Here is a 132,852-nt window from a genome sequence, read left to right on the forward strand (position 1 = left end):
GGTCATGTTTAGCTCCTCCATGGCCACCGAGGAGTTGGTCTTGCCGATGAAGAGGGGGCTCTCGATGCAGGGAGTAACCACCTTGCCCACGATCTGGCCCTGGATGGCAGTGCCCAGCACGGTGCCCAGCACTTCCACAGTCATACCTGGAGGGAAGAGGCCATCAGGATTGAGCACAGCCCTTGGGCACCCAGAGCATGGGTGCAAAACCCATCTCCCCAGATGCAACTCATTGCCTTTCACCACGAGAAATGAACCAGCCCAGCTCTCCTACAGCTCCCTCCCAATCACCAAGCCTGTGCTGCACAGAGAAGGAGAGTGCCTGCTGGCGAAACTGAGACAAGGAGCAAGGCCAAGACTTGGTCATGCTGCTCCCACTGCTGTTGTGACAGAGCAGGAACTTGGGAGCTCAGATCCTCCGTCACCTGCTCCAGGACTTGGGCATAACAAGGACCACCTCCCATCAGCCCAGCTCTCACCAGACTAGACAAGGATGTCTGCTGGAGGAGCCAGAGAAGAGGAATGGGAACCATGTTCATCACACACCATCCTTGGGGTGAGGTGGGATCAAATGAGCCCTTCCAGCGGGGCATCTGGAGGAGGATCATGCCCCAGCAAGAGCTGCAGCAAAGGAGCTGAGCACCAGCTGCTCCCTGGCCATGGCGAGGAAGGAAAGGAAAGACTCTTACGGTAGGCGGTGGCGGAGTCCCGCTCGCTCTGCTCCCGGCTGATGAACATGGTCAGCGCCGAGTAGGGCACGTGGAAGCACTGCAACGGCACAAAGAGAATTAGCTCAGGGATGGGAACCTGCCCCTCTGCATAGCTCAGCAGGGATTCATCCTCTCCATCCCTCACCCACCAGCCCTGGTGTGTGCAGAGCCCAACTCACTGTCACAAGGGTCTGGAAGATGCAGTAGAAGACGAGGTACCACATCACTTGGCCTCTGGAGATGTCCGGCACAAACCAGATGAGAAAGTAGGAGATGACAGCGAATGGGGTGGAGAAGATGATCCTTTGGGAGAAATACAGCATTAGCCTCGTGGGCATGCAGAGCCTGGGTAACCCCACCGCCACACAACCAGTGGGGTTCAAATATCTGATTTTGGGGCCTCCTGAGCTGCCCCGGGTGGCCCACTCTACTCCATCACCTCAACAGGAGGTGGTTGCCACAGGGGTGGTTCAGACCAGGCTGAAGGCAGCAGCTCAGGTCTCACAAAGTGGGAAGGGGAAGCGCTGCCTCAGACTTCGAGGGAAGAGCTTCATTTACAAAAACGGACATCTCTGCTTCGATGGAAGGGATTGATCTGCTCCTACCTTCAGCTTCCACCCCTGGCCCCAACCTTTCCCCCAGGCTGTTCAGGAGGATGTAATCACCTCCCTTGTCCCGGCAAGGGCTGGGGAGCAGCCAGGCAGCACAGGCCCAGCAGACAAATGCCTCTCACCAGCTTGGCTTTGCTGCCAGCCCCCCACCCCCACCCCCCCGCAAGCCCTGGTCCCGGGGTCACCTCTGTTCTGCTGGCAGGGATGGGGCAAACCGCCAGCTGCAGGCACAGGGACACAGGATGCAAAGCGCAACAGAGGATCAGAGGGGATTGCTCAAGCGCTGGGCATTGGAAGTGGTCCCAGCAGGACCAGCCAGTGAGGGTGATCGCAGCGGGAAGCCACCCCAGAGCATCTCTCAGCTTTATCCAGCAGATCTCACCACCTTTGTCCCGCTGCAACCCAGATGGGGGGGGGGGGGGGGAAAACAGCTCTGCCCCGCACCAGCGGCCCCAGGACACCACAAGCACCCAGGTCACCCCATCATTCAGGGGAGAGATTCCTCCTGCTGGAGGGAAGCGAGCCAGGTGTTGAGGTTGTACCAGGAGACTGATTTTGCTCGGGGATTTCCAAGCACCCTGCGCTCCACAAACTACTGGACAGAGGCTTCATCCTGGAACGAAGCCAGCAGAACCGGACACGGAACAGAGCCATGCAGGGTCAGGGCTGGCCCTCCGCCACTCCACTGCCAGGGTACAGTGAGATCTTTCCGTCCGGGCTGACGTACAGGACACAAAGTTTTAAATTTAAAGTTGGTGGGGGGGGTGGAGCAGGGGGAAGAAGAGCACGAAACCAAATCTCCATGGATGGAGCGCCGTCGGAAGCATTGCACAGGACCCAGCACATGTACATTTTTCCGTGCGCACGTCACCCCGGCGGGGGGGAGGAAAGGGGCGAGCCGGCCCCAGCCACTCCTCTCCCTCCCGCTTATCGCCGTACGCATACGTGGAAGCCAAGGGAAATTTTGAATGAGTCACCGCAGACCGCGCGGCGGGAAGCACGTCACGCTGGCCCTGGGCGCCAGCGCGTGTGCTCACCGGTCATGCCAATCCCCCGCGGAGCCGGCCCAGCACCGGGGACCAAGGTGCTAAGCCCCAGCCAGGGCTGACTAGCAGCTCCTGGCAGTGGCAAACGAATGACTTCGAGTTACCCCTGACCCAGGCAGAGGTGATTAAGAAGCTTGGAGGAGGCTGCCGTGACGCGCTCGCCCGCTCATTGGCCGCGGCGGGATGGTGTGTTCCTTTGTGCCACGGCTCGCACACCCCTTCCCAGCCCGGCGGTTAACTGTTTGCAATCGGCTGCTGCCCCGGAGAAGGAAGGTCAAAGCCGAAGCTCTTCAGTCACCAACACATCAAGGAGAACTTTAGTCACCGGGAAGTCTGGGGTGGTCAAGGAAACAGGGGTGTGCTCAGGGCTGGGGACAAAGAGGGGTCCCCGAGGCTCGGGAGAGGAGGAAGCAGCCACTGGATGAGCTGCTGGGACAAAACGTGCCCAAAAGAGTTTCAAAAAGAAAGAACTGAAAGGGAGAGAGGTGATGGCCCTTGGGGAAGGTCTCTTCTCCCTTCAGAGGGGTCAGAGCAGTCCTGAGCTTTGAGCCACCGGCAGCCATGTGGGGCTCAGCCCCACAGATCAGACACTTCAGAGCCCAGCAGAAACTTTGGACAATAAACCCCCCCACATAGGGGGTTACACAGGGTCCCCTCACGGGTCCTGAAGGTTGGGGTCAGGCAGCAGTCTCCGAGGCCACCCCGCAGCCACGTCCTGCAGCGCCTGCGGTTCCTGGCTCTGCACGCAGGGAAACTGAGGCAGAGAGCAGCCCCACAGCCACATCAGCCTGGGGTTGTGCAGCCCCACACAGCCAACCCCACCACGGCCAACAAACCCTGAGATCAAGAGCTTTAAACTCAACTCGGCTTCATCCAAATTGGACTCAGCCGGTTGCCCTTGAGCCATGTACAATAGCAGCAAGCTCCTCGCAGCCGGCTGCCCCAGCACTGCTGAGGGGCCCAGCGCGAGTCAAAAGCTCTGGCTAATTTTAACGAAGCAGGAGCCGTTTGGAGGAATGCGGCCACTCCATCCCCACCCCCTGCCTCGAGGATGTGAGATTACAGAGAGCGGAGCGGCGGCGGCGGCCATCCGAGCGTGCAGGGCTGTCCCGCACAGCCCTGCCTGCGCGCCCAGGCAGCCCTGCTCTAATCTCCGGACCCCAGACCCCACCACACGTGCGGCTGCAGAGAAGCTATTTCAGGCCATGCGTGGAGCCTGGCTTTAACAACAGCCGAATGCCGCTGCTCAGAGCTATTCCAGGAAAGCCTGGAAGCAGAGGGTATAATCTGTGGGGGGGGGAAAAGGACCGCATCCCTCTAATTCCACTCCCCTCCATGCCCACCCCCTTTGCTGCATTGTATTTCAGCAATCCCACAGGCACCCAGGACGCAGGTTATTTTAGCGCAGGACATGCCACCGCGTCCACACTTGGGCATTAGCACCCTGCAATGCTCCCTGTCCCACACAGGGGCTGACGTTTATGGACATCCAAAGTCTGCCCCGGGTGCAGCGATAAGCCCTTTGGGGCTTCGCAAACCCCATCCCATCTGCTCCGACTACCTTTGGCACCCCTTGGCTCAGCCCCCCGCTCACAAGGGCGGCGGAAGCCCCCACGTGCGGGCACACGGATCGGTGACAGCTGTTTTCCTGCCGGAGGAGCATCCTCGTGACTGTCAGCTGGCACTCCACCACCACACACCGACCGCGCACACCCCCGTCCCTCCTCCCCACGGATGCGATGCCACCTGCTCTGCTGGCAACGTGGCCCTATCGCCATCCAGGGCTCAGCAACCACCGCGGGAACAAAGTCCGGCATCGGAGCATGGCATCGGGGCAGCTCCCAGGGAGGCTGGAGCTGCTGCAGGCGCAGTGACACAACGGACAACTTAACAGGCACAGACTGTTGGCAGCACCTTAGGCTTTTTGGGGCACTTGGCACCTCACCTTGGGTGAGACAGGGCATCAGCACGTCCTACCCTGCAAACCTCATGCCAAGGGACACCCAAAGCTGACTGGAAGCGCTGTGACACATCAGGCAGGGACTCGGGGTGCTACAGGCAGCTCTTACCAGGGCATCAGACGGCCAAGGCGAGTCCATGATGTTTTGCTGATGAAGAAGCCCACCATGGGGTCTGTGATGGCATCCCAGGCTCGCCCCACAAACAGGATGATGGAGGCATAGAAAGGGTCCAGCTGCCAGCAGAAGATCTTGTGTCAGGACACAATGCTTCCAGCTGCCCTTCCAGAGCTCCTCAAGGCCCTCCCAACCGTATTGTGACCCCGTCACCATTTGGGAGCAGGGGACGGTCCCTCGGCCTCCCCCGCTCATTCAGTGGGACTGGAGACACAGTGACCCAGTCCCAGCGCTGCCCCACCACGCTCTTTCCAAATTCCCACCATCTCGGAGCAGGGCTCCCCAAAACCCATCCCGTGGCCGTCACGAGGGTGCCCCACGGGCACTTCTCCCTCCCCTTTTGGGGTCGTGGGACGGATCCTGCACCCCACAGGATGACCACCACCAGCCCGTTTATAGCCTGGGGAGCCCCAGGCACGGAGCCGGTGGAAACCCACAGCCTTCGGACCCGCACCCACGCGGCACCACAACTCCTGCGTGACCGAACCCCCCCCAAAATACCCCCCCAGGTTCCAGCGGGGGTCGGGGCGCCGGCAATCCCCGGGGGCGCCCACCCATCGGGCAAAGCAGCCCCGGGGGCTCCGGTCCCGGTGTCCCCCCCGTCCCGTGTGTGTCCCCCCCCCCCCCCGCCACGGTCCCGGCCGTACCTGTGCCACGTCCAGGAGGTAGATCTGGAGGAAGAAGCCGAGGGCGCAGCCCGTGATCTGGTAAGGGGCCCCCCCGACGGCGTAGCACACCTTGCTGCACACCGACAGCCGCTCCCGGCTCTCCTGCAACCGGGATCGGCGTTAGCGTGGCCGGGAAGAGCCCCACGACCCGTCCCGACCCGTCCAACCCCGTCCTAGCCCGGTGTGTCCGTCTGTCCGTCCGTCCGTCCCCCCCTCCCCGTCCCGTCCCGGAGCTCACCCTGCGGCGGGGCTGGCGGCAGACGGGCGGCAGGAGCCCCCCGGGCCGGGCCCGCTCCGCGCCGCCGCCCCCGGCCATGCCGTGCGCGATGAATGGGGCCGCGCCGCCGCCCGCCCGGGCCTTGTACCGGCAGCGCCCCGCCCCGGGAGGGGCCACGACCGCCCCGCTCCCCGCCCCCGCTGCCGGGGCAGCGGCCTCCTCCTCGCCTCCTCCTGCCCCGGCCCTTCCTCCAGCCCCCAGCCCCTTCCTTCCCTCCTTCCACCCTCCGGCCCCATCCGCACTCCCTCCATTCTCCCATCCCTCCATTCCCCCATTCCTTATTCCCTCCATCCCACCGTCCCTCCATTCCTCCATCCCTTTTTGCCTCACTCCATCTCTTCTCTCCATCCCAGCCCTTCATCCCTCCATCCCCTCCCTTCCTGCATCCCCTCATCCCTCCATTCTCCCATTCCTTATTCCCTCCATCATCCCATCGTCCCTCCATTCCTCCATCCCTCATCCCCTCACCCCATCCCCTCCTTTCCTGCATCTCCCCCATCCCTCCATCCTTCCCCCCAAGGTGTCCCTGTTGATGGCAGAGACTGAGCGAAGGGGACAGGTGGAGGCACCGTCACCCTCCCTGTTCCATAGGTGCCCAGTGGCACCAGACAGTGAGGGCTGGGAACTGGAGACCCTCAGTGCCAGCCCCAGGGTGGCCCCACTCTCCTTGTGGGCCTATTGAAGGGGCTGGGGTGAAGCAGGAGCCTCTCCCAGCATCAGTTCCCATGGCCCCGGTCTGCTGCACAAGAGCTTAAGTAGGTGACAGTGGCTCCCAGGCCCCAGCACCTCTCCCTGGGCCACCTGTGGTGTCCTTTAGTCAGGAAGGCCATGGGGACATTGATCCCAGCACCTCCCAGCTGTGCTGGGTGCTGTTTGCCCACCGGCGGGTGCACGTACGCCGGTGCCGGTGCCGTGTCACCAGAGCGACAGCCACCAACTCTGCTTGGGTCAGGCCACCAGGGTTCAAAGATCGCCCTGAGATGTGCCGCGAGATGGGGCTGCGAAGAGGTGCCGAGCCAGCGGGACCAGCTTGGCACCCGGTGCCACCACCTGATTGCCACTTGGAGCTGAACTTGGAGCTGCCTGTACACGGGGACAGGGACAGGCAGGGAGGGCAGGCAGCTGGCATCGAGCAGGGACCTGAGATGCAGCAGAGCCCAAGCAGGTGCTGAGGATGAGCCACGAGGGTGGCCCTGGCACGGAGCGGTGGCACAGCAGCTCCGGGCAGCCCCCGGTTTCGGGAGCATTCAGTTGGTATCACCGTTGACTCACGATTTCCTGCCCCTCGTACAACATGTGCAGTGGGTTCCCCCAGCACTGCCACACGTCACAGCCCTGCGCCCGGCCCCACGGGGTGCTCAGAGGTGCCACCCACCAGGGAAGGGGACCCGTGCGAGGCTTCAGGCTGTCCAAATTTGTTCAGTGACACAAAATACCTTGAAGCAAAAGAGGAGTGAGGTGTGGGCAATGCCACTCACCCGGCTGGTTTGGCAGAGACCCACCTTGGGCTCCTTGCCCCACTGTGCCATGCTGTGCCATCGGGTGCATCTGGCACCGGGCAGCCTCAGAGCAGACACCCCCGTGTGTGCTGGAAACCCCCCAGGTTCCCCAGATATCGGGGATGGGCTTGTTTGTCTGCTGGCACGCTTGTGTAATGAGTTGGCCAGGCTCTGCCCTCCCTGAGCGTCGCAGCTCGGGAGAGCGGGACAAGCACCATGACCCTGCGCTGAAGTGAGCAGCACAAACAGTTTAAGGGGGCTTGGTTTTTGGGGTTTAAGGGGTCTCAGTTTCGGGGTCTGCGCTGCCTCCTACGCCGGCTGGCCAAGAGGAGTATGTGGCAGTGCCACATGGCTGTGGGCAACTCACCGCTGGCTCTGGGTGCTGATATAGAGCAGAACACCTTCTTGCTGGGGATGACCACGTCCTCGAGCAGCCACTGGGGACATCCAGGTGAGTCCGTGTCCCTCCCTGAGCCCAGACCTGCACCACCCGCAACGCACAGATCCGGGAACCCCAAGTGCTGTGTTCCCCTGACACACACAAGCAGAGATCTGACGGGGTTTGGATCAACACCCACCAGGCTCCTGCTTTGTGCCTCAGTTTCCCTCACCACAGAGAAGGCCTCTTGTGCGGGAGCAGAGGGGACTCCCATGGTGGCCTTTGCCTGCCCAGGAGGGACCAGGCTCCCCTGGGACAGGGTAATTTTGTCCTCAGCTCCCCATTGTGTTTGGCCCCAGCGCTGTTGCTCTGCTCCCTTTGTCCCAGGGGCTCCTCAGCTCCTGATGCTTTTGACATTCCTGTCCTTGAACAAAGCACCAAGAAACTGCCTCCTGGGCAAACGTGGCTTTAGGGGAACAATGAGCCACCCTTTGTTCTGGAGATTGTGCAAAAAGACCACAGATAGTTGTAGCTCTGCCTTACATATGAAGAAGGAGAAGTAGAAAGACCAGGATTTCCCCGGATTAGGAGGATTTTCTCCAAGTCTGGTATTGCACAATTTCCGGTGGGGGATATTAGACCTTCCTCCCGAGCAGATGCTCTGGGGGATCCTCACAGCAATAAATGAGCCACCAAGGGCTGATCCCAGTGGGGATGTCGGTGCAGCAGCTCCTGCCAGGCTTGGGGTCACCAGGGACCTGCAGGTGGATGGGGCTGGGCCACTCGCAGGGTCACCCCTGGCACCAGGACCAGCTCAGTGTGATGGTCTTGCAGGCAAAGCCAGAACTCAAATACTGCTCTGATGGTGATGTTACGCCACCACAACCTCCACGTTCCTGAGCTGGGGATGCCATTGGGCTCCGGGGGTGACTCTTCAGGGGCTGGGACCCAAATGCTGGCCTTGAGGACACGATTCAGCCCCGGGGACAGGGATGGGGATGGGTGCTGCTCCAGCGGATGATGGCTCTGTCATCCTGCCTGCCACCTACACCTCCTCGCTGTCGTGCATCCGGCACAGCCCGGAGCAGGAGCTGAGCAAGCGTGAGCGCACCCGAAACCAGACAGCCCTGCCAGGCTGGGCCAGCCAGGACGGGGAGCGTGGGCTTGGGTGCAAATGGTAGCGAGCAGGTCCCAGAGCTGTTGGGGGACCATGGGCTGCAGGTCACCCTCAGCGTGGCTCCGCATCTTGGGGACAGCACTACTCGCATGCCACAGAGCTTCTCCAGGGCTCAGGGCATCTCCTGGCATCAGGCAGGGTGTGCCAGGGGTAAAATGGGTCCAGGGGGGCTGGAGAGGCAGCAGGGCTGGAGCTGATGGCGCATTTTCCTCCCCTTTCTCTGGATTTCACTGCCTGCTAAATCCAGAGCGGGTGGCTGCACCCCCAGGGAGCTGGGGCTGGTGTGACCCCGGGGCTGTGAGTGCTGTCCCCTGCCCCATATGGTCGGGCAGTATTTCATGGTGCTCCCACAAGGACTTGGGCAGGCGTTTTGCAAGGGCCCAGCCAGCCCCCGTGGCCGCTGCCCGATGGCTTCACGGGGACAAAGGGGACACATTGCATGGCAGCATGAGGCAGCCACCCCGTGCTGCCCACACCTCTCCCATGTGGGACCCTGGGGAACGTGTTGCAAGGCTGAGGGGGACAAGGAAGGGGGCTGGGGATGTGTTGGCATGGGGGTCTCACAGCCTCTGCTGTCCCTGGGGATCCTGGACCCCCATGGGGACAGCAGGGTGGCTCAAAGGCTGCTGCTGCAGCGGGATGGGGACAGCCGGAGGCAAAGCCAAGCTCAGGGTGCCCCTGGGACACCAGCCAGGCTCGGGGTGGCTGTCCACCGTGGGGAAGCGCTTTGGGGTTGGAGCTTCAAAGTCCAGCCCTGCTGTCAGTGGGGATCCAAAGGGCACGGGGGCCCCGGGAACTGCCTTGCGTCATGTGCCGGAGCCGTGCCAGCAGCCGGCCGGGCCACAGCAGCTCCCGCGGAGCTGTGCCAGCACCGGGGGCACGTGCTCGGTGCTGGCCATGGAGCTGTGCCAGCGCCTTGCAACTGGGGGGCACAGCGAGGTGCTGGCCTGGCCCGTGGGTGTCCTGTCCCGTCCCCCCCCAAGACCTGTCACCGGCAGTGCCGCAGCCCCCGGGACACTCACCCACCCACCGCTGTTTGCGCAGCCGGCGTGGGTGCTGGTAGCAAGAGGCTCTCGGGTCCTGTTTGCAGAGCGCCTGGAGAGACGGGGATGAAAGAGCTGCGCAGCCCCTCCAGCCCTCTCCAGAGGTGCTTTTGCACCTTCAAAGCATCCAGAGCTCCTTGAAGCCGGGACAAGCTCCTGCCTCACCCTGGGAAAAGCCAGAGAGGTCCCCGAGGCCAGCAGGGAGGGGGAAGGAGACGTGGCCGAGAGCTATAGGTTGTAGGAGCCTTTGCTCCTGTGCCCGGGGATGTGTCGGTGTTGGAGCAGGTGGTTTGGGGCAGTGCCAGCTGTGTCCCCAACTGTGATCTTCCGTCCCTGCTGACGCCCACGGTGCTGGAGCCGGACAAACCTCTACAGCCCCCGCCGCAGCTCAGCCCCTGCCCTTAATGCCAACAGGGCAATTTGTTTCCTAAAGAGAGAGGTCTTCATCCGTGATTCCCGGGGAGGGTGAAAGGCTGGGACCAGCCCTGGGGCAGGAGGAGCCTGGCCTGGGGACACCCCGGGGACGTGCCCAGGGCTCCCAACCTGGCTGGGGACCGGGGCCAACACCGAGACCAAAGCACAAAGGGAATGTCAGCCCGGGGCTCTCCGGGACTGTGGGGGTCCCAGAGCTCCTGCCCCAGCCCTGCAGGCATGTGAGCAGGATTGGGATGCTCAGGGTTCCTCTGGAGGGGCCAGGATGGCACATTAGGGTGCTGTGGCCATTGTGAGGACCCCACAGCACCAGTGTGGTTGGGAAACCACAGGACTGGGCTCAGGACCCTCCTGCTGTGCTGACCCAGATGCTCGAGGCTGGCAAAGCTTTGCAAGCTCAGCTGCACCCCATGAAAGGGCTGGAGCAGCCTTGGGGCACCCCACATGCTTGGGGACTCTGGGGACAGCCGGCAGCCCGGCACCCGCTGCCAGCCCTGCTCCTCTGCCTCCCTCACACCCTCTGCCGCCTGGGCAATGGGGAAACTGGTGCCCGATGGGGTGTCCCGTGTTGTCCCTGCTGTCCCACGGACGGTGGTTCCCTCACGGGCCCCGGTACCGGCCGTGCCCCAGCAGGGGGCGCCCCGCGCCCGCCGGTGGCGGCGATCGGAGCCCGGGACCGGGGGGGGCCGGGGCGGGCCGTGCTGGACCGCGATGGGCAGCGCTGGGATGTGCTGGTTCTTGCGGGTCTGGGCTGGTCCATGCTGGGTTACACTAGACTGTACTGGGCTGTGCTGGTCCATGCAGGATCATGCTGGGCTGTGCTGGGAAGAGCTGGACTGGGCTGGGCTGCGCTGGGCTGTGCTGTGCTGGTCCATGCTGGGCTGTGCTGGTCCATGCTGGGCTACACTAGGCTGTACTGGGCTGTGCTGGACTGGTCTGGGCTGCACTGGGCTGTGCTGTGCTGGTCCATGCTGGGCTGTGCTGGTCCATGCTGGGCTACACTAGGCTGTACTGGGCTGTGCTGGGCTGTGCTGGTCCATGTGGGATCATGCTGGGCTGTGCTGGGAAGAGCTGGACTGGGCTGGGCTGCACTGGGCTGGGCTGTGCTGGTCCATGCTGGGCTGTGCTGGTCCATGCGGGATCATGCTGGGCTGTTCTGGGAAGAGCTGGACTGGGCTGGGCTGTACTGGTCCATGAAAGACCATACACGGCTGTGCTGGGCTGGGCTGTACTGGGCTATGCTGGTCGCCAAACTGGGACTGATTGCTCCCTGCAGGGCTGGTGCTGCAGCCCGGGGACCCAGCCTCCAGCCCCTCCTGGCTCCCAGCGCTACTGACTGGGGCAGATCCTGTGGCCCCAATTGCTCTGGGTGGCAAAAGGAGGGCACTGGGGCTGAGTGCACGCTGCTGGGGGGAATCTGCTCGTCCCGGGTGGACTTTGTAACGGCACGTGTGTGTATAATGATGCCACGGTCATTAGAGCGCGAGGTGAAAGCCTCACCCTGTTTTCACGTTTATTGTCCTTCCTAGAAAGACGTTGGCAGTGGAGAGATCTGGCACCCCACTGGGCTCACCGGGGTCCCCGAGGACACAACGTGTCTCTCCGAATCTCCAGGCTGGATGTGCCAGGCACCGCATGGGCAAAGCCGAGTTTGGCAGCAACGATGGGACACAGCGCTGGTAGTGGGAGCTGCAGGTGTGAGAGGGGCTCTGTTGTGCCCCAGTCCATCCCCAGTTTCCCTCCATCCCATTGCTCCCGGCTTTGCCGCCAGCTCCCGGCCCCTCCGGGTGGTGGTTTCAGAGGGGGGAAGCTCCCAGCCGGACCTGTGAGGGCTTCGGTGGCTTTGGGGACACCTCCGTGGGAACACCCTGGGCAGGACACAAATGCTAAGCGACCCCACTGCTGCCAGGGGCTGGACCCGCTCTCCTGCCCGTGTCCGCAGGGAACAGCCACACAGAAGCGATGGGTGGCTGTGGCGGAGGGTGGTGGTGGTGCCCCAGCACAGGCTTGGGAGCCCAAGGGGAAGCGGGGGGACAGCCAGGCAGGGGCAGATGGATAGGAAAGGGCACCCAGGCGTGGTTTTGTGGCGGCGGGCGATGCCTCGCTGTGACATGGCCCCACTTCTCCAGTTTGCTTTGCCATCACCCTCAGCAGAATGTCCCCAGGCTTGGTGACACAGATATGCTTGGCCTGCGTGTCCTCAGCCAAAATGTTTCTTGCAAAGATCCCTCCTGTGGAGGGGGGGTCCCCCAGACCCCGCCTTTTCTGATGGGCTGAGGATGGCACCAGGAGCTGGTGGGACACTCCGAGGGGCAGCGAGGGTCCCCCACCCCATCGCGCCGGGTGGCCACTGGTTAATAGCCCCGTTAGCATCCCCGGTAGCATCGCCGTTAGCAGGACCGGGGAACCCGGGGGGAGAGGGGGGGGGGGCCCGCGGCATTCCTCACACCGTACCCCTCCGGCGGGGGGGGGGGGGGGGGGGCGGGCCAGGGAATACGGCAAAGCCCCGCCCTCTATGCAAATCTAAGCCCTGTGATTGGTGGGAGGGCGGGGCCGGGCGCCGCAGACAGGCTATAATAGCGGGGGGGGGAAACAATGCACCCACGGTCCCGGCTGGGTGGCTGGTGCCGGCGCGACCCGCAGCGCCGGGTGAGGGTGGGTGTATCGGGGGTGGGGGCTCCCCCACTTCCTCCATGGGGCTGGGGGTGCCCCTTTCCTGAGCGGGGTTGCAGATCGGGCGGGGGATACCTCCTTTTCTTTCTGCGCCCCCCCCCGCCTTTGCCGCCACCAAGCTTTGCCACCTCCCCCCCCATCCCTCAATGCGGAGATGGAGTTTGACTCCTACCAACATTACTTCTACGACCATGACGCCCAGGAGGATTTCCACCGCTCCACGGCACCCAGCGAGGACATCTGGAAGAAGTTCGAGCTGGTCCCCACGCCCCCCCTCTCCCCCCTGGGTACCCCCGGGGAGAAAGCCTGCTGCTCGGGGGCGGAGGAGCGCTCCGGCTGGCTCTCCCGCTACTGCCTGGCCGGGGACGAGCCGGAGTATCTCATCGGGACGGGGGAGATCTTCGGGAACCTGAGCGCTTTCATCCTCAAGGATTGCATGTGGAGCGGGTTTTCAGCCCGGGAGAGACTGGAGAAAGCCATGACAGAGAAACTTTCCACGGGCACGCAGAGGGCCACCCCGCACAAACCCTCTTCATTCGCCCAGGATTTTGGGTTCAGCAGCTCGGTGAGCGAGTGCGTGGATCCCGCCGCCGTCTTCCTTTGCCCGTTGGCCGAGAGCAAGATCCCCGCATCCTCGGGATCCGAGGGCCAAAGCGATTCTGGTAAGGGACCGAGGTGCGGGCTTGCCCCCGGCCCAGCCTTGCTGCCGCCCTCGGGGAGCCCGACGTGGAGGACACGCGTGTCCACGCGTGTGCGTGTCGGGAGCCTCCCAGCCAGGCAGCGCCTTTGTTGAGGCTCCCGGCGAGCCCCGGTCCCGGCCCCACGAACAAAGCGGGCTCGGCTGCTCCGCTTCCCGCGGGGCTTCTCCTCGGGAAACCCCTGCCCCTCGCAGAAAGGTGCGTGGGGCTCCCCCCCGGCCGCTGCGTGGGTCTCTGGTGGCCCCTCTCGCCCGTCCCGGCCCCACGGGACCCTCGTGGGCAGGTTGGCCAGGGGCAAGTTTGCAGCTGAGCGTGGGAAGTTTGGGTTTTTCGAGCCTTGCAGCGTGCTCGGCTGCCGGCTGCTAACCTCGGCTGCTTCCCCTGGCCCCCACGCTCACGGGGGCCCACCCGGGACGGGTTTTCCTCGGGACAAAAGGCAAAATATCCCCTGGGGCCGGCAGGTTGCGGAGCAGCAGCCGCGTCCCCCGAGGCGGTGGCTCGGTGGGATGGGCAGGGACATCCCGCATCAGGCCCCCCCGGGGCACGTCTGCTTGTCCCGCGTGGGAGTGAGGGGATGGCGTGTTTACACGGGGAGGGGGGGGGGGGTCGGGCTGGGAAGCGTCTGCCTCTGAAACCCACCAGCCAAGGGCAATGTGGTGCCACCCTCCCCCCAGCATCTCAGCCCGTAACCATCCATTTTCAGTCCCTATTTACCACCATCCCCCCCTGGGGGCTTCCCAAACCCGCCCACCCCGTAGCCCCGGTGGGGGCCGTACGTTGTTTTCTTCCCCCCCCCCACCTCCCACGGGCTGACTGGGCTGCCGTGGAAGCGCTGACGCGGTGCCGTGACCCCGTTAATAAATCTGCCGGTGGCAGCGACCTGCGCCGGTGAGTCACGGCGCGGGACGGGGGACTTAATGCCATTAGGAGCCCGGGGACGGTAAGCAGGTCGCGGGCGTTAAGAGGCTTAACCCAAATTGATGGGGGCCGCCTGGGGATGAAGTGGGGGCGCGTGTGTGTGTGTGTGTGGGGGGGGGGGGGGTGTCGTCCCGGTCCTGGGCTCGGTCCCGGTCCCGATCCGGCCGCGCCACGTGGGCGCCGAACAAAAAGCAACAGATTGCAAACAATGAGAGGGGCCGCGGTGATGGACAGGGGCGGCGGCCAATGGGATGGGGCGGCAGCCGGCTGGCCCCGCCGGATAGCCAATGGGCGGCTCGGGGGGGCGGGGTCCCGCCGTCCGACTTTTATTAATGGGACGGCGGGGAGCGTGTGTGTGTGTGTGTGAGGATTGTGCGTGTGTATGTGTGTGTATATACACGTGGCTGAGACCGGCCGGGTTGTGACAGTGATGTGACGCTGTGTGGGGGCAGCGAGTGCCCCCCCCCACCCCCCCCCCTTCTCCCTCCAGTAGCTGGGTGGTTTGGGCTTGCTGGGCAGAGCCCCCAGAGCCCGGGGGGGGGAGCCGGGGTGTGCGTTGGGGACCACAAGCAGGAGGATGAGAGCCCAGCTCCTGCAGCCACCCCTGGCCCTGTCGCAGGGGGGGTGGGGAGCAGGCCCAAGATGATGGTGGGAGTTTGAGCATCTCGGGGGACTAAGTCTAAGAAAAAAGGCGGAAGCGCGTTCCTGAAGAGAGAGCGACCACAGGAGCGTCTGGAGCCAGGTCACCCCTCTGTCCCCAGGGGCCAGCTTTGTGCCACTGGGTCGGGACAAGCTGCAATGACAACAGCAGGGTGTTTTGGGTCCAGTTGTGCTTTATTTGGGTCTTGCTGTTCGCGGCTCTGATAACCTCCCCCCACGCTGACTGAACCTCGTCTGTTGGAAGGACCCCTTCACCTCTCCCTCCCCCCCTGCACTGCGGGGGGATTGTCCCCTCTGTCCCCAGGGAGCCAGGGCTGAATAGGATTTATCACTTGTGAAAAGTCACAAGTCCCCGAAGTGGGAAGCTGCAGCCAAGGGGAACAAAGGGCAGCTCTGCCCCCATGTCCCTCATCTACAATTCCAATGGGCCATGAAAGCGTCTGACCAGGATGAACTTTGGAGTTAGGCTCTCCCAGGTCCCCAGCATCCTCCTCCTCCTGTGAGTGTGTCCCCCCCCTGGGGAAGATGGGCTCTGGTGTTTCTTGCCCGATGATCCTTTATTCTGCACACGTGTTGCTCCTGGTGCAGAAGTAAAGCCCTATCCCAATTTCAGGAGACTGGGCACACCAGTGCAGAGGGAAAGCTCCTTCCTTTGCGATGGTGTTGGAAATGCACCTAAATCACCTAATCCTTTCTGGAGGTCTCAGAGTGGCTTTGCAGTTCATGAGCGAACTTCTGTGGGATGGCAGCAGGGAGACCATCTGAGGGCCTCGGGGAGCCCCAGCAGGTTGATGAGGGGGTGACCAGAGGCTCCCAACTGATAGTGACTTCTTGTTTTGGCTTGTCCCTTTTGAGCAGAAGGCGAGGAGATTGACGTGGTGACGGTGGAGAAGAGACAATCGCTCAGCCTGAGGAAGCCGGTCACCATCACACTGCGCGCTGACCCCTTGGACCCCTGTATGAAACGCTTCCACATCTCCGTCCACCAGCAGCAGCACAACTACGCCGCCCGCTCGCCACCAGACGTCTGTCCCCCACCAGAGCCACCCCAGCAGGATGAAGATGAGCCACTGACCACCACGGAGCCCACCCCTGCCATCACGCTGCCTGAGCCTGGCTTGCCGAAAGCCAGCAGCAGCCCCGGCTCTGACAGCGAGGACGTGGCCAAGAGGAAAAACCACAATTACCTGGAGCGCAAGCGGCGCAACGACCTGCGCTCGCGCTTCCTGGCCCTGCGGGACCAGGTGCCCGGGCTCGCCAGCTGCCCCAAGACGCCCAAAGTGGTGATCCTGAGCAAATCCTCCGAATACCTGCAGTCGCTCATCAGTGCCGAGAGGAGGATGGCGGCCGAGAAGCGGCAGCTGCGGCTGCAGCAGTCCCAGCTGCTCAAACGGATTGCTCACCTCAAGGGGCACTAGCACCCAATGTGCCCACCACCCTGGTCCCCATGACTTTCCCCCCCCCTCCCCTCCCCGTCCCGCCCCTTGGCTCCCTCTCAATTTGCACATTTTTTAATTTTTTTTTTTTTTTTGGGTTGGTTGTTGAACTGTTGGCCCCAGGGGGCTGGAGCACGCGGCGGTTGCTGTATGTGGGGTGGGCATGGGGGTGCTCCCAGGTGCAGGGATGGGGTCACAGCAGGCCCCTCCTTCCCCCCCTCCCGGTGGCATCACCTGCCTTGGGCTGGCTTCTTGGCACTGGGTGTTGCAACATTTCCCCTGTCCCCCCTGTGAAGCTTTCTCAAGTGACTGCTTCAATTCACGGGCTCAACTCCGTTCCCCCTCCCCTGTACCCCTCTCTGCTGTTTGCCACCCACAGCATCGCTGGGAGCTGCCCCTGGGTGTCCATCTCGCCCCAAAAATCCCAATGGTCTGCTTTGGACACGGAGAGCCCAGCACACGGGGGGTTGTCTCTGGATGGATCCCCATGGAGATGGCGGTGGCAGGAGGATGTCTCTCACCGGGGTTAACAGCACCCTGTGGACGATCCCCTTGCTCGGCTGGACCGTACCTCACTTTCTTATCACTTCACGCAGTAGCTTGTCTTGAATTTTGTGTTCTAGAAACTGCTGCTGTAACTGCGAGTCTTATACTGGAGGCTGTGTTTTTATACTGTATTTTTGTACCACTTTTTGAGAAGTATCGGTAAAGAGTTTGCTTTTTTTATATATATATAAAAAACTTTTTTTTTTTTTTTTTGGAGGGGGGGTTCTTGCTGTGGGGGAAGGCTCAGTCCTGCTGCACTTTAGGGAGATCAGGAAGGGGCTGGCTCTTGCTGGACCTTTAAGCTGAGTCCTCGCAGAAGCCAGTTTCCCCCTTGCAGCTCTCCAAACCACCCATTTGCAATAACGGGATTTTTTTTTTTTCCCCTTTCCCATCCTTCTGAGCATCCTTGTGACCTCCTTTTTCCCACCCTTGCGAGCACCTCCTCACCAGCAGCCACTTAAAATCCCCAGCGAAGCTTTGGGCGTTGCAGGGAGCCTGGCTGGAGGGGACAGGGTGGGTGAGTGGAGGGGCTTCGAGGCTTCCCCTTGCCGGTGCCATCCTGCTGCCCAGCCTGTGGTGGGGGGGTACATGGGTGGCAGAGTCCCTTGTCCCCTCCCAGGGGTGCTCCTGCAGGATGGCCCCTTTGGGTCCCCGCTGACCTGCTGAGAACCGTTAGAGTTAACACTGTGGTCGGATTTAGCACTTTCTTCATTACCTCACACTTCATAAATAAATAAGTTTGCAACAGCCTGGGTTGGCTTTTTCCATGCAGGCGGCTGTGGGTTTCCATGCATTGTGCCACGATGCTCCCGGGGAGGAGGGCTGGCCTGGCCACCTTGTTTTGGGGTGTCCTGGCTGCTCACAGACACTAAAATTAATATATTTTTTGCTAGGGCTTGGCTGCCTCGCTGAGCTCTTTGTCCTGGCTTTCTCCCAGCGATCGAAACAGAAGTGGTTACAGCAGTGGGGCCAGGGAAACGAATCACCTGGATTATTTTTCCTCCTTTTAAGTGGCTTTGTTGGCAAGGAGAGGCGGAGAGCCCACACTGGGCTTGGAGAAGGCTTTGGTGTAACTGTAAACCCCTCTAATGGGGCTCGGGGCAGTCAGTGTGGGGCGATCGCTGCCCCCTGGGTCAGGGGATGGGGCTGTGGTTGGCAGTAACCCTATAGGGAGGGGGGAATGCAATCCCCCAGCTTCAAGGGGCATCGGAGACTTCATATACTCAGATCTGCCGAGTGGGTGAAATTATATATATGTGTGTTCTCCCTGCCGTCCCCGAACCCGATGCTTTTGAGTTTCCTTTATACTGACGGCAAAAAGTCTTACTCTAAATGCAAGAGGGACACGGGATCCTGTTACTGCTGAGAAGTCAGGAGAGAGCAGCGGCGGCGGCTGCTGCTGCAGGAGACTCAATCACCAGGGCCAAGCCAGCCTTAAAAAGCAATGATTCTGCACAGAAGCTCTTTAAATACCCGCTCCCTTCGGTTCCGGCAACATTTTGTGCTTTCTGCATGTTGCATCATGCCGTGTCAAAGCGTTTTAGAGCTGTATTAAAAGGTGCTCAGAGGAACCGCAGCTTAAACAGGGAGCAGGGTGACCTAAATCTGACACCTCGCCCATGCGCAGGAGACAAAGCCCAGATGTACCAGTCCCTCAAACGTTTATTTTTGTTGTGTGTCCACTGACACATGCAGACCGGTGTCTTTTTTCAGCTCAAGGTGACCCTCTTGATAAGGTTTTTAGTAAGGTGCGCTTTTTCTTTTCACGCCGAAGGCGCATAGGATGTTTAAAACATTATTTTTCTTTCTGGGAAATGATGTGCGGATCCTGTGACCTGAACTGAGACCATCATCAGTGGAAAATGTAGTTGGTCTCAAAGCAAACTGAGGAGCAGTTGCAGTTTTGCACATGCCTTTGAGTTCTCCTGCTTAAAGCCCTCATACATAAATATATATCTCCCCGAAACTTCCCTGCTTACTAAAGCAGATGTCTCCTCTCACATTGCCACGGTAAGGATGAGGAAAGCAGACTGAGAGCGCTATGAAGCGAGCAAAATAAACACACAGGGCTTTTCCTTCTTCCTTGTTCTCCAATTTGCAAGTGTCGGCTGTAACCGTCACAATTCCACATTCCCAGACCTGATACGGTTATATTTTTAATGCACGTTATCCTGCTTCTTGCGACTCGCCCCCTTCCCTCTGCTACCGTACCCCCCCCAAACTGCCTCTGTTTTCCCACTGTAGCCCCGGTTTTGTGGGGGGCAGCCTCAGCCAGCTCGGGGGTGCCGCAGGCGCGGTGCCGCCTTCACGCCTGGGCTGGCAAATTTTTAGGACAGTTTGCCCGAGGCAGCGATAATCCCTTCCCCTCCGAGGGGGGCCGGCTGCCCGCACCCCTCCCTGGCCCGCAGCCTCCTGCTCCCTGTTGCTATGGCAAAGGATGTGTGTTGCCAGGGAGAGCGGCAGAGCCGAGGTACCCTCCTCCCGCCATCGCCATGGCAACCGTCTCCCTGCCTTCCCTCCCCTCTGTTGCCACGGAGACAGTCGCCCCGCTCCCCCATCTCCCCGTGTTGCCGTGGAGATGGGGGAGGACCGGCCCCCTCGGGGGCTGCGGTTGCCACGGCAACGCGCTCCTCTCTGTTGCTACGGCAACAGCCCCGCTCCTCATCCTCCTGCCCCGTTGCTATGGCAACAGCATCCTTCCCACCCCATCCTACCCCCATCCCCCCCAAAAAATAGGTACCACGGGGCAGAACCCCTCTCGTGGACACGGCCTGGGGGCGGGGGGGCCTAAAGGGTGGGGGGTGCCAGGGGGACCCCAAAAGGGGCCGGGGGCGTGGGGATGGGCAGGGGACAAGGATGGGGACACGGGCCGGGGGGGGCGCGGGGATGGGCAGCGGACAGCGATGGGGACCCGGCATGGGGACACGGGGAAGGACCCGGTCCGAGGGACAGGAACCCCGCCTGGCAGACGGACACGGGGCACAGGGCCCGGCCCCGTCCTCCCCGCGGCTGGCCCCGGCCCCGTCCCGCCCCCGTCCCGCCCGCCCGTCCGTCCCCATGGCAGCCGCCGGGCCGGGCCGGGCCATGGCGGCGGCCGCGCTTTGCCTTGGCCGGGCCCCGCCGCCGCCGCGGCCGCTGGTGGTGATCCTCGGCGCTACCGGCACCGGCAAGTCGGCGCTGGCGCTGCAGCTCGGGCTGCGCCTCGGCGGGGAGATCGTCAGCGCCGACTCCATGCAGGTACGGCCGGGACCGGCCTCCGGGGAGCCGGGGAGGCCGGGGATAGGCCCGGAATGTAGGCCCGGGAGTAGGCCCGGGGGGCCGCGGAGGCCGGGGGTAGGCCCGGGAACCGGGAGACGCCGGGGGCGGGCCTGGGGCCCAGGGAAGGCCGCGGCTGGGCCCGGGGGAGGCCGCGGCTGGGCCTGGGGACCGGGGAAGGCCGGAGCTGGGCCCGGGATCACCGCCGGGGCCGAGGGTGTTGGGAAGCGGCCTGGCCTGGTGCCGGGGGGCGGGCAGTGAGGCCCGGTCGGGGCCCGGAGAGGCCCAGCCCCACGGGGCTGCAAGCTCAGTTCCCCCGGGGACCTCAGGCACCGTGGCCGGGTGCCTGTGGAGAGACAGCCCAGGGGACAGATCCTACCTGCTGGCTGTGCTCCTGGGCTGGCCCTGGTGTCCCCGTCCCGGTGGCCAGTTGTTTGTTTTCAGGTGCGCGGTGTCACAGTCTCCCCTCCCGCTGTCGGGGGAGCTGCCATCCTTGCTCCTGAGCTCTCAGCACGGCGGCACAACCAAAACCAACATACCTCCCCCCCTCCTCCAATAAACTCATTTTCTGGAAGGAAACCAAAGAAAGGGTGTTTTAATTTTAACCTGCAAAAAGCAACGCGGAGGTGTGAGGAGCAGTTGACGAAGGGAGCACAGCAGCTGGAGTGAATCGGCAGTGAGTGATGCCCAGGATTGTGCCTGCAGATGTGGCTGACACGGACCTCGGGCTGTGGGCAACTGTGCGGGACGTGGTGCGAGTCCTGCCTGGGAAACTGCGGCTGATGGAGGCCTCGGGGTGCACGGTTCGGTTCGGGACGGTCCCTGCATTGTGCTTTGTGTCCCGGCGAGGCAGCGGTGCCAGAGGCTGTGTTATGGACATAGCGTAGGTGAGGCTGTAAGGTGGCAGCCGAAGGCCAGCAGTCCCTTCCCTGGTCACCCAGCAAAGGCCACTGATGAGATATAGAGAAGAATATTGAAAATTATGTTTACTACTTGCCCGTGACACTGTCTGTGGTCCCGTCTCCTGCTGCAAGCGGCAGCGTGGACTATATCGGTTGTACATTAGGGTCAGTAAACACCAAGGAACTGAGCCTCATTTTTTTTTGGTCCTAATTGCGTTCAGCTACAAGAGCTTTGTCACGAGATGCAGATTCCAGCCACCGCAGGGATTTTGTTATTGTTTCGTAAAATGTTTTCCTTCCTAACCAACACTTTCACCGTTCTCTTTCTAGAACGCCTGAACTTTCCATCAAGTTTAACGTTTAACATATTTGTTACACTCTTTTTAAAAAGGTGTTTTCTGCCAACAAAACCCTTTGCCCTTTGTGCTGCTCGGAGATGGACTCTCGCTGTCTTGCAGCCACCTCTGGGTTTCCTGCACCAGGCTGCTGATGCTGGCCTCTGTTTGTATCCTCCTGGGGATGCAGCCCGGGATGCGGTTGGCTTTCTGGGTTACCAGTGCACATTGGGGGGTGGTTTTCTCCTGGCTGGGCTGGGGCAGCTTTTGGTCGGCTGCTGTTAAATTTCCAAGGCGAGTTACTTCGCTCTAGTGTCCGCATCAGAAACATCTCTGAGCAGGGCTTGGCTCGTGCAGTTTTACTGGTACCGACCTTCCTGATCCGGACAAGCCCCAGAGCTTTTGTTTGGTTATTTGTGCCCGTTTGTGTACTGTGAGTGCTGAGGTTCTCAGACCTTGCGGCGACGGCCAGCCCAGCGTACGGCGGGTTTGAGTATCAGGGAAAGGGCTGCTGGCTTGAGCGATCCTGCGAACGCGAGACTCCTGTTGCGTCCCGAGCTCTGCAGACGTGGCTGGAGCCGGCTGACACGCTGCGGATTCTCCTTTCACGCTGGTGGATGTTTTGAAGCGTGTATTTTGTGCTCTGGTTGTTTCAGGTCCCACTATGGGAATGCAGGCGCTGGGAGGACTCTGGCTGCAGGCGCCCAATGGCATGCGGGCTCGAGTGGCTCTTGTCCTCCTTTCCTTTTAATCTCATTCTAGCGTGACTGTGAAGCGAGAGCCGAGCAGCTCTGCTACTTTTATCCCGTAATACAGCGTGCTTTCGGCGTGGCCTCTTGGGGCGGCGAGGCGGGGGAACCCTGCTTCTCCACAGCCCGAAGGCACAGCCTCCAGCAGCTCCCGGCTGCGCCTCCCCCACCACGCTCCACTAACCCCCGTGCCCCGCTCAGGCGGCCGCAGCCAGCCAACTGGGTCTGCTTTCTTGCTGGCTTTGTTCCCGCGGAATATTGTCTCCCTGCTTGCCTATCCCTCTCTGCCAGGCAGAGCTGGCTCCAGTGTCCTTGCGGAAGAATCGCCCGGGTCTTAAAAAAAAAAAAACAAAACAAAAAAAACAAAAAAAAAAAACAAAAAAATCCCATTGCTCATTCTCGACTGACAGCTGCCAGCGACCGTGTCGCCCTCGGCCCCCTCTTGTCCATTCATCGCTGCGCCCCGTGCGGGCTCTGCCGAGCTCTGACAAATGCTGGCAGTGTTTTTGGGCAGCTGCTGGGGCTGGAGCCAGGCTCGGGAAGGGGTCGGGGAGCCCCGAGCCCACCTGTTCCCGCACACAGGCACCCCTCTATCTCCTCGGCGTATTCGTCATGGCCCTGAGTCGCTGTGGTCAAATTACAGATTTATCTGCTGCCTGCGTGCGGCTCAGGAGCTCTGGTTAATCTGGTGGCCTCTTAATCTTTCTTTTTGTCCTTTCTGGTGCCAGTTTGTCATCCCAGTGAGTTTCCTTTAGGAGTAAGTCATTCCCCAGGGAAGCCAGGCAGGGCTTCTTCCTTCCTGGCTGAGCAGTTTGTGAACTGTGATCCCGGTGCCAGTGGCCCTGTCTGCTCCCGATCCCACTGTCCCTTGTGGATTCCATACTCTGAGGTGGCGATGCAGCCCTTCTCTGGAGGCTGTTGCAGCACACTGGCTACAATTATCAGTTGGTGTGTCAAGTCAGGACACCCTAAGAGCCTTTGCTGACATCCTTCTTATGGCAGGGATCGGAGAGGGGAGTGAGTCATGCTCTCCTTGGTTTGGGTCCTCCATGCCCCTCTCCAGGACATCCTTTGGCCCCTGTGAAGTCTTCATTCTCTTCCCAGTGTAGGTGGCTTGGATGTGTCTGGAGTCCCCATGATGCACAGCCGTCATGCCATAGAATCACAGAATGGTTTGGGTTGGAAGAGACCTTAAAGATCATCCAGTTCCAACCCCCTGCCATGGGCAGGGACACCTCCCACCAGACCAGGTTGCTCAAAGCCCCCTCCAACCTTTGCTACTGTGCGCCCTGCACTCAGGACAAAGGGACAGAGTTTGAGATCGTGTGTGAAATGGGTGGCAGAGTGACGGTTTGGGAGAGCCCACCCTTCCCGGCTGCGGGCTGAGCATCCTCAGGCACCGTTTCCCGAGGATCGCTGGTGTTTGTGTCTCCTGCCTTAGTTTCCCCACCCATGAGAAGAGGCGACGGCGTGACCTTGCAGCACCGTGCTGTGAGCCGTGGGGCTGACCTGCCCGGGCTCTCAGCGGCAGAGGTGGGAGGACGCCGTCAAGGCTAAGCATCTTTAGTCGCCGGCTTGTATTCGGTGTCTCGGAGGGCTGCTGCTCCAGGCTGCCGCTAATCTGTTTTGGGGCCTTAGAAAGCAACAAAGGCTTATCTGAGCCGCTTGCTGAAAATAGAAATGAGTGTCGGGAGGACGTCTCGGTGCGAGGCCCTGCCGACAGCCAGCTGGTGGAAACCTTCTCTGAGCTTTGCTGGGTGTGTGTAAAAGGCTGCCTTTGTTTCCTCCCAGCCCACACACTGACATCGCATTCCTCCTCCTCTTGTTGCCAGATATTCAGGGAGACTCTCGGTGTTTAATCTCCAGGAGAACCTTGGGGGATTGGAGCCTGGGCTGTAAATCCCGGCTCTGTCCGCGCGGAGCAGTGGGAGCTCCCGGCTGCCTCCGAGCCTCCCTGTCAGCCTCTGTATTGACTGGGATTTCAGGCAGACGAGTGGGAGTTGGAGGAGCTGGAGGGCTGGTCTGGCCCTTGCCGGGGGGAGAGAAGGCACTGAGCCAAAGCTCACCGAATTCAAAGGTTTTTGGTGTCGACTGGAGACCTGTGTTGAACGGCGCTGCTCGGCCCGGGATTGGGGAATGGAAGGGGATCAATAGGCTGCAGGCAGCCATGGGGCACGTTGGCAGAGAGCTGCCTCTTGGGCCTCTCCTTGTCTGCTCACCGTCCCCTGGAGCCAGCTGGGTTTCTGCAGGGCAGAAAGGAAGAGCATTTGGTTGCCCTCTCACTCCCCCCTCGCTTCCTGCCCCCAGGCGAGCCTTTCTCTGCTGAGGGACCTGGAGCCGGGGCTGGCACTTGCCCTCCAAGTGGCAAGTGGAAGAGTTAAGCTGGGGAGTGTCTTTTCCCGGCCACAGCCGGTTCAGCCGCCCCAGCAGCTTGCATGACTGCTCCAGGCAGGGATCGGACTTCTCTGCTCTACTAACCTCAGATCGTCCCTTGCTGCTGCTCTGTGCCTTCTGCCTGTCAGTCACCTCTCTGTCACCTTGTCCTTTGGTCTGGGACCAGGGAAGGCAGTGGGTGGAGGCCGGAGGCTTGGCAGCTTCTCAGAGGGGATTAAGGGGAAATTTGTTTCTGGAAGGCTGGTCCTCTGGCTGGGGTGGTTTCTGGGTGATGGAGGAGGAAATGAGTACAGCCGTTTTCAGTCTCTTCTCCCATCAGGCCAGTTCATCCCAAGCTGGGAGACTGCTCCAGGCGGGGAGGTGCTGGGAGCTAAACACATCCTCCTTGTGACCACGGCACTAAGAAGAGCCTTAGCCACTGTCTGGCACAGAGGATGCTTGGTCCTTGGCATGGTGCAGGGACAGAAAGGCTTTCTGTGCCTCACTGCCACTACGTCCGTGCTGCCAGCACCCTTGGGCTGTGTGTCCCCGCTCTGATCTCTCTTTGCAGCTCTGCGGAGCCTCTCAGCACCCACTGACTGGCATCACTGGGGCAGTGCTGGCGGTCCAGGAGCACCCCATAGTGAGGAGGGCTGAGTTTGCCATGGGGAGCAGGGCGAGGAGCCTTCTTCCCTTCTCTTGAGTGAAAGATGGTGTCATCTCAAAGGCTTCTTCTGTTCATGGGACGCCATGGGGATGGGATGCCAAGCTGAGGCGGCTGCGGTGCTTGCACAGCCTGGGTCTGTGGGCTGGGCTGTGGCTGTGGCTTTATGCAGCCTGGAGGGTGGATTTGGGCTGTGGCTCAGATGCAAGTGCTGAGATTGCAGGTGGCCTTGTCATTCTTTACCAAGAATGCTCCCGAGGGCTTGGTTCGGGTTGCTTTTCCTTCTGCTCTGCTTTTAGCTGTCTAGCTGAGGGCCAGCATCTCTCGACGGTGCTCTTTGAGGTTGTATATCCCAAACTCGACATGGAAGAGGCACCTCGAAGCAGCGAGATGCTGCTGGTTGCGATCACCAGTGTCTCCTGCCTCTTCTCCCCTGCGGTCATTGGCCTGCACCAATGTGTTTTGCTCCTCTCTGTCCCTTGGTGAGAGCAGGCAGCAGACGGAACATCAAGCTTCTATGGCGGGCATGAGCTGAGACCGTTTGTGTGTGTTTAAGAGGCTCCACGAAGTTGCACGTTGCATCCAGAGAGATCTTGGTCGGTTACGCTGAGCGGGCTCTGACACCGCTCTCTGATTGCTCCATCAGCCTTTCCGTCTCCAACTGCAGGGTTATATCAGACCAGGAAAGCAGTTGTGAGCGGTCACACTCACGGTTCATCTCCCGAGGGCAGGAACAAACACCGGAGAGAGGCAGTTTGGCCCTGGCAGGAGCAGGTGTTGGCAGGATTCCTGCTTCCTCACCTGAATGGGGCACATGGCCCTGCCTGGGCTGCTCCTCCAGAGACCGCCAAGGGGCTTGGAGGGGTGACAGGGGCAGGCAGAGGCTGTGCATGGGGGCAGGAGTGGTGGTCGGTGGGGTTTTCATGGAACACAGAGGTGAATAACAGGGCTCTTCTCTTACCCAGGTGTACAAGGGCTTGGACATCATCACGAACAAGGTTTCTCCCCAGGAGCAGCGTCTGTGCAGACACCACATGATCAGCTTTGTGGATCCCCTTGTCTCTAACTACACAGTGGTGGATTTCAGAGACAAAGCCGTGGCTCTGATATCCTTTCACGCTGCAGCCTGCCTGGCTCAGCAGATACGGACTCCCCCCCCTCCGCAGCCAGCCCTGCAAGAGAGAGCAGTGTTTGCATCAGCCTTGGGCTCTCCACGTTGCAACTAACTCGGGTTTTCAGAGGATACTGCTGGAAAGCGGGGCTTGGAGCTTCTTTTTTCCCAGCTAATGCTCAGGGCAGCCTCCCCTCGGCACTGGTTGGGGAAGATCTCTGCTGCGCTGCAATACTGCAGAGCTGGGTATTGCCCTCCCTGGCAGTCCCTGGGTGTCCCTGAGTTTTGGTGGTAGCAGAGGATAGCGAGAGATGAGGGACACCTATAACCCTGTCCTGCAACCTCACTGGCTCCTTGGGGCTGGGAGAGTGGTATCTGGGGCCCCGGCTGCTGCTCCCCACAGCCCTCCCTCCCTGCCGTGCACCTCTGCTTACGTTCCCTGACTGTGGCACATCGAAGATATCTTTGCCCGAGACAAGATCCCAATTGTTGTGGGAGGAACCAACTACTACATTGAGTCCCTGCTCTGGAAGGTCCTTATCAACACCAAGGTACCGTTGTGGGCCTGTGTTTGCCTCTGGGAAAGGGTGATTCCCGTATTCAGGCTTCCTGCGAGCAAGCATGGTCCTTCCCATGCTAGAATGGGGCAAGGAGACCCAAAAGCCCCTTATTCACCCCGTGGGTCTGGGGGACCATCTTGCTAGCACTGGCCTCGCTCATGGATGAGTCATTTGACTCAGGGCTACCTGGTGCCCCACAGGAGAAGGCCAACACGGCCCCTGGGCCAGTCACCGACAGGAAAGTGGAGCTGGAGCAACTGGACGGTGTGGAGCTCCACCGCCGCCTGAGCCAGGTGGACCCAGAGATGGCGGCCAAGCTACACCCCCACGACAAGCGCAAAGTGGCCAGGTGAGCTTGGCGTGCTGGGGCCAAGGGGTGCTCAGCACCCCTTCCTGAGGGAATTGCGGGCCTGGGAACATGGCAAGATGGGCTCTGCCATCCCAGGTGGGTGCTCCTAACCTCTTAGCAAGGTTCTTAGGGACCTCAGAGCACTGGTGTTGGGGAGCGCTCTGGGATCTGAGACCTTTGGCCAAGCAGCCCCCAGTTTGAACTGTTTTTGGGGGCCAGGACAGTGCTTGGCTCCTGGCTTGTGTGCACCAGGGGTGCTCCCACTGCCGTGCCCCAGCAGCAGGGTTTATCTGGAGCTATTTAAAGAGCAAGCTGCCGTGCTGGCTGAGTAACATACCTGAGCTCTGTGGGAACAGCACGGCAGCAAGACCAGGCTTGCTGCTTTGGTGAGCCCATCCCAGCCGAGCCCTGGCCCCGGGGGGGAGCAGAATGCCGCCCACCCCATTCGCACGGTGCAGGGGGATGGAGGGTTGGGCACCCCGCGCAGCTTCCTCCACCTCCCTGGCTGGGCTGGGCTGAGCTAGCAGTAATTCTTCACAGCATCGGCAATGCCAGCCCCTTCCCTGCAGCCCTGCATGGCTGGAAAGGGCAGGGCTGGAGCCAGAACCCCGTCCCCTGCAGGGTTTGTCCCAGTGCCAGGCAGGAGTGGGTGGCTGTGCTCTGGGCTCCTTGGGTGCCATCGCTGCGCTCTGCACTGCATCGCACCCCCAGGACCTGGGTGTGCTTGGGATGCTGGGCACGGGATGGGGCAGAAACCTGCCCCCCACCCCCATGAGAGGGTTGGATCCCAGCGAGTGTCTGCGGTTCCCTTTACTGGAGCCTCCGGGGCTGCTGGGGAAATGGAAAAGCTCATCCTCACCCAGCCTCTGAGCTCTGTCTGTCTCTGCTTACAGGAGCCTCCAAGTGTTTGAAGAGACGGGGATCCCCCATAGTGAAATCTTGCACGAGCAGCAGGAGGAGGAAGGTGGGGGACCCTTAGGGGGGCCCCTGAAATACCCCCATTCCTGCATCTTGTGGCTCCATGCAGACCAGGCAGGTGAGAGTGGGCTTTGCGCAGCTCCTGGCGATGTGGGGTTGGAGCTGACTCCCTGCTCCTGCCCCAGCCTCCTCCCTGAAGAAGGCAGCAATACCTTTGGCATCAGTGGGCATGACAGAGGGCTCTCTCCTCTCTCCTGCTGGGCTCTGCCTTCCTCAGGTGGATCAGGAGGCTGGCAGTGCCAAACTGAGTCTTACCACCTTCTCCAGTTGTGGGCCTCCTGAGGGCATGGCTCCGAGCGGCTGAGTGTGTCCTCCTCTCCTCCTCCTAGCTCTGGACCAGCGGCTGGAGAAGCGCGTGGATGACATGCTGGCTGCGGGACTCCTGGAGGAGCTGCGGGACTTCCACCGACGCTACAACCAAGAGAAGGTGGCCAAGAACCGGTGGGTGTGAAGCCAGCTCCCTTTCTGCTCCCAGTCCCACCTCCAGATCCCACGCAGGGCCCAGACCAGCTCTCCCTGCAGCAGCTCCGATGTATTGCTGCTCTCAGCCTTCTCTGGGCAGTGCCCACTCCTGCGGCAGGGCCAGCAGACAGGACGGATGCCTGCCTCTGGGGTGGCACCATCAGCGGAAAAGTCTGAACCAGCCAGATCCTCCAGCACTTCCTGGCCTTCCCTGCCGGAACCCTTAGACCAGGGTTGGTCAAACAGCAGAGTCCCTGTGGGTCTTAGTGTTGAGTTAATTTTTCCTGGCCCATACCTGCCAAGTGGTGACACTTCCCCGCAGTAAAAACTTCTTGGTGCTGCCTGAGTGTTCGCACAGTGCAGCTGACGTGGGGTGGCACTGAAGGCACCAGTCCTGTGTGCCTGGTGTGGCTTGTCCCCTGAGGCCATGGGCTTGTGTCACCAGGGAAGGTCCCTGCAGGGTGAGATGCAGAGATCTGAGCTATTACGGGAAGGGTCGAGGTCTCCCACTGTTCTGAAGGTGACTGCTTTGACCCCGTCTCTTGTCTTGTTCTCCAGGCAGGATTACCAGCACGGCATCTTCCAGTCCATTGGATTCAAGGAGTTCCATGAGTACCTCGTCAGTGAGGGGAACTGCTCACCTGAGACCAGTGCTCTGCTGCTGCAAAAAGGTGAGAGGAGCACCATGCCCTGCATCCCTCAGCCCCACGCAGCTCCAGGTGACACTGCGTGATGGTCTGAACCAAGCTCAGGCCTTGGGGCAGGTCTTGTTGGGGTTGAGCTGCGCTTTTCTCTCTGCCTTTTCCACTTCTGCCAGCCCAGGAGGGCAGGAACTCCTTTTTCAGTGCTGGGAGAGCATCTCTGAGCACACCCACAGCAATTCCTCCCTCCCTTCCCCCAGACCTCCCTGCAAGATGTACTGGTCACGGTGTAACTTGGGGTCTGGAGCTGGTCCACCAGTGACTTGCGTGATGGGATCCCAGCTGGGGTGTGAGCGCTGTGGAGAACAGGGCTAGAGAGAAGGGATGAAGCAGAACTCAGCATCTGGTTCGGCAGCAGGATGGTGGGAAGGGGTCTGGGGATCTAGCAGATGACAGTGTCAGTAGTGATGCACTCTTCGATGGCGTGTGTCGTTCTGGAGCATCTGGACAGATAAGGCTGTTGTTAAAGGAGGGAGCTGCTCTGCTCCTGAAGGCCCCAGGTGGAGTCAGTCCTTGTGGAGGGTTCAGTGCGAAGGGGAGATGGAGGCTGAGGAAACCACAGAAATGATAAAAAGCTTGAAAACAAGTCTGGTGCAGAAGGGTCTTGTTGTGTCTCCTCAGGAGACGATTATGGAAGGATACAATAAGCCTGATGCTAAATATTGAAAGGTTGTACAGTGGTAAACCATCCTCTGGGACCACTGCGGGTAGGACAAGGAGTCCTGGCTCTGTTTGTGCAGGGAAGTATTCAATTAGGCATTAGGAGAGCAGTGCAGCCCCTGAACACGTTGTCTTACCCGCTAAAAGCTTCAGAGCGGAGGTTTTGGGCCCTTTCCACCCGTTCAGGGATATTTGAGGCACCTTGTCCAGCCTTTCGTGCTGCCACTGCCCCTACTCTGTCTGGCAGGGCTCACCCTCTTCACCACGATGAGTGGTTCTCCCTGTGGGCTCCGAGACCCCCGGACTGACGGCAGAAATACTTCTCTTAAGTGAACATGGGACCATCCAGCACAAACTTTGATCTCGTGTGATTTCCCCCCACTGGAGCCAGCAGCCTCTTCTCACTCCGCTCTGAGCTCAGCTGGCAGCCTTGCACCGACCTTCATTTTTATTTTTCACTCCCTCTTTTTCAAAGGGATCCAGGCCCTGAAGCAGGTCACCAAAAGATATGCCCGGAGGCAGAACAAATGGGTCCGGAACCGCTTCCTGAGACGTAAGTCTTCTGTTCCTGCCCTGCCTCCCCATCCCTGTTCTCTTTGCGTCCCTCCTCGGCACATTCCCTGCTCCCAACTCAAGGGAGGAGAGTGGTGCCTCCTCTGCTTTGGGGCAGCGAGTGTTGGGGGGGGATGTGAGTCCAGCAGAGATCAGACCATCCTTCATGGATTCTTCTGGCTGGCTCGGGCTGTCCTGGCTCTGCGAGTGTCTGCTGTGGCCAGATCCCTCCAGGATCCACCCGCCAGGCTCTGCCGTGGGTGCAATCTGAACATGTGGGAAGCAGAACAGCCACTCGTCCCTCCTGAGACAGCACACCCAGCACTGTCCAGGTCCTTCTCACTGCGTCCCTGTACCCCCCGCTGCCTGGCAAGGGAAGATCTCCCCTTTCCAACACCAGTGCCATCAGGACAGATGATATCGTGACAGAACAAAGCAAGCAAAGGCTCAGCCCTGTGGTGGGCAGCAGTAGATGATGGTGGCTGCAGCATCCTTGCAGCCTGTCCTGCTCCCGGGGGGTTCGGGGAGGGGGTCCCCAGTACATTCCCTCTCCCAGTGCACCCACCCGTGCTCCCTGTGCGGGGTGAAAAGCCCAAGTTGAGAGCTGCCCTCCAGATGAGGAGCAGGAGCCCATCGGCTGCACTTAGCCTGGGCCCTGCTCGCCGCGGTGGCAAGGAGCCAGCAGGACTTCCCCGTCCCAGCCCCAGCCTTGGAGCGGGGCCAGCGGCAGCAGCTGGGAGCTGGGCACTTGTTGAAAGGTGCTTGGGTAGGGGCAAAACAACAATAAAATAAAAAAAAAAAAAATAAAAAAAAAAAAAGAAGGCAGGGAGAAACTTGAGTCAAAAGATGGGCTTTGAAGGGGGTGTAAGAGCTTTCCTGGAGCCATGTGCTGGGTGGCTGTGGCTCACCTTTCTGGTGGCAGGTGTGCTTCAGATCAGCCCCGTTGGGAGCTTGTTTGTGGTTACAGCCATGAAAAGCAGCACCTGCTGGAGACTGGCACGCGGCGGCCTTTGATGGCTTTGTCCGAGCGGGGCCCCGTGCCCGGTCCCTGCGGGCAGGTGAGCCAGGCAGGGCAGCCACGTCGCCCGAGGGAGCGGGCACTCTCTGATTGCAGCTGCATCGCCCCAGATGGGGTGCAGCAATCCCCCCGTGCCCTCCCGCCAGGCTGGGGGAGGCCGAAGGGGTGGCTTTGAATCTGTGCCTTGTGAGGTGGAGGCATTATTAAAACATCTCCCGCCGTGGCTGCTACTGAGAGCTGGGAGTGTTGGCTCCTGCAGTCGCACAAGCAATTAGAGCTCTGAGCGGGGACCTGCACCCGCAGATTCCTCACCCAGACTCCGTGCCTGCTTTTCCTTGTAAGCTTTGTGCGATGGCTTTGTGCCTGGATCCAGCTTTTGATCTTCTGCGGCCTCCTGTGGACCGTGGCCGTGATGAAGTGGTTGCTGTTATGATGGGCTGTCTGCCTGCTTGGATTTTGTAACGCCGTCCCGAAGGCAGACAACCGTGAAGGTGCTTGCTTGAGGTCTTGGGTGCTGATTGTGAGGGTGGTGCCCCCCAAGCTGAGATCTCTGTTAATTTTGGCTCCGGAAAGGCTGGTGCCATTTGGTTCTGCACGCTAAAAGACAGTGAGATAGGCAGAGCAGATCTCCTCTGGTCACGACGTGGCCTCCTGGGTGCTAGGACGTGATGCTGGGGAGGTTCTGGTGGTGACCTGCCTTTCTGTGTCTCTCTAGGTCCTGGGCCCAACGTGCCCCCGGTGTATGGCTTGGAGGTGTCTGATCTCTTGCGGTGGGAGGAGGATGTGCTGAAACCTGCCCTGGAGATTGTGGAGAGCTTCATCCAGGTACTGGGTAACGAGTTATCACGTGAGCCGTGGCTGAGAAGCCAACTTCTTGGTAGCCCCCAGGCCCCATAACTTGGCACTTAGTGTCTCCCGAGACAGCAGGGCTGTCTGCTTTTATGTCCAGCCTTGGGCTTTCCTGGCAGTGGGAGAGGGTTCTTGCCTAAGCTGAAAATTTCTCCTAATGCCCAGTTCTCTGCTTGTCTTGCATGGTAAAACTGCAGTGTTTGTCCTGCCAACCTCAGTGTCTGTGTATGACAAGTTCACTCTACCAAAATGGAAACAGCCAAGCAGATTTTCATAGTGGGAACCAATTTGAGGCATTATTTAATCTACAGGGACGTGAGCCCCCAGTAGAGCCTGTGAAGATGGAGTACGATGTGAACGAGAACAAGCGGAGTCATCGTGTGTGTGAGCTCTGCGACAGAGTCATCATCGGGGACAGGGAGTGGGCAGGTAGGATGTGGCAACGGGGAGAGGAGAGAACCTGGAAGGAGACACAGTGACACGTAGGGATGGAGTGAGGCAGTTCTCCGGAGCAGAGCAGCTTCTTTGGCTGTCTCAGCTCGGCCGGGTGACCCTCAGCACATGATCTTGGGCTTTCAAGGATTGTTTACAGCCCGTGGATGAAAGCCGGCATTTGCAAGCCCAGAGGGGGTGCAGGAGCTGTGCCACAGCAGCCATCTGTCGGGCTTCCCCCCCTTCCCCGGCACCCAGTAAACACTGCTGCGCTCCGCCGTCACGCCAGACGTGGGGATCTATACGTCGCATCAAACCTCAGCGCTGTCTGTGTTTAGTCAGGGCTGCCGGTCCTTTTCAGCGCTTTAGATAACTTTGTCAAAAAGCACAGAACAAATCTGTTTCTCCTAAAATTCTGTTGTGCGAAATGAAAGTTTCTTAATGTTTTTAATAGCTCAGTTTTGGTCCAATATCTTCTATTTCTGAGTTTTTTGGAAAAAAAAAAAAAGAGTATTCCTGGCTGTAATGGTAATAGAAAGGGATTTTCTATTTTCAATAGACTTACTTTAAAAGAGCTCAGTTGGAATCAGATTAACTCAGTGAATTTATCTGTGCTGTGAGGCTCATGCTGAGAACCAGAAACAAAAAGTGGTGGAGAAACTGGCTGCAGAAATGAAACTGGTAAATCTCCATGTGTTGCCCGAACGCAGTATAAGCAGACACAATGCAGAGATAAATTTCCCAGGTCGTTGGATTTGAACCAGTCACTTATTCCTCTTGCTCCAGGGAGCTGCTGAAGGCAAGGATGGAAGTTGGCTCAGAATAGGAAGCTCGTTGTAGTGAGATCAGATTGTAAGTGTAATTGTTATTTTAGCTGGTCTCAGCTTGGAGGTGCCTTGAAGGAGCTCCACATACTCCAAAACTAGAGGACTCTGGAAGTCATCGAGGTCCGTGCCCTCCTTCCAGGTCCAGCAAGTTTTATGACCAAGTGGGAACCCGAGATCCCTCCAAACGCTACAGCTGCAACCGCACGTCCTGTAGGGATGTCATCCCAGATTCTGATGGATGATGACAATACCTTCCTCAACCAAGACCAGCTGTTGGTCTCTGCATCCAGCTGAATTTGGCTCAAATCCCCAGCTGGTGAGAGAAAAATAGTCCAAAACCTGGGTGTTACTTGTAACTGCAAAATGTAAAAGCTCAAAGGGAAGTGAAAACCGCAGTGGGAGCTGAGTCGAGCTGCAATCTGGTCTGTTGTCTTAAGTCAAGTTACAGATAGTCCTGGGAACTGCTTCCCGGCAGTTTTGAAAGATTGTAAAATTACATAAAATTTTAAAATTTGTATGGACTTAAAAGAGCAGACCTCCCCAGAGAGCAGCAGAAACCAATGCTTCTTCCAGCCACTCTACACTTTGGTGTTGCTTGCGACAAATTGTGAGAGGTGAGACTTTTTATTTCAAGCTGAGGGTGACCCTACAGCGTTGTGATAAAGCAGCAGCTTTGCATGTAATTTCATCCTTTGGCAGCAAAAGGGATGACTGGAAAACACCCGAGGGCCTTGATTCAGTGAGCACATACCCTCATTTAATTAAGGCCCTGCTTGAAAAGTTTGCTGCTTTAATTGCTGCTCTGATCTCTTGGAAAGAGCAAAACCGCCTTGCTAAGATGGTACCTTGGTCTGGTTACAGAAAGCACCTTCTACTTAGATAATAACACTGATATTGAGGTTTTACTGTCCTTAACCGTGTGATTCCAAACAGAAACGCAGCTCCTGCTGCCCCGCTGTGTCAGTACAAGGTGTATCCTTGGGATCACACCTCTGTTCCTGTCCGGCTGCCGCTGAAGTGCTCTCGTAGCTGGGGGCCGTGCCCTGGAGTTATGCAAAAGCATAATTATGCTCCGGGCTCCGTCCCTTTCCGTGCCGTGGATGTACAGGATATCTCCAGTGCCGCGGTGCAGGCATCTGGGCTTACAAACGGTGCTGGCGGCGCTCCATGGGGTGATGGAGAGTTGCACAACCTCACCCGCATCCTGCCATGGGCCGCCTCTTTGGTAACACTCTCTCCCGTCCTCCCGACGTCATGCCTCGGTTGGGAGCAGAACTTGCTGGGAGAGTCGAGTCCTGACAATCTGGAGTCTTCTGCATATACAAAGCCAGGGTTTTTTTTCCCCTCTCCCAGTCCTTCCTGTGGTCAGGAGGAGGCTTGGAAGGGTTGTCCCCCTTCTGAGACCCAATGTTTTTGGTCTAGAAGTGCTCTGAAAAATGTCCAGGGCAGGGCTTGAAAGTTCACTTTTCCCTGGGAATGAATTGTGCGGGAGGATGGGAAGGGAGGGTTCTCTGTGCTGCGTGGGGGGGGGGATCAGGTTGGGTGTTTCCTTCTCCGAATTCCCTGGACTTAAATGCTCTGTTTGCCTCTTCTTCCAGCTCACACACGATCCAAATCCCATCTGCACCACCTGAAGAAGAGAAGGAAGCTGGAGGCTGCCGGCCGCGCTGCAGAGACCAAGGGGGACAGTGGGGGCACGGAGACCTCAGGCGAGGACAGCAGCGTGTCTGTGCCTTTGCCGTAGGCTGCGAACCAGCTGGTGAAGGGGAGCAGGCGCGCTCCCACCTGCGCGGCGAGGAAGCTGTGTCCTGGATGGCCTGGAACTGAACGAGCTGAGTCATATTTTTTTTTCGGGATGAGGCAGGTGTGTAAGTGACGGGCAAAGGCCATCGGCTGCATCGGATCCTCTTCATGTGGCCTCATTGCGCCCTGTTCCCAGGCTTCCCCAGCTCTGCCTGGAAAGGGCTGGGCCCCCGGGGCAAGGCTGCTGCGAGCATCCTCCCATGCCAAGCATTAATTCCTGCCAGAGACGCAGCATTATCCTTGGAATGACTGAGCCGATCCTGCTGGCATGCGAACGTGTCGTTCTCAGAGACAGAAACACCCTGCGCTCCTCCAGCTTGGCCAGGAGTGAAATCCGGAGCTGAGTGAGCTCTTAACTGCCTTTATTGTGGAGAGGATATATATATATTTTTTTCCTTTTATATGGAAATAAAGTTGCAGGCTTATTGTGGGTTCCCCTCCCTATTAGCAGGCCCAGTTCTCTTGCTCTCTCCTTCCACCCGGCCCAGGTTCCCTGCTCTGGGCACAGGGCAGGACATCCAGCCCCGGCTCCTTCTTCCAGTCACCTTTCCCGCAGCTTCTGAGGGAGCGGAGCAGATGTTCTCAGCGCGGTGGAGGCCGATCCCTGGGCACGGAGCAGGTGCAGAAGGAGCTGGCACCTGTTAAACAGGAACTTGGAAATGATCTCATCAAGTTTGCAACAGATGAGGCTGTCCTAGTTAAAGCTGAATTCCCGGGGGTTTACACTGCGGTTTGGCAGCGGGAACCGGCCCCGCATTTGAATCCCGAGTTGCTGAGCAGCAAAATTCCTTGTGCTGCGTCCGCTGAGGGAGTTGGTTCCCGCCGCGTCGTTCCTGGAGGACGCGAGCGCCGTCTGCGCCACCCCGCTTCCCGGGTGCTGCTCCGGGTGGAACCGGGAGGGCCTTTTCCAAGGAATTTGGGATTCCCCTGACAAATGCAATCAATATGGTTCCTCCTTGGGAGGGTTTTTGGGGTGGTAGAGCATTTTTTTTTTCCTTTAGCTGCTTGGGGTACACCATGTGGCAGGAGGCGTCTCTCGTGGTCACCCTGCGAGGGGAAGGGCTGAGCGGGCAGATCTGGAGGTGCCTGCTCTGGTGGGGATGAGATTAAACCCCCAATTTTTGTCCCTCGGCACTGAAAGATTTCTGTTAACGCTCCGCGGGGCGGCTGCCTCGGGCCATTTGATCGGGGCGTGCGGTGGGGTGGGAGCTTGGGCTGGAGGGAATAGGCAACGAAGAGCTGGGAATTCGGGTTGGCTTTTCTCTGCCAGCCTTGGGCAGAGCTGGCAGCTTTGAGATGCTGGGCACCGCGTCCGTGGCGCTGGCTCTTTCTGCGGCGCCATCTCAACCTCTTCTCCAGCCCAGGCTTGTTCTCCATCTCCATCCCCGCTGACTCAGGCACGCGTGGATGTGGGCTCAGCCCAGCACGAGAGCTCTCAGCCAAGGGGTCCAGGACTGGAACCACGTTCTCCTGCCCTGGAGGGAGGGGGTGTAGGTGAGGCCGGGCGTAAAGCGCCCTGATGTGCTGAGCGTGGTCTTCTGATAGACACATGGACGTGTTGAGTCATCTCCCCAGGTTGGGCTGGGATCATCGGGGCAGCTCCGTGAATGGGGTGTGGGGTGGGGGTGGGATTAACTGCTGTGTCTCCTCAGCGCAGTCAGATGACCATACTGTTAGAAATGGATTTAATATCCTTAATCGGTTTAATATGAACTTTGTTATCCCCGCAGATAAATGTTATTCCTCTACCACAATAGCTGCTACTCTGCCTGTTCTCTTCCAGAGCCTGCAGCCACCCTCGGGCAGGGTCTCCCAGGCCTCCCCCCCCCTGCTCCGTGCCACCCGCTGCAGTGCCATGTTTTGGGGGTCGCAGCTCCCAGGGGGTTCCAGGAGAAGGGGGGGGTCTCTCACACTCGCTGGTTCGTGCTGTGGCTGGACTGGGAAATGGAAGGTGGAAGCGCTCCCTGATCCTGCCAGCGGTGAGGAGCGGGTGAGTTTGCTTTCTGGGAAAGGTGGGGGCTGTCGGCGAGGACACAGCTCTTTATTGACGCGGAGCCAGGGCCAGCGTCTCGGTGACGATTTGCTCTCCGAGGAAGAAGCTGGTGGCTGTTGTGCTTCTGTTGTTGGAAGGACTCGAGGCAGGGACTGGGGTCGAGCACCGGTTCCTGGCGCCGGCACACGTTCAGCTCCTGCTCCTTTTCCTCTGGGCCCTGCAGAAGGGACCAAAAACGTGAAATCTCTCTCCGGTCCCAGCCGGGACTCGCTGAGAAAGTCGTTGTGGTCTCCGGTTTCAGGCGCTGCCGGTGGTGAGCGGTTTGGGGATGGGGAACGGCACTTCCCTCCATCTGCCCTCCCTAATCCCCAGACAAACGCAGCTCTTCCATCTGTGCAGCCGGAGCCGCCGAGCCCATCACACCAGCCACTTAATCTAAATGGCTTTGGCCAAAGATAAGGTCATTAATTACACTGGGATTAGAAAACAGTGCAGGCCTGGCGTGGCTTGGCTCGCCATCAATTAAAGTCCTCGGCGCCCTGGCCCGGCAGAGCATCGCAGCTGGAGAGCTCGAGTTGGGAGAGACCTGTGCCCTCGCTGGTGGGACATCATCCCCACGGCCCTTCCTGTCCTCGGAGGAGTCCCCTCACTCGGGCACTGGCATTTCGGGACAGCGGTGGCTTGGGCTCCTGTCCCCAGGTGCCAGGCAGGGCTGGTGATGGAGGTCCCAGGGGACACCCGGGAGGAGCTCAGGGGTGGTGGCAGCCAGCGCAGCCCCGATCCTCGTGGCCGGCAGCAAGAGGTACATGGGCAGCGTCCCACCATCTGCATCCCCATCGTTCGCTACCTCCAGCCTTCACCAGCCCCTCGCCCAGCCCCGACTGGCGAAGGTTGGGCTGGCTGAGCCCCACGGCTCTCGCTTGTGGGGCTTGTGGCCACCATCCCCAGAGCTCAGAGCAGCCCCTTTGCCGATCTCAGAGCCAACGTCTGGCCGTGATGTTCAAGCGCTTGTGTTTCCTTCTGTTTCCTTCACCTTTTGGTTCCCTCTTCTTACCATGTTTTGCCTGTAAAAGGCTCCGATCCGCTCATCCCGCGGGGAATCTCTGGTCCCTGCGGTGCTGGGGTGGGATGTGCCGCCTGCTCTGCCCCACGGGGTGCTGCGTGGGGGACAGCCAGGCTGAAGCCACACACGTGACAAGACTTTGGCCTCAACCCTCCCCTGGTAAGGAAGAGGCAGCACCGCGGGGGCCGGGCGGGGGGGACACATTACGGGTGGCCAGGCTGTGGCTCTGCGCCAGGAGCCGGCACCGTGGCACAGCTGCCACCTCGCCTGGCACCGGTGACCAGCTGGTGTCTGTGCCCCTGTGCGCTGGGAGGTTTAAAGGGTCCGGCTGTCCCTTAACTCCCGTTGGAGGTCCCGGGTGGTGACGTTTTCCCAGCTTTTCCCACCCCAGCTTTCCCACACCGCAGGGTACGATCCTGCCCTGGTGCCTCGGTCGGGCTGGGGACCGTCTGGAGGATGGTGTCACCTGGGGACGGTGGCTTCTGCAAACACGTGGTGGCTGCAGCCACTGAACGAGGCCACATCCTGGCCTCGTCTGCAGTTCCCAGGTGGGATCCGTGGAGCACTGGGGGGATTTAACGAAGCCCGGGGTGATGGGGTCGGCGGGAGGGAGCCCTCGGGGTCTGCGTGGGGTCTGCGGGGCTGGCTGCCATCGCTGCCACCGCAGGGCTGGTGGGTGAAGGTAACAAATGGGGAAACTGAGGCACAGCTGGTGAAGCGCTGGAGCTGGAGCAGGGTGTTTCAGATGCCGTGGCCCATCCGGTGCCTCGGCAGCGTTTGGGGCAGGCTGCGGGGAAGCCGTGTCGCAAGAGCCTAAAAATAAAAGGAGCTGTTGGCCCAGGTTGTGCAACAGCGAGTGCGTCCCGCGCTGCGCGGGAGTTTGGCCACTTTGGCGGCAAAACCTGGGTGTGCCCAGCCGGATCCTGGCACCGGGCCCGGAAAATGCCAGTATCCGAAGGGCTGGGGGCTGCTAGGTCTTCCCCCCGCTCCTTGTGCTGCTCGGGATCCCCCCGGGGGCTGCCGTGGCCGGGAGAGGAGGGATGCTGCTGGGTGCCCATGTGGGTTTGGGGACGTGGGGGGGCTGAGCTGGGGTGTGGTGGGTGGGTGGACGGGGTGGGTGTCCCCTTGTTGGCACCCTGAGGAATTCAAGGAGGGGGTCCGGAGCCCAGGGGGCTGCAGGGACCCTGCCCATGCGCCCTCCAGCATACCCTGGAGGTTGTGTCCCATTGCACGGGTGGGAAAACTGAGGCATGGGCATGCTGCTGGGGAGCCACCCTGCAGGAGGGCTGTGGGGTGCCAGCGTCACACGTGGGGTGCCTGTCACCCCCCGGCAGTGTGGGGGTCCCTGTGGGGCAGTGAGGGGGGGCCAGGCAGCGCAGGTGGGAAAGGCAGCGGGAAGGGGACTTGGCAGGACACCGAACCCCGGGGGGACTTGGCCCCACGCCCCAGGAGCGTGGCCGTGGCAGGGGGAACCCTGGGGTGTCCCTGTGGGGGGTGACACAGCCCCCGCCAAGGGCTGGCGCGGGGTCCTGCACTGCAGGGTCCCCCTCGGCCCCCCTCACCTCAGCTCGGGGGGCTGAGGCCGAGTGGGTCCCCCCCCACGGTGGGGCTGGCACTAGTGGGGGTGCCGCCGGGGCTGCTTTGTCACGGTGTCACAGGGCCATCTGCCGGCAAAGGCACAGCCCGCCGTGGCTTCCAGCAGCCTCCCAGTTCTCCCAGTCCTCCCAGTTTGCAGGTGCTCCAGGTGCGGCGCGGAATGGGATGCGGCAGAGATGGCCCTGCTCCGGCCACGAACAGATTAAATGTCATTTTTATTTCACACCCAAAAGAAAAAAAAAAAATGTAGAAAAGAAGAGGTGAGTGGAGATTTAATTGCTCATATTAAAAATCTACCGGGTGAGACCGAGCTGTTTCCACCAGCGTCAGTGCAGGTCTGCAGGATTCCTCCTCTTCCTCCTCCTCCTCCTCCTCCTCCTCCTCCACAGCCGGATGCTCCGGGGACGAGGATGGGGATGGGGGTGACACCTGCCCCCTTTCCCCCCTCCCCAAAGTGCTCCCGGTGCTCGCTGCCACCAGCCCCATCGGCGCATCCCTGCCCGGGTCCATCCCTGCCCGGCCCCCGCACCCCCGGCGCAGTGTCCCCGTGGTGTCATCCGCACCTTGTGTCCAGAAGTGGGTGCTAATTTGGGGGGGGGGGGGGTGAGGATGAGAAGGGAGGGGGGAGGGCAGGAGCGCATAGGGGGTGGCCTTGGGCCGTTTTGATTTTTTTTTTTTCTGTATTTCTGTGTATTTCCTATTGTCCCTTTTCCCTCTGTACAAAATGAGCGGTATGGTCATGGACGGAGGCGACACGGTGACGGTGCGGGGTCGGGGCTGGCTCCGCACTCACTGCAGCAGGGCCCGGATCTGTTTGGACGTGGTGTCATCGTTGAGGTGCCGAGTGGTGTACCTGGATGGAGAGGGGACGGTCACCCCAGGGTCCCCCCCCGACCCGCTCCGCCACCATCGGGGGGTGCCGCGTGTCCCCCAACACCCCCCTGGCCCCTCCAGCTCACCTCAGAGCGTTCAGGAGCCCCTCGGTGCTGGTTGAGGGTTGGTCTTTCAAGACTTTGATGCAGCCTTTCATCTGGTGGGGGGAGAGAGAGAGAAGCTGTGAGAGCCCAGATGCGCTGCAGGGGGGCTGCTCCCCTTCCTCCCCATCCTCCTCTTCGCTGCTCAGGGCATGGGGGCAGATGAGTTCCCCCCCCCTCTGGACCAGCTCAGAGACATCCCCACAGGGGACATCCAGGGAGAGGGACCCCCAGGCATCACCGCTGTGCTGGGACAAGTGGGATGGCTTGTGGGATGACACCCCACGGACACTCACATCGATCTTGGAGGTCTTTGCGAAGGCCCCCACGGGGTGGACGTGGTCGTAGAGGATGATGACGCCGACCATCACCCTCATGCAGAAGAGGAGGGTCTCGGTGTTGGTGAAGCGGCTCCGGTACTCCCTGCGCCGGGAGAGGGGCCGGCTGAGCGGGTGGCACAGGGACCCCGGCACCAAGATGTCCCCCCCTCCCCATTGTGGGGTACTCACGGGGTCTCCAGCATCACCCTGCAGACACAGGCCATGGTGCTCAGGCAGTCGGTCGTGTCCTCGATGGGGAGGGTCTTGTTCTGAAACCCAACAGGTCCTGGTTGCCGTTTCCCCTCCTGACTGGGGTGCTGGGGCTGGAGAGGGGCTTCCTCCCACCCCGAGGGTCCCCCCCCAGCCTCGCTCACCTCCGAGACAAATTTGGTGGTGGCATTGCTGAGCGTTTTGAGCATGGGGGTGGCCTCAGCGTAGAAGAGGGACATCCTGTTGGCCATCTCGTTGTTCACCTCGCTCTCTGCGTCCAGCTGCGGGGGTGGATGATGGGGGCTGTTGGGGTGTCTGAGCCATCCCCAGTCCTGTGACACCCCCCCCAGGGGAGGTCATTCCTGGGCAGGGGGGGGATGACAGCACCGTCCTCTCACCTGCAGGTTGTTAATGCGATTTCGGCTGATGGTCCTTCTGTAGTAGCTGAAGTCGTTCTGGATGGCAGGGTTGGTCATCTGCCGAGGGGAGCCCCGCGTTAGGGGACAGGGTGGGGGCCACCGCCGGTGCGGTGTGCCCGGGGCAAGCCTCGGGGGTCCCCGTGTGGGGACCCCGTGGGCTCCCAGCAGTGCTTGTCCCACGTGGGGGACACAGGGAGGTACCTTGAGCTCATCGAAGCTGAGGGTGAAGTGGAGGATCTCAGCAAACTGCTTGGCCAAGGCTTGCTCCCGCTCGAGGTGCTGGGTTGGGGCGTACGGGGGGCTGGTGAGGGCCTCCAGCAGGCTCCGCAGGGCATTCTCTGGGGACAAAGCTCCACTGGTTCCTGTCCTGCTCCTCTGCGTGGCCCCGGCTGGGGAAACTGAGGCACGGGGCAGCATGGCGCCCGCACCATAGCCAGGTCTCCCCCATTCCCGCATCCGGGGAGAGATGCAGGATGCAATGGGGGGAAGAGGGACGGGGGCTCGGGGCGCTCACCCAGCCGCAGGGAGAACTCGTAGAAGCGCTTCAGCTTGGCGACAAGGGGGCAGACGGCGCTCCATGCCCTCTCCTGCAGCCGCAGGTCCCCAGGGTTTTGGATGGCCTATCGGAGGGGGAGAGCACCAGGGGTTGTCCCAAGCCATGGTGGGTGGGTGGGCAGCGGGCGCCGGGGCTGCACCCACCTCTCGGATCTCCTGCCCGGCGCCCGTGTAGGACTGCAGCTCGGCCAGGACAGCCTGCGCCTCCTCCAGCACGGCGTTCACCTGGTTCCACACCGCCGTCTCGGCCTCCGTCGGCTGCGCATCTGCAGGGCAGCGCCCCGGGGAGAGAAACCCGGAGGGCTCTGAGCGGGGTCCTGGGCGGCGAGAGCCGGAGTTGGGGTGCCAGCACCCCGTCCTGCAGCTCTCCCGCCAGCCCGCAGCCCTTCCTGGCGGGTTTCTCCCCCCCCCGGTCCGTCTCCTTGCCCGAGCTCGAGCCAAGCCGCGGAGGGGGGGGGGGGGGCAGGTGGGGGTGAGTCCTGGCTGCCCTGCGACCGCGGTCCTGTTCACGGGGGTCCCCGAGCAGCCCCCAGCCCCGGGCTGGCCCCAACGGGCTGCAAACTGGCCCGGGGAAGAGGTGCGGAGCGATAGCCCCCCGGCCATGAGTCTGCCCCCCCCTCCCCGGGGAGACCCCCGGACGGCGAAGGTGGGGGGAGGACGTCTGGGATGGGCGCGATGCAATGGGCGACGGGGACGAGAACTCAAAATGGCGTGGATGTGGAACTCAGAATAAGTACGGAACAAAAAAGGAAAATAAAAATCCCATCTCACTTTCAAAGTCAAGGAAAAAATTAGGGCCTTGGTCAAGTTCGTTATAAGTCAACACTTTAAGAAGGTTCCCCATGTGAAACCTGCAAGAGAAGAAACAAGAGGAAAAAAGCATGATGGTGAGGTGGGGCTCGGGGAAGAGGTGCTGGGCTGCGGGCAGCGGCCGGCGGCGGCCAGAGCCCCCGTCCTCCCCCCCTGCCGCTCCCTGGGGGCTCGGGGGGCTCCCGGCCAGTCGGCGGTGACCCCACGGCTGCTCCCGGCCCTGGGTGGCAGCCTCTTCCCCCCCCTTCGATGGCGATGAGCGCTGGCGGATGGGGTGATGGAGAGGAAGGAGCGAAGGGAGGAGGGAGCTGCTGGGCTGCGGCGAGGAGGGCGAAGCGGTGGGCGAGTCCCCAGAGCCTTGGCTACGGGCATCCCCCCCATCTAACTGCAGAGCCAGCCCAGGAACGGGGGGGTCCTGGGGAGCCCCCACAGTCTCATCCCCAAGCCGGGGGGCTGCAGAGGGGGCTGGAGGCGGGCGAAGGCTGCGCTGCCTCAAAGCACCCACGAGGAGCCAGGACGGTCCCTCACCGTGGGAGCGGGGTGGCTGCGTGACCCCAGCCCCAGCTATTTTGGGAGGTGCCGGTGCCGGAGGCGGTGTGACGAGCTGTGCACGGCCTCTCCCCGCCGGGGCCAGACCGGGGCGAGCGGTTGCTGCTGCACTATTTTTAATCCCCTAGCTCTTGCTCTGAGCCGTGCCCCGGGGAGGAAGAGGGGGAGAGTGAGGAAGGGCGGGCCACGGCAGCCATCACCTCCCGTATAACCCCCTGTCCAGCCTGGGAGGGCCACGCTCCTCTCCCAGTTAGTCCAGTCCAGTGTTAAGCTGGCGCAGGTCCCCTGGGCTGAACGGGGGTCCCCAATCCCCGTCCCTTGGGCACAGGCTGTCACCACCATGCCACCCCTCCCGGCCAGGCAGGGGGCACAGATCCTTCCCTCCTCCTTCCCCGCCATCCCTGGCCTCCAGGCTGTCCCTCCCGTGGTGGTGGCAGGGGACATGCCACACGGCCACCCGGTGCCATCGACTAACAGCAGCGGGCATGTTCCTGAGGTCCTCATGAGCCAGGTCCTGCTGCCGGGACGTATCCTGCATCCCCGTCACTCAGATGGGGACGTTTCCCCGCGGTTTCAGGGACGAGGCATCTCTTGGGGTCCCGCTCCCCTGCCCCACTCAGCCCTTCGCGGAGCATGTCCAGGGCTGCCCCAAGGCTCCTGGGGACATGGGGCTACTCGGGGACACCGTGCCTGTCCCCATCTTCCAGAGAGCAGCCGTGGCGGCGGCGGCCCCGGCCCCCTCCCCGCGCCCACCCTGCTCACGGGACTTACTTTCAAAATCCAGGAAAAAATGAGGACAGTTTTCTAAATCTTTGCCCAATACCTTTATCAGGTTGCCCATGGCCAGCAGACCTGAGCGAGAGAAACAGAACAGAGTGGAACAGCACCGGCGCCGCCAGCCGGACACCCCGGCACCCCTGAGCCCCCGCTGCTGCCGCCGCTGCCGTGGCACCTACCTGTGCTCGTCCCGCCAGGCTCTGCACCCCGAGTCCCCACTGTCCCCAGCCCGCACCCTCCCGGCCGAGGCACACGGGTGTCAGGGTCCGCCGAAACGCGGCGGCTCTCCCCGGCAGTTCTGCCGTGCCATTCACCGCGGCGGGGAGGGAAGCGGGGCGCGGGTTCACGAGCGCCGTGCTTCCTGTGGGAGCCCCGGCCACGCCACCTCCCCCGAGGCACCCCGGTTCCTCCCCCAACTCAGATGGGGCACGGGGGTCTGCCCTAGGTGACCCCCGTGGGGTCATGCCAATTCCCCCATTGACGGAGCTGGGCATCCCCCACGGACAGGGGAAGACCCCAGTTGGGATTTCTGCCCCACAGACCCAGTTTGGGGGGGTCTGTTGCCCGCGCCAGGAGCATCCCACCCACCCCACGGGCACGGCTCTGGGTCCTTACCTCAGTGCCCGGTGTGGTGGTGGCAGCTACGGCAGGAGCAGGGGCTGTGCCACCCGCCTGAATCACTTCATGGGCCGGCAGGGACCTGCGGGCAGGAGGGCGAGAGGGTCAGACCACCCCATTGGGCACCTCCTCGCCCCAGGGACCCCCCCGGTGGGCGACCAAGGGGGGAGGAGCGGTGGGACACAGGTTCCCCCCACCCCAGCTCGCAGCCCCGCGTGCTGCCCCCAGCCTTCACCTTATTTGCCTTGATTGTTTTTTTATTGCCATCAGCCGGTGTCACCGGGAGCTCGCCGGGCACCAGCTGAGCATCCCCCTCCCTCCGCACCCCTTGGGGGACCTGCCAGCAGCTCGGGGACAACCCCGGGGCTGAGCCATCTGTCCCCACCTTTCCTTGGAGAGACCAAGATCCCCCGGGATGCCTTTCCCGGTGCCGCTGGTTGGGTTTGCTCTTTTCTGCGTCGCGTGAAGATCCCTTTATGCCGCTGATGAGCCGCAACCCAAATCCCGCAGGTGCCAGGATGCTCCCCCAGTTCCCCCCTCCCTCATGTTTCCTACAGGGATGGGGGGGCATCGGGGTTGGCCCCACGGTGTTAGCAGGCTCCGGGAAGCAGCCGCGGGATTCAGCAGGTTGTAATTAAACGCCTGGGTTTAATTAACGTGGTTGGGGAGGGGAGAGGGAGAGTTGGAGGAGGCGGCAGCGGTGGAGAGGGAAGGGGCAGCCTCGTGCCGGGGATGGGGCTGCTGCCCCCAGCCCAGCGCAGCCCCTTGGCATCAACAGTGATGGCTCTGCCTTCCTCCTCCTCCTCCTCTTCCTCCTGGGCCTGGTAAGCGGTGGCTTTACACTGGGGCTCCATGGGATGCACCAGCCCAATGCTGAGACGCAAAGTGCCTTGAGGGAGCCAGGTCCCCCACCACCCACCCCTGCCTCAGTTTCCCCATGGGTGGTGGGTGCTTGTACCCCATGGTGGGGGTGCCCAGCACTGCCCCGGCACCGTGACCCCGGTGTTAGTCCCACAGGGTGCTGGCGTGTTTTGGAGAGGTGCTGGGCCCTGCAGGGTGATGGTGGGGGGCCCTTGGGGTGCCCTGGGTGCCAGGGGAGTGGGAGACCTGCACCTGCTCTGCCGAGGAATTTGCATAAATGCTGTGATCTGCGAGCAGGCATCTTCCTGCCCGCGCCGCCGTTGTCCTTGACGGGTGGCTTGGGGCTGGGATTTGTCACCGCTGAGCTCTGCCTGTGCCCAAGGGAGGGGGCACGGATGGGTGCCCACGCTCCCCAGCATGGGGACACCCCAGCATGAGGCCTGAGCCATGGCACGGGGGTTCGGTGCTGGGTGGGAGGACGGGGGTCACTGCAGCCCCCCCTGGCCTGGAGGGGTGGCTCCGCTTGGGGGTCAGCCCCTGATTTGCACCGTTTCCTTGGCTCGGTTGTCTACACCCGTGGTGGCCCTTGGCCCTGGGAGCCACAGCATGTCCCCCCCAGGTGGATCCCAGGGAGGGTGAGGGGCTCCCTCCATCGTGGGCTGCCCATCATCATGAGGCTAAACTGGGGGAACCTTGCGCCCCAAATCCACTGGGAAAGACACCGCCTCCCAGGACCGCTCTGGCAGAGGGGGGGTGCTGGAAGAGGGCTCCCTGCGAGGGGGGTGCAGGGCTGGAGGCAGCAGAGACCCCCCTCGCCACACCTCAGGTGGCCTCAGGTTTTGTCCCCCCCCCGTGCCCCAACCCTGCTCTGGCATCTGCTCCTCTCCCCGCTTCCCCCGAGCATCCTGCCCCATGGGGACCCCGTGGCGGGTGTCACCTCCATGGGGACATCCCAGCCCAAGGGCTGAAACCCCCCTCCTGCTCCAGGCAGGGCCAAATCCTGCACCCAGGAGCACCGTGCCCCCCCAGCCGGTGGTGCCCAGGCTGGCCACGCTGAAGGGACAGCGGTGGCCCCGGATGAGGCCACCCCTGTGTCACCTGGGGCCGTTTTGGGGCTGTGCCCCTTTGCCGTCGGCGCAGCATCACTGTGGGCACCGCAGCCTGGTGCAGCACCGCACCCCCGCCGAGGGCTGGGTGCCCCTTCCCCTTGGGTTGGCTCTGCACCCCATGCCCCCCCCTGCCCACTGGGTGCCTGCTGGCTGCCCACTGCCACCGCTTAGCCCCCCTGCCGCTGCCCCCCACCCATGGCCGCACTGGCATCGCCGCAGCCGATGCAGGGTCAGACGCGTGGTGCCTGAAGGATTTTTTCATGGGGGGGGGGCTTATCCTGGGAACCAGGGTGCCGGGGCCAGATCCTGCCCCGGGATGAGCCAGGGCACCCCTAGCCCTGCCCAGGGTGGGGTTGGGGCTTCCCGGGGCTGGCACCCCCCCAAGTTCGGGGTACCTCCCTGGCTGGAAGGAGGCATAAGTCCCCCTCATGAGGCTGATACCCCCACCACCACCAAAAGTGGGGCTAGCAGGGTGCTGGGGGGGGCCTCCCCTCTGCCTCGCTGCGGCTGCGGGCGAGCAGCAGGATTTACCGCAGGGCTGCCGGGGAGCCGAGCTGCGGCACCCAGCCGGTGCGGGCGAGCACCCAGCCGTGCCCCCCGCACCCACCCAGGGCCACCGCGGGGCTGCAGCATCCCCGGGGGGGGTGAGGGGGGTGTTCAGGGAAGCACCCACCCCATCACCCCCACTCCTGGGGGCACCCAGCAAACATTGGGTGCACCAGACTGGGGGTGCAAAGGGAGATAGGGGCCCCTGCGAGGGGCTGCTACCGGTTTGGGTCCCTGGGGGAGGCAGCCAGCGGCTGCCACAGCCCCCCACCCTGCTCTCAGGCCTGGTGGCATCCCTGTCCCCGTCCCCCCCCACCCTGTGGTGGCCCTTGCTCACCGTGGCGGTGGGGAGCCCGAGGCGTGGGCAGGCGGTGGCCGCTGCCGGTTGTCTGCGGATGCTGCCGGAGCGCGGGGTGTCGGGGACGAGCCGCCCGCCGCGTGCGTGAGCCGCCCTGCACCAGCTGCCGAATGCACCACAAAGACCACCATAGCCCCCCGGCCCCCCCCACGCCACTGGTGACGGTGACGTCTCAAGTGTGAGGGAGACGGGGACGCTTAACTCCCTGCGTGCCGGCCGGCAAAGCGCTGCAGCCTACCCGGGTGTGGGCTTTGGGTCCCGCTGGGGTGCTGTTCCCTGGTTTTGGGGGGACATGGTGACACAGTGGGTACCTGCCCACCCCCCACCCCCCTCCACTGCTCAGCCTGGCAGCCCGCTCTGAGCAGGGGAGGGAAGCCCCCAATTTTCCTTTGCTCCTGCCCCAGCCCATGGATGGCACCACTTTCCCCCCCTGGCTCCCCCTCTCTGGGGGGGGGGGGGACAGCCACCAGATGCACCCGGTGCCACTGTCACGGGGCCAAACCAGGCACATACCCCATTTCAGCAAGGCAACACTATCCATCCCCCCTCAGCCCCCCCAGACCGGGACCAGGAGGGGTTTGGGGAGCGTTTGCCAGTGCAGAGCTGTTCCCATGGGGGGGATGCTCTGACTGGGGGTGTGGGAAGCAGGTGGGGAACCCCAAAATTGGAATATTTTGGCTTTTTCACCCTTCATCTCCTTTTTCGAAGCCAGTGGTGGGCATCACAGCAGGGACATCAAGAAGGACCCCCACTGTTGTGGTCACCCCAGGTCCAGCTTGCCCGGCAGCACCCAGAGGTGCCCCCCAGGGACACGGTATGGGTGACAGCAGCTCCCTGCTCCTTTACAAGGGCATTTCTGTGCAGCAAAGCATGGCATGGGTGCCCACCCTACAGCACCCCAATACTGGCCAGGGCACCCGGCAGCAATCCTTTGCCCTGGGGCACAGTGGGCAGGGAAAGGCTGAGGCTGCTGGTGAGGAAAGGCGACTTGAAGGGAGGGAGCGGCAGAAGAAATGAGCAAATGAATGAAAAATCCCTGTTTTCCTCCAAAACTCTCTGAAAACCACAGCTCAGCCCCAAACGCTGCCCACAGCGGGGCTGGCACCGGCTTGCCCCTGGGCATTTGTGCCCGTGGATGTGCCAGGGGAGAAGCCATCTGGAGCCCACCCCGATGTCCCAAGTGTGTGCCCAAGACCCACCAGCCCCGTGCTCGGGCCATGTGGCTTCTGCCCAGCGTGTCACTGGAAAACTGGGGATTTTGTGGGTTGCACTGGCCGTGAGCGCCGTGCACTGTCCCTGTCCCCAGCCCTTCCCAGTTTACCCCACCCGGGGTGACATGTCCTGCCCACGACCGTGTTGTGGGGACACTCATGGTAGAGGAGTATTGGGGGGGGTCACAGAGGGCTACTGATGCTCCGAGCACTACTGGTGTCACAGCCAGGAGATCTCGCAGTGTGGTGGGACGAAGGCCGTCAGGAGGCCAGGACAAGCAGCGGTGACGGTGCTCCCCACGGCTCCCAGCAGTTTGGGGGGGCTGACGCGGCTGCAGTGGCCCAGGGCTGTGGCTGCGGGGTCCCCCCCACGTTGGGCACGGCCCCCCAAGCCGTGCTGGTGCAGCCTGTAGCCGCTGGGGGAAGCTGCAGCCCTTTGCATTCCATAGCGTGGCTGGATATCCAGGTTTTTAGGAGGTTTTTAGGAACCGGGGAGTCCCCAGCAGCTCTGCACCATGGGGACCCCGGGGCCAGGAGCTGGGGTGACACTGCTGTGGCAGCGGGGAGCAAAGGGCTGCCATGGAGCCAGCACTGTCTGCAGAGCTGGTTGCCCCCCCGAGGCAGCCTGGTGGCCCCTCTGCAATCCCAGGGCTAATGTCCCAGTTCAGGCTGGGCTCGTGTTAGGGCTCGGGGTGTCCTGATTGGGGTGCTGGGCTCAGCTGGGTGCTCCAGCCCATGTGCTCAGGGCCACCAGTGCCACCAGCCCCACAGGAGCCCGAGCACCTCCCCAGCACTAGGACTTGGGGTGTCACAGCCCCAAAAATGTGGATACCCCAGTACCTTGTCCACAGCCGCCCTTGTCCCCATCCCCAGGGCGTCCCTGTCAGACCCCCAGTCTGGTGCTCCCCCACCTCTCCCAGCCACCCCATGCCCTTTCAGCACACCCTGTTCCATGAGCTGAGCTGCGCCGGTCTCAGCCCTGGCAGCCATGCTGCTTCAATTAAGCCCTCATTAATTTTTCAGTCCCCCTGCGCACCCTGAGCGCGGGCGGTTTGCAGCGGTGCTAATTGATGTCTTCTCTACTTCAGCATGTAAGAACCGACGGCAGGTTGCCCAGCCGGCACGGGGTGGGGGGTGTCTCATCCCCCCGTGCTCTCAGGGAGGCTCATGGAGAGGCTTTGGGGCCAGACAGAACCACGTGCCCGGTGCCTGGTGGAGGCTGCTGGAGGGACCCAAAAGCCGTGGGGCTGAATCACCCCGCCCCGGGTGGGGATCCAGCCCCAGACAGGGGTGCAGCAATGTCACATCTGGCTGGGGGCGGGGGGGTCCCAGCTCTCCTGCCCCCCGGGGTGATGGATCCCTGCAGCCCCGCTGCGTATACACACCTGCAAATATTCGTGTCTTTTCGCAAACCAGCATCTCTTGCCTCCAGCTGGGGCAGATTCTGCAGCTTCATGGAGCCACCTCTACACCAAGGATGGGTGCACCCGAGAGCAGGGCTGGGCCGGGGGGTGCTGAGCCATCGGGAAGGGCAGAGCACCCCACAGCACCCCACAGCCCCGACAGGGACCAGGATGAGGACCAGCCCCGGCCGGATGGAGACTTCATCCAGGCTCAGTGGCCACCAGCCGTAGAGGGGCTGCTGCGGACAGGCCCGGGTGGCACTGGGATCACAGCAGGATGGTCAAGGTCACCGGGAAGAGCTGCCAGCGATCGCCATGGAAACGCTCTGTTTGGTTCTGGAAAGCAGAGCAGTTTTATCGGCCCCTTCCCCTCTGTGCTTCAGCTGTGGCTCTGCCCAGCAAGGAGGACCGAGGTACGTCCCAATGTCCCCTCAGAGCAGGCAGCGTGGTGTCCTTTGCCGGGTGCCTGGCAGGGGGACGAAGGTAGCATGGCGCCTGCCAGCCCTGAAACGCACCAAGGGAAGGGGATTTTGGGGTGCCTTGGGGTCAGCCACCACCAGGGACAGGATCCAGAGGCAGATGAGCGGGGCAGAGTGAGGAGGAAGCAGGGAGGCAGCAGCGGAGAGCGGCAGGAGGGGGAGGGAGCACAGGGGAGCTGTGCTCAAGGCTGGGGACCAGGGAGGCACCTCCGGGCAGGCAGGGCCAGCAGCATCCCTGATGCTGAACCCAGCATCCCCCCGCCCCGCATCCCAGTGCCAGCATTCCCCCCCTGCATCCCAGTGCCGGCATTCCCCCTCCCCGCATCCCAGTGCCAGCATCCCCCTGCCCCTCATCCCCCTCCCTGCATCCCAGTGCCAGCATCCCCCTGCCCCGCATCCCACTGCCAGCATCCTCCCCACATCCCGGTCCCAGCATCCCCCAGCATCCCAGTCCCAGTTTCCCACCCAGCATCCCAGTCCCAGTTTCCCACCCAGCATCCCAGTACCCCCACCCCCCAGCATCCCAGTACCCCCCCCCCCAGCATCCCACCTCGCCCCCCGCCCCTGCGGCCCCTCCCTGCTGATTGACAGCGCTCCCATCCAATGGGCGAACGTTGCCGCCGGCGGGGGAGGCGGGCGGCCCGCGGCTACAAGAAGGGCGGGAGCGGCGGGGGCAGAGCTGGCGGGCTGGACCGCGGCCCCTCCGGTACCGGCACCGGTTCCGCGCCCCGCCCGGCCCCGCCGAGCCGCCGCCTGCCCGCGCCGCACGACAGGTAAGGGCCGTCGGGGCCGGAGCCGCCCCCCCCCCCCCCCCCCCCAACACCCCGGTTCCGCGGTGCGGAGATGCCGTCGGGGGCAGGTGCTCGGAGCCGCGCTGTCCCCCGGAGCCGGTTGCAGCGGGTGTCGGGTGCCCCGGAGCTGCCCCCGGGATGGGCAGAGCCGCCCCCGCCAGTGCTGCTGCCCCCCCCCCCGCCCCGTCCATCCGCTGGGGCTGAAACCTGTGCCCCTTCCCTGCATCCTCCAGGGTGCCCATCTGTTGGGGTGCTGCTGGGCACCCTGCGCTGCACAGGGTGCAGACCCGGGGAGGGGGAGACACCCGTAGCGGCCCCGTTCTGTCCTGTTTTGGGACCAGCAGCCAGTGATCAGTGATGATATTGGTGTTTTGAGATGAGTGGTTCATGTCAAGTGTATGATGGTCCCTCTGGCTGCTGGCCCCAGCAGTTGTCCCTGTTGTCCCCTGGCATGGACTGTGCTGGGTCCTGCTCGGAGAAGAGAATCGAGGTCTGTGGACCAAAGGATGCTCTTCCTGAGCTCTGGCCTCTTTGAGGGCTTCACTTGCAGGATAAGGCGTGGTGCTTCTGGCAAAGGTCCTCGTTGCTATTCCCACATGGGAAAAGCTGCCCCTTGTGCGGGTGAGAGGCTGCATCCACCTGCCAGCACGGCTGGTGGGAGATGCTGGAGGACACCAGCATGGACCATGGTGGGGATTAACCGGTCCCTGTGGGTTAGAGCCAGGCTGTGGTGCTGGGAGGGCTCGTGTAGCTCCGCAGCCGAGCTGGGGCTCACTGGGGAAGCGTTGTGCTCCGTGGGCGTCTGGACGTTTCCTCAGCTCTGTCTGCTGAGGGGTGGTGGGTTAAGCGCTGCAGCGGCAGACGGCGACAGATGCTGGTGGGATGATGGGGCAGGAAGGAGCCTCTGCCTGTGGGATTAACTGGGAGCGGGGCTGGCTGGGAGCGTGAGGAGCCCCGCTTCGCTGGGGAGGGAAGACTGTGCCCATCCCAGGGTACCCCCATGTCTCCCAAGCCCACATGGCCAGGAAATCAGATGCTCGGAATGGAGATGGTGCTTGGTCGGGCTCCAGGTGAACTTCTACTCAACTTTCTCTATGGAGAGAGAAGCTCCAGGAGCTCTCAGCAAACCATCTGCTGCTCGGGCTGAGCGACGCCGGCAGCCAAGGCTGCGTGGGAGCGGGCACGCCGTGTATCGGAGCAGCTCCGCGTCCTGCCCACGCAGCTGCGGGTTTGCCAGAGCTCCAGCACACTGTGCCGCAGGCAGCCCCGCGGCAGAGGGGTGCCCGGCTGCGGACCCTGTCCTCGCCAAGGGCTGGCCAGGAGCGGGTCGGGCATCGCTGTAGCCGGCTCCTGGATGCTGCAAATCGGCTGGTGCCAGGGAGGCTTTTCCCTGCTTTAACGGCAGACTCATGTTACCCTCTCATCGTCCCATCCTTACAGGGGGCAGCTGGACATCGTGGCTTGGTAAAGGACATGTAAAATGATATTCCGGATCATCAGTTGTTTTTTGAGTGTTTTTCTGCAGCCCAGTGGGAGCCAGCCTAGGAGATGGGGGGGACTGAAGGTGATGCTGCTGGCTGCACTCGCAGGCTGCCCCAGGGCCAGCTCCTGCACAGCTCCAGCAGCAAAGGACGCAGCTGAGCATAGGCATCGAGCCTGTCCCCAGCGCCATGGTTGCTGTCATGGCATTTGACAGTTTAGACACCCACCAGCCACGTGGATTGGCTCCAGGATGGGGAAGAGGCATGTGGGGTGGAGCAGGACCTGGGAGCACCAGCTCTCCCCGTGCCCGGTGTGTAGGAGCCGTGCGTTTTCCTTCCCAGGGGCAGCCATGGGGAAGCACAGCAGCAAGCTGGCCCCGGAGATGCTGGATGACCTGGTGAGGAGCACAGAGTTCAGCGAGCAGGAGCTGAAGCAGTGGTACAAGGGCTTCCTCAAGGACTGTCCCACCGGCATCCTCAACCTGGAGGAGTTCCAGCAGCTCTACATCAAGGTGGGTTCCACCCCAAGTGCTGGAGCCCCCTGCTCCTGCTGGGGCAAGCGTGCTGCTTTGGGTGCAGCCTCCACACCAAGCTCCTCCTCCCCATTTTGACCTCTCTCTTCTCTCCTCCCTGCAGTTCTTCCCCTATGGAGATGCCTCCAAGTTTGCCCAGCACGCTTTCCGCACCTTCGACAAGAACGGTGATGGGACCATCGACTTCAGGGAGTTCATCTGTGCCCTGTCTGTCACCTCCAGGGGTACCTTTGAGCAGAAACTCAACTGGGCCTTTGAGATGTATGACCTGGACGGGGATGGGAAGATCACGCGCCTGGAGATGCTGGAGATCATTGAGGTACAGGTGCTTAATAACTTGGTTTTTTCCAGGCTTTTCACATCTATTGGGTCCCTTATGACACCAAAGAATAGGTTTTCCTCCCCAAAGCCTTGTCTGAAAAGTTCTTGGGGTGCACCTGGTCATAGCTGTGCAGCAGCAAACTGAGTCCCAGCAGAGCAGCAATTCTGTCCCCTGCCTTGTCCCGATACTTTCCATCCATTCAACTTTCCCGCTCTGGTACTTGCTTCTCTCCTTGTTCCAGGCCATTTACAAGATGGTGGGGACTGTGATCATGATGAGGATGAACCAAGATGGGCTGACACCCCAGCAGCGTGTTGACAAGATCTTCACAAAGATGGACAAGGACAAGGATGACCAGATCTCCCTGGAGGAGTTCAAGGAGGCAGCGAAGAGTGACCCCTCCATTGTCCTCCTCCTGCAGTGTGACATGCAGAAATAGAGCCCTGGGGGCTCATCGCTGGACTGGCTGTAGCCCACCTCTGCTCCCCATGATGGTTTCCATCCCCAGTTTCTGCTGACTCCCCCCTGTACCCACTTGGCCCCAGGTGTGAGCCACACTCCATCCCTCCTGCCACCCAGCTGTGTCCTGGGCAGCCTGCAGTCCATGGGCTGTAGTTCTCCCTCGATGGGTACAGCCTCCTCTGGGTATTGTCAGATTGAGGTTACCCCCAAATCAACCCTCTCCCTTCCTGGAGCTGGACTCCCAGCAGCTGATGGTAAGCGTCCTGGTTCCCCAGGGCCAACTGCTCCCACGTCCCTGCTGCTTCCTCCCTGCTTTCCCCCACTGCTCTGCTGGCCTGTTCCCTGCTCCTAACCGAAACCAGCTCTTTTCCCTTTCTGCTGACCTCCTCTCATTGCTTGTGGTGCCTCCAGGGAGGCTGAAAAGTCCCAAGTCCTGGCTCTGGTCTCTCCTTCAGTGGCGATTCCCTGCAAGGCTGCCTGGAGGGGCCAGGGCTGGCCCCAGGGCGCTGCCCCCTCCCTGAGGGCTCGCTGCCTTGGCTCCCTCTGCCCGGCTTCAGCTTTTCCACCTCTGCTTTTGCTGCTGGGAACGGCCAGGGTTGGTCAAGGGACTTTAGGGGGGAGCAGAAGCATCCAAGGCCACCCCTGGATGTGGCCAGTGTCTGATCCCAGAAGCCACCTTCTACTATGTCACCCGTGTGAGCTGGCAGAGCAAGTGGGTGACTCCACCACTGCCCCAGCAGCATCTTGGATGCTTTGTGGAGTTTCCGGCCTTCCTGGATATTGAGGTGATGCCTGGGGTCCTGAATTGAAGGCAAGGGCTGCCCAACTTCTCCGTGAGCTGCCCTGGGGCAAGATCAGGAGTTGTGGGTGTTGAAGGCATGTCCTGGTGCCGCTCCTGGTGTGTGGCACCACTGTGGGGACCGGTGGGTCCAGGACTGGGGCTGTGGAGAGGTCTGGATGAGTCCCATACCTGCTGAGCCTCCTGGCAGGGCTCTGAGGCCACAAGAAACATGTCTGTCTCCTTCCTCCCTCCATCCCTGCCTGCTGCCTCTGTCCCTCCTGCCCCAGGACAGGAATATTGTCACAGATTGGTACTTAGTCTGCACGTTGTGGTGTTGATGACTGTAATATCTGTTAGGAGATAGTGAAGTTGTTATCTATTTTTTTAATGGAAAAATAAACAGTCCCCCATGTGTGGTGTTCCCCCGGAATGGCTTTTTGGGGGGGACAACTGACTGCTGCAGCCATGGGGAGAGTGAGATGAAAACACTGCACTCCTGAGCATCGTTTATGGGTCTCATCTGAGCCTGTGACACTCCAAGGGATGGAGAAACCCTTGGGGACAGCACAGTGGGGCTGAGTCTGGGGAGCCTTGAGGAGTGGTGAAAGCGGAACCCCTCAGCCATGCAGGTAGCTTTGGGGAAGGGAATGATACCTCTTGGGGCTGGCTAGGACCAGATATCCCTGTTCTGTGCTGGAAATAGGTTTCATTTGTCAACCAGGAGCCGGACCCTGACTGTTCCCTTCATTCAGGGCTGGGCACAGACAGAGGACCTGGTGGCTTTGTCCTGGGCCCCATCCCAGCACCATCAGCAACTGGGACCTGCTATTGCTGTACCTTTGTCTTTCTTCTCAGCCTCTTCTTCTCCAACCCTGTTGTCTCTGCACGTATTTTCCTCTGGCCTTTCTTCTCCATCAGCAGCCTGCGGCGACGGTGGCTGTTGCTAAGGACCTCTCACCAATTTTAAATGCTTCTCTGTAGTCAACGAGGCAGGGCTGGCTCCTGGCCGCGAGCCCGGCTGTGCGGTGCTGCTCACCCCATCCTGCCTGGCTCTGGTGTGCGGGGAGATGCATGGCTCAGCTTCCACCCTGCAAATCACCAGCATCTCCTCTGTCCTGCAGCAGCCAGCACCCGAGCACAGAGATGGGAGGATGCCAAAGCCGTGGCAGTGTGTGTGTTTTTTAGGGGTGCTGCTGAGGGAGAGCTCTGGGCACCTTGGGTTTGGCTGCTGTGCTCACCTGGGCTGTGCGGGAGTGTGTGTCTGCAGCTCAGCAGTGCCTGGGGAAAGAGGGACATATGGGGCAGGTTGTCCCCACTGTGTGGGAGCCTGGGGACACGCCAGGGCTGCTGTCTGAAAGGGCAGTAACTCAAGCTCAAGAAAGGACTCTGAGAATCACCTTTGTGATCCCAGGGCTCTCAAAGCTCCCGCTTCCCTTGGAGCTACCCCAAAGGAAGCTAAGGTATTTCCCAGGAGGGACCTGCAAAGGCTCTGGGGAAAGGGTGTCTTTGAGGCTGAAATGTTAAACTCCCAGAAGGGCATCCCAAAGGGCTTGGGATCCAGGCAGCCGGGTGAGCCCTGGAGCCAGCCCTGTTCACCAGCACCTGGCTTCTCCCAGCTTTGCTCTCCTGATTGACCCTCAGTGTGAGTGAGGTTGTGTTTGATCAGTCCCACGGGCAGGGAGATGAGTGTCCACGAGCCGTGGTCTGTGGGGAGGGTTGGTGTTTAGCTGCTGGCACAGAGCTTTGGGCAAAAGCCTTCTGTTGGCCTCAGCGCTGGGGCTCTGTGACCTCCTCCCAGGTGCTGCCCTGTGCCAGGTGAGACGAGGTGGAACACTCCATCACTTGGTCCTTCTTGGCTGCTGAGTTTTAGTCTCTGGGGCATGGTCCCTGCTCCCCAAGGGCCTCTGGGCTGTGGGGGTCTGCTGGTTGTGGTGCAGTTTTCAACCTGAGCTGAAAGCTGGGCTCCGTGCCCAGAGCATATAGCTCTGTGGCTTGACTCAACCCCACCAGCACTCGGGGGAGAACGTTTAGTGAAGAGCCTTAATTAATATCCACCCTCACTCCATTAAGTAGCACACAGGGCAGGTTACCAGGCATGGAGCAGAGTGTGAGCGTGGCTGTGGCTGCTCCTTCCCCTCCAGCTCCTGGTACTGACCACCCTTGTGGCCCTTCCAGCTCCCCGGTCCCCTGCCACCGGTGCCACGCTGTGCTTTATGAGGATGGGTGAACCCCAACGAACCCCAACGACCCCCGACGCTCCTGGGCTGAGAGCGATCTGCTGTCTCCCGTGGGTGCCCGGTCCCCTCCTGCTCCCGTGTGTTCCCCAGGCTCTCTGCTGGCGGCACCTTTCTCCCCCAGCCCCTTCCTTCCCATCCCCGGGGGTTCGCTGCCCCCGGGGGCTGACTCTGCCCCGGAGCGGCCGTGGAGCGCTCCCGCCTCCCTTCCCCCCCCCCCCCCCCCCCGCCAGCACCCCGGGATTCGGGGGAGATGGGGGGGGGGGGGATGCGGCACCGGAGGGGGGGCGGCGGCGGGGCGGGCTCGGTCCCGAAGAGGTTAAGCCGTGTCCCGGTGGGCTGAAACCCCGGAGCTTCATGGGATGCCTTATAAAGCGCGCTCCGCCGGACCGGCAGCGGTTCCGGCAGCTCCCGGTAGGCGCGGACCGGCTGCCACGCACCCACCGGCGGCAGCACCGGCGGCAGCAGCGGAGCCCGGAGCCGCCGCGCTATGGAGCCCCCGGGCACTGCCGGGGCGCCGGGCGCGGCGGGGCGGCCCTGGGAGGAGGCCAAGGCTTTCTACGATAACCTCGCCCCCAAGAAGAAGCCCAAATCGGTGAGAGACCCCCGGCCGGGCAGCCCTCCCCACCCCGGAGAGGAACCGGTCCCTCTGGGTGCCCCATCTCCTCTGGGTGCCCCATCTCCTCTGGGTGCCTTCCCCTGCATGTCCCACCTCCTCTGGGTCCCCCTGAGTCTCTCCAGGTGACCCATCTCCTGCAGCTTTTCTGGAGTCCTCCTGGGTGCCCAGTCTTCTCTGGGTTCCCCCATGGATCCCTCTAGGTCTCTCTGGGTGCCCTGTCACCTTCAGGTGCTCTGGAGTTCCCCTGGGTGTCTCTGGTTTTTCCTTGACCCCCTGTCTCTGTCCAGGTCCTTGGGGAAGCTCTGGGTCTCTCCGGGTGTCCCCACTCCTCCATGGCATCTCCAGGTACCCCCACTCCTCCATGGCATCCCTGGGTTGCCCTTGGTTGCCTGGGTTCATTCCAGATCCCCCCAGTCTCTCTGGGTCTCCCTGGGTTCCTGCAGGTCCCTGGAGTGTTCCCGGCTCCCTCCTGGGCTGAGGTGTCCTTGTAGAGCCGCTCGGTGCCCCCTGAGCCGCCTGTCCCCTGCGCCAAGGCAGGAGGCCCTGCCAGGGACAGGAGGGGTGGCCGTGGCGGAGCAGGGGGACAGCCCAGAGGCTGAATCCCTGCCTGGAGCAGGGGGGTGTCGCAGGGGTGTAGCCGCCTCTGCCAGGCTCGCCTGTTCCGGGAGATTAGAGGGAAAAGCCTGTGTTATCTAACCAGGGCTGAGCCTGCCGGGTTTAAACATGGGAGCGCCTGGAAGTGCTGCTGTATCTCAGAATAGCTGCGGCAGCGTGGGGCTGGGGGGGCTCTGGGGGTTGCGTCCCGGGGTGGGCTGGCCTTGGCCCCGCAGCCTGGGAGCCCACCCAGCCATAGCCACAGCCGTTCTCGGGGTTCTGGGTGCCCCCGAAGTGTGGGGCTCTGGCAGAGGTGCCCACCCGCAGCGATGTGGGGAGCCCGGTGACACCCGGCGCCTTTTGCAGCGAGGTTTTATGAGTCCAGCGAGGGGAGACGGCCGAGCCCCCGCTCTGCACACCCTGACTCGGGGCAGTCCCTGTGCTTTTCCCCCGCTGGGGACCCGGCTGCAGCCCCCCGGTCCTGTACCCGCTGCCGACTGACGGTGCTGCTGCCTTCAGCCTTCCCGGCGGAGAGGGACAGCCTGGCTTGGTGGCGGGATGCGGCTGGTTATCTTTCATGCCATGCTTTCAGCCTCCTGTGGATGTCAGCCCAGGCTCCTCCTCTTCCTCTCCTTGCAGCGAGCTCGGTGACCAGCGCGCCCATCTCTGTGGTACAGCAGGGGAAACTGAGGCACGGGGCAGGGATGAGGTTTGCTCGCGGGATCCAGTCACTCGGGCCCCAAAGTGCCCTCCACCCGTGTGGTGGTGGGGCCGATGCCCATGGTGCTTGCCCAGCTCCGTGCCCCCCGGCCGGGGCAGGCTGGGGGCCCCATGCCCACGGCCAGGCGGCTCGGCTGCCCTCGCACACAGCTGGGCTGCCCTGCCCTGCCAGGCAGCTGTCAGGCCCCGTGACGGATGGCTGCGAAGCGCTTTTCTGCATTATAAATAATGTGTTTGGAAAACTCGGAAACATCTCAGCCATTGCCCTGAACTTTAATCTGATCCCGAGCAGGGGGCTCGCGGCCGCCCAGGGCTCCCTCCTGCACGTGGGAAATGGAGTTTGCCGTCGTCCGTCTGCGCCCTTTGGGGGTGCTGGGTCCGTCCGTCCTCTCGGCCGAATGTCCCCTTCAGCCGGAGCAGATTCCGGTGGGGGAGCGGGCACAGGAGCCACCCATCCTGGAGACGGGCTGTAAGGTGGCAGGAGGCAGGGTGATTTTGGGGTACGTTCCTGCGGAAGCCTATTCCTGGCTGGGGAAGGGGTTAACAGCCCACCGGGCTTCCCGCTTTGCAGGGGTCTCCGCTCTTCCCACGCCCCGGCTCCCACGCTGCTCCCGCCCCGCTCCTGCCAGCTGGGGAGGTCAGCGATGAGACTTGTCACTCTTTAGCGATGTGGAAAATGTCCCCCCCAGCCTCTCCAGTGACACTGTGTGGGAGCTGCCCTTCTGCTAGCCCCGCTCCTCTGGGCACCCTGCTCGCCCCCTGCTCTACCTGTCCCTGGCACCCGTGGGGACCAATCTGGCTTCAATTTTGGGATGCTTTAGCTGAGGTGGGGACCTTCCTCTTCCCTTTCTTTCTGTGACCAAATCTCACAGCAAAATTCACCTCCAAATTTTGAATTTGGTCTTCTGCAGCGTCCAGGGAAGTGCCCGGAGCTGCCAGAGTTCCTCCAGGCTTTTAGGATCAAGGTGGATCCGGCAGATTCAGCCCTAGGCGATGCAAACGGATCTTCTGCATCAGGGGGTGCAGAAGGGGGTCCCCACTGTGCCTCCTGCCATGGAGCCAGCCACTGGTGGCCTCCAGGGGTGGCATTGAAGCTGCTGGTGTTGGGTGCCACTGTGGGCTCTCGTGGGTGGGATGGCACGGCCCCGCTGCACGTCCCGGGAGCGTGTGGGATTTCCAAATGTCCCTCTCTAATCCTTGGGGGGCTGCGTGGGATTTGCATCCGATTAGAAGAGCGATTTAGAGACCTGCCAGCTGTTGGGTCTGCAGAGGAGAACGTGCCATTTCCAGTCACTGCTGAAATGCAGCTTTGCCCCAAAACTGGGGTGTTTGGGTCTGGGATGGGTTTTGCACTTTTCGGAGCCAGAGCCCCCTGGAAAAGTCATTTATGCTTTGGAGATGGGGTTTGGACCTTGTGGACCACCTGGAGCTGTGCCAAGGGCTGACGTTCCTCTTCAGAGGGCTGGGCTGTCAGGACGTGTCGCTGGTCGTCTCTCCCGTCCGGATGAGCCCGGGGATGGACCCGGGTTGGGATGGGACCTTCCCCCACGCTGCCCTGCTTGCACTTATGTTAAACACATCATTCGTCTCTTGCTTGATGTAAAGGATGAGGCTGGATCTGACCTTCCCGTGGGAAGGGAGGAAGGGAGAGGAGCTCACCATGAATCCCCAGGCAGAAAATTCAGTTGGATTTGGCTGAGCGGAGCCCCACAGCCGCTTCCTGGGCTTGTGTTGGATGATGAGCTTTAGCTGACCTTGGCCGACCTTGGATGCTGCTCTGAGAGTAAAACAGGGTTGTCATTCAGAGCGCCCGAACCCGCCGGGGCTGGGGCAGCCGGAGCAGGAGGCTGGGATGGGATTGGGATGCTCTGCAGGCTCCACGACATCTCGTGGGACTGAATACATCCCGACGAGGACTGCGAGTGGGACCCTTCCCATGCACGTGCTTCCTTTGAAAAACGAAGGGTGTTTTCTCCCCCCAAAACTATGGTGTTTCAAGGCAAGGTGGGGTTTGTTGGGCTGTTCATGGAAGATTTGAGATGTGGTGGTTCCTGTTAGCGCTGTGACTTCTTAAAGCCCGTTTGTGAACGTAATAATGATCATCTGCAGTACAAATGGGGACGGAAAAACATCCAAACAACCTTGAGGAGGGAACGCTTCCAAATGAAACCTCTACTTCAAAGAAATGTCAAAATGCGGCTCCCTCATCGCAGAGCAGAATTGCCTTATTTTTTTTAAATGTCAGCATTTCCCAGAGAACAGCAGAGCTGTTCCAGCCCAGCTGGAGCTGGGAGCTGCCTTAGCGCCTGAGTGAGACTTTCCAGCAGAAAAGTGCTCCAAAGGTGCAAATCTTCCTTGGCAGGAACAAACAGGATCCAGCAGGTCCCGGTCCCGGAGGCCAGGCTTCCCACCCGCAGGCAGCCGGGGCTCCAGCAGCCCACGCCGGGGCAGAGTTAGGCCCCCAAGCTTACGGTTATTTTTATTGCTGCGTTTATTACCTCTTAAATTAACCTCCTGGAGGCTGGTGCCTTTAAATGGCAGGGAAGGGACCTTGAGCAGCCTGTTGCTGTTGCGCAAGGTGCCTACGCTCCTGGCACCCGCCGGGTGCAAGGTGTGGTGTGCCACCGTGGGGAGAGATAGAGATGCAAATTCCGGCTGGGCATCCGGCTGGGCTCGGCTTGTGGCCACGTAGCTCACCCCCCTGAGCATCCCTCTGTGCTCTGCGTGCTGCTGACCTACTTTCTCCGCTGGGAATCCTCCTGCGGGGCCGGCTGTGGAGGATGCTCTGCCCTGTGGTCCCTCGGGGACCAAACGCCCGTCCCCTCTCCTACACACCCAGATAAATCACCCAGCGCTGCAGCAACCCAGGAACAGCAGGACTCCTTGCTGAAGGCTAATGGCCGGATGTCCCAAGACCTTTAATAGTTATTAATATTTTCAGCTAATAAATGGCCCATGACACCAGAGTTATTAATTAATGAGTTGGAGTGCCAAGACGTGGCCCGTGACGAGTTAATAGCTAACACCCACCGGGGAGCTAGACATCAAGTGGGGACTTGGCGGCTGCGGTTCGTTCGTGGGAGCGATGCCGGTGTCGCTCATCAGCTTCCGCTTGGACCTGGGTGATCCTGCGTGTCCTGGGGGTTCTTCACCTGCTTTCTCCAAAGAGACGCTTCCAAATGGGACCCTATTTCTCTGCAACGGGAAAGGGATCCCTCTGGCCACAGTGATGTTCTCGGCCTGAGCTCATCTGCATCTAGTCCTAATCTCCCCCTGCTTAATCTGCTTGCTGGGGATTTTGGGTGCTGATGCAGCCTTGGAGAGGTGTCTGGGACCGGCCGTGCTGCAGGGCTGGCCCTGGGTGCCACGTACGGGGGCGGCGAGGTGCTGGGAATGGCACAGGGGCTGCCATTGACTCCTTCCTGGGTGCGTCTCCACGCTGGGCAGGATCAGCAGGGCTGGGTTGGGGGCAGAGCGAGCCCCAGGGCAGGGCCAGCCCTGCGGGGAGCGAAGATTCCCAGTTGCGGATGGGGTATCTCGTCCTTGCCAGGCTGCTGTTCCTGTAAAGCTCAGCCCTAGGCAGGGTGGGAGCTTGAACTTTGGAGCACCTGGGTGTGTGAGCAGCTGGCCAAGGCGCCCTCCTACCCCTGGGCAAACAGCATTGCCGGAGGATTACTCACGGGGGTAACGCGGGTACATGAGGATCCTGGAAATCACAGAGGAGCTGAGGGCGAGGTGATACTGAAGTGCTGACGGCCTGGATTTCGCAGGCTCCCTGCGGAGATGCATCCCTGAGCGCAGCCAGAGAGCGCGTGGGCTGGGACCGCTCCTGGGGAGCATCCCCCCTGTGAGCCCCCCAAGCCCTGTCCTGCTCCCAGGACTCGCTGCCACCGTCCCTCCTCAGGATTTGCTGTTCTGGGAGCGAGGATTTCTTGTTGGCCATCAGTAATGAATTTGCGTTCGTGCTTGTGAGTGAGTGATGGGGATTAACACCCTCCTGCCCTCCGAGGGGAGAGGGAGGACGGGTGAGGGTCAAGATGAGATTGACTTCCCTGGTGCCCCCTCTCTCGCTGCCAAGTCCCACTAGAGGCCCCTTGTTGACTTCAGTGGATTTTGGATCAAGCCCTCGAACATTAATAATAATGACTCATAAATCACTGCTTGCACCACCTGTTTGTCATGTTTCCGCCCACAATAACTATATCAAGTGTTTTTATAAGCTGAGCTGGCACGGGTTGTTTGTCACATCTGGACAGCATCGTGGGAGTGCGGATCTGGCCCAGCCGCAGTGTGTGGTTTTTCCTGGCTGGAGGGCGAAAAGCCACACAAATTCCTTCTGCGTGGGGCTGAGTGGTTCTCCTGGGATAACACGTTGGGAGCCTGGTTGCAGTGGGAGGGCTTGCGCGTGGTGTGAGGAGCAGAAAAAGAGCTTTTGTGTGTCCCAAATGTGTGGGGAGGGTGCATCGGGGCTTCATCTGTTGAAACATTGGAAGATCAGGGTTGCAGCTCCTCCAAATCGCTATGGAGATGTCACCCACCCCGTGATCTTTCATGTTGGAAGTTGACAGATGCCCCCTTGGGCAGCGGGGCTGGGTGCAGGGGCTGCCTCCCCATTTTCTCCCTTTCCCCCGCAGCCAAAGCCCGAGAACGCCATCACCATCGCGGTGTCGTCGCGGGCGCTTTTCCGCATGGAGGAGGAGCAGAAGATTTACAACGAGCAAGGGGTGGAGGCCTACGTGAAATACCAGCTGGACCATGAGAACGAGCCCTTCCTCCCCGGGGCTGCCTTCCCCTTTGTCAAGGTGAGCATCCCCCCGCCCACGCTGAATCTGCACTGTCCTGACCCAAAAGCTTTGGGGAGAAAGGGGTGCTTGCGTGGGGAAGGGGTGGGAGATGAGCAGCGTGGCAGAAGGGATGTAGCCACAGAGCAAAGAGAGGTCAGACAAACCTCCTGGCAAGTGATGTGCTCCTTCCAGGACTGAGGAAACAGTGAATTTTCCAAATTGGCAACCAAGCCCAAGAATTGAAGAAATCATCTCTTTGGAGCATATTTAAAGTTTCCCTTTAGGGAGCTCTCATATCTTTTTGTTTATTATTATTACAATTTATTTATTCTTTTAAATTGGCTGAATTTAGCCTTGCTACAGTCTCGGCCAATTTCTAATTTTGACATGTTTGAAACGAAGCATTTCAAACTTTTAAAAATATTTTCCAATTTCTGCCTTAGTTCCACTGGATTTAGTGCCGTTCTGTGTGCTGGCCCGCACTGAAGCGATCTCTTGCCCGTTCCCAATGACTAAACAAATCCGCTTAGTGCGGAGAGACTTGTTCCGTTCCTGATTGCTCGAAAACCACTTATCTGTAACTTCGAGCTGATTTATTCTCATCTCCTAATGACAGCTTGAAACCTTTTGTGTTTGAAAATAGATGAGTAGCTATGTGGTTTTTTGTTTGTTTTTTTTTCACCCAAATCAGTCTTTTTTTTCTCCAGCAAAAGCTGCTTGCTGATGTCAGCTTGGCTCAGGGTGTAGTTGAGGTCGGGCCAGATCCCTGGTTTTGGTGAACACAAGTGTTTTGCTGGGTGAGAAGGGGGTGAGGGCTGTTCCTGGGGCTCACTGACACCCCCTCCCCCCCATATCCCGGGGTGCTGCAGGCGCTGGAGGCGGTGAACACGCAGCTGCGTGAGCTCTACCCCAACAGCGAGGAGCTCTTCGACATCGTCCTCATGACCAACAACCATGCCCAGGTTGGCGTTCGCTTGATCAACAGCATCAACCACTACGGTGAGCTCAGAGCAAAGGGGTCCTTCACGTGGGGGCTGCCGGCTTTTCGGGGAGGGCGGTTTGGGTTATTGCTTGGCAGCAAGATAAGGAGACGCTTTCTCCTGTCTCTTCCTCCAAACCGCAAGCTGAGCCCGCTCCTCCCAAATTTCCTGGGCTTTGACTGGAAGTTGGCTGGTGGTGAGGATGCTCTGGCTGCTGGCAATGCTGTTTAACGGCGATGACATAATTAGCCCCCATCCTGCCGACTCTTCGGAGGCCACGGGGCAGCAGTGTCAAGGACTGTCTGGGGGGTGACCACGCTCACCCAGGGGTCCATCTGCCCTCAGATCTGTTCATCGAGAGATTCTGCATGACAGGAGGGAACAGCCCCATCTGTTACCTCAAGGCCTATCACACCAACCTCTACCTCTCCTCTGACGCTGAGAAAGTGAGTGAGGCCATTGAAGAGGGTGAGTCTGGGGTCTGGCTTGGGGGGGCAGCGGGGGGAGCCTGGAGCCCTCAGGGGGTTGACGCCAGGAGCGATAGCTCCAGTGTCCCTGTCCCTATGCTGATGTGCAGCTAGGGTCTGCCTTGTCCCACATCCCATCCTTGATGCTCCAAAGAGCCTCCAAGGAGCCTCCAAAGAGCTCCACAGCTCTTCCGAGGCAAAGGCACTGGTTTTGCCCGTTAATTCTTGTATGCAAAGGGAGGTTTATCATCTGGGGACTTGTTTTTGCTGTAAAAGGTCTTTGGGCCAAGCTGCAGGTACTACTGGGTGCATGCATTTCCTTGCAGTGTTTGCTTTCGGCCCGTCGTGTTTTGCTCTGCTCCTCAACAGATGAGCCACGAGGCCGGGTCCTTGGGTAACTGCCACCTCTTGCCTTGCCCTTTACCTCCACAGGAATCGCTGCAGCCACCATCTTCAGCCCTAGCAAAGACCTGGAGGTGTCGGAGAACCAGCTGCGGGTGGCATTTGATGGCGACGCCGTGCTCTTCTCAGACGAGTCGGAGCAGATCGTGAAGGCTCATGGCTTGGACATGTTCTTTGAGCACGAAAAGGCTCACGAGAACAAGCCTCTGGCACAGGTAGCGCTGGGGTGCAGCCAGAAAAAGCCTCTGGGAGAGAGACCATCCTCTTGCCTCTGGGAACAAGCCAGGGATCGGCACGTGGAGTGTGAAATGGGGTGGGCCAGCAGCCTGGTACTGCTGGATTTGGCCCATGGGATGGCTGCTGCTGGCCCCTCGCTGTCATTTCTGGGTGCTTACAGGGAGGAGGGGTTAGCTGGGACTGGGTGCCTGGAGGAGGGGACGGCATGGAGGTCTTGGGAGTGATGGGTTCTTCTTGCTTTGGCAGGGGCCCCTGAAGGGCTTCCTGGAGGCCCTGGGTAAGCTGCAGAAGAAGTTCTATTCCAAGGGGCTGAGGATGGAGTGTCCCATTCGCACCTACCTGGTGACTGCCAGGAGCGCGGCCAGCTCGGGAGCCCGGGCCCTAAAGACTCTGCGCAGCTGGGGTCTGGAGACGGATGAGGCTTTGTTCCTGGCGGGGGCTCCCAAAGGGCCGCTGCTGAAGAAGATCCGCCCTCACATCTTCTTCGATGACCAGATGTTCCACGTGGAGGGAGCTAAGGAGATGGGCACTGTGGCTGCCCACGTCCCTTACGGCATCGCCCAGAAGCACAAGCGGCCGGCGCAGGAGAAGCAAACCCCGAACAGCAAGTAGGGGAGCTGGCTGGTCCCGCGGCCCCTGGCGTGCTGCGCAGACTTCACCCCTTGCACCACGCTCTCACCCGGCTTGTGGTCCGCAAGGCAGAGGGCTTTTGCCCCGGCGAGCGCGAGGTTATTCGCCAGCGGGAGCCTTGTCGGGGGCACGGATGGAGGAAGGGGCTGACGAAAGGCTTCCTCTCGCCTCTGTATTCGTTGCAATGTCGTGGCGTTGTCCACGTTCCTCCTGGGGCAGCCCCTCGAGCCGTTTCCTCTCTTCCCTGCGCTCTGCACTTGCTTCAGGCAAAATCCCTCGAGGATGGATCTCTCTTTTTTCTTTTTTTTTTTTTTTTTTTTTTTGTGGACTGTTTGTGCCAGGCAGGTTTAACCTATTGGCGTTTCTTTAAAAAGCCCAGGTAATTCCCGAAGCCGTTGATTTGCAAAGCAAATGTTCAGGCTGAACTGTTGAACTGGAAAGTTTGGGAGCACAGAAAAAACCCTTCTAGCAGCTTTGAAACGAAATGTTGTCCCTTTAAACTAAAATTAAACCCTAATATTGCTTCTTCACAGATCCAGCCCCTGCTCCCCAACCAGAAAATCTTCCACATCTTTGTCCTTCCATCAGGATTTTGTCAGCTGAACAGCTTTCTTTTCGTGCACTAAATTTGGAAAAATAGAAACAAACACACATATATATTTAAAAAAATCTTATTTCCTGCTTGGAGCTTTGGGCCACTGTATTGTTGGCCGAGTTTTTTAAATTTGGGTTTCACAGTTGCATGAGTTAGCACTTAAAAATAATAATCTCAGTGAGGCATCCAAAGCCCAGCTCTTGTGTGAGCCATCCAGGGTCCGCAGACACATGCCTGGGGCTTGAATTAAGTTAAAAGCAGGCCCTGATATATTAGGGACATCATTTGAAGTCCATTTAGGTAAATCTGCAGAGAATTTCAGCCTGAGGGTTTTAATTAAAGGTTTTTTTTCCCTTTTCTAAGCTGAGCCCATATACGTTGATAATCTTTTTCTCCTCAGCTTCTTAAAACCTCTGGTGTTTCCCGAAATAGACACCTCTGCCGGTGATGCTGGGAGAGAGAACCAAATCTCCGCTTAAAAAACAGGGAGGGAAATCAATCGGAGAGCTGCTCCGAAATCGGTGTGAAAATCACACTGACGTTTCTGCACAAAGCCCCAGCCCAAAGGACCCTCTCAGGAGGAAAATTTAAAGATTACTTCTTTCTTGTGGGATTTTGTTCTTTCTTTTTTTTTTTTTTTCAGTCAGCACACCCCGTGGTTGGGCAGGATGGATGCTCACTGTTGTCACGCAGTAGTTTTCTACAAACGCCAACGCCGTGGGCTGAGGTTTTTCCAGGTATGTGTCTGCCTCCGGCTGGACTTTGCAGGGAGGTTTCGGCTAAAACAGCTCAGCCCTTCCCGAGTTAGAGCTCGAGTTCTCGCACTTTTGACAAATATATCAACAAGCTGGTGATGCCTTCAGTGGCTCGGGGGACTCTTTTCTCATTGCACTAAATCCTGCTCTAGCTGTGAAAAGCAAATAATTGCACTTCCCCCCCCCCCCCAAACTATTTCACTTTGACAGACTGTTATTTGTCACATCTGGGTGACAAGCACCTTAGAGGAAGGTCTAAAATCCAAACAAACAAACAAAAAGTCTTGACAGAAACGAGTATCTCGGTAAGACAACTATTAATATACAGGTTTATAAAAAGGTCTTGTCTTTTTAATGTGAACCCCAGATATTGGGATCCGAACTGTCTCTTGGAGACCTTTTTGGCAGCTGGGAGGGGGAGAGCAGCCTGGCCTCCCAATAAACATTTCCAAGGTGTTTCCTGAAGATCGCATCGTGGAAGCCCAGCCAAGCCCAGCTCACAAACGGGCCGGGGCCTCTCGCCAGCCCAGGAGGTGATGTCCCAAGAGGAACAGGGTTGTCAGCAAGTCCTTAGGGAACCCCCGGCCAAGGCAGGGATATGGGGTGCAAGCACAGGGGATGTGTCCTTCGGATGAGAGGTGTTGGCAGTGCTGGGCTGTGCAGGAGGAGATGCCTCATCTGAAGGTGCTGTTTGCTCCGGGGAAGCGATGTGTTGTGGTTTTGGGGCAGGGTCCTGGATCTCAGCAGCTTTCACTGCTGCCTTTCCCTGAGATGCACAGGGAGCAGGCACAGTGCAGACAGGAGTTTTAGTGATTCTCCTGAGGGTTCTCCTGCTGCCAGGGCAGCTTAGGGGCTCACTGGGAGACACGGGGCTTGAGAAACGAGCCCCAAGTGAGGTAGGACCTCCCTTTGCACCTCCCGAGTCCTTCCTGTGAGGGGAGGATTTTCCGTTCCTGCAATGGCTGCATTTGCTTGTATCCACATGGCTTCCTACAGGGTTTTTTTTTTCCCTCCTCCGTCACTACAACTGGCAGATGTGGATTTGCTGCTTGTGTCCTTTCCTCCTCCGTATCCTCCTTTCCTGCCCATTCGTGATGTCCCCTCGGGCTGGGGGAGCCATGTGGTCCCCAGGACCAGCTGCATGGGCTGGGCACGTCTCCCACCCTGATGGGCCGGTGCGGTTGTGCCTCTTGCGCTGCGCTGGCCGACAACTGGACGTTCCCGCTGTGTGTTGTTGCTGTGGGTTTCACTTCATTGTCCTCCGGTGTTTTTTTTTTTTCTCTTGTGAATGGACTGCCATGTTAATGAAATCCCTCTGGGTGTTTTTTCTGTAATAAACTGTGTTGGTTCCAGCCCGGCTCTCGCTGTTGCTGTTCTCACAACTGGTATTTTGGCTCCCTGGTACAAGTCAGCAAGAGGGTCTGGGGTCCCAGCTTGGGACCTCCCAGGTTTTATGGTGAAGGGGTGGATGGGGGTGACGAGAAGGAAAAAGAGCCTTTTGGGATCTAGGGGAATTCAGAGAAATGTAATAAAAAGCAGCTACCTGGGAACTGGAGACCTCTGGGAGAGGTGGGATTGCAGAGTTGAGAGATGTGCTGTGATAGAGCTACCTCCCTCTGCTTCGTGAACAGGCTTTTATTGTAACCTGGACTCGTGATGAAGTCCTGGATAAAAATACCATTTGGCAGACTTTTGTCAACTTGATCTTCTCCCAGCCAACAGGTGGGAGGCAGCAAAAGCTTTTTAGAGGAGATTTATTGCTGCTGAAGTACCGGGTTTATCCGAATAGCGACACTGCAGTTCTGGTGTTAGCTCCTCCCCGCCAATAAGGAGAACAGATGGGTTAAGGGGAAGCAACAAATTCTCCATCCGTCACCAAATATAGCCAAGGAATGTCCACAGGCCCCGGGGCAGCATCTCTGCTATGGGTGTTCAGATGGCCCTCGGCAGAGAGTGTTCTTGTGCAGCCTTGCTTGCTGGAATGCCTTCCCAAGGCCCAACCCTAATCCTGCATGTTCTTCCACCAGATGCCTGGAGGGAAAAAAAATCAAATTCCAGCACTGATAAGGCCCATGTTGCAGCAGTGAAAGTCCAGGTGGGCCCAGCCAGTCCTGAGAGGTCAGGGTGTCCATGCCAAAGCCAAGAGCTGACTCTGATGTTCATGCAAAGACTGCCCCAAGCCCTTAACTCGCTCCTGGGGACCAGCGTTAGCGCTGGGGCCAAGGAGCCAACGGGTCATGGAGAAACACGGGCCAAGGAGCCAACGGGTCATGGAGAAACACGGGCCAAGGAGCCAACGGGTCATGGAGAAACACGGGCCAAGGCCATGCAGGGAGGGAAGGGGGAGGTTTGTGCAGTTGGGTCTGTGGTATCTTCTTGGTGGTTTGCTGCAAGCCCGAGTTTTTGTTTCTGTTGCCAGTTTTCTGAGCTTTTTCCTTCATCAGGCATCGGAGGGCTTTGCAATGAGCGTGCTTTAAAATAAAGAACATGGAGGAGGAGAAAGCGGAGGCAGAGCTGATGGAGAATTATGCTGCCACTCAGCTATTGTCAGTGCAGATGTTCACAAGGTAATCATGGCCTTTGAATAGCAAGAACTGCTTATCATGACGAATCCAAGATTTAACTCCAAGAACTTTTGGGGCTTCTCGGTGAGGGTGTGATGCCCCTGATGACCAGCTGCATGGCAGGGAGGTCGGGCAGAGTGTGGGCTCTGCTCTCCTGGTCCTTGTGTACGGAGGGTAAGTCATGACATCTCCCTTCCTCAGTTTCCCCATTGCCGTAACAGAGATCAGAATGATCCAGAGGTAATGTCGGGTCTGGAGGATGAGACCAGGTCCTTGCAGAAGAAAAGCAGAAATCCAGGAGTGCTCTTAGTGCAGTGAAACCCCGTATCTCTGCGGTGATGGCTGCACGTCTAGCAGCAGGTCCTGGTGTGTAGGGACCGTGCAAACACAGGGCTGTCTGAACAACCCCATGGTGTTGGCCATGAAGGGGTCCCAGGCTGCACTGGCAGGGACTTCACCTCATCTCTGCAGCGCATTTCATTTTACGTCCTTTCTGGAGTGCAGAACAGGAGCCAACAAATGCGAGCAGGGACCTGCAGCCATCCCAGGAGGCTAAAATGTCAGGGCAGGGGACCTGGTGACAGGGTGACAGAAACACCCGGGGTTGGAAGAATAGATAAGAGGACCTGGCGGCAAAAGAACAAGCAAAGGGCACTTGCTATCAGCGCTAGCGGGGCCGTGCCAGGATTTGGAGAGCCTGACCATCTCGTCCCTTCGACACCGCTATTTATAGCAGTGTTTGCTGATGCCTCTGTCACCGGAGCCTAAAATGGTCCCCCCCCGTGCACACCCGGGGCCATTGGGCTCAGCCACCCCGCGCTCGGGAGGCCACCAACGAAGCAGTGACTCAATGGAGCGTGTGTGAAGCTGCTCATCGCCCCGCTGACGGAGGAAGCCAGCGTCTCCCTCTGCCAAGAGGCAGCTCCACGCTGGGCCAGCTCCTTGGAAGATGCACCAGACGGTTTCTGTTTAAGGCCTGGCCCCTGGCCAGGAAGAGTCAGTGGGGTAAATAGACCCACCTTCCACCCTGCGTCTTCCTCCCCTTCACAGAACTAGGGCTGGTCTGGCTTTTTCTGAGAGCCAGTGGTTTCCACAGCTCGATGTTGGTCCTTAAGGTAGCTGTGGAGATAGCTCTGTGCATTGCCCACGCTGGTGGAAATAATCCTTTGGTTACTGGGCTGGAGCAAAACGTGAAAGGGCAAAGAACTTGTAACTGCAGGGTGAATATTTCCCGTTCCCTGCCTGGAGATTCGCCTTTTAAAAAAAACTGCTTCATTTTTTTCCCGAGTTCTGCCCAGGCCAGGGAGTGATGGAGGCAGAGATCGCTCTGTCCTGGCTTTTTCCCCATTCCTGCCGCGAAAGCTTCGTTACCAGGGCTGCACTTCAAAGCTTCGCTGGCAGCGCTGTGCCGGATGGGACTGTGCGCATAATCCCACCGAGGAGGAGCGGATAGGAGAGGAGGGGGGGCATCTTCACAGCCCCGGGGGTACAGATGCCAGGCAAGTATGGCTGCACCCACCAGGCAGCAATGGCCAGCCCCACGCTGCCAAGAGCTCAGCTGCCAAATTTTCTGATTGAATGACCTGAGAGGAGATGGGCATTAGTGGTTATTTTTTTTTAAAAATATATAGATAAAATGCTCAGGGATAGCATCCAGCCATCCCGCGTGCAGGGTGGGACTTACACTTGTTTTCTCTTAGGGCAAATAGTGTTGTTATCCCTTCTCTCTGTGGCAAAAAGGGGATGCAGGGCCCAGGACCGGCTCTGAATTTTTAAGCTTTACTCGGTGGGAGCTCAGTGGTACCCACGAGCAGCCCCGCAGCTGGAACTAGCCCACGCTGCTGTGGCTGTGTCCTTGTCACCGTGGCTGTCAGCAGCGAGCAGCGGTTTCCCCCTCGAGATAAAGCAAACCCATCCGGGGCCATGCAAGTTGGCATCCACAGGCAGCAGAATTGACGCCATGCCCCCTAAAAAGGGGGGCACCACTTCCAGTCGCAACATCCAGACCCCCACCTGACAAAGCCCCGAGGGAAGAGTCTTTATCCAGGGAATTGTGCGAGGGGGAGGATAAATAAAAGGAAAATCTGCTCCCATCGCCCCGTGAGGGAAACCTGGCTCTGCCGGCCCCGCACGGCGCTGGAGTTTGGGCTGCATTTGTCGGGAATTTGTGCACGGGTGGAAACGGTCGCCAGTGCTGGAAATTCACTGGTGGGGATGAGTTCACGCCGGGGAATGGTGGGCCTGTTTCTGCCACCACAGCCGTGGGGACGGTGACGGTGACGGTTGTGGTGCCGAGCGGGTGCCACGAGAGGGCGTGAAGGGCTGTGATGGTGGCAGGCATCCCCCTCGCAGGCATCCTTCATGGGCCAACGTGCTCCAAGTGGCATCGCCACCTTCCGCGGTGCCACCGGTTGCTCCTTCCCCGTCAGGCGTGTGTTTGGAAAGTGTGTGAGTGGGCATCTCTGCCTCAGCGTAGCCTCAGTAGCCATCTTAGCCCCTAGGTGGTCCCCAACCCACCGCCTCGTGGGGTACGTCCTCCATGGGGAAAGGCACCTACTTGAAGCCCACCAAGCTGGGAATGGAGGGGTTTTCCTCAGTGCCAGCTCCAGCATGGGGCACCATGTCCTTAAATGCCAGTGTGGCACTGAGGTGGGGCCACCAACTTGGGCACTGTGGTGCTGAGGTGGGGCCGCCATCTTGGGTGCTGAGGCAGGGCCACCGTCTTGGGTGCCACAGCAGGGTGGCCACCTCAGGCACCATGGCAAGGCTGCCATCTCAGGTGCCGGGACAGGGTGGTCACCTCAGTCACCTTGTCACCTGGGGTGACCAGGCTAGGGGGCTGTGGGGCCACCCCGCGTGTAATGGCCGGGGCGCTGGGGGCCTTTCCTGCTGGCTGTATAAACAGGCCTCCGCTTCCTCGGCGGCTGGGCGGCCTCCTCCAGGTGCGGCTGGGAATCATTAGGAGTTCTCCGCGCCGGGCTGAGTGTGGGAACTGGAAGAGAAAGCTGGAGAGAGGCCTTCTTTCATCTCCCCACTCCCTCCTCCCCCTGTGTCTGCCAAGCCTGGCTTCCTTTTGAATCCTTTAGCTTGTGCCAAGCGAGGGAGAAGGGGAGGGGGAGAGGAATAAAGAGAAAAAGGGAAGAAAAAAAAAAAAAAAAAAAGAAAACCCACAGGAATGTGTCCGGGGATCTGGCTTCATTCAGGCTGCTGAGCCCTGAATGCCCCAGCTCCCGCTTGGGGAGCCAGAGGGAGGGAGGCCATGGCCGCCCCCGCGACGGAGGGAAGGGGGAAAACAAACAGGGAAGCGGCATTTGCGCCGCGGCTGTTACCACAGTGACTGACAAAGGGCTGTCTGGGAGGGGGCCGCGGCCGCGTTCCCCCCCCCCTGCTGCGGGGCTGGGGAGGCGGGAGAGACGGGTCAGGGCGCCCCGAGTCCCGCGGGGGGGAGCGAGGGCTTTCGGCGTCTGGGCGAAGCCGTTTCATCCCGGCATGGGGACGTGGTGCCCAGACAGACGCCCTTGTGTCGGGCCCGTCTCCCAGTACAAAGGCGACAGGGCCGCTCGCAGGGAGGGCGCGAGGGGGAGGGCGGCCTCCTTTTCTCCAGTGCTTCGGCAGGATGGGTTTTTGACTTGCTGCCGGCTTTATTCCCCGCAAATTAATAATTTCCTCTGGCGGCAACAATGTTGGCCTCTGTGTGCGTGTGTGTCGGTGTCTCCCACCGCCCTCCCAGCCACATTTTTTTCGCCCCCCTTCTCCCCGCCGCTCACGGAGAGACCGCGCCGCTCACAGCGGACGTCCTCCGTCCTCGTCCTCAGCTGGGCTCCTTCCAGCTGTGCGTAACTGACAGACTCGGTCCAGCTGCGACGGCTGCTGCCTCGGGAGCATCCCGGCGGGAGCGCCGGGCCCGGCTGTGAACTGATGGATGCGAGTGCCGGACAGAGGTGGTGGGGAAGCACATTGGGTGGCGGGGAGGGGAAGGCGCAGCTCCGGGAAGGAGCCCTCTCGGCTTTGGAGGGCGCTTGGCAAAACAGGGAAGCGAGCAGGGAAGCGAGCAGGGGCAGCCACGGGACAAACCCAGCACGCTGGACGGGAGCACCGGCCACCCCAGCTGCTGCAAAGTGCCTGGCACTTAATCTCATGGTGGTATGTGTCACCCAAGAGAACTGGCATAGCTGTGCACGCTCGCACGAGCCCGTGCACGGTCGCTCGCTGCTCCCTCGCAGCACGCACACCCGCTGTGTGCCGTGGTTGCTCTGTGCGTGCCCCCCATGCAGGGCTCCCACGGCCCTGCAACCCGTTGCCACACCACCACGGCTGCCTGGAGACGCGCGGGGCTGCCTGCGTGCCCGCCACAGCACCGATACCTCTCTCTTGTGTGGGCACACAATATGGCACGCAGTATCGGGAGATCTTCTGGGAACCACGCGGTCCATTCCTCTGGCAGCATTGTGTTTTGTTCCTTATTTATATCCCCGGGGTGGTGCCACAGGTGGGCAATTGTTCCAGCTGACAGCCTGAAAGGCAAAGAAACAAGATTTAACTTCCTGCTATTCAATTAGAGAAAGTGAGCATTCATCACCAGCTGCTGGCTGCTGGCGGGAACAGACCCACCCGCCGCGGCGGGCGCAGGAAAAGCTCTCCTCGGCAGGAAAGCTGCCTGCTGCTGTGGGCACGGCAGGCTCCCTGCGCCGCCCGCCGCTCTGAAGAGCCTCTAGGTAAGGCCGGAGGCTTCCCCTCCTGTCCTGTGCTGCCGTTGACGTTCTCTCCGGCTCTGTTTTTTTGCCTGTTCAAAGCAGCTGCGTGGAAAGCACCAGTGTGGGTTGGGGGACACTAAGCGGGGAGCAGCCACCCAAGGAGGGAAAGACAGGAGCTAGCAGTGCTGGAGGGAACGGCAGCACGGTGGCTTCACCCCCAGGCCAGCCCCATCGCTGCAGGTTCAGGCTCTGCCCTGAACTCTGCGCGATCCCTGACCCTGGGGCCTCTGTGGCTGAGGGCTGGCGGCTTTGGAAGCCCTTTGGACGTGCACTTCCCATCCTCTGGGCTTGGAGCTTGTCTTGACCGAGCCAGCAATTGCCGGATGATGTATGGAGGGGCACGGGATGTTCCCTATCCCTACTGAATGAGGAATGGGAGCCTCCTTGTCCCTATTTCCCTACACGTGTGCACTTCGTCATGGTATTTTCTAGGCTGGCAAGGGAGGAGAGAGCACGCACTGGTGCAAGCTCCGTGTCTGGTACCAAACCTGCCTCCATCTTCCCCTGCACAGACACTGAGCCACCCACAAGGCACCCGCTCACCAGGGCCTCATAGAAACCCCTGCAGCGCCTGGGCTGCCGTGAGGAACCACTGGGCTTCCAGGGGCTCCTTGGCAGCTCCACATGCTGGGAGCCGCAGGCCATTCCTGCTCCATTTCCTTTCCTCACTCTTCCCCTCCTGAGGCTGATCCAATTGGAGAAGAGTCTCCCGCTGCCTCCTCTCCCTGTCCCTTCCCCGTGCCATCTGTCCCCAGCACAGCGACAACCTCGCGCTGGTGGCTTTTCTGCTATCGGTCCTTTTGTGCACCTCTTAGCTGGCTCTCTTATTTTTTAATCCTTCTGTCTCCACAGGCACTCGGGGTGTCTTCCAAGCTGGTTGTGATCATCGGGGGATGCGGTTGGAATCCGTTCGGCGTTGCTGCACCAAGCCACACGCACACGTACGTGCTCACATGCCTACACGCACGCCGGCTGCCGTGCCAGACTTCGCAGCGCTGTCACTCTCCCCGGTTGGAGGAGGCAGGCACCCCGGCGGGTGGGATCGAGCCGAGCACAGCACCTCGCACGAACATGGGTTATTACCCCAGACGAGGAAGGTAACGCGCCAGCAGCCAAGCCAGTCAACAGCAATTTAGCTCTTTGGGGGAAACTCGACTTGAAATGCTGCAGAGGCTTTTCTATGCGTGCCGATTGCTCTTCCTCCGGTCCTTTGGAAGTGACGTGAGTTGGACATGCCAAACCACTGGTCATGTCTGAGCAGAACTTGGTGCCTCCTGTCGTTTCCATGAGTCTGGGAGGGCTCCGGGCAGGGTAGGGGGGGGATGTCTGTGAATGTTAAAGGCACTTGTGTGCCCAAGCAGTGAGCGCACATGTTGTCATTACCTCTGCAATGCCATCTGGCCAGCAGCAATGCAGCTAGAACCAGGGCTGCGCGCAGAAGAACATTTTACAACAGAAAGCAATTAACCGAATAAAGCCCTTTTTAAAATCCAGTAATTAAAAACAGTCCCTCCCCCTTGTTTTCCTTTTAAGCTGAAAGTTGCTGTTTACTCATTTGCTTTACAAAGTGTGCCTTGTTGTGGCTTCAGAAGAAATGAAAGTTTGAAGTGGTTAGAGAAGAAAGGCTTTGGGGCTGGTGCGTTCCAGGCAGGGCGGAGGGGCAGGGGCTCTCCAGCCCGGCTTGTTTGTATTTGTTCTTGTCTACTCACAAGATCGCTAAACACACATTTAACAAGTGGTGAAACTGTCTACCAGCCTGATCTCTCCCAGGGTTCATGAGAAGAGGACTGGCACATTAGCATTGCTGGGGGAAGGGGAGGGGGAGAACAGGCCTTTTGAAGGGTTGGTGTTTTTGGGGCTGAGCGGAGGGAAGGGCTCCTTGTGCAGGCCAAGTCGCAAACAAAGGCATTGTGTTGCCCGGAGCCCTGGGGACTGGCCCCGGGGGAAGGCCAGGGCCTTGCTTCACCAGCCATCGGTTTTCCCATCCCAGCTCCTCTTGTTGCTTTAACACAGGGGCAGCCTTAAGGGCATCCATGTCCTTCCAGAGCCCAGAGAGAGGAGCGGGGCTGGCACCCAGGGTGGGCTCAGCCTGGCCATCACAGCCCAGGGTCAAGGAGCCCACCACGGCATGGAGGGACTCAGCATTCACGCAGACCGTCCCCTACCGCAACAGCCCACCTTGTCCCTATTGCCCTCGCCACGTCCCAAACTCGAGAGAGGAGCAGATCTGTGTCCACCAAGTTTCTGGGCTCTCTCTGTGTAGCCACACGGGAGCCCTGACCTCAGTTTGGGCTCCTAGATGGGCCAGTAGCCCTGGCTGTCAGCAGGGCTGGTGCAATATTAATTACCACTCATCGCTGCTGCTCTCTAAAGTGAGCGCCCAGCGCATTAGCATCATTATGGGTGGGGAAACCGAGGCATATCAAGGGCAGTCAGGACTAAAACTGGCGTCGTCTGACTGTCGGGATTCACTGCCGATTCCGGAGCAGGAAGGCGATCCCGTCCCTGGCTGTCCTCCAGCCCCGCTGACCTGGGGACGCAGTGACAGAGCCACCTTATGCCTGCCACTCACGCTGCGGGTCCCAGCCTTGCCCTGGACACGGGCTCAGGGGGACTAGTACCATTTTATGGAGCAGAAGCTCTTGCAGGGACAGCAGCACCTCCGAGGCGTCCCGGGCAGGTGCCTCCTCACTGGGCCCCATCCCACGGGGCTTGCACGGCTGCCCAAGCCCAGCCACATTCCTGGCCGCGGCGGCAGGGCTCGGCACAGCCCCGCCGCGGGGCAATAGGCGTGAGGACACAGACAGAGCCATGCCAGGGCGGCCAGGGTTAGCGCCGAGTTTCAGTCAGGGCCCCGAGCAGATACAGGATCTGCCCTGTCCCTGCCTGGGGAAGGGTGAGGCCACGGGTTTGTGGGAAAATGTTGTTTTTCCCTCCCCTGGACTGCCCCTAGCAGTCGGCTGGGCCGGCTCTGAATTGCGTGGGCCGGGGAAGTGGGGGGGGAGTTAACAATTGTAGTGCCTCTGGCTTGGAGCGGAGCCACGGCAAACAATCCTCTCCTGGCCGCGCGCCAGATCTGACAAAACACGGAGGTGATATCGCATTCGTACCTACGCGCTTTCATCCCGAATCACCTCCCGAAAGCCCTGCGTGATTCTCTCGTCTGTGATGAATCCCTCTGCTTAGCCACAGAACAAGACAGCCCGTCCGCAGCGCGGAGGCCAGGAATCCCGTCCAGCATCCCTGCGAGGCCTCTGCTTTTGAAATTACAGCTGTGGGTCTGGCAGCCAGTGGTGGGACCTGAGGTTAGGAGGTGATGTTGACTGAAGACGTGCGGACAGGGCATTCCAGGCATGCACGGGGTTAAATCAGAGGTGTCAGTTCACCGGGAGGTAACAGATACCTCCTGCTCCTCTGCTGCCTCTGGCTTTCCAGAAGCGTGTCCCTCCCTCCCACATTCCAGCTGCTGCAGCTTTTCACAGCTGGCCGCTCTCTGGGGACATTTCCCAGAGCTGAGCAGGAGGGAGGGGAGGGAGCGGCTGTGGTCCCACCACGGGAGGGGGGGCTTGGTGGCTGAACTGACCGGTCACCCCCCTCCAGGGAACCTCGGGCTGGAGCCCTTCACCCCCAGGAGCGGGCTGGCACCCAGAGCTGGGCAATCCCAGGTCCCCTGGCAGGGATCCACCCTCAGCCCTGGCCCGGAGAGTTTTTCCTGTTGCAGAGAAGGGACATCAATCTTTGCAGCTCACTTATTCCTTGGCCTCCAAAGCAGGGTAGCCAATTAGTGCTGGGTGTGATGGATGGCTCGGCCCCGTCCTCGTGACACCCATCCTCTGGAAACGGCTCCCACCACGCAGAGGCACAGGCAGCCCTAGTGGGAGACGGCTCTTGCCAGCCTCCAGCATCCCACGGGGTGTCACAGGGGTCCTGGGGACGGGGACAGGCACTGCAGCAATGCCTGCTGAGTTCGAGGGGAACCAGCCCTTGACGCTGGGCCAGGGTGGATAATTCAGGGCTTGGGGAGAGATTTCCTTTAATAATTGCCTGGCTCGGCTGCAGCAAAGCCCGTAGCTCCCTGGGAAAGAGCCGATCGGTTGGTCACCCGGTTTTTGTGGCTCTGCGCTCGGGGCCAGGCTCTGCCACCGCAAGAAGGCATCCCACGGGAATAGCCTGCACGGATGCCAGGTGGGAGATGAGTGGCAGAAACCCCATTTCTGTACTTAGACCCCATGTCCCCTTCCCCAGCATCACCCCTGCTCCCGCTCTCTCCCGCGGGATGTGGGTGATGCTCACTGAAACCTGGCTTCCCCCGCACGCAGCTGAGTCCCTTTAATCCATCCCTGGTGTCTCTGTGGAACCGACTCCGGCTGCTCATCCCGAGGAGGTTCAGATGGCCCTCACAATCCCCCGGGGCTCGCTGGGGGCGATTATAAACGACTCTCCAGGAGCCCAGGCTGGAAAACGGATCCGATTACAGGAGAAGTGGGTTTCGGGGGGGCCCCGCTCTGTTCATAATGAAGTGTAATCCTAGAAAAACATGTTGCCAATTACACTTCAATTGAACCCAGATAATGATGCTTAGACAAGGCCCAGAAAAGACGGAGTCTGGACAGTGAATTCCTTTCTAATGGAGAAGAAAAGTGTTCCTCTGCGGCAGGTCTGGGCTCCGCTTGGTTCAGGCTCACTGTGATAGGAGCAAGAGCCTGAAATAACCAATCTCTGGATCCCCTTTAAATGGTTTTATCAGTGGAAAGAGTATTAATCTCTCAAAAACACATGCTTATGGGAAGTTTAGCTTGGAGATGTATGTCTTTTTAACTGAAATCACTTTGGAAAGGGAGGAGGAGTGGGTCTCAAAATTGCTAAAATAACACATTTCTAGTTCTTCTGCTTCAAAGTAACTTTTCATTTTGAAATGCAAGCTAACAACAGCTCAGTTTCTTGACCAGTTTTTATAGTGAAAATTAAAACAAAACATGGAAATCATAGAAACAAAGTGCTATAACCTAAAGCAAATGTTTCATTCTCGTTTTCGGGGGGGGGGGGGGGGCGTTTACAAACGCTTCTGAGACGTCGTTTTTCCACTCCAGCGCGGGGACGGCTGGTTGGGGTCTCTCTTGTTTGACTTCGGGAGGGAGGACGGTGCGGTTGGGGTCTCAAAAACTGCTCGGGGGGGGGGCCGTGCGTGTGGGGCTGGGGCACGTGTGGGTGCAGGGGCAAGCGGGAGCTGGGGTTTGGCTTTTCGGGAGCTGCGTGCGAGGTGCCGGGGGATCGCAGAAATCCCCGGGGTTGGGGGGTTCGCGGTGGGGGGGGTGAGCTGGCAGAGATGGCTGAGGCAGATAGGGAGCACCCGACCACGCGGCTGGGAGACGGGTGGCTTGGCTGGCCCGAGCGGCGACGGGCTGTTATCGCCGCCACGGTCTTTTGCAAAAGGCTTTGGGAAACCCACGTGTTGCCAGATCTCAGCGCTGATTATTTTTTTCAAAATAAAAGGCATTATTTTTGTACTGCGAACCTCCACTTCAGCTCTCTCCCTCCTCCCTTCTCTTTCTCTCCCACACGCACACGGAGGTTTTTTTTTTTTCCTGCCTTTGGGGGATTTTAGCAGCGCAGGGCTCTGAAAAACAGACTCCTACCTCCTTCCCGCAAGCTCAGGGAAAGCGAGATGCTCTCTAGATGCTGGGCTGCGGGTCAAAGTTTCCAGCATTATGAGAACGAGACAAGAAAACAACAATTCCATCCTAGTGCCGTAAAACCTAAAGTTGGGCTTTGGTCGGTTTGTTTTACAGGGTAGGTCTCAAATGCCCTGGCAGTGCCAAGAGCTGGCACTTGAAGACGCTCCAAGGCTGTGGGAGGCTGGCAGGAGGGCCGAGCTCCCGGCGGGACCACCGAGGCACGGTGCCGGGGTGCCGAACCCATCCCGGTGCCACCGCTGCCATCCCGGCCCTCGGCCGTGGCCAGTGATTAATCCCAGGCGAGGGCCCTTTGAGCGCCGTCCTCAAACAGCACCGCGCTTCGAATAAGCTGGTTTCCATCTGAATCATAAAGTCTCCAAAAGTGCCTGCGCCGCGCAAGAGCCGGGCAGACATGTGTGTGCGTGTGGGGCTGGATGTTGATTTTTCCCTGAAACAACTCAAGGCTTTATCAGTCCCATCTCTTTCCCACGGTTTTCTGTTGCCAGTGAGGTCACTGGTCCCTTTAAACTGGGGCTGAGGCCAATGTGCAGCGGGTGGAAGGGGGGCCGTGGGGAGAAAGGGGGGGGGGGGGGGGGGGGCCGTGGGCAGAAGCGGGGAGGGGAGGGAAGGGGGGGGGACACGACATGAGACGGTTCACACAGACTGTTCCTTTTACAGGAAGACTTGGGATTTCGACCAGCGAGCGGGAGGAGGCGGAGGGGGTTGGCGGGGAGTTGGAGGGGGGGGGGGGGGCCCTGGGAACCTGGGAGCGCCGGCGCGGCCGCGTAATCCGTCACTCCCGGGAGATGTCTCATTAACCCATTAACCAGGGAGGTTGGGGACGTGCTGGGAGGAGAGCGAGGGAGAAGCCGGGGGTGTGAAAGGCAAGAGTGCGGGCAGGGGAGGAGCCGTGCGAGGCGGGCGGGCAGGCGGGCGCTGGGGGCCAGCTCCTCCGCGCAGCCCGGCCAGGGACAGCGCTTCCCCGAGGACGGCGGGGAAGGACGGGTGGTGTGGCCCTTGCGGGGGACACGCGTGGGGTAACGTCGCCGAACCCACCCGGTGGCCCGGTGCCGCCTGGCAGGATGAAGCGGCTTTGCGAGGAGAGCTCGTCCGACACGGAGTCGGACGGCACCATCGACGTGGGCCGGGAGGAGGAGTACAGGTGAGGAGGACGCGCCACCGGCGGCAGCTCCCTCCCGGGGAACCGGGCCGTCGCACGGCTGTGGGACGATGTCGGGTTTTGGGGTCCCCTCCTGCGGGGGCAACTCGGCATCCTGGGGGGGGGGGGGGGGGGGGGGGGGGCGGGGGGGGGGGGGGTTGGAGCGAGGTCCCCGGTAGCGGGCACGGCGAGCTCCTCGGGGAGGGCGAGTTCGGGGGTCGCCCGGGCGAGCACCGGGATCCGCCGCGGACCCACCGGGCACTTCTTGGGGCTGGGTCGGTCCTGCCCGGGGCGAGGACGGGGGGGGTGGGGGGGGGCATCGCTGCAACGGGGGCTGATGCTGCCGTTAAGACTGACCCGGCGAGGAAACCCAAATCGTAACACAAGGATTAAAACTGTGTTACGAGCTCATTGCCCTCAAGAAAATGCCTCATTAGAGGCAACTGCCTTCTCCTGCCCGGTGGGGAGAAGGGCAGCGCTGATCTTGGTTAGCGGGAGCCCGAGACGGGGCATCCCGCCCCCAGGGAAGAAGGAAGTCGCCGGCCGAAGGTTCCCAGGGAATGTGGAAGAAACGAGGGGGTTTTGCATGAGAAACGCTTCTGCCCCGCTGATGCGTTTGTAATGCACCAGCTGGGGCTTTGATCTTTAATTAGGAGGGAGCCCGCACTGCCCGCCCGGCCGAGGGTGCCCGGCTCTAAGCGGGCACTTCCAGCATCGCAGTTCGCAGGCTCCATCCCATCTCTGCTCAGCTGCAGTTTCGGCTCTGGGGCTTTGCTGCTTGGTGAAATACTGAGGAAATAGTGAGGACAGGACCTCTGCGTGGTTCCCCAGGCAATGTCCTCAGGCTTCGCCGCGCTCCCCCCCGGGCTTTGCGGCTCTGCTGGCAAAGGGCATCCCCAGGCTCTGCTCGAAGCCTGGGTTCCCATGCTGTGTCAGCCTTCGCGGGCATGCCCGAGCGCTGGGGATGAAGGAAGGGCTCTGTTATTTGTTCTCGTCCAAAAATCAGCTGCTTTGGAACTCTTGTTTCGGTAGCCAAGAGTCCCCCCTTCCTCCCTCGGCGTCCAGCGAGGCCCCAGATGAATTCATTCCCTTTTGCTGCTTGGTATCCCGAGCGGAGACGTCGCCCTGCCCGGTGCCAAGTTCAGGTTCTCATGGGACTAAATTCATGAGTCCCCTTCTCGCTGATGTGGTCACAGCAGAGCCGGGTGTAACGTCCTGCACAAATTCACCGACCCCTTATGCAGTTTGCAAGTGCATCAATATTTAACCTGCCTTCCTGCTGCACGTGAAATACATCCCAGCTCTTTACCTCAGTGCAGCACTCTGAGTCTATAGTACCCCGATGGATGAAACAGAGGAATTGTCATAATGTTTTATTTCAGTGAACAGTAACGATGAATTTTTGGTCTCTCTCTGGTGCTTGTCTTCTCAAGCCGGTGGTAGAACCGGGCAGCGCTGTCACCTGGTGGCATTTGTATACATTTATGTGGCTGCTCGTGTCACGCAAGCACACGGCCAAAAGAGCTTACACCCCCAGTAACACGGTCCTGCGCGGGACGCTGGCGGGTCGGGCGGAACGAAACACTCCCAGGAGGGGAGCGAGGTGGAGCGGTGAGGGCAGAGGGAGGCAGCGAGGCCGCCTGGCCGGGGTTCCCAGCCCATTACCCACCGGTGGAGTGGTTTGGGCAAACCAGTTCCCCGTAGAGCAGGGGTGAGTCACTGCGGGCGTGCGGCTCGGTTCCCCACGCGTAGCAAGTTTAGACTCTGGGGTCACTGCAGAGGTGCAAGATCCTGCATGGTTTTGGGGTGGTTGTTTTGAATAAACAGCCAAAGTTACGCTGTAAATTATAAAATCGAGCAAAGAGCAATGGCAGAAATTTTAAGCAGCAGAGGATATGCTTCTGGTATCTTTTATGTGGTTCAAATCTGTCAAACGTATTTTTGAAAATGTATTTTGCAGTAAACTAGGTCTTTGTATCCACATCTGGAAGGGCGGCTCGCAAAGAGCAGCGCGTTCAGACAGCTCTGCAAAGAGGGTTTCAAAATTCACTGTTAGAGGCTCCTTGAGTGCGTACTCCGCATTCCTGCGCTGCCGGGCGGACCCAGTCCCTACCGCCTGCACGTAGAACCCCACAGCGTCCGGGGAGAGCCCCTTTCCACACCATACGTGCTCATCGTATGTGCCTTTACGTGTACTGGCGACGCGTGTTCCTACTTGCGAAGCCAGCCAGCACCTCTGCCCGGAGAAAGCCCACCCAGCAGACATTCAAATAGGGTACCTGTATGGAGATGAGCCCAGCAGGCGGTAGAAGAACGTATTATTTCGTCTGATTGTGTAAAAACCACTTCTGAAAGCTCCTCGCTTGGGCCTGACAAAATGCAATTTTAATGGGCTGAGTTTGGTCTAGTTTCTGGCTTGTTGCGCAGACAGCACCGTCTCTGCAGAAACATCTTTAATAGGCTGCTATTAAAATGCTCTGTCAAACTGAAAAATATTTTGAGTTGACGGGGTGAACCCGAATGCCCCTTTCCAGATTGGTACGTCTCCGGCCGTCTCCGAGTCCCGGCGGAGCGCTGCGCTGGCCGGGGTTGCAGACCGTCGTCTCGCCGGCGTGTGAACATCCCTGCGCCCGGTTTCGTAAGGTGCAGGAATAGCCCCGAGCCAGTCCCGCTTTCTGGAGGGAGAAACCCTGCCTGGGGGAGGTGGAAGGTGGCCCAGCCGGCCTCCCCCCGAGCAGGGGGGGTTTGCTCCAAGGAGTTTCCCACGCCCGGTTATCCATCGTTATGGAGACTTTACCTCCGTGGGGACTTAAGGATTGAACTTTGCCTCCCTGTGCGTGTCTAGTGCTGACCTTTGGTGTCTTTAGCCTCACCCCTGCCCACCAGGCACAGGACGGTTTGTGGGACCCTTCTCTTTAGGCTGTCCTACCCCGTGTCCCTTGTCCTACCCCGTGTCCCTTGTCCTACCCCGTGTCCCTTGTCCCATCCCGTGTCCCTTGTCCCTTGAGCCAGAGCTGGTCTCCAACAGGCAGGGTCCCTGCTCCATCACCTCCTGCCGGGTGTTCCCCCTGCCTGTGTCCTGGCCCCCCTCCGTCTGGTTCAGGAGTGTTCGGGCATTCAGAATATCACGGCCCACCCCAAAAATTGGGGTTTGTGAAGCAGTTCTCCAGGAAGCCCTCAGAAACCACATCAACTACTGCCGTTGGCCTCACCCTGAGGAGCGACCAGCCCTTTGCTGCCGCCCTGGGTGGGAGCTCAGACACGCGCTCGCGCTATCGCAGCTCCGAGATGCAAAGCCCCGCAGACAGGGCAGGCTCAGACACGAGAGCCGGCAGGTTTGCCCGTGGAGGAAAAAAAAGGCCATGACTCCAGAGCTCCTATCGCTGCTTTTCCAGCCCCGTGGAGATGCCGGCGTGGGCTGAGATCGAAGGAGATGCATGCCTGGTAGTAGTGGATGGAGAGTTTGGTGCAGAAATCTGCCCCAGGCTGGTGGGAGACTCTCGGAGCAGAGAGAGTGGGACTGGAGTCTCTGCTTGGCTCCCCGTCCCCAATTCCTGAGCTCTGTGTTGTGGATAAAAATGAGATGGGAACCACAGAAGACGTTTTTTGCGGGGGGGTGGAAACTGCAGATGGCAAACGTGTGTAAAGCATATGTGCAACGGAGGTTTCTCTCCAGCTACCGCAAGAGATTATTCCCTCTTTTTCCTTTCCAGCCATGTTTCCAGGTCTGTGTCCCCCACTACGACATCTCAGATACAAGCCAGGAAGAAGAGGAGAGGGGTGAGTCTCCTTTGTGTTGATCGGGGTGGCTGTGCCGTGTCTCCCTTGGTGGACATGTGTGCCAGGGCTCCCCGTGACATCCCCCGTGTGTGGTGGGGTGATGTTGGCACATTCCTCCTGCGAGGACACAGTGCAAAATCAACTTCACACTGTTCCCCGCTCCATCTCCTGCAGAACTCTCCCCACAGCCACCTGGAGCTTTTTTGCAGGGGTTTGGCCTCGAGTCTGGCAGAAAGAGGTGGGGACAGGGGTGGAGGAGAGCAATTTTACCTGGGGTTATCACACCAGTCTGTTAATGTTTCTTCGCTCAGCTTCTGCGCCCAAAACATTTACGTGTATGGCCCCGTTCAAAGTGCCTCTCTCGACCTGCCACGGCTGTTAATGAGGGCTTTAAACCCGTGAGCTGTGGCCGTAAATGACCGTGATTTCTTCTCTCTGCTTGGAAATCTCCCGCAGATCATCGAGAAGCGGCGTCGTGACCGTATCAACAGCAGCCTCTCCGAACTACGGCGCCTGGTGCCCACTGCCTTCGAGAAGCAGGTCTGTGTGTCCGTGATTTCCACCCTCCCTCCCGTGCGGGCTGCGTTTCAGCAGCGCGAAGGGTAGAGCCCTCAGAATGAGAAAGTCTGGAGCAATGCGGTGTCTGTCTTATTGTCATCGCTTCAGGGAGTAAGTAGGTGGTGAAACTGGGCAGTAAAACAATATTAACAAACATTCAGGAGTCCTAGGGAGGATAAATTCAATCCGGAAAGTGTTTTGCGGATATGAAGATGTAGAGAAATGGGGATTTTCAATTTGCATCGGGGGATCTTGGGAAGGAGCTCCATTTTCTACTCGCTTGATGTAAAAACCAGAGCCGATGCTCTGAATGGATGCCCTGCTCCGATCTGAGCACTCCTGGGTTTCAGGAAGGTTTTGGGGAGGGGATCATCGGCAAAAACCCAGCTCCTGAGAGTCACAAAGCCCTAGACCATAAAATGATTAATTGCTCTTTTTTCCTGCTCCCAACAGGGGTCTTCCAAGCTGGAGAAGGCAGAAATTCTACAAATGACAGTAGATCACTTAAAAATGCTTCACGCCACTGGAGGGACAGGTAAAAACTGCTCTTCTAAGCACCTGGGTGAGGTGAAGGTGAAAACCTGGAAGGAAAATTCCCCATCAGCCTCAGCAGCAAGCAGTATCTTGGTGCTGCAGCGCCTTGCTGACACCAGCCAGCACCAAAACGAACGCTGCCCTGCCTGCTTCCCAAGGGAAATATTTTTCGAGGGAGGGCAGATGGACGTTTCCTGCCCTGTTGTTTTTCTTATGTCTAACATATGGGTCAGCATCCCGTGCATACATTTGGCAGACTGGGGTATGTGGGATAGCAAGTCCCCGCGGGGACAGGACCACTGCTGTTGTCACACACCCTGCTAAAAGCTGCCCAGCCGGAGATGCACAGAAACGGAGCCTGCTTCCAGAAAAACGATATTAAACTCTTTACCTCCTCCCTGGGATACATTTCCTGCAGAAGCTGAATTCTGCATGGGGACTCTGCAAATAAACAAGGCTTTTTTCCTTTTCTGTTCTTTTTTTTTTTTCTTTTTTTCTTTTTTTTTTTTTGTTGTTGTTGCTGTGTGTGTGTCTCTTGGTTGTTATAAGAAGAGAGAGGGAGCCCTGTGCAAAATTCAACAAAGGTCTTATTTGTACTGAGACCTCAGTAGAGACCCTCTGTCCTGTTCCAGTTAACAGGATGGAGATCACAGCTCCAGTAAAGAAGCCTCTGGCTTGCTCACCACCCATTTTTGGCTTGCCGGGGACATTGCTGGCATCCGGGCTTTGGTTCAGAGCTGTAACTTGGTCTGGAACATTTGTTTAGATATTCAGTTTGACTGCACTGCAACAAAGGGCTGTATTGTCACGAGAGACCCCATCGAGCAGAGTGGTCCAGTGCTTCGCTGGGCTGTGACATTCTCTGCTTTATTGCTTATCGTCTCACCAAGCTGCAAGTAGGGAGCAGAAGCCTAAAAATCAGCCATCGATCATGTTTTATCTTGTTGATTTCTGTGGCTTTGAGCTCTCTCAGCCCGGCAGTCTTGGTTCTGCCCCTGTCCTGTGTCCTTCAGCCAGACATCTGTTAAAATTAAATATAAAGAGTGGGACCCAGGCAGAGGAAAAGCTGTGCATCGAGGAGACACAGTGTCCCCCTCTTCTGTAAGACCGGGGATGGTCCCTTTGCGAAGAGGTACCCAGTGCCCATCTAGCTCACAGTCATGTCTCCAGCAGCGATAAAGAGTCCAATAGGAAAAAATTCTTCCTTCCTGAGCACGGTTAATGAAACCTCTTGCTCGTCTCACATGCTGGAGTAAGAGGCTTCATGACCCCGGCAGTTTTAGCCCGATGAGATAACCGCAGATGCTATTCTCATGCACGCAAACGTCCAGTCCTTTCGGACACCCACTTGGCTATCTGCTTCAGTAATATCACACGGCAGCAAAGTGCCTCAAGTGAAATACACAGTGCATTAGAGAGGGTAGTGAAATCAAAGCGCATTCCTGAGCTCTGCAGGGACTTACTGTCACCCCCGTCCTCTCCCTACAGGCTTCTTAGATGCTCGAGCTCTGGCCGTGGATTACAGGAGTATTGGCTTCCGCGAATGTCTCACAGAAGTTGTCAGGTACCTGGGCATCCTCGAGGGCCAAAACGCCGCTGACCCCATCCGGCTGCGACTCCTCTCCCACCTGAATAATTACGTGGCCGAAATGGAGCCTTCGCCCGTGGCCACTTCCCTCCTGCCCATCCAGACGTGGCCGTGGTCCTTCCTCCACAGCGCCGCTGGCCCCGTGCAGATCCCCAGGAGGGAGGCTGCTCCCGCTCCAGTTGTTTTGACTGCATCTTCCCTGGCTTACCCAAGCCCCGCTGTGAGGCCAGCCCCGCTTCGCCGCGTCCCCGGCGACATGCTGCCGTCCCGCCGCAGCTTCCTGGCCAGCAGGATGGCCTCTTCCAGCCGGAGGGCCCGAGGCGCGGGCTCATCTGCAGCCGTAGCGGCCGTGCCCAGGATGCCATCTCCAGCAGGCGTCTTGAGAGAGGGCTCGTCCAAGAGCAGCCAAATCGCCACGTTCCTCTTCTCACCAGCCTCCACCGGCATCCCCGTTCCACCGGCTTACACGGCGCCTCCTGCCTTGGGCGCTGCCGCGCAGGGACCCGGGATCAGGGTTGGGACATCCAGGATCTGCCGCTCCTGGGCGACTGAAATCGGGGCTTTCTGACCCTCCCCTCTCCTTCGGAGACAGGAATTCTTCAGCACTCATTGCCCACAGGCCTAAGAACAAACTCAGCAAAAAAGGCCTCTTTCCTGCTTTGCAGAAGCCAAGGATCCATAAAGAAAATTCCCTTTGCTCTTCCCTCCCTCCTCGCACCGCCTTCCTTGCCTCACCATCACACGTCCTCTCCCTCGTGATGCCTGGAAACATAAATCACATCCAATTCGATGCACTTGCCTGCACGCGGCTGTACTCCAGAGCCTTCCGGCGACGAGGGAGGGGGCACACGCGGATCCCAACCCCGTCCCTCCTCCAGCAAACCCCTCTGCGGAGCCCAGCGTTGCTCTCCTTTGGAAAACAGCCAGCCTTGAAATAGTGTCTTATTTCCCTGGGGACTCAGAGCTGCCAGACAGAGACTTGCTCGTGCTCACTCCCCACGATGTGTGTCCCCCCCCAGCTACAGCACCTAATTTTGGTGTGGTGGGAGGGATGCAGCTCGCCTCCCTCCCCAGCACTGCTGGCACCCCGCGAGGTAGGCTAGAGCCCCCCCAGCTCCCTTAGCAAACTGGCTGCCTGCTAATCCCCCTGCTTTCCTCGCCGCATTACCAGCTTTTCCCACTTATGTGCCCTTAAGGTGGAGTGAGGCAACAGCTTAACAGAGCCCGTTCCCACAGCCGAGCTGAAATGCCGCTGTGTCTGTGCCGGTTCCCTGCAGGAACCACGCAGGAGCAGCCGGCCAGGCCGCCCGGGCAGAGGGAGGCTTCTGCAGCCCTTGCTCCGCACCGAGGTGTGAAGAGATGAGGCGAGACAGAGGATTTCAAAGGGATGTCTGTCAGGGAGGGGAAGGCTCTGATGGCCAAAGTGAGAAGAAAAGGCCCTTCCCTCTGCCAGTCTCCCTGCTGGAGCCGTCTCTCCTCCATCCCCTGCTGAACAGCCGTGACTGCAAAGACGGGGGAGAAATGGGTCAGACCAGCCTGTATTTGAAGTGCCTCCCCCGTTCTCTCTCAGCCCTGCGTCCCTCACCCTCTCCTCCCACAATGTCTCTGTTTTCTTTCTTCAGCGCCATGTTTTGGTCTCACCAATTGCTCATCCCTCTCGTTGGGCCGGGACCAAAACCCACTGAGGTTTCACCGCGGACCTCGGCAAGCTCTGGGTCTGCACTTGTCCCGATTCCCCAAGAGCTTTTTCTGCCTTGGCCCGCGTGCCCCTCGATAACTGACCCAGCAGATACACCTCTGCTCTTCCAGCTGCCCTCCCCTCCTCTCCTCTTTGGGTACAAAGGAACAGAAACTTGAAGCTCTCGAGCCACCCTGCTCCCGTGCCGTGTCCCTAACGCCCATGGTGGCCAGGGCAGGGTCTCCCAGTTCTCCTCCCCATCTGAACAGCCCCCACTCCCTGCATCTGTGCCTTGACTTCCTGGGATTCATGTGCGGAATAGCCTGGACCCAGTTGCATGCCCATCCCAAGGAGACTCGCCCACCTCTACAGCACTGCGACAGGAAAAGAGACAAAAGCGTGGAAAGGTCGGGGCAAAGAAAGGTAAAAAAGAGGGAGAAGATCTCTCTTGAATGGGAGAGGCTCTCCCCACGCCTCCGGTCAGATGCGCTGCCAGTGAGACTGTGTGGATGAGCTGGTGTTTGCCTTCCTACAGATGGTATCTGCCATGTGCATGTCAATGTATGTACCTGCTATCGGTTTAAAAGTCAGTCCCTCCCAGGTGTTTTGATGGAAGTCGTCGCACTTAACACACAGAAACGCCTCCACTGCTTCTCCTCACCCTTGTCCTGAAGTGCCAGGATCAGCCAGGAACGACATATTGCCTTTTAATAAAGCCAGAGGAGGTCCTCGTGGACCCTGGTTGTTCCTGCGGCTGGTCGGCACGCTAGAGCTCACGGCAAGTAGCCCGGCCTCACTTTACACTGTGCAGAGCTGTTAGATTCACGAGCTGTGACATCCAGCAAAGGTGTCAAATAAAGTCTTTCAAACCCCTGCCCTGGTTGTGAAATGTAGCGTTGATGTGAATCTATCTCTTCCGCTAATCCAGCCTGCCTTTGGGTCACTGCTAGTTTTGCGGCAGGCGGGTTTTTGTTCCTGAAAAGCTTTAAAAAGGGTAAGATGTATGTTAAGGTAACATCCCTGCTGGTCCTTTTATAGCTGCTGCTCTTGGTAATGCTGGTCCCATGACTTTTTACTTTGCAAACGCCTCCGTGAGTCAAAATCAGCCGGATAGACGGCACCGCTTGCCCTGGGATTGGCAATAATCCGTGGCTTGAGAACAAATCATTTCATTTAGCTACCAGCGTCCACAAAAATGTCAGGGAACAAATCAGGTCCCGCAGAGCCTTGCAGCCAGACGCCGAGGGCTCGCCTCGGTCTCCTGACCCTTTGCAAGCAGGACCAGAATAACCCCTGCTGCTTCTCGCTGTCGGGAAATGCTTTGGACAAAACAAAGAGCCACAGCTGAGAGCTTGTTTCTGTTCTGAGGAAAGGACCAGTAAATGATCCTTCTCGTGAAAGACGCTGGGAGAATTTTCTGGGGAATGGTGGGAATTCGACTTCCTTTCCCATAACGCCTTCTCGCTCCAAAATGCCTTTCAAAACCGCCCATAAATCCCTGCCTTAAGTGCTGTGTTGGGAATTGCTGGAAGGGAGCAACTGCAGCTGTGATGGAGTAACGCAGCATCCGTCTGGAAGCGGAGAGAGAAAACTTCAAGAGCAATAATAGGGCTATTGATGGCGGGTCGTCCCGCTGGTGCCTGGGCTGCCCTGACCCGGCTGGAGGCGGCGGTGGGAGCTCAGTGCTCTGGTGTGGCCTCGGCCAGAGCGAGAGGAACCAAATTACCCTCCGTGGGAGGCAGGCATACAAACCAGCCCCGCGGGCTACAGTGGTAAAACAAAACAGAGACAGTGGAAAAAAAAAAAACCCAACCCAACCAACAATCCCACTTCCTGATCTCTGCTGATCAAACGGGAGCCGGGGCGGGTGGGAGGGCATCGGTTCAAGCCCGTGGGGTTTTCTCCCCACAGCGACATGGTGATTAGAGCAGTAGCCCGGGACTGGAGCTTCGTTTCTTTCCCCAGGGTTTTCTTTAGCCTAAATGTCTTCCCTAACGCATCCTGTCAACTTTTGATCTACCCTGTAGGGGAAATCCCCGAACTCTCTGCGCACTCTCCCCATCCTCCTTCTTCAGGCAAAGGAACCGTAATGAATGGAGGCCTCTGGGAACGCGTGGGCTGCGTTGGGCGCAGTCGGGCAGGGGTTGCTCGGTGGCGAACATTGGTGTAAAACACCCCTCCAGCTCCGACAGCGACGAGGCTGGAAGGAAACGGGATCCTGACGAAGGAGCCTTCGCCTCCTACTACGAGGCAGCTTCCAGGCTGCGGGAGATTCACTGTGCTCCTGCTCTCCCAAAGCTCTCCCAAGGTCTAGCAGCGAGCGAGTCCTCCTCTCCCAAATTCCCCTGCATGAAAAATGCTGCTCATCCCCAGTTCTGCGATTGCCTGCCCGGGGTGAAACGCTCTCCCCACTGTGCCTCTGTGTTTTCCTGCCTGTGGTGCAATCCCTGCCTGCCCTCTGCTGGTAAAATCCCAGAGTTGAGGAGGAGAAATCCTAAAGCAGGGTCGGCATTTGGTTGAAAAGTTGCCATCCGTGTTGAAAAATGGATGAGCTTTTATGATGACTGTCAGGACTGAGATGTCACTCAGACCCACGGTATCAGGGAGGCCTCAGGGTGATGGGTCTCACACCAGCATCACCAGCGGCGATGGACTGGTGAGATGAAGACATCCTTTGCTCCAGGCACTGCTGAAGGTCTTGAGAGGGCCAACTGGGAGGATCTTGGGCGTTGTTGGTCACCAGGAGCAGCTGCACTTGAGTGTTGAAGGTACCAAGGTGTCCCTGGGGTAGTTTTGGGCCCTCGTGGGCAGAGGGTACCACCAGCCCATCAGTTTACATCAGGAGTGAAAAGAACCGAGGAGGGCGCTCACGCTGTCTGCATGGTGTCCCCTGGGAGGGGACGCAAATGTCGATAAATATGCTTCAAATAAAAGCCATTCTCAGCGTAGCCACAGCAGCTGCTTGCAGCCAAAGGGCGTTTTATGTGGAAATGTGTCCTTCGAGCTCGGCTGTGTTTTGACTTTAGCTGTCAGAGCGGGAGCCAAAATAACCTGGGCTGAAAACACTGCAAAATATTACAATTTACTTTGCTATTGCTACCTTTTATTCTACTACTACCGATTATTCCACTGTAATGAAGGGATAGGTATCATAGTTATCCCCTTTTAATGATAACATCATATCCCACTTTTAAAGCAAATTAAAGGCGACATAACGTAGAATTGAAAAGTCACGGCAGAGCAACTACCAGCCTCTTTAGATTATCTTAGTCCCCCTTTAACAGGACATCCACGGTGCCTGAAGGTCACTGATGAATCACCAAATCCCGTGCTGCTGTGTCCTCACGCTCTGCTGAAGAAGCTGGAAATAGATAATTGCGGGTCTCCCCGGAGCTGAATCTCGTGCGCGTGAAGCCATGGGATGGCGGAGGGGGGGCTGAATCCCTCTCTCGTTCCAGCAGCTTTCTCCTGCATTCGGAGTCGCCCTGGGAAGAGGGACTGACAGGTCGCTTCCACAGGGAGACGCGGAGGAGCCGCTCCAGGGCGGCCCATGATGTGAGCTGGCGCAGCGCTGGGGCTGCCGCGGGAACTCCCACTTATTCGAGGGAAAATCACGCTCTGAGGAGGAGGAGGCAGGTCGCTGTGGGAACAGCTCCAGCGATGGCTGCTCCTCACCTCGACGCCAGCGACACCTCCAAAACCATGGCTTGGGGCAGAGAGAAAAATTATCCCAGAGGAATTATTTGCTCTCCCAGTGAACTCCTCTGCTCGTGTTGATCCTTGCCCCAGTCCCAGCCCCATAGCTCTCTCCAGGAGGCTCCTCTGGGCCCCTTGTGTTTCATGATGGGACTGAGCTGCCCTGTGAGACATCTGCCTGTGGAGGATGGGATGGGATGGGATGGGATGGGATGGGATGGGATGGGATGGGATGGGATGGGATGAGGTAGGAATGGGATGGGATGGGATGGGGATGGGATGGGAAACAACCCCAAAACCATCCTTCTGGGAGGTGTTGCTGTGGGTGTCTGTCCCTGCCAGCTGCCCGCAGAGGATCATTTCGCCCTAAATCTCTAAATCTGACCCACCATCCTTGTGCAGGGACAAGACTTTGGTGCTGCTGGAGCCGCTGTGGGATCGGTGCATGGATGGAGCTGCGAGAGAACACGGTTCATCTCCAAACACCGCCCGGGCGCCATTTTGCATGGTGGCCACATAGATTGGTAGGGTTAAGAAGTTGTTGTGCTTATTTACTGCGTGGGTGTCCAGCTTGACGGGAGGTGGACATCCCTGAGAGATGAGGGCTGGATATTGTTGGGCAGCCTAAGGAAAACCAGGTCTTGCTGAGGGGCCTGCATCTGAAGGGGAGCGCCTGGTCTTGTGGCGTATGTTCATCGTGAGGGGCCAGAACCACCCTGAGGGCATTTGGGATTCCTGATGCTGTGAGCGGTTCAGAGAGAAATGGAAGCCCAGCTTGTCCTGGGGCATGTGAGGACGCCGGAGCCACAGCGATGGCAGGGCAATCCTGTGGGGCCGTGGGCCGCCATGTCCCCGCTGAGGGTCGCCGCTTGGCGACCCCAAAATGGCGGGCGGGGGGGGCACCGCCCCGCCTCGCCTGGCCTCAGGCCGGGCGGGCGCTCGGCGGTCCTCCCCCCCGCTGGGGTCGCTGCAGCGGGCGGCAGCGGCGCGTCGGGGGTCGCTCCCCGCCGGGCCTCGCCGCCGCCACCTCCTCCCCGCCGCACGGCGGCCCCGCTCCACGCCGCCGCGGCGGCTATAAAGGGCCGCCCGCCGCCCGCCACCGCCTCTCCGCTCGCCGGGCCGCAGTGCGTGAGTGGGTGCTCGGGGCCCAGCGCCGCCCCGGGCCGGGACCGCGGGGCAGGGAGGGCACGGGGGAAGCGAGGGGGGCGCCGGGCGAGCGCGGCTCCGGCCCGGCCCCTCCTGTCAGCCCGGACGCCCCGCTCCGAGCTCAACCGCCGCCGCGTGTCGGTTATTGCCCCGCTAGAGCCGCTCTGTTTTATATATATATATAAAAAATATAAACCTAGCAGAGAAGATTTAATTTTAAAAGAAAGGTTCGTATAAATATATATTACAGAGAGGATTATTTTTCCTGAAATTTTTTTTTTTCTTCTTCTTCTTTTTTTACCTCAGAAAAATCAAACGGCCTCCGCTCTGGGGAACTGGGGCTAAATTAGACTCTTAAAGCAAACTTAAGGGACGTGGTTTTTGGGGAGACCGAGGAGGGTTTTGATGGGAGAAACGCTGAGGAATTTTGGCTTCGTATCCGAGAGCCCTGCTCTCCTGGAGGCTTGACTTTATTTTTTGCTGATTTCCAGGCCTTTCCTCCCTCCTTGGCCGCTGTCTGTCCCCCTTATTTTACCCACCCTCCAGCTTGAGTGAGGCTTTTAAGTAAGACTTTGAGTTTTCCCCCCAGTTTAAATATTTACGAAAAGCTTGACCTAAAGAAACCCCCAGAATTAAATCCTCTGAGTTGGCGGCGGGAGCGCGTGCTGGGTGGAAGATGAACGCGGCTGCCAGCAGTTACCCCATGGCGTCCCTCTACGTGGGCGACCTGCACCCCGATGTCACCGAGGCCATGCTCTACGAGAAGTTCAGCCCCGCCGGGCCTGTCCTCTCCATTCGGGTCTGCAGGGATATGATCACCCGCCGGTCCCTGGGGTACGCCTACGTCAACTTCCAGCAGCCGGCAGATGGTAAGTGACATGTACAACCACATCTACAGCTTTTGTTTTCTTTGCTTTTGTTCACTTTTTTCCACTAATCCACGCTGCCGGTGGTGCGTGCTGCCGTGTAGCTGCCTACAAAGTGTTACAAGGTAAGTAATCACTTCCTAGTGATTGTTGTGAAGCTGGAATGGTTTTTACAACTCGGTGTCTCCAAAACACTCTGCAAATGCACATCTTGGTAACATCTCTGATAGACAGACCTATTCCTGTCTTACTGATGTTAAACTTTGGAGACTTGGGTTTGTTCCTCACATGAGAGAATAATCTCCACTCTGTTCCCCTTTATCCCTCTGTAGGTTTGGGCCATTTGTGTGGGTCTTCAGGCAGTCGGTCCTGGCAGAAAAAGTTCAGAGTAGTCGGCGCTGGTTGAACGCTCAGTTTGACTGGTTGAGCCTCTGGCTGCCCACTGGCTCCAGTTTAGTATTTGGGAGATCAGGTGGACTGCAGGTCGCTGTGTTTGTCTGGGAAGCAGATATACTCATATTAATGGGAAAGAAGACGTGTTGTTCAATGCTTGGGAAACCAGGTTGTCACCCAGGCAGAAGCTGGGTTGATTTGCTCTTGCCAGACACTTCTTTTCATACTTTAATTTGGCTCCTGCTCAAGTAGGTATTCCAGAGCTGGAGCAGCCGTAGCATGTGAAAGATGGGACAGAAGAGGTCATTTTGGAACGTGTCTTTTCTGGAAGAAAAATGGGTCAGCATTTTCTGCCCTAGTTTTCAGAGCCTTTGCTTGTTGCCTGGTGCGAGTTTATTGCTCAGTGCTGTGATTTAGCACTATCTATATACGACAGAGACATCCAAAGGATAGAGGAGAGTGAACTTTTTCCTTGAATTCAGAACCAGCTCTCAACAGCACAGACTTCAGCAGCAAATCAACTTTCCTTTAGGATGCAGTTGGTTATCCTGCTTAAATTTTTACAGGCAGCAGAGAGTGGTCTGTTTGTTGCACAGGGTAATACATTGGCTTTGGATCAAAGTATTGGTTGCATGGAAAACAGAAACTTTAACACAAAATCGTATTCCTGCAAACTAGCAGAGCCCCCGGGATTGAGCTCTTGGCTGGAATGTTTGGATTTTACAGTCTGTTGTGACTCTGTGCCATCCTCCCTTCCATCCTCTCCCCAGGTCCAAGTACCTTCTGCATCCCTTTCCTCGGGATGCTGACTGAGCGCTTCTGATCCTCTCTCTTGCTCGGCTGTTAAACAGCTGGCTTGGACCCCAGTGCATAATTTCTTATCCCTGGAACTCTTAGAAATGCTTTTTATGCAGGGTAAGCAATGTATTTATGTGTTTTAAAACTTCTCAGTGAGCAGGAAAGAACGTGAGAGCCTGTATTATGTGGTGCTCTCCTGCTCTGATGAACCTGTCTGCTCCAACTCCCTCTTTCTTATAAAACCACCTTTCTTATAAAACCAAACAAGTAAAGGTACAGTTTTCCAGGCTCACCTGCCTTTGTCTAGGCTGTGATCTCATTTTTTAGCTTAATAGAAATAAAAACAAGCAGCAGAAATAAAGCCAAGAAGGAACTCAGAGCTCTGATTAAATAAATGTTGTAGAGATGAGGTGAAAAAGTATAGATAAAGTTCTCTTAAAGTAGAGAGAACCTGTATAATGTAGTTATGATGTTAAAAGAGTCAGTCACATGTGCTTGCTTTAGCAGGAAGAAGTTCTGCAAGTCATACAAATACAAAGACAGGTGGCCTTCCAGTATATTTTGAGGCAATCTTTAATGGTAATAAATAGGTAGGAATTCAGAGGGAGGTTGCATCATTCCGGGCTCCTGGAGAGGCAGCAGACATTTTAGGAAGTCCCAGTACTTCAAGTGATACTTTGACAAAGTAAATGGTGTCTTGTTACTGGCTAGGTCTTAGAAGGTCAAGTGATTTAAACCTAATCATTGAGTTAATATCGGGAGGGAGGAGTATTCAGACTCCTCCTGCCCTCACGAAGAGATCCCTTCTGAAATGTTCCTAATTTCTTCTGTCTGGCAAACTGCAGCGTGTCTTACTCTGCCTAAATGAAAAAACAGCTGCTGTACTAAATGTAACGCAGCAGAACAGAAACAGATAATTTTGGAAAGGTGAGCCTGTTGGTGTTTCGTGGTCTCTCCCAAACAAAGACCTGAATATGAAGAATATCATTCTTATTGTCAAATGCAGGAACTTGGCTTTTTTTCCCAAGGTGGCAGTACTCAATACTGCCTGCACGAGGGCTTTCTGAAGGAAGGAGAGATCTGTATTTTCTTACAGGAATGTATGATCAGAAACACGTTTGGACTTGATTTTACTAAATCTGTGAAGAGACGGGGAGTGTTCTGTAGCACTGTAGGGATCCGTTTGGATTTACGGGTGACAGTAGATGCTACAAAATACCACCTAAAAGTAATCGGGGAAATTTTGTGCTCTAAAAACTTTTAGGGAAGCTCTTGCGGATACATAGTATGCTTGAAGTGGTAGAAGGTATTAAAGAAGCTGAGATGTGATAGTTTGCATTTTCCTGGCACCTTCTGTGGAAGGATGAGTGCTTCATAAATCTGAAGAAAACAATGTTTAACTTTTTATTTTGTAGGAAATAAGACTCTGTCCATACCTTAGAGCAAGTCAAGTAGCCAGAACTCTTCCCCGTTACATGGGGCCACCAGGAGATCGTGCTGTCACATCCTGAACATACTCGGTTCTTCCAGAGTTCCTGTGTCCCAACCGGTTCAAAGCTTGCCCTTTTCTTTACATTTTTGTAAGCTAATGGAGTGATGCTTGACCCTGGAAGGGGTTACTTTCTGGGCATGCATTGTCTAACTGGTAGTCTGCTGCAGAGAGGTTATTTTTAGTGAAAATAAGCTCTGCCGGTTTTGATTGCAGCTCTTTGGTGGAATAACCAGTGAATACTGAATCTGTCATACTGTGAGAGGCAGATTAAGGAAATGCTTCAAAGTTCTGGCTAGTTCAGGCTCAGCTGTGGTCGTTAATATTTATTCTTTTTGACTGTGAAGAAGGGAAAGAAAACAAACTCATTTCATCTGAAAGAAAAGCTGAATTTCCTTTTCCATGTGTTCCTCATGCAATTTAATTGCATTCCAGGGTTTCATAACATTGCCAACAGTCAATGACAACTCAGATAATGAAGCAGAGAAACTTTAATATGGTTATAGAGATAAGCTGTTCTGGAAGTACAGAGAAAACAGAACACTTCCCAAGCCAAGAAGGAACCTGGAGCTGGGAATTAAATAAGTGTCTCTGAAGAAAGGTGTAGAAGAATATAGATAACCTTTTGTCTCTTCCTTAAAAAAGAGAAGACCTGTGTAATGTACATGCAGGTGTGAAGTTAAAAGGGAAGAGGGGTTACTTATATGTGCTTCATTGCCAACAGCATTTTATTCCAACTTCAGTGATCAAAGGAGTTGTCTGTTTTGTATGCACCCTCTTTTTTTTTTTTTTTTTTTTTTAAAAAAGTGGTTAAATTTGTGCTATGTGCTTTTGTTGTCAGGTCTTTTTTTGCTTAGTGGTAGAAGTGAGAGCCTGGAGGTTTGCGAAGCAGCCGTCTTTGCAGAATAAAACTCCTTGTACAGACTGTCTAATGGGTGAATCTTGGTGTGCGCATGTGGTTATCTGTCTTTATGCTGCTCCACCACAGTTGCTAATTCCAGCATTGTGTTAGCTCTGCAGCAGGGAGCCTGTAAGGGAGATTAATTACTTTGAGGCCTAAGGCAAGTGGCAAGGAGCGTTCATATGCTTTCCCTATCCAGAAGGCTATGGAAGAGGGACTGAAAAGGAAGCCTGAAAGGGGTTAAGAGTGTGTATAATGTTATGTATGAGTTGCAGTTGAGTCTGCTGGAAGGATGACAGGAACTAGTGGGAGAGAAACAGATACAGGAACTGAAATGGCTGAAGCTTTGTGGCTTAAATAGAAGAAAATGAGAAGGTGTTTGCTCAGATTAAGGAAATGAATCAGCTGTGCCTGGTCTGAGTCATTCATGTAACTCATGCTGATCCTTTACAGGTTTCCTTAGGTGCTGGTGTAATGTGATTGCATTTCCACCTGTGGGTATGGCAGGCCCTCCTCAAATCAGGGAATCCATCTAGGGCTTTCTTACACTACTGCTCTCAAGAAGTGTCTGAGTGAATTTCAAGCAGAGCATAATAATAGCGTGGAATACTAGCAGGCTATTGAAAGAGCAGTGCAATAGTGTCTGCTTAGGAAGCTTGAGGGAACTGGAGGTAAGTTCATAACTAGGCTGTATCTCGGTGGCTGCTGCAGAGTGTTTCACAGGTCCCTCTGGTTGTGTGCCTCTGCTTCATCTGCCTGTCACCTTCCAGCAGGAGCCCTGTTTCTGCTGCAAATGGTATATACAACCACTGTGTGTCCTTGCCAACACATGCTTCTGGAGGACCTCTCCCTGCTATAAATAAATGCTGCCAAATTTGACAAGCTGGACCAAGTCGCCTGCTGAAGTGCCTACTAGGAATGGACTGCAGGAAGAACCTCAGCTGCATTGATTCAGAGTAGCAGCTGAGGAATCATTTTAGCATGGCAGTTAATTGCATTTAACACCTTTGACTTAAACAGAATTAGTAGAGTTGTAGCAAGTATGACTTTCCTCCTTAAATTATTTTCTTTTTTTTTTGCAAGCCTGACTACTTCAGGAATGAAGTCCAGTAGAGTTTGTTTTCTAGCAGGGGGTATGTGAGAAGGACTGGGGAAAATAGCGAGAGCACCACTTCAATTTAAAAAGCGACAACAACAAAAAATGTTTTCAAAGCACATGGAAAATACTGAGAAACTACTGCCTACTAGTTGAAACTGCCTTTGGGGGTAGGGTGTGCAGGAGGCTTTTGTAGGCAATGTCTCAGAGGGGTTCCTAGAGATAGTTCCATGAAATGCTGGGTAGTTACTCTGGTTGCACGAGCAGTCACAGGGAAGGAGAAGGTGTTTGAGTTGTCATTTTCCTTGAATTTGCTGCTCCTGAAATCTAATCGGCAAGTATCAGTGGGTGAGGGTGACCTGGAAGAACTGAGACAAATTTGGAAAACTTGGGTTCTGCCCTGTTACTATTCCTTGATTTTAATGCCTGTCTATCCCTTCCTTTCTCTGCTTCATGCTGGGAATTAAAAGTCTTTCTTTTTCTCAGCATACTCCATGCTGGGAGTGTTTTCTGGCACAGAAGAGCCCCAAGCATCTCAATTTTATGAACAAGATCCTAATGTGTGTACGTAATGATCCTTTTAATATATCAGTAGGTAGCAGAAATAGAATCACGAAGGGGGTTTCAGTGTAGGTTAGAATGACAGTGCTGGAGTTTCAGAGTTTGGATAAACACTTCCCTGCTAATCAGATTTGGTACATGGACTTTTTTCCAGAGTTCGGTCCGCTTTTACTGTCATCTTTAGACTGAGCAATTTGGGAATAATTTTTTGGCCACATAAGTTATAGAGGCTGACTCATGCCTTCTTCCCAGCCAGCCACATGTTTGTGTACGTTTTCCCTGACCTGATGGGGAGACGATCCTTTTCTCTTAATAGAAATGAGTATGGGTGGATGTGAGCTTCATGAAAAGCAAACGAGCCAAACAGTCACTTTTGTCACTTCCTTTTTTCTCCCGGGATTTCCTATATTTCCTTTCCTTCTTTGGGTGCAGCAGTCTATCTTTATAATAATTAAGAATAAACCTAGTAAACCGCAGACATTTTGACATTCATTTTGCTGTGGTTGTTAAAATATTACTATCATGTAAACTTAAAATAGACTATTAAACCTATTATATACTTAAACATGTCTAGTGACTGTGCTGCAAAGACCCCCCTACCTCGAAACATTAAGTTTAAAAGTCATTGGAATTGGTTGCTCGTGATATTGTCCCAGATGGCTCCATGAGCTGAGTAAAATTCAGGAGGAAACAATCACCCACATGATAGAAACCTTTATTCTTTAACAAACTACAGAAATCTGTTCTTGACTTCTCTTGCAGCTGAGCGTGCTCTAGATACCATGAATTTTGATGTGATCAAAGGAAAACCCATTCGCATCATGTGGTCTCAGAGGGACCCCTCCTTGAGGAAGTCAGGGGTTGGGAATGTCTTCATTAAGAACCTGGACAAATCCATTGATAACAAGGCACTTTATGACACATTCTCAGCGTTCGGGAATATTTTGTCCTGCAAGGTGAGATGTGGTTACTTTGTCCAATTCTGTTATAGCAGTGACATGAATCAGACACGTCCAGTGTAGGAAGCGAAAGGGACACCTTTCAGCAAGTGAGGAGTGGAGTCTCTGAAAGGCAGAGTTGACCAAAAGGTCAGGGGTTGCTGAAGTTACATCAGGTTTGTTCATGAAATGTGCAAGTCTGAAGCACAGATAATGTCTTCCTAGTGCTGACCCTTGGCAGTAACTGAGTTTCACGTGCTGGCTTTGTATCTGAGCGTGACAGAGAAGAAAACGTGTTCAGAGAGCTGACATTTGGTTTTTCCTTCCCCGTATCCAGGTGGTGTGTGACGAGAATGGCTCTAAGGGCTACGCATTTGTGCACTTTGAGACCCAGGATGCTGCAGATAGAGCCATCGAGAAGATGAACGGCATGCTGCTAAACGACCGCAAAGTGTGAGTGTCACAGCCAGAAGCAGCAACGATCGCATGAACCGTGATGCATCTCGGTATTAACAGGGACACACAAGGCACTGGTTCTCCTGGCCCGAGCCTTGGCCTGCTACCTCTCCACTCCAGGGCTGGTGAGTGACCCTGCCCAAGCCATGGCCTGCTCCCCTTCCATCACAGGGCTGGTGTCTTTCCCTAACCAAGCCTTGATTTACTGCCTCTCCGCTAGTGGGCTGGGGTGGGTTTCTGTGACCACTACTCTCTCCACTGCAGAGCCAGGTGGGCATCCTTGTCCAACTCTCTCTGCCATAGGACAGGTGATTTTTCTGGTTGGTCTGTGGCCTGTTTTGTTCCTTCTCCTGTCACCCTTTCTTGTTCCTATTCCCAGCTCCTACTACACACATTTTTTTTGCCTCACTGCAAACCACACATTGTTTTTTCCACTCTTGAAAACAAGCTGCTTATTGGGATTTTCATTTTTTCTTACAGATTTGTTGGGAGATTCAAGTCTCGTAAAGAGCGGGAAGCTGAATTGGGAGCCAAGGCAAAGGAATTCACCAATGTTTATATTAAAAACTTTGGGGATGACATGGATGATGAAAGACTAAAGGAGCTCTTCAGCAAATATGGTAACTACAGAAATGCTTTTAACGAAGCTGTAAATTTCATGACCCATGGTAGTTTAACAGTGTTACCACCATCCGTAAAGCTCTACATGGGTCACTTTGAGGCTGAGAAATACAAAGAGTTGAGGTGTGGGTAGCAGTTGTGCCAGATGTTGGAGGAGATAGAGGGTGACCAGCAGACAGAGAGAAGGCTGGTGCTATTTCATGGAGTTTAATAGTCTTGGAAGAGTTTCATGGTATTTTACTAACCCTGTCCCTTGGTAACAGGTAAAACTCTGAGTGTTAAAGTGATGACAGACCCCACTGGAAAATCCAAAGGCTTTGGCTTTGTAAGCTTTGAAAAGCATGAAGATGCTAACAAGGTATGACCGATTTTTATGCTGCTTGGATGTCTTAAGAGAAGGAAAAGTTACTTGGTTTATCACAGGAACCTGTTAGTAAAATGAGAGAAAATTCTGCCTTGGGCATAACCTCTTCTGTATGTGGGGATTTAGAAGCCTTTTGCAACTTACTAGCTTGATGTTCAAGGGTAACTTGGCATTTCTTCAGATTACTGGATCCACACACGATGCAGTGGTATAATTGAGAATGTTAATTGCTGAAGAATTACTACAATGCAGGGCTTCAGGAGGAGGAAGGTGTCCAGAGTGAGAACATTGCTTAGAAATGGTTGTATCTAAGCAGTGTATGCTTGTTAAAATTTGGCCTTAGTTACAAGAAGGGGTGGGGATAAATTCACAAGTTCCTGTTAGTCCATTGCTTACAGTGCTGTTGTCACTGTGGTCTCTCCCGATAACTTCTGTTTGTCTTTAATTAGCCTGTTACACAGGGGCGGTGCAAAGGTAATGTAGCAACCTTGGCTTATTGGCTGACGGGCAGGGCTACAATGTGAGCTTTGGACAGTCCTGTTCTTACCAGGATCAGGTGCTGTCCTGCTTCTGCGGTTGACAGTTTCCTTGTTCCCGCTCTATCCAGGCGGTAGAAGAAATGAACGGGAAGGATATCAATGGGAAGATGGTGTTTGTTGGCCGAGCACAGAAGAAGGTCGAGCGCCAGGCAGAGCTGAAACGGAAATTTGAGCAGCTAAAACAGGAGAGGCTCAGCCGGTACCAGGTGAGTAGTCTGTTCCTTTCCTGAATTTAAGCACCATTTGCGGTCTCTTGGCAGATTTGAAAGGAATTGATGTGTAGCCACTGTCCTTTGAGATATCCTGGGAGTCAAAATGTAAAGGTGACTCCGTGGTATTTGGGGGCAAAAAGGGCATCAGGATATAGTCTTGGCAATGAAATACTTAGGAGGATGTGAGAGAAGAGTCATGCAGTCCCCTTCAAATTGGGGCTACCGAGAAGGATGGAAAGAGACGGTATAACCCTGTGCTGTTATCTGCCTAATTTATGGAAAAACATGTCAGAGATTGCATCTGAATCTTTCCCGCTTCTTGCGATACAGTGCTGGACTTGGGAACACAGGATGCAACAGGAAAGCAGAGGAAATCCAGACAAGCTCCCTTTCACCACAGTGGGACTTGTCTCTACGCCTTTGCAACACTTACTGCCCTCAGCTTTGGGTGGTACGAAAGGAACATTGTGCTAAATTAAGAGTTTTCAGATAAATTGCAGCTCTGCAGATGGGTGCTAACAGTTGTTTAGATTTTTCTTTAATTATGAACGTCTTGCTGTTCTCTCCCTTCTAGGGTGTTAACCTATACATTAAAAACCTAGATGACACTATAGATGATGAAAAACTGAGGAAGGAGTTCTCACCTTTTGGGTCAATAACAAGTGCCAAGGTACTGTGGGGTTTTGGGGGTATTTGGATTTTAAAGCCTGAAGAAGGAACTGTTTGAAGGGCAATTCTTGTATCCCCTGGTCATTGTGGTCCTGAGAACATCTGGACTAGTAAATTCATGGATTTCTTTGGGTCTTGGGGGGGGGATTTTACTGAAAACTTGCTTCGTTCCCTCATCGAAAGAGGAGGCAGGACGCAGCAAATGTGCTTGTTTGAGATGATTCCCAATAAGCAGGAAATGGCATTTTCTTACGTGCTTTTAGAGGCAGCACCAAATCTTTCCCATTCCTTACTGCGCAGTGTGGGCCTGGGGACACATGGTGCTGACAGCAAAGCAGAGCAAATCCAGACAGGTGACATCTCATTCCGTGACTACCTGTCTCTACACCTCTGCAACAGTTATCTCCTACCTGCTTCAAAGCTGACATGTAAAAAATACGGATTTTTAGGCTAAGGTTTTGTAACGGTACTCCACTAGCAATTGATCTTTACTGCAGGTGATGCTGGAAGATGGACGGAGCAAAGGATTTGGCTTTGTCTGCTTTTCCTCTCCAGAGGAAGCCACGAAAGCGGTGACAGAGATGAATGGGCGAATTGTGGGCTCAAAGCCGTTGTACGTTGCGCTTGCCCAAAGGAAAGAAGAGCGGAAGGCCCATCTAACCAATCAGTACATGCAGCGCATTGCTGGGATGAGAGCCTTGCCTGCCAACACAATCATTAATCAGTTCCAGCCTGCTGCTGGGGGATATTTCATGCCTGCTGTGCCCCAGGTGAGCTGAGCTAGTGTGGCTTTTTAACCTGTCTTGGAGCTTTGATGGTTCAGCTGCAATAATCTTGCTGAGCCTTTCTTATGCCTATAAGCAAATAACCCCTAATGAGGGGTGCAGTCAGTGGAGTTCATTCGGTGGTGTTGTCTTCATGTGAATTGAGTGTCGAGACCTGGCAACAGCTGCCGAAACATGTTGTGAACAGTGTTTGTTAGTCACTTAGAGACAAGCTCAGAGGTAACTTCTGTCTCTCTTCAGGCTCAGAGCAGACCCACTTACTATGCACCCAACCAAATGGCACAGATGAGACCCAACCCACGCTGGCAGCAAGGAGGAAGACCTCAAGGTGAGGACACCAGAGACAATATTTTGGTTGTATGACCCTCTTGGTTATACTTTCCAACAAGAACGATGCATGCTTCCTCTTAGCTGACTGTCCTGACTTGCTGGTCAGTTCTGTTTTGAGGATCTTTTCTCCTCGTTTCTTCCATTAGGCTTCCAAGGAATGCCAAATGCCATGCGCCAGTCTGGACCACGGCCAGCACTGCGCCATCTGGCCCCTGCCGGCAATGCTCCGGCCTCCCGTGGCCTCCCTGCCGCTGCCCAGCGAGTTGGTAAGGTGTCTGCCTCCCCGGCTCGTCCCCTGGTCTGTGAGAGAGGAGGATGCTGTTGAGACTTTTGCTTTCCGAAGATGGTTGTCAGATACGGATAATCAAAGGGCCACCTGGAGCGAGGGGCAGTGACAGCACCTGAATCTTTCCTATTCCTTGCTGTGCAGTGCAGGGTTGGAGACAGTTGGTGCTACAGCACAGCAGTGGAAAATCCAGATGGGTTGTTTTCCACTGATTTGGAACTCATCTCTACACCTCTGCAACACTGACCACCCAGGAAAAAAAGGCTTTGTAGCTTATGGATATTGTTTTCAGAGTAGAGCATCCAAATTTATTTTATTCTAGTGAATAACTAGAAAATATCTTAAATGCCAAACAAGGAATGCATGGTTTAGGGAGAATAGCCCCTTCTTAAAGTAGCCAGTTGCATTTTGAAGACAGCAATTTCTAAAGAAGTGTCCCTGTGCAGGGCATAGTCTGAATTCAGCAGTTGATATCAGACATCCCAACTTATTTGCATGTTGCTACAGGTGTCTGTAATTCTGTTTTTTGCAGGCGTTGGCACCGCGGCGCAGACTTTAGCTCCTCGTCCGCCTGTAGCTGCCCCCGCTCCCAGAGCAGTTCCTCCTTACAAATACGCCTCAAGTGTCCGCAGCCCTCACCCTGCGGTGCAGCCTTTGCAGGTAACAAAGGGGCTGGGCCGTGAAGTCCCTGCAGTTCCTGCAGTCCAACAGGTTTTACGTGCAACTGAGGTGTTTTTACAGAAACTTCAAGCTTAGTTTTACAACCCAGACAGACATCGTAATTTGGAATTTAAAAACCTGGCAGTTGTACCTTTGCCAGGGGCAACCTTCTTGGTTTATCTGTCTCGTACTTGCAAGCCCTTTTTTTTTTTTTTTAACCCAGACTTGCTGTGAGAATATTTTTCTTGGTTCTTTGCTTTCCTGTTTTGCAACCATTCATGCTGTCACCTCTTTGCCAAATCCTCACTGGGGTATCATTGAAAGCACAGTTTGCTTCTCCCACAAACTTGTAACTGTAAAAATAGCAGGGATGGGTGTTGCTCTTTCTCAGTTGTGGTATTTGTCTCACAATGTTTGATCCAGGATTTGTAAAATATTTACAGTGCCCACATGTGACATTAGGGGGTGTTGAGTTCAGGAGTTGGAAGGACCACGTTTGTGAGCCAAGGGCACCTTATTTGTCCTTAAGCCTGCTGTAGGTTTGACAAAGATTGTGTTTTAGGAGGGAATATCTTATTGTCACTAAATGTGGAGCAATCGGCCCAGTACCTATTTGAGAACCCTGGTGTCTGCCCTTCCGTAGGCGCCCCAGCCTGCGGTACACGTGCAGGGACAGGAACCGCTGACAGCCTCTATGCTGGCTGCTGCCCCTCCCCAGGAGCAGAAACAGATGCTGGGTAAGTGCAATTCCTGTTCTTACAGATTGTGTTCCACTCTGGAAATCCCCTCCGGTTTCAGAGATGACTTTTTAATTGAAATTCGACTGTCTGAACTCCTTTTCTTTTTCTGTTTCCCAGGAGAACGTTTGTTCCCTCTGATCCAAGCCATGCACCCCAGCCTTGCAGGGAAGATCACAGGAATGCTGCTAGAGATTGACAACTCGGAGCTGCTGCACATGCTGGAGTCTCCAGAGTCCCTCCGGTCGAAGGTAAACTGGTCTGTTCCTTCAGACTGGCTGGACTGGGGTGGGATTTGCTCAGGAGAGCGGGTCTCACCAGGTGACTTTTCTCCCCAAGGTGGAGGAGGCCGTGGCGGTGTTACAGGCTCACCAAGCCAAGAAAGAAGCTGCCCAGAAGGTGGGCGTAGTTGCTGCTACCTCTTAATCCCAGGAAGACTGGTGAGTGTCTCTGTAGCTTCAGTTAAAAGCTTCCAAAATCAGAATAAAGATGGAATAATGGTTTGTGAGTGCAGACAGTCTGGAGGTTTGTGTAGGTCTGGGAGCAGCACTTGGCTGATTTTAGTCTGCTCTTTAAAAAAAAAAAAAAAAACCACTAACAAAACAAACCAACCAACCTTAATGTGGTTTTTCCCAATGGAACCCTTATTGTAGAAGCTTTAGAAATATTCTTCAGAAATCTTAGTTTAATTAAGCATCAGAAAGATGTTGCGTAAGTCCCCAAAGTGTTCCTGGCAGTTGACATGTCAAGGAAGGAATAAAGCGTTGAGATGAGTCTTGTGAAACTGTTAATCTGGGAAATAAAATGAGGCGCACAAGCACCTCTCCTATGAAGACAGGCCGAGAGAGCTGGGATTGTTCAGCCTGGAGAAGGGAAGGCTCCGGGGAGACATAACGGCCTTCCAGTACCTAAAGGGGCTACAGGGGAGATGGGACTCTTGATCAGGGAGGGGAGCGATAGGATGAGGGGTAATGGTTTTGAACTGAAAGAGGGGAGACTGAGATGAGATCTGGGGAAGAAATTCTTTGCTGTGAGGGTGGTGAGAGCCTGGCCCAGGTTGCCCAGAGAAGCTGGGGCTGCCCCATCCCTGGAGGGGTTCAAGGCCAGGTTGGAGGGGGCTTGGAGCAACCTGGTCTGGTGGGAGGTGTCCCTGCCCAGGGCAGGGGGCTTGGAACTAGATGATCTTTAAGGTCCCTTCCAACTCTAACCATTCTATGATTGTAGTGACTTTGAGCCTAAATAGGCTGTTAATGCCCATCCCTGACCCTGACAGTCACCTACAGGAGATATTAAAGTGCTGGTGTCAGGAATGTCACTTCATTGCATCGGGCTGTGCAAACAATTTCTGTCTCCTCTGTTTGGAGCTGGCTCTTGTTTAGTATGAGGGTTTTGGTTCTTTGAATGCCTCTTCTCGCTTTTGATAATCCATTTTTCTGTGGGTTGCATGGAATTGCCACCTTCATTCCTGTTTGTGAAGTGGTTGTGGTCAGATGTAACTCGGAACACTGAAGGATGATGAAGGGATCTTCTATTTTCATCCATGTGTGTCTCAGTGGCTCCAGTCACTGGTTTCTCTGCTGAGGAGTTTGAATTTGTGTGATGATCAGAAATGGGTATTATCCACAATTATTAACTGCTTCTCTGGGCCTTGGAAATTATATTGGAGTCCTTGTGGTTTATAAAGCTGGAAATGTCGCTGCCCTGGAGCAAGGCGGTGCTGCGCGAAGTAACTCCTCTTCCTCTCTTCCTCCAGGATGCCAAGAAGCCAAATAGCCCCTTCGTGGCCGTCAGCTCCAGACGTTTGAAGATTCTTCACTCTCCTGCAGATCTCAACGCCGTGCATCATATCACATAGTTATATTGCATTTTGTAAATTAATCTTTAAGATCTTATTTAAATAAGCGAACTCTGAAGCTCTAGATTTCCAAAGCCAGAATTGGGCTTGCAAGCTTTTCCTTTGTGGTCAGAGCAGAACTACCCTCGGTATCTTCTGAGCAGGACACCGAGGATTTTTAGGTTGAAAGTTATTTTGTGGGTTTCGGTTTTAACTTGAACAATCCAGTTTGGAAAGTCTGGAAAGCATTTATCAATAAAGGAATAAAAACTTTCACGGTTTCTTGTCATTTTATTTCCCCTCCTCTGGATTTGATGAGTAAGTGGGATGTGGCTTAGTTAAAATTAAACTGGAAGGTTTAATTTTGGCACGTGAGTGATACATTAAAATTGTGATGGAATTGAGTTATTCTGCTTGCTCACTTTGGACAATCGCTGTTTTGAAGCGGCGGTGTCAAAATTATGCCACAGGCCCATTGTGGTGGGTTTGGTTTGTGTGACTATAACTATAATCTAATAAAAGGGTTTGGGGGACATTTCTCAAGGGAAGTGGGGGGGGTAGGTTGGCTCCCTTGGTGTCCTCCACAGGAGAGGAGAAGCTTTGCTGTTCTTTGTGTGTATTTCTAGATTTTCAGCTGGATGTTGGCTTTAACAGTTCCGTCATGATAGGACAGTTGGTATTTTATACTCTAAAGGTACGTGTAACGATTTGTAAACTATTTTGGGTGATCCTTTGGGAATAAAAAGTGTTATACCATGCAGTAATTCTGAAAGAAAGCAGATCCTGACAGAATAATTGCCGAAATGACAAAAATGGTGGGTTCTTCAAAGTATAACAACACACCAGCTCTGTGGTAGAACTGGGGCTTAATTTGTGCTTGGAAAACAGTAGAATCACAGAATGGTTGGGGTGGGAAGAGAACTTAAAGACCATCCAAAGCCAGCCCCTGCCCTGGGCAGGGACACCTCCCACCAGACCAGGTTGCTCCAAGCCCCCTCCAACCTGGCCTTGAACCCCTCCAGGGATGGGGCAGCCCCAGCTTCTCTGGGCAACCTGGGCCAGGCTCTCACCACCCTCACAGTGAAACATTTCCTCCTGACACCTCATCTCAACCTCCCCTCTTCCACTTTGAAGCCACCACTCCTCGTCCTGTCTCTACGTGCCCTTGTAAAAAGACCCTCCCCAACTTTCCTGGAGCCCCTTTAGGGACTGGAAGGGGCTCTAAATTCTACCTGGAGCCTTCTCTTCTCCAGGCTGAACGCCCCCAACTCTCTCAGCCTGTCCTCCCGGCAGAGGGGCTCCAGCCCTCCCAGCATCTCCATGGCCCCCTCAGGTCCGTGCCCTTGCGCTGAAGGCGGTGCATGGCGTGTCCCAGGAGGGACTTGTAAGTGCCAGATTCACCCTTTTCCTAGGAAAATAACCAGGAATCCCCCTTGGAAATGCGGTGCCGGGCTGTCCTCCCGTAGCACCGTTCCTCCGCTCCCAGCTGGGGTCGCTCGTCTCCCGGTGTCCCCGCTCCGTCCCCTCGGAAGGGCTCCGGGCCGGGGCGGGCGGGGCCGCGGGGCGGTTCCGGGGCGGAGGGAAGATGGCGGCCACCAAGCGGGTGCTGTACGTGGGTGAGTGGCGGGGCCCGGGGGGGGGGGGGGGTGGGAGGCTGCCCCCAGCGGGGCCGGGGGGTCGGTGGGCGCTGACGGGTGTCCGTCCCGCAGGGGGGCTGGCCGAGGAGGTGGACGAGAAGGTGCTTCACGCCGCCTTCATCCCCTTCGGAGACATCACCGACATCCAGATCCCGCTGGACTACGAGACGGGTGCGTGGCCCGGGGGTCGGGGGCATCCCCTCGGAGCATCCACCCGGGGCAGGGAGGTGTCCCCGGGGGGGGACACACGGGACCCAGCCGCCGCTGGGTGGCCGTGGGACCGGTGTGTTGTTCCTTCCCGTGACCGCTGGCTTCTTTTTCTCCAGAAAAGCACCGGGGATTCGCCTTCGTTGAATTTGAGCTGGCGGAGGTGAGAATCACGGAGTGGTGGGGGTCAGAAGGGACCTCTGGAGATCGTCTCCTCCACCCCCCTGCCAAAGCAGGTCCACCCAGAGCAGGTCGCACAGGATGGTGTCCAGGCGGGGTTTGAACATCTCCAGAGAAGGAGACCCCGCACCCTCTCTGGGCAGCCTCTTCCAGGGCTCTGGAACCCTCACAGGAAAGAAGTTCCTCCTCATGTTCAGGTGGAACTTTGTCCTGTCCCCGGGCCCCACTGAGAAGAGCCTGGCCCCATCCTCTTGCCACCCGCCCTTTAGCTATTGCTCAGCATGGATGAGGTCCCCTCTCAGTCTGCTCTTCTCCAGCTGAACAGCCCCAAGGTCCTCAGCCTTTCCTCAGCAGAGAGATGCTCCAGCCCTTCATCATCCTCGTAGCCTCCGCTGGACTCTCTCCAGCAGTTCCTTGTCCTTCTTGAACTGGGGAGCCCAGAACTGGACCCAGCGCTGCAGATGGGGACAGATGGAAGCTGGAGGGGTGGGGGCTGCTTTAGCTGCCGGTTCTGCTTTTCCAGGTTCTCCTTTTTCCCATTTTCTTTTGAGCTGAAACGTGGCCACTGCTGGCCCAAACTGCCCCCCTCCTGTCCCTGGGGCTCAGCAGCCATTGGGGGGGGGGTTCTTTGCTTCGTGGGCCGCACAGGCTGGTGTATATTTGCTGTCTTATAATCTGCCCTGGGCTTCATACACAAAATCCTCCAAATATTTTATGTAAATGATAAAGAATCATATGTGAAATGAGTTTGCAGATTGGTTGGGGGAAGACGAACCCCAGATTCTGGTTTGGATGCAGCTCCCATCGGTTTTTACAGCCCTGGGGTAGATGAGCTGCAGGAAAACAGTCCTTAGGCAGTCTTTTTTGCAAGGAGATGGTGGGGCACGTGTATGCTGAGCCTTGCTCTTAAAGATAGAGAGAGAAGACGTGATGATAATAATGGTTTTCTTTGCTTTTTTGGCAGGATGCGGCGGCAGCCATTGACAACATGGTACGGACCCTCTTCCCACTCACCCACGGAGACGCGGGGCTTTGCCCTCTCCCCGGTGGCACGGAGCGGGGCCCTGTGTGGTGTGGGCCACGTAGAGGAAACAAGCTCTGTTTTCCTCTGACCTCCGCGGGGATTTGCCAGGAAATGGTGATTTTTTTTTACCTTTTGGGGGGCTTTGTTGTGCTTTTTCCCCTCTGCAGAACGAGTCCGAGCTCTTCGGCAGGACAATCCGCGTGAACTTGGCCAAACCAATGCGAATTAAAGAAGGCTCCTCCAGGCCTGGTGAGTTGGTGCCTGGGAGGGGAGAGAGTCCCCGGGGACCTTCAGAGCTCCCTGCGTCAGCCTTTCTGCTTCCCAGAGCCTGAGGCAGAGACCTCTGCTCTGCCTCCTGTTGGGGTTCTCGGGGACCTGAGTGGCAGCCTTACAACCGAATAAATTAATAACCAAATAAGTTAATAAATTAATAACCAAGTAAGTTAATAACCCAATAACCAAAAATATTCCCCAAGTTCTTGGGTGGAAACACTCTTGGCCGCACTTGCAATTGCCTTCATGCCCTCTGAGAGAGGGCACAGCACGCACGTGCCAGGCAAAATTACCCACACATCTGGGCCACATCTGTAAAAGCAGTGGCCCGATGATGTGTGGCACCCGGCCTGTGCAGCCGCCTGTGTGCCCACGCGTGGCCCTGCCATTCGGTTCCTGTGCCCTGACCCTTCCTTTTGCCACCGCAGTCTGGTCGGATGATGACTGGCTGAAGAAGTTTTCGGGGAAGACCCTGGAGGAGAACACAGAGGAGGCAGGAGCAGAAGCCTCCAAACCGGAGGCACAGGAGGTAGGAAAAACAACCGGAGCCGCCTGTATCCCCGCTGTCCCTAAGGCTGAGAGCATGAGGCCGGCCCTCTCTGGAGGCAGAGCAGAGCAGTGTCATCTCAACTTGCTTTTTCTTCTTCTCCCGCCCAGGGTGAGCCTCCTGCCAAGAAAGCCCGGGCCAACCCTCAGGTTTACATGGACATCAAGATCGGAAACAAGCCTGCGGGGCGGCTGCAGATCCTCCTGCGCTCGGATGTGGTGCCCATGACTGTAGGTGAGGAGAGGTCCGGCCTCCCCAGCGCGGTGGCTTCCAGCTGTGATGCGGCTCTCACTTCTCCTCCCTCTTTTCCCCCAAACAGAGAATTTCCGCTGCCTCTGCACCCATGAGAAGGGCTTCGGCTTCAAAGGGAGCAGCTTCCACCGCATCATCCCCCAGTTCATGTGCCAGGCCGGCGACTTCACCAACCACAACGGCACCGGGGGCAAATCCATCTACGGGAAGAAGTTTGATGATGAAAACTTCATTCTCAAACACACGGGGCCAGGTAGAGCCATCTCCCTGGGCGGGGGCTGGAGAGCAAATTGGCTCAGTATCATTTAGGGGCCGCGCTCGGTCTGTTTTGACCTAGACCGTGTTGATAGTGGCAGCCCGGAATTATAATCTATGTTGGCCAAACGCTTCTGCGGCGGCGTAATCTTCCCTGGTCAGACCATCGCGTGTCTCCGGTGTTCAGCAAGCAGAAACCCATCGTTCTCTCTCCATCCACGCGCTGTTCATTTCACTGAATTTCACTGAATTTTTAGAGTTGGAAGGGACCATAGAGATCATCTAGTCCAACTCCCCTGCCGAAGCAGGATTGCCCAGAGCATGTCAGAGCATGTTACTCAGGACTGCATCCAGGCGGGTCTTGAAAATCTCCAAAGAAGGAGACTCCACACCCTCCCTGGGCAGCCTGTTCCAGGGCTCTGGCACCCTCACCGGGAAGAAGTTTCTTCTCATATTTGAGTGGAACCTCCTATGTTCCAACTTGTGCCCGTTGCCCCTCGTCCTCTCACTGGCAACCACTGAAAAGAGTCTGGCTCCCTCCTCCTTCAACCCACCCTTCAGATACTTATAAGCATTTATAAGCAATTTATAAGCACTTATAAGCAATTTCCAGCATTACAGAAGGGGAGAAAGCGTCTCAGAGCTGCTCTCCTCTTTGGTTTTAGAGGGGGAAAGTCAGAGTGTGACTGTGAAAAGCGGCAACAAGCAAGGTTTATCTCCGTACAAACAGCATTTCTATTACTGCAACTAAAAATAGATATGAGCAATCTCCAGCACTTGCCATCTTTCATGTTTGCAAGCGTTTCTCTCTCAGCGTAATTGGTTTCCACCGGTTTCTGTGAAGTTTAATACTCCTAAAACCCGCAGCGTTTTGCAGCGCACGGGAAGGGGTTTGGGTCGAAGTAGCAGCTCAGGTGCTGGAGCCATAACACAACGCTTTTTGCTCACAGGGCTGTTATCGATGGCGAACTCCGGCCCAAACACCAACGGCTCCCAGTTCTTCATCACTTGCGACAAAACGGACTGGCTGGACGGGAAGCACGTGGTGTTCGGCGAGGTGACGGAGGGCATGGACGTGGTGCGGCAGATCGAGGTGGGTGCCGGTGGTCGGGGCAGAGCCCACCTCCTTCCTGCCCACAGATTCTGAGCTTTTAATTCTTTTTTTTTTTTTTTTTTTTTTTTTTTTAATTTTAATTCCTGCTGCTCTCTTCCCAAAGGCTCAGGGCACCAAAGACGGGAAACCGAAGCAGAAGGTGATCATCTCGGACTGCGGGGAGTGCCCGTGAGCTCGGCTCTTGGAGGGGACTGGATGGGGGGAGCCTGGACAGGAGGGGACAGGGAATCAGATGGAGGGGACGCACAGCCCCATGACCCCCCGACAGCGCCCAGCTCCCCCAGCTTGTGTGGAAATTTCCCTGCGAAGCTTGGCGTGTGTGTGCCTGGGGACAGCCCTGTGGGGCTCCCACCCACCCCAGGAGAAACGGCTTCTCAGCCCGCGCCGGCCTGGGCTGCCCCGAGCGGGGCCGGCCCCTTCTGCTGCTGTGTTCAGGAAAGACTTTATATTTGGTAAAAATAAAAAACTAGTTTTAAAAATACTGAGGACCTACCCCAGGCTGTTGAATTCTCACCGTGTGAGGATGGTCTTTGCTTTTGAGCAAAGATGCCTTTTTTTTTTTTTTTTGCATTTGCCCTTATCTTCCCAAATCCGGTGCCTCGATCCCAGCTCCAGGGGAACTTAACTGAGCTGGGGCAAGAAGAGCAAAGTGGAATCTCTCCTGCTTTTCCAGCAGCAGGGTCTGGTGGAGGCATTTTTGGCCTGTCCCCGGCTCTGTAGTGTCCTTTCCCATCAGCAGAGGGTGGCAGGTCCCTGGCTGGTGGCCGTCCTGCTGGGGAGCCAGCCTGGTCCAACTCCGCCTGCATCCCAGAGGGATGTGGAAGTGGGAGAACAAGGTCTGGACAAGAAGCAGCAGGAAATACAGAAGCCCTTTGGGTGATAACGGTTGGACTTGATGATCCTAAAAGTCCCTTCCAAACAAGAAAATTCTATGATAGAATAAAAATAAAAAATAAAAATAAAAATAAAAAAACCATGGTGAGGCTGTAGGAAGGGGTTTAATTTCCAGACTCTGGTTTGCAGAGCGGGATAGGGGTGAGCGTTTATAGTTCCCATCAGTGGGCAGCTCTGACTGTGCACCGTGAAGGTAACCACATCGTTGGAAAGTGATTGATTTGGGGTTTCCTGTGAAAATTACAGCGCTGGGTACTTCTGGGAATGTGTGTTTTGGGGGGAGGAAGGGATGTGTGCGGCTTTGAGCTTGGGCAGGAGGGATGGGGCTGCCGGGGCAGAGACGAGGGTCGGGTGCATGGGGCTGGGGTTTGGGGGGTGTTTCCTGGGGTTTAGGGGGGTGGTTTTTGGGGTTTGGGGGTGTTTTATGGGGCTTGGGGGTGTTTTCTGGGGTTTGGGGGATGTTTTCTGGGGTTTGGGGAGTGTTTTCTGGGGTCTGGGGATGTTTTCTGGGGTTTGGGGGATGTTTTCTGGGGTCTGGGGATGTTTTCTGGGGTTTGGGGGTGTTTTCTAGGGCTTGTGCAATCGGAGATTTTTCGATTTCTGGGTTGCTTTTATTCCCTTGCTGGTTTTCCCCGCTGTCTGGGGGCTGTGCATTGCCCCTACACCTGGGACAAGGTGAGGTGTGGGCACTCGGACGCGATATCCGACAAACGGACAAACCCACCCAGCGTTTCCCTTCCTCACTCCCTCCTTTTTGGTCTTTAAATGGCAAATTTCTGACGACGGTCCCTTGCAAGACACCTCCAGCCCTCGCTCCGTGGGAGAGTCTGTGGAAGCCCTGGCCTTTCTGGAAAAGGCAGGACGATGCACGGAGTCACCATCGCATCCTGAGCTGGATTTCTTGTGGAATTAGCTGGAATTTCCAAAGAAGCGAGGATTTCGTTTCTCATGAATCCCGCCATCGGCAGGGAGCGGATCTTACTTTGGTGGGTTTATTGGGATTTTTTTTTTTTTTTCCTTTGCATTTGGCTCAGCCAGGTTCGTTATTTGCTTAGTGATGCGAGGTTCCCTGGGTGCCCGAGCTGAGGAACGGGCCAGGCCCTTTCCTTTTAAAATCACGGCAAATAAACAACTTAATTGTGCAAATAGAGAAGGGAAGGTGCCCGGGGCCGGTGTGGTCGCAGCCCCGTTGCGAGCCCACGGGAAGCATCCACCGGTGAGCGCGGCCGCTCCTCCCGGCCGGGGAGACACAGCCTGACCTAAAACTCACATCACAGCAGTTTGCCAGGGCTCGTTTTCAAGCAAATAGGTACAATTTTAGCCAATCCCAAGTATTTTTTCGTTGCGAAATCCCCTCTGCCGAACAGAGCGCTGCTGTGCCGTGACATTTATTAAAAAACAAACAGCAAGAGAAACTGCGTGTTTACTTTCCAGACTCGGCATTTATTTTATAACAGTGTCAGAGCTCAATATGGATATTTTATTTTTTTTTTCCAACCGGCTGCGTTTCGTGAACTTTAAGTAAAGGGGAGCGGGTTAGTCAGCCAGCTACTTAATTGGCTGATGGTGTTTTCATTAAGGGAATTAAAAGCGCTGGGTAGAGGTGGGTTCGTTAGACGTACGTGGCTAGAAACAGCTCAGTCCCACAGCGACTCGGATGCCACCTCCCATGTCCTAATTACCCTTCAGCCCTAATTGCCCCTGTGAAACACCAGGGTCTGCGACAGCCTCTGGGCCAGCAGCGCTGGGGGAAAACACATCAGCCACCGACAGACAGATGCGTATCCAGCCACAAATCCTCTCTTCCCTATATATATATATATATATATGTATAGATATGACTGTGTCTCATTAAGTGTAGTTAAGAGAAGAAAAGTTTTATATTATTTACATCCACTTCTAGGAAGGGGCGGGAGGAATTTCTTTTTATTTTTTTTTTTATTATTATTATTAATGGGCTTTGCTGCGATGGGGGCCCATGAAACTCCTCTTCCACACAGGCAGCAGGAGCCCAGTGTCACATTTCTCCGTCGGGGATGGGACATTCGGGGACGGGGATGGGACATTCAAGGATGGGAATGGGAATGGGGATGGGGAAGGGACCCGGGGGTCAGTGGCAGCCGCAGGATTTCACCACCATGTTGCGGTGCTTCTTGAGGATGACGTTGTTGTTGCTGTCGTAGTAGAGGACGGAGGTGGCACTGAGCTTGGTGGGGGCACAGCACGCCTTGGGCACGGCCTCGGGCTTCATCAGGTGGACCTGGGGGGGGATGGATGGAGCCCGTCAGCACCGGGAAACGTGGCCTCGGGCAGAAGAAAAAAAGCATCAAACCAGCCCTTAACTGCAAAAAAAAAAAATCCCTGGGTGAATGGGGAGATTATTTCCAGCTTTTTGCAAAAATATTTATTCTGAACTCTGGGCAGTCCTTGCTGCAGTTTATATTGGATCGGGGTGGCACTGCGCGGGCTGGGCAGCCCCTTCATTAATTTGGGATTTCTGGGCCCTTTTTCTCGCTGTAAATAGGCAAATAGCTAAAAAGAAAATAAATCAGGGCAGCGCGGGTCTCATCCCAGCGTGGGCGGGGGGTGCTGGGTGCTGTCGCAATAGAGATTCTCCTGCAGGGCTCAGCGCCGCCCCAAATTTAACATATTGCACTGAAAATCTTAACGTACACAACAGCTTTCTCAAGGCGACTCTCCTTCTCGTTCGTCGGAGGACGGGCGTTATCCCAGGAACGCGCCGGACGGCATGAACTGGGAGGCTCACAGGCTGCTGGGCAGCACACAGCCCTCGCCGGCTTTATCCGACATGTGCAATTAATTTATTGCAGGGGCAGCCGAGCTCTCCCAGTTCGGAAGTCCGGTGTTTTTGCTGTCAAACCCTGCTATTTACAGCCCCGGCCAGGGCTGGCACGGCTCCCCGGCCGCGTTTGCCCCAGCGCTTCCCAGAAGGGTCGGATCTGGGCGCCAGGTGATTCACATCCTGCCCAAAGGGCTCCGTTTCAGGAAAAGCGTGGGGTTTAGGGGTGTAAGGGGAAAAGGGGACCCCTCCTTGCCACTGCCAGGATCGTGCCCATCCCCAGACGGGGCCTCTGGCAGCTTCGTTAATGCAAAAATTAAACCCCGCCAGGCGACACCTTCAAAGGCTCGGCTGAGGATTCGGCGCTCCCTGTAATTAACCGCGAACACCGGAGCCGGTGTGACTCTGCCATTGGGAAATCAAACACTCACAGGGCAGGAAATTCCAGAAATTAAAGCACCGGGGCTGGGATGCAGGGTGGGTTTGGGGAAAAAAAAAAAAAAAAAAAAGAGAAAAAAAGAGAGAAACCAAAACAGGGCATTAAAACCTTCCTGCTTGGAATATGCTGAGCCCAACGCTTGGGCACTGAGCCGCAGCGGAGCTTCGTGGGGCCTCGGACCGAGCCCTGGGGCTGGCGAGGAGGATGCAGGGACGAGGACAAAGGGGAGCCCCCATCCAGATGTGCACGCCCCCCACTGATGCCTTATTGACAGCTGGAGCTAAACTGCACCCTCCCACCTAAACGCTCTCAGCCCCAAATCCAGCTCGCCATGTGGACCCGCCGGGCTCCCATTGCTCCCCCCGGGGCTGTCACTGACCAGGGACTGCAGGATGGCGTGGTTGGTGGCGTTCATGCAGGAGTCCAGGGGGAAGGCGCACTCCCCCTCGCAGTAATAGGCTGAGTAACCCTGCGGGGCGATCACCCAGTCCTGCAAAAACAACAACAACAAAAAAAAAAAGGGGGGTTTTACACCCTGGGTTTCACCTTTTCTGTGCCCTTCACCCATTCCCCACCTGCAAAAACAACCCAGCCGCCTCCTCCCCGGGCAGCTGTGCCAGCAGCGAGGGTTTAATTTTGATTTTTTGGCCCGAGGCAGGAGTTGTTCGGGGTCAGCGGTGGGGTTTGGGGTTGTGGCAGTTCATGTTTGCCTTCCCAGCTCCCGGGATGGGGCTACGGCAGCTCCCGGTTGCCCCGCACTACTCAGATGCTTTATGGGCAGGAGAAGCCGGGTTGGGAGGGAGCCCGAGGGGGGGGGACGATGGTTTTGGGTTTTTTTTTTTTTTTATTGCATTTACTTCTCCCCGTGGACAAGTACCAGCCAGCCAAGGTCTTGGAAGCTGACGTAGAGCTCGTGGCGCCGGCAAACCTGCCGCCCATCCGTGGCGTGGACATCATCTGCGGGAGAAGGGGACAGGCAGGGTTAGCCCATGGTGCCGGCATCCTGACCCCCCCCTTTTCCCACCACAGTGGGTGGGATTTTCCCACCACCGCTCGTGGGTGGGATTGAACAGCCCCATGGTTGGGGTTAGGCCAGGAAAACAGAAGAAGAGAAGCCTCCGTGGCTGCACAAAGGGAAAAGAAGCTTCAAACTGGCCTGAAATTTATTGTTCCAACATCAGGGTGAGGGGATTCAGCCTGGGAAGGGCTAAATCATCTCTGGAATCCACCTCCCCCTTCCCTGGAGGGGTTCAAGGCCAGGTTAGAGGGGGCTTGGAGCAACCTGGCCTGGTGGGAGGTGTCCCTGCCCATGGCAGGGGGTGGCACTGGATGGTCATTAAGGTCCCTTCCAACCCAAACCGTTCTGTGATTCTATGAAATCCCAGGCGGATTTGGCTTTGAGGATTCCTCAAGCTAAATGGCTTTGGGAGAGCTGGAGCTTCTCGCTCCCCTCGTGCCTGAGCAGCTTTCCAGGTCCATGACACCATCCTGGGGCTGTGACACCATCCCGGGGTGATGCCCTCCCAGGGCAGCTTCAAAGCCAAGGGCAATGCTTCAAAAAGTCCAGGACCCCCGATCCTAAAAACCCAGAGCTTTGCTTTGGGAATGCGTTTTTGGGCCAAAATTGGGATTCCTTGCAAGACAAGGTACTTGCAGAAGGTCCCTTGGTCACGGCAGCCCCAGAGGCCGGTCTTTTCCAGAGGAACCCCACAAAACTCTTACCAAAAATTCCCGGCAGCTTGTTTGGATGCGGGAGGTCGTTGCTCTTCTTGTGCTGCCGCCTCCTGGGGGGCTTGGCCGCCCGCGTAACGCGCGCGGGGCTGGGGCTCGCCCGGAAAAATGTCACCATGAAGGGTTGCTTGGAGCGGGGCCCCCGGCGCCCCAACAGCCCCGCCAAGCCCGGGTCGACGCTGTGCCCTACAAGGACAGGACCATGGTTTGCTCTCAGAACAAAGTCATTCTGAGAACTCATTCGATTAAAGCAAGGAGGAAAAAAAAATACAGGAAATTTGCAGTGGAGAGCTGTGGTTTGGATGTCCTGGGTGGCTGGACCCCCCCCCAGGGCCCCTCTTCTGCTGTTGGTGGATGTATGATGGACGGCTCACAGAGACAGTATGGCCTCACCCTGCACGGTCACCACCACACGATGGTCACATAGAGCAATTCGAGGATTTAAACCAAGCGAGACCGATTTTTCCCCCTCGCCGGGGAGGTCAGCTAGGTGCGCTGGGAGGGAAGGGGACGGATGGGGCATTAACGGCTGCGATTTCTCCCTCCGCCTCCATGGGACCAGAGATGCTCTTTGTGTGCCCGCGCACCTGCAAACGGCAACTTTGGAGCAGATTTGGCTCCTTGGCGAGAAGAGGGTTAATACTCCAGCACATACAGGAGGATCCCTCCAGGTGAGGAGTTCATTAAGTGCTAATGGGGTTATTACAGCCCACACCAGGAACCCCATTAGCATTAATGCCTTGGGGAGGTTTTGCCATCCCAGCTTGCCTGCAAACCCAGCTCCTCCGACTTCTGGCCTCTGCTGTTTCCCCATCACAGCTGGAAATTTAAAAATTGCAGCGAAACAACTCCCCCCACACACAGAGCTGCCCACCGTGGCACCAAAAAGGGAGATGAGAGGGCTCCAATTCCCGAGGATTCGGCCCCAAACGCTGCCGGTAGGCTCACCATCATCCGTCTCCACGTAGAGTCGCAGCCCCAGGTTGTATTTCCGATCCACTAACCAGTGGTTGCTGGCGGCCGTGACGTCAAACACCAGCCAGCCCTCGGTCCCAGCACGCAGGTCCTGGACATCCAGCAGGAACAGGTCAGACTCCCTGTGGAAATGGGGGAAAAACCGAGCAGGTGAGTAATAGTACCCAAAGGACATCGGCACCGGCGGCCATTCATGGAAATGACTCCTCGGTGCCTGTGTCCGTACAGGTCCCAGCACAGCAGGGTCAGGACAGCAGCTCCCGGTGCTTCCGGCTGTTCCGCACATGGTGGTGGCAGCTGTGCTGGGAAAAGCATCCTCCCAGTCCTGGCCAAAATGCCGGGGTGTGGCATTGCCCGGTGGGAAAGCATGGGAACAGCCAGCCACGGCAGTGCTGCTTCCCTCGGCATTTGTATGGTGGTAGGAAGGGAAAGTGCTGGGGCTGGTGCTTGCTGGGGGACCCCATCCCCATCTTCATCCTCATCCTCCTTCCCACCATCTTCATTCCTATCCCCATTCCCATCCCCACCATCTTCATTTCCATTCCCATCCCCACCATCTTCATTCCCATTCCCATCCCCACCATCTTCATTCCCATTCCCATCCCCACCATCTTCATTCCCATTCTCATCCCCATCATCTTCATTTCCATCCCCATTCCCATCCCCAACATCTTCATTTTCATTCCCATCCCCACCATCCCCGTTCTCATCCCCACCATCTTCATTCCCATCCCCGTTCTCATCCCCACCATCTTCATTCCCATCCCCATTCTCAACCCCACCATCTTCATCCCCATTCCCATCCCCACCATCTTCATTCCCATTCCCATCCCCACCATCTTCATTCCCATCCCCATTCCCATCCCCACCATCTTCATTCCCATTCCCATTCTCAACCCCACCATCTTCATTCCCATCCCCATTCCCATCCCCACCATCTTCATTCCCATCCCCATTCCCATCCCCACCATCTTCATTCCCATTCCCATTCTCAACCCCACCATCTTCATCCCCATTCCCATCCCCACCATCTTCATTCCCATCCCCATGCCCACCATCTTGCTTCCTATCCCCATCCCTGTCTCCATCCTCATCCCCATTCCCATCCACATCTCCATCCCGTCCCTGTCCCCGTCACCTGTTGGAGTGCTCAGCAGCGATCTCGTAGATGCTGACGTGGAGGGTGTTGTTGGCGTGGTGGGTGACGCCCCGCGCCTTGTAGATGCGAAACTCGGCGGCCGTCACCGACTCTCCCGTGGGCACCTGGGTCAGGTCGAACCTGAACTCCTTCCAGTAGGGCTTCGGGGAGAAGATGTCCCGGTCCTGCTCGACTGCGGAGCAAAGGGGTCAGGGAGGGCTGTGCCGGGATGCGGTGGCCCTTCCTGCCCCTCTGGCCATCCCGATGGGCTGATCAAAGCCTGCAGAGCCCCCCCACTGGGTCCCACTGACCCGATTTGTCCCCAATTTGGGGACAAACTCCACTGAGCTCTTGGCTGCTGCTGCTGCCAACTCCCATCGCTCCTCTCCAGAGGGTTTTAATCTTGATGCATCTCTCTCCTGTTTTTTGCATAATTTATTTTGCTGTAAACCCACCAGCCTCTTTCTTTGTTATTAATTAAAAACTTTATTTATTAATTAAAAAAAATAAAAAGAAAATAAAAAGCATGAAGACTTGGCTACGGCAGGCGCCCAGAGAAGCTGCCCCTCGTGCTGCAGCCCTTTGCTCTTCTCCAAAGGGTGAAAAATCCACCCAAAAATCCCAAGTTTTGGGGGTCGGTGGGACCCTCTGGAGCAGAAATCGGGGTTTTTGCAGCTTTTCTTGCTGCAGGTGCTCGGGGGACAAACTCTGGACAGCCTGGGGCTCGCCGGGGCCATGGAGGGTGTCACAGGTCCCCTCTCCCCCACAGGCTTCGGGCTGCTGAAATATAAAGATTTTTCAGCCTCTGGGAGACTGGGGGGGAACTGTCAGGTCCCTGCTCTGTAAAAATAAAAACCTCACTTTTTACTGAAAACACCTACTTTCTGCAGAAATCTAGTGCGTGTTGGGAAAGGAAAAATCTGGTGATTTTTTTTTTTTTTTTTTTTTTTTTTTAAGTTAAGTCCATAAAGAAAAAAACCAGCATCGTTCTTTACGGTAATGCAGCCCCGCACATTTTCTTTAATATGTAATTATTTTCTTCAAATTGTTCTTTTCAAATATTCCGGGCTGCCATGACTGAATGTAATTAAAGTGATTAAAGCTCCTCCGGCTTCAGGCGCAAAAGCGACATAACAAATCTGACCCAGCGCTTACTTTTAAAAATAAACCAAGCAAATAATTAATTAAATAAAAAAACGTACATTTTAAATGTGATTTTTAACTGATGCTGGGGGGGGGGGCAGGAAGGGGGGGAAACATTCAAAATTTAATATATCATAAAGTTTGCCATCCCTGTTTATAGAGGGGGGGAGCAGCATGGAGCATCCCTCCAACCCGAACACTGAGAGTTTAATTTATGCATCCATGGGTTGGGTGGGTTTTTTTTCCTCCTTTTTTAATTTTTTTTTTTTTAATTCCTTTTTATAAAAAAAACCAAACAAAAAAACAACCCCACATTCCCTCCAGCTACTGGGCTCACCACAAGTTATGTTACAAAAAAAGCCCGGGGCCGGGCGGGCAGGGGCGGATGCGGAGAACGTTTCCTGCTGCTCGGCCGGCGGCCAGCTGCGGGCGGGAGGATGCTGGGGGGAGACGGATCCGTCCCCTGCACCCCCCCGGGGGGGAACACGCAGACCCCGCCCCGACCCCCCTGCAGCCCCTCGGGGGGCTCCCTGACCCTTTTCTGCTTTTTCGTTTCTTCCACTGACCCATCGCTGATGGTTTAACGCTCCTGGGCCATTAAAGATGCTGCTGAGGCCGTCGATGCCTCATGGATCTTGGAAAATCCTTAAATCCGCCCCAAAACACAACCAGAGGAATCACAGAATTGATTGGAATCCCCTGCTTTTTTTTTGCTTTTTTTTTTTCTTTGTTTTACTGATACACCCCAAGTGGGAGGTCCTGCGAGGGGTCCAGGGGACACTCAGGTACAAAGCAGTGTCCCACTTCAGTCACCTGGGTATTTCATGGGTTGCCCCTTTGCTCCCTGGCATCAGATGAGACCCAAAGAGATCAAATATGGGCTCAAAAACCGCCACAGTCTTCACGGACCGAGTGTCTCTGGCAAAGTGATGCTGCGGCACCGCTCGGGTGGACCTCGGTCCAGGGAAGGGCAGGGGGAGTTTTGTGGCCAACCCAAGGAGGTCACAGGGACCCGGAGACACAGAAAAAGCCCCCCCCCCCAGGTGATTTTTCAACCCCAGAGAAGGGTGAAAACTATTGCTCAAGAAGTTTGTTATGAAATCTGTGGAGGTGATGGAGGAGAGCGGGGCTGAAGGCAGAGGGGGTGAGCGGGGAGGGAAGACCTGCCTGGGGGATGAGAAACGCTCAAGGGGACCACAATTAGCTGTGCACCTTGATGAACCAAATAAACTGGACTCATTAGTATTTGGGATGGGAGACAAGGAGGAATCCCTTGCTTTCTGCTCCATTTTGAGGAGCAGAAGAGGGAACACCCCCCCACCTTGGAAGGGCAGGACCGAGGGCGAAGCATCATCTCCTGCGCCGCAGAGGAGGGTGATGGGGATGGGACCAGCAAACAGCAGCCCGGGCTGATGATCAGCAGGTTGGGGGGGGTGGGATGGGGGGGGTGGGGGTTAATATCACCATATTTTCTGGCAAAATAAGGACTGCAAAATTACAACCCTGCAGCGGGGGAGCGTGTGTCACATCCCGAAAGCACCCAGCACCCTTCTGCCCAGGCAGAAAAGTGGGTGCTAAGATGCTGCTGGGAGGGGGGGGGGGGGGGATGCATGTGTGCAGGCAATGGGCCCTCCCCAGAGCCTGTCGTGCCTGGGAACCTGCTATTGATTCGAGGCGGGTTGAGTCAGCCGCACCGCCAACCCTCAATTATCTGTGGGCGGATTATCCGGATTGCGGATGAGACACACTAAAAAAACCCAACCCAAGCTCTTTGCTCTCCTTGCCCCCTCCTTTGGCATTTACCGTCTCCTCCCCCCCCCAAGAGCTGCTGCGTCTTTCCCCAAAGCTGAATGCCACGAATGTGCCCTGTGCTCCCACCAACCCCCCAAAAAATTATAAAAAAGAAATATTATATACCTATATAAATGGCCATGTTATCAGAGTTAGGTTGATGGTTGGGCTAGATGATCTTAAAGGTCCCTTCCAACCCGGACAATTCGATGATTCTATGGTTCTATGAGGCCACGCAAGCCCTGGCAGGGGATGCCCAGCCCCCTGTCCCCCAGCCCCTGCACGGTCCTGGGCTCTTCCCAGCCATGGGGCGATGCTGCCCTTCGTCCTGCTCCCCAGGTTATTTTTAGCTGCACTTTTTCATTGTAAACTTTTCCTGTTTCTATAAACTGCGCATCAGTTGTAATTACTGGTCCTGGCTGCTCCCGATGGTCCCCATGATCATTTCAGACACTAAATTAAAAGGAAATGCCAGGATATTCAACCACATCAAGCGCTCAGAATCCTAAAATAGGTTTAAAGGAGATGCAAGGAAGATGCTATCCTTCGCTTGCAAGCGGGAAAAAATAAGCTCCGGAGGTTCTCCGAAGTGGGGAGAGATTCCAGAGTTATCCCAAGCTGCAGCGGAGTCTCTACCAGGCTCCTGCTTCATCCCACGAGCACTTCCTCCGTCCTCCCGAGATGAACATCAGGAGCCACAGGACACAGGGTTCGGCATCGGGTACCCCCAGCCTGGATGCCAGCGGCTGTGGGGCAGCCTTGGCCCCCCTGCTTGCATCCCCCCCCCAGCCCTACAAACAGCCAGCTGAGGAGCTGGACCCCAGGGGATTTTATTTGCAAAGCTTTTCCCACTTAAAACACGCACGGCGGGTGCCGACAGAGCACCAACACCTCAGCATGGGCTCATCCCGCGCTGCCGGAAAAACGATGCCGAGCCCTCGCAGATGCCCAGAGGAGGCACAAACAGCTGCAAAATGAAGTCAGGAGTGGAAAAATCCTGACCCTGCTGCTGCCAGCAGTTTGGATTTGGGTGGTAACTGCACGGGGGCACCGAGGCCGGCAGCGGGCGATGCTCCGCCGGCGTGGGGGGCAGAGCAGTACACCCCAACTCCCCGGATAAATCAAAGATGTTGCCCCAAGCTCCCACCCCGCACGCGGGGCACTGCAGAGAGGGCTGCCCTGCCTTCTCCCCCCAAGTCCTCCCCAAGGAGCAGACCCGGGAAGTCAGGGTTTGCCAGGAAGGTGCCCAGCTGCCCCACTGCTTCATCCCAAACAACCGCGGGGGGAGCACGGCCACATCCTGGGGCAGCGGCGGGCGCCGTGGAGGGAAAGGGAGGACACGTGTGTTGTGGTGCCGACAGGCAGCCATGGGGGGCTCGGGCAGCACCATGAGCTGCCTCCTCACCTTCCCGTTACAACCCTCTCTGCTCCGTGATTATACCCTGCACGTAACCGTGACTCACGGCGGGTGGCTCAGTCCCGGCCGAGAAGAAATCTCCAAGCCCATCCCTACCCCAGGCTTAAAAATACAACCCACCTGACCGCCCCAGTTAGCGCACAAAAATAGCACGGGTCAGGTTTATACAAAGAGGTTTATCCTCACGCCGAGAGGCAGCGAGCGGGACGGGATGGGTGGATCCACCATCACCAAACCCAACCCAAGGTGCCCGGTGGCCACCCATCGCCTGGGGGGCCCTGGCTGCCCCCGGCCCCACCGCTTGCCCAGACCAACAGGGCTCTCTGCCTGCCCAAACTGGGATGTGTTTGTGCGCTGGGGAGGTTTGTCATTTCCTCTTCCCAGGAAAAAGGTGTGCCGTTGGGAGCCGCGCTCCGGCCTGGCTCACACAGGGCTCCCTGGGGTGGCTGGGAGCAAAGAGGTCCAAGCGCCCAACTTACCCCATTTGCATGCCCCCATCAGGGTAATTGTGCAGCACATTACGTATGCAAATGAAAGCTAGCCTTCTCCCACAAAAATTTATTTAATTAACATGAAGGGGCTGACGAAGCCGCAGAAATCAAAGCCATTCAAATTGAAGGCTGGAACCGTGTTCCCCAGCTCCCCCGACTGCTCCAGGAGCACCGGGAAGGGGAGCGGCCCCAGCACCCCAGTGCCAGCACCGACACCTCCCACGCAGCTCCCCGTCCCCCCCCCCTCTCCCTTCCCAAACATCCCACCCTGCCTGTCATCAAACCTGGCCATTTTAAAACACTTTTTGGTGCTTGCGTGGTCTTGAGTGTTGAAGGAGCCAGGATTTGGTGCCCCAGCATTGCTTCCCTCCGTCCTGGCTTCCCTGGATCACTGAGCCCCCACAGCCCCAGGGGTTGGGTGCTGGGTGCCTACTCCCGTGGGTGCCCCCAACCACCGCCTGGTTCAGCAGGGTCTACCCCAGGCTTCTTTACATCCGCAGGTGGTACAGGCGATGTAAGAATGGATGGAGAGGACCTGGGAGATGCCTCCACAGCCCTCCCTCACCCGTACCTGCTCCCGAGGCTGCAGGTCCCCTCCCTGCCTGGGCTCCCTGGAGAGGGTTTCTCCCCATGCTCGGAGGGCTGTGGGGGACCCCGTGGGGGTCCTGAAGGGGTGCGGGGGAGGAAAGGGGCCCTGGCCCCACTGATGCCGGCTGGAAATAGCTCTGCTTTCGCTGCCGCTCACGCAACTGCCTGGAAATGGGACAGTGGCTGGAGCCGGGCATTGCTCAGTAACCAGCTGGACGGGATTCCAGCAATAATTAGCAACCTTGAGGATTTTATTTTGAACCGTGATTCAGTGTCCCACCGCCGGTAATTCGGTCCACCCCGCCACCGGCACGAGAGCTGCTGTCCTGCCTGCGTCCCCCCCACCGCTCGCTCCGTGACCGGTTTGTGTGTGCCCACCAAAATGGGGAGTGCCGGGTGGGCAACGCGGCTCCCTGGAGCAGGACGAACTTGCCTCGTCCCACGGTGGTTCCCAGCCTCCCTCCGCTGCCTTAGGACGGAGAGAGCGTTCGGGGGAAGCAGCCCGGTTCATTTTAACTTGGGGACAAGCTCACCGAGTTCCCCCAGCCCTCCCTCACCGCATGCTTTTTCCCCCTCTCCATCTCCACTCTTTTAAGGATTTTTTTTTTGTTTTTTTTTTGCCGGGGGGGACGGCAGTGGCTCTCTCCCATCACCCAGGGTGCAGCCCCACGGCCACCGTGTCCCTCAACAGCCGCTCTCCTGCTGTAATTAAGCTCAATTCTGCGCACAAGAGGCTTTTCCGAGCAGGGACTCGGGAGGAAGCACCCCGGGACCGAGGGATGCTCGGAGCCCTCAGTCCGACAGCTACGGTCCCCTGCCCGCAGCCAGGGACCGGGTTTGCTCCGCGGGGTTTGGCTGGGGGTCGGTTCGGTAGCCCGGGCTCCCTGCCGTTCCCAGCCCGTGCCCCGTCCCACCGTGCGCTGCCCCCCCCCCGGTACCTTCCCCGGTGTCTCCCGGGAGCTGCGAGCGTCAACCCCGAGCGCACCGGGGAGATGCGCTGCCCTGTGCCGGGGCTCGACCGCCGCCTCCGCCTCCCGTCCTGCCCGTGCTCCCCGGTCTGCTCCGGTCCCCCCGGTCCCTCCGTGCGCCCCGGTCCTGCCCAAGGCGCCTGGATCCTGCTCGTGCCCCCCGGCCCCCCCCGTAGGCTCCGGTCCCTCCGGTGCGCCCCGGTTTGCTGCCGTCCCTCCGGTCCTGCTAAAGCCGCCAATATCCTGCCCGCACGTCTCGGTCCTCCCGCCCGGTGCCCCCGCGGGCTCCGGTCCTCCCGGTGCGACCCGGTCCCCCCACAAGTTCCGCTCCCCCCAGTTTCTCCGGTGCGTCCCCCCGCAGGCTCCGGTTCCTCCGGTCCGTCTAAAACCGCCTAGATCCTGCCCGCAAGCCCCGGCGTCCCCGGTTCCCCCGGTGCGACCCCGTCCCCCCTCGCAAGCCCCGGTGTCCCCGGTGAGACCCGGTCCTCCCGGTGTCACCGCAGGCTCCGGTCCTCCCGGTGCGACCCGGTCCCCTCGCAAGTCCCGGTGTCCCCAGTTCCCCCGGTGCGTCCCGGGCCCCCCCCCCACGGGCTCTACTCGCCCCCGGTGCCCCCGGTGCGTCGCTCACCCATGTTGACGAGGCTGACGACGGTGTCGGCGCGGCTGACGACGCTGCCCGGCGGGGGGCTCTGGGTGCTGAGCCCGGTGAGCACCGGCCGCGATACCGCCGCCTCCTCCTCCTCCTCCTCCCCCTCTTCCTCGCCGGCCACGGCGTGGTAGAGGTCGAGCATGAAGAGCGGGGCGGCGGCGGCGGGGGCGCGGGCGGCGGCGGGGGTCCGAGGCCGCGGCCGGCCGGGCAGCCCCAGCACGGCCAGGATCTCCCGCTGCACGTCCCGCCGCTCGCCGCCGCTCAGCCGCCGCTGGAGGAAACCGGCGGCGTGGAGGCGGCGGCGGAGGACGCTGCCGCTGCCCAGCTGGCACAGCACCGCCGCCGCCCACAGCAGCGCCAGGGCCCCCAGCGGACCCCGACCCGCCGCCGCCCCGCCACCCGGCCCCATGGCACCGCCGCCGCCGCCGCCGCCGCCGCCGCCCGGACCCCCGCCCCCCCCACCCCCCCCCCCGCCCGCTGCGGTGCGGTGCGGTACGGCCCCGGGCACGGGCAGGGGCACGGTCCCGGCCCCGGCCCGCCCCGGCGGGGCGAGGGAAAGGGACGGTCCCGCCGGCGGCACCGCCCCGGCCACGGCTCCGGGACGCCCCGGCCCTCCCCGCCCGGCGGCCCCGGGGTACGGGGTGTAGGGCTGGGGATAAGAACCCGTGGGCAGCAGTTCCTGGGGATGCTCACCCTCGTGGGCGCACAAACACACGACCGCTCAAATCCATGGGGACCCATCCCGATGGATGCTCACCTTCGTGGGCACCCAAACGCGTGAACACTCAAGCCCATGGGCACCCATCCCACTGGATGCTCACCCATCTCTACGGATGCTCACCTTCGTGGGCACCCAAACACGTGAACACTCAAGCCCATGGGCACCCATCCCACTGGATGCTCACCCATCTCTACGGATGCTCACCTTCATGGGCACCCAAACACATCAACACCCAAACCCGTGGGCACCCATCACTATTGGCACTCAAACCCATGGACATCCACTCCCATTGGCACCCAACCACATGGACACCTACCCCTATGGATGCTCACCCCCATGGGCACTCAAACCCATGGGCATCCGTGCCCATTGACATCCAAACCCATGGGCACCCACCCCTACAGATGCTCATCCCCGTGGGCACCTAAACTCATGGACACCCCCTTTGCTCAATGGGTTCTCACCCTGTGTACCCACCTCCATGGATACCCACCTTCATGGATGCTGACCTCACCGAGCACCCACCTCACCAACACCCAACACCACCATGCACCCACCTCGCCAACCGCTCTCACTGGCAAACAACCACTCCAACAGCCACCCTCACCAGTTGGCATCCTCACCGGTGGGCACCCACCTCGCCAGCACGTACCCACACCACCGGGCACCCTTCCCAGCACCCACCCACCCACCCACCCAGGCCTTTTAATTTTGGGGCTGGTGGTTCCCTGCTCCCTTCTGCAAGGAAACCTGGGTGCAGACACCCCACGGCTGGCGCAGCCGTCGCCTCCCCGTGTGGGATGAACAGCCTCAGCTCTCGTACTTACAAAGCTAACACCGTGGAATAAAGTAGGAGGCAAGATTGTTTATTACCGCAAGCAATTTTAATACAAAAATGTGTCTGGTTTTTAAACAATTCATTGGTAGAGCTTCAGTTTTGCCTCAATTTAAACCAATTGAGAGAATCACACAGCAACACGGTCAGAGCCGGAGAGGAACAATATTTAATAAATAGAGGGGCGCCGCGGAGCCCTCTCCCCCGGCCCGTCTCCTGGTCACTTGGTCAGTTTGATTTTATTACAAAGAAAAAGTAGCGTACAAAAGCGAGACAGGACTTGTAGCAAGTGTGCTGGTGAGACTCGATTTCAAGGACAAGCGACTGTGCGTGTAAGTCCAGATTTCTTCTAGGAGCAGAGGTCACATCAATCTCAGCCTGGTTGGAAGT

The 132,852-nt window shown here is 57.6% G+C and overlaps 11 protein-coding genes and 3 non-coding genes across 22 annotated transcripts in view; 10 read left to right on the forward strand and 4 right to left on the reverse strand.

Annotated features, from left to right (window-relative positions):
- MFSD2A (MFSD2 lysolipid transporter A, lysophospholipid) overlaps positions 1-5,486 on the reverse strand; it is a 10,043-nt gene extending 4,557 nt beyond the window's left edge. The window contains exons 1-6 of one of the 2 annotated variants that reach the window (XM_074161964.1): positions 5,409-5,486; positions 5,150-5,272; positions 4,437-4,561; positions 890-1,013; positions 690-768; positions 1-146 (exon numbers count right to left, since the gene is read on the reverse strand). The exon at positions 1-146 is cut by the window's left edge and continues 27 nt beyond it. In XM_074161964.1, the coding sequence (XP_074018065.1) occupies positions 1-146; positions 690-768; positions 890-1,013; positions 4,437-4,561; positions 5,150-5,272; positions 5,409-5,486 (675 nt within the window). Of the gene's footprint in view, positions 147-689; positions 769-889; positions 1,014-4,436; positions 4,562-5,149; positions 5,273-5,408 lie in introns of those variants that run through there. The other variant, XM_074161965.1, reaches the window with a different exon arrangement.
- A 7,318-nt stretch (positions 5,487-12,804) lies between these two features.
- MYCL (MYCL proto-oncogene, bHLH transcription factor) lies at positions 12,805-16,344 on the forward strand. Its single transcript, XM_074162097.1, has 2 exons — positions 12,805-13,312; positions 15,785-16,344. Exons 1-2 carry the CDS (start codon positions 12,805-12,807, stop codon positions 16,342-16,344), a joined length of 1,068 nt encoding a protein of 355 aa, XP_074018198.1.
- A 3,611-nt stretch (positions 16,345-19,955) lies between these two features.
- TRIT1 (tRNA isopentenyltransferase 1) lies at positions 19,956-35,931 on the forward strand. 2 transcript variants are annotated; one of them, XM_074162068.1, is made up of 11 exons: positions 19,956-20,145; positions 26,152-26,292; positions 26,750-26,848; positions 27,058-27,206; positions 28,100-28,242; positions 28,514-28,625; positions 29,205-29,317; positions 30,483-30,560; positions 32,293-32,402; positions 32,738-32,855; positions 35,284-35,931. In XM_074162068.1, exons 1-11 carry the CDS (start codon positions 19,966-19,968, stop codon positions 35,427-35,429), a joined length of 1,389 nt encoding a protein of 462 aa, XP_074018169.1. In that variant the 5' UTR covers positions 19,956-19,965; the 3' UTR covers positions 35,430-35,931. The 2 variants fall into 2 exon arrangements, with proteins under 2 accessions (XP_074018169.1, XP_074018168.1); XM_074162067.1 differs by having other exon boundaries at positions 19,966-20,145; positions 27,061-27,206.
- Positions 35,932-40,929: 4,998 nt separating this feature from the next.
- On the reverse strand, positions 40,930-44,818 carry LOC141474228 (CYFIP-related Rac1 interactor A-like). 3 transcript variants are annotated; one of them, XM_074162039.1, is made up of 10 exons: positions 44,749-44,818; positions 42,763-42,884; positions 42,578-42,683; positions 42,265-42,401; positions 42,043-42,120; positions 41,809-41,925; positions 41,624-41,703; positions 41,411-41,537; positions 41,100-41,170; positions 40,930-40,993 (listed from the first exon to the last, which is right to left on the reverse strand). In XM_074162039.1, exons 1-10 carry the CDS (start codon positions 44,816-44,818, stop codon positions 40,930-40,932), a joined length of 972 nt encoding a protein of 323 aa, XP_074018140.1. The 3 variants fall into 3 exon arrangements, with proteins under 3 accessions (XP_074018140.1, XP_074018139.1, XP_074018138.1); XM_074162038.1 differs by lacking the exon at positions 44,749-44,818 and adding an exon at positions 43,390-43,462; XM_074162037.1 differs by lacking the exon at positions 44,749-44,818 and adding an exon at positions 43,390-43,462 and having other exon boundaries at positions 42,763-42,923.
- Positions 44,819-53,961: 9,143 nt separating this feature from the next.
- On the forward strand, positions 53,962-54,905 carry HPCAL4 (hippocalcin like 4). Of its 2 annotated transcripts, XM_074161877.1 has the most exons (3): positions 53,962-54,123; positions 54,248-54,463; positions 54,708-54,905. In XM_074161877.1, the coding sequence occupies exons 1-3, from the start codon at positions 53,962-53,964 to the stop codon at positions 54,903-54,905; spliced, it is 576 nt and encodes a 191-aa protein (XP_074017978.1). The 2 variants fall into 2 exon arrangements, with proteins under 2 accessions (XP_074017978.1, XP_074017979.1); XM_074161878.1 differs by lacking the exon at positions 54,248-54,463.
- Positions 54,906-58,243: 3,338 nt separating this feature from the next.
- On the forward strand, positions 58,244-67,358 carry NT5C1A (5'-nucleotidase, cytosolic IA). 2 transcript variants are annotated; one of them, XM_074161876.1, is made up of 7 exons: positions 58,244-58,361; positions 58,417-58,538; positions 64,511-64,678; positions 65,530-65,659; positions 65,986-66,108; positions 66,540-66,724; positions 66,993-67,358. In XM_074161876.1, the coding sequence occupies exons 1-7, from the start codon at positions 58,301-58,303 to the stop codon at positions 67,356-67,358; spliced, it is 1,155 nt and encodes a 384-aa protein (XP_074017977.1). In that variant the 5' UTR covers positions 58,244-58,300. The 2 variants fall into 2 exon arrangements, with proteins under 2 accessions (XP_074017977.1, XP_074017976.1); XM_074161875.1 differs by lacking the exon at positions 58,244-58,361 and having other exon boundaries at positions 58,434-58,538.
- Positions 67,359-82,571: 15,213 nt separating this feature from the next.
- On the forward strand, positions 82,572-91,892 carry HEYL (hes related family bHLH transcription factor with YRPW motif like). Its single transcript, XM_074162122.1, has 5 exons — positions 82,572-82,881; positions 86,592-86,658; positions 87,115-87,198; positions 87,670-87,751; positions 89,239-91,892. The coding sequence occupies exons 1-5, from the start codon at positions 82,802-82,804 to the stop codon at positions 89,904-89,906; spliced, it is 981 nt and encodes a 326-aa protein (XP_074018223.1). The 5' UTR covers positions 82,572-82,801; the 3' UTR covers positions 89,907-91,892.
- Positions 91,893-96,164: 4,272 nt separating this feature from the next.
- Positions 96,165-110,680, forward strand: PABPC4 (poly(A) binding protein cytoplasmic 4). The gene is made up of 15 exons (XM_074162231.1): positions 96,165-96,727; positions 102,725-102,918; positions 103,238-103,353; positions 103,837-103,976; positions 104,241-104,335; positions 104,949-105,086; positions 105,667-105,762; positions 106,259-106,531; positions 106,787-106,874; positions 107,023-107,142; positions 107,695-107,822; positions 108,466-108,559; positions 108,680-108,810; positions 108,899-108,999; positions 110,313-110,680. The coding sequence occupies exons 1-14, from the start codon at positions 96,535-96,537 to the stop codon at positions 108,983-108,985; spliced, it is 1,893 nt and encodes a 630-aa protein (XP_074018332.1). The 5' UTR covers positions 96,165-96,534; the 3' UTR covers positions 108,986-108,999; positions 110,313-110,680.
- On the forward strand, positions 105,390-105,523 carry LOC141474385 (small nucleolar RNA SNORA55). The gene has a single exon (XR_012463623.1). It is a non-coding gene; the product is annotated as a small nucleolar RNA SNORA55 (small nucleolar RNA).
- On the forward strand, positions 106,030-106,162 carry LOC141474384 (small nucleolar RNA SNORA55). The gene has a single exon (XR_012463622.1). It is a non-coding gene; the product is annotated as a small nucleolar RNA SNORA55 (small nucleolar RNA).
- LOC141474383 (small nucleolar RNA SNORA55) lies at positions 107,274-107,407 on the forward strand. The gene has a single exon (XR_012463621.1). It is a non-coding gene; the product is annotated as a small nucleolar RNA SNORA55 (small nucleolar RNA).
- A 1,281-nt stretch (positions 110,681-111,961) lies between the features above and the next one.
- Positions 111,962-120,923, forward strand: PPIE (peptidylprolyl isomerase E). Of its 3 annotated transcripts, none has more exons than XM_074162234.1 (11): positions 111,962-112,009; positions 112,103-112,201; positions 112,357-112,400; positions 113,382-113,408; positions 113,609-113,690; positions 114,143-114,243; positions 114,372-114,495; positions 114,581-114,766; positions 115,719-115,861; positions 120,329-120,348; positions 120,890-120,923. In XM_074162234.1, the coding sequence occupies exons 1-11, from the start codon at positions 111,979-111,981 to the stop codon at positions 120,921-120,923; spliced, it is 891 nt and encodes a 296-aa protein (XP_074018335.1). In that variant the 5' UTR covers positions 111,962-111,978. The 3 variants fall into 3 exon arrangements, with proteins under 3 accessions (XP_074018335.1, XP_074018336.1, XP_074018334.1); XM_074162235.1 differs by having other exon boundaries at positions 114,411-114,495; XM_074162233.1 differs by lacking the exons at positions 120,329-120,348; positions 120,890-120,923 and adding an exon at positions 115,986-116,820.
- On the reverse strand, positions 118,887-131,315 carry BMP8A (bone morphogenetic protein 8a). Its single transcript, XM_074162232.1, has 7 exons — positions 130,886-131,315; positions 123,860-124,052; positions 122,695-122,843; positions 121,738-121,932; positions 120,893-120,972; positions 120,395-120,505; positions 118,887-119,036 (listed from the first exon to the last, which is right to left on the reverse strand). The coding sequence occupies exons 1-7, from the start codon at positions 131,313-131,315 to the stop codon at positions 118,887-118,889; spliced, it is 1,308 nt and encodes a 435-aa protein (XP_074018333.1).
- Positions 131,316-132,480: 1,165 nt separating this feature from the next.
- MACF1 (microtubule actin crosslinking factor 1) overlaps positions 132,481-132,852 on the reverse strand; it is a 121,896-nt gene continuing 121,524 nt past the window's right edge. Inside the window, exon 101 of the mRNA XM_074162236.1 lies at positions 132,481-132,852. This exon is cut by the window's right edge and continues 1,266 nt beyond it. The gene's annotated coding sequence lies outside the window, so the exon portion shown is untranslated.

This window comes from Numenius arquata, chromosome 21 (assembly GCF_964106895.1).
Source record: "Numenius arquata chromosome 21, bNumArq3.hap1.1, whole genome shotgun sequence".
NCBI classification, from domain to species: domain Eukaryota; kingdom Metazoa; phylum Chordata; class Aves; order Charadriiformes; family Scolopacidae; genus Numenius; species Numenius arquata.

Bases quoted from the DNA above. Each gene is read 5' to 3' on its own strand.
- MYCL (XM_074162097.1), top strand. From the start codon at position 12,805: ATGGAGTTTGACTCCTACCAACATTACTTCTACGACCATGACGCCCAG. The intron at 13,313-15,784 runs GTAAGGGACCGA...CCTTTTGAGCAG, and splicing joins CGAGGGCCAAAGCGATTCTG to AAGGCGAGGAGATTGACGTG.
- TRIT1 (XM_074162068.1), top strand. From the start codon at position 19,966: ATGGCAGCCGCCGGGCCGGGCCGGGCCATGGCGGCGGCCGCGCTTTGC. The intron at 26,293-26,749 runs ATATCCTTTCAC...TGACTGTGGCAC, and splicing joins GAGACAAAGCCGTGGCTCTG to ATCGAAGATATCTTTGCCCG. The intron at 28,626-29,204 runs GTGGGTGTGAAG...CTTGTTCTCCAG, and splicing joins GAGAAGGTGGCCAAGAACCG to GCAGGATTACCAGCACGGCA.
- LOC141474228 (XM_074162037.1), bottom strand. From the start codon at position 43,462: ATGGGGAACCTTCTTAAAGTGTTGACTTATAACGAACTTGACCAAGGC. The intron at 42,121-42,264 runs GTACCTCCCTGT...TCCCCTCGGCAG, and splicing joins TCAGCTTCGATGAGCTCAAG to ATGACCAACCCTGCCATCCA. The intron at 41,538-41,623 runs GTGAGTACCCCA...CTCCCGGCGCAG, and splicing joins AGGGTGATGCTGGAGACCCC to GGAGTACCGGAGCCGCTTCA.
- HPCAL4 (XM_074161877.1), top strand. From the start codon at position 53,962: ATGGGGAAGCACAGCAGCAAGCTGGCCCCGGAGATGCTGGATGACCTG. The intron at 54,124-54,247 runs GTGGGTTCCACC...TCCTCCCTGCAG, and splicing joins TCCAGCAGCTCTACATCAAG to TTCTTCCCCTATGGAGATGC. The intron at 54,464-54,707 runs GTACAGGTGCTT...TCCTTGTTCCAG, and splicing joins AGATGCTGGAGATCATTGAG to GCCATTTACAAGATGGTGGG.
- NT5C1A (XM_074161876.1), top strand. From the start codon at position 58,301: ATGGGATGCCTTATAAAGCGCGCTCCGCCGGACCGGCAGCGGTTCCGG. The intron at 65,660-65,985 runs GTGAGCTCAGAG...ATCTGCCCTCAG, and splicing joins CAACAGCATCAACCACTACG to ATCTGTTCATCGAGAGATTC. The intron at 66,725-66,992 runs GTAGCGCTGGGG...TTGCTTTGGCAG, and splicing joins AGAACAAGCCTCTGGCACAG to GGGCCCCTGAAGGGCTTCCT.
- HEYL (XM_074162122.1), top strand. From the start codon at position 82,802: ATGAAGCGGCTTTGCGAGGAGAGCTCGTCCGACACGGAGTCGGACGGC. The intron at 86,659-87,114 runs GTGAGTCTCCTT...AATCTCCCGCAG, and splicing joins CCAGGAAGAAGAGGAGAGGG to ATCATCGAGAAGCGGCGTCG. The intron at 87,752-89,238 runs GTAAAAACTGCT...CTCTCCCTACAG, and splicing joins TCACGCCACTGGAGGGACAG to GCTTCTTAGATGCTCGAGCT.
- PABPC4 (XM_074162231.1), top strand. From the start codon at position 96,535: ATGAACGCGGCTGCCAGCAGTTACCCCATGGCGTCCCTCTACGTGGGC. The intron at 105,087-105,666 runs GTGAGTAGTCTG...TCTCCCTTCTAG, and splicing joins AGAGGCTCAGCCGGTACCAG to GGTGTTAACCTATACATTAA. The intron at 108,811-108,898 runs GTAAACTGGTCT...TTTCTCCCCAAG, and splicing joins CAGAGTCCCTCCGGTCGAAG to GTGGAGGAGGCCGTGGCGGT.
- PPIE (XM_074162233.1), top strand. From the start codon at position 111,979: ATGGCGGCCACCAAGCGGGTGCTGTACGTGG. The intron at 112,202-112,356 runs GTGCGTGGCCCG...CTTTTTCTCCAG, and splicing joins CCCGCTGGACTACGAGACGG to AAAAGCACCGGGGATTCGCC. The intron at 115,862-115,985 runs GTGGGTGCCGGT...CTCTTCCCAAAG, and splicing joins ACGTGGTGCGGCAGATCGAG to GCTCAGGGCACCAAAGACGG.
- BMP8A (XM_074162232.1), bottom strand. From the start codon at position 131,315: ATGGGGCCGGGTGGCGGGGCGGCGGCGGGTCGGGGTCCGCTGGGGGCC. The intron at 124,053-130,885 runs GTGAGCGACGCA...TTTGCTCCGCAG, and splicing joins CGTCAGCCTCGTCAACATGG to TCGAGCAGGACCGGGACATC. The intron at 120,973-121,737 runs GTAAGAGTTTTG...CTTCTCCCGCAG, and splicing joins CAAGCTGCCGGGAATTTTTG to ATGATGTCCACGCCACGGAT.